The sequence below is a fragment of the Anopheles coluzzii genome, chromosome X, assembly GCF_943734685.1.
Source record: "Anopheles coluzzii chromosome X, AcolN3, whole genome shotgun sequence".
NCBI lineage: Eukaryota > Metazoa > Arthropoda > Insecta > Diptera > Culicidae > Anopheles > Anopheles coluzzii.
This window is the reverse complement of record NC_064669.1, coordinates 13,310,106-13,436,835: the sequence shown is the minus strand read 5'-3', so window position 1 is coordinate 13,436,835 and position 126,730 is coordinate 13,310,106. Positions and strand designations below refer to the sequence as shown.

The following is a 126,730-nucleotide window of genomic DNA, read 5'->3' as shown; positions in this document are numbered from 1 at the left end:
GGATCGGGACGAATCTCTCGCTAGGACACTCGTGCCCATCAACCGACGAGAGAAAACATCTCGCAGAGAGGGCGCGTGAGTACCCTGCACGTACGCACCCAACATCTCCCCTCTTTTAAAAACGCCTGTACGGGTCGAACCTACTGGGCGGTCTTCTATGCCTAGAAGAGCGACGTGGTTCTCGGATTGGAGCTTGTACCGGAATTGGGGAATTCGTTGGATGCAGCGGTTCCGCGTTTGAGGCCGTACGCGGATCGATGACTGCTGACGTTTGTGGGTGTGATGCAGACGATACGCTCGTGTGTGTAGATGTAGTATGCTGTAGCGATGCTGATGATGGTTCGGCTGTTGATGTCGTCGGTTGCGGAGTAAGGTGGTAGGAATCCAAAAGAATATCTAGCGGTAAACCGTCAGACTCCGATGATTCACGATGACGATGATGATGACGTTCACGGCGCTCGCGCAGCTGGTTCACGTGGCTTCTTATGGTCTTTCTATCGACTGTCCTGACGGTGTACATTACGTTTCCAATGCGGCTAACAATGGTCCCAGCTGTCCAACTCCAACCGTTGCGAGAGTAACACTTAACATATACCAGGTCGGACGGGCGAAATTCCCTGCGTTTAGCTGCTACTGGACTGTCTGTTAACCCTCCTGCGAGTGGTGGACGTAATAGGTCTAAGATTGTACGCATTGGTCTGCCAAACATTATCTCCGCTGGTGATTTTAGCCCTTCTAACACGGAGCTCGGAGTACTTCGGTAGGACAGTAGGAATGCATCCAGCGCCTCTTGCATCGTTCTCCCATCGGCTGATATTTTCTTAACGGTCCGCTTGAAAGTATCAACGAACCTTTCAGCCTGCCCGTTAGACTGCGGATGATAGGGTGCCGTCGTTATGTGCTCGATGCCGTTCTGGAAGCAAAAAAACTTAAAATCTTCGCTCGTAAACTGCGTACCGTTATCAGATACTAGAGTGGTTGGAACACCGAACCGGGCGAATATTCCGCGTAAGATGCCGATGGTTGCTGCGGATGTAGTGCTGTTCGTTCGAAATACTTCAGGCCATTTCGTGAACGAATCTACTACGATGAGGTAGAAATCTCCATCTAGTGGACCAGCATAGTCCACATGAATGCGCTGCCATGGACCTGCAGCTTTTGGCCAAGGAACGGGGCTTGAGTGAGGGGGTGATCGTGCAACTGCTTGGCACGCGTTACATGTTTTGACCCATTCCGTGATGTCAGCGTCCAAGGATGGCCAATAAAGGTAGCTTCTGGCCAATGCTTTCATCCGTTGTATGCCAGGATGACCGTGGTGTATTTGTTGCAGACATTGCTGTTGTAGAACTCGAGGAATCACCACCCTCTCCCCGAACAAAATACAACCATCAACGGTTGATAAAGCATCCTTACGTGCGAAGAAACGAGACAATTCCCCTGTGTAGGTTGCATTACTGGGCCATCCTTCACGTATGTAATGCACGAGCTTTTGCAGAAGGGGGTCTTTCCGTTTTCTCTGATAAGGTCTGCAAAATGAAGTGGAATGAATGCACTTACCACCATTGCTTTGATGTCTGTTTCTATGCATGCGATCACGGTGTCTTCTTCAGGTTTGGCTTGTGTGTTGATCAGGCGCGAAAGCAAGTCAGCGTTTCCGAAGTCATCGGTGCGTACATACTCTATGCTGAAATCATACGCTAGAAGAGTGAGTGCGAAACGCTGCAAACGGTTTGCGGTGACGGTCGGGATACCCTTCTTCGAGCCGAAAATATGAAGAAGAGGTCGATGGTCCGTTTGAAGAACAAAACGCCTGCCGAAGATCATTTTATGAAACTTTTTTACAGCGAAGATGATAGCCAAGCCTTCGCGATCGATTTGGCTGTAATGACGCTCTGCTTCACTGAGGGTGCGGGAAGCATGTTGAATTACGCGCATTGCACCTCCAGGATACACGTGGCTAATCGTTGCGCCAAGGCCGATGGACGAAGCGTCTGCAGAAACGATTATCTTCTGCCGTGGATCATAGTGCGTTAGAAGTAGGTCGGACGATAGGAGAGACTTGCACGTTGCGAACGACTTTTTGCATTCTGGCGTCCAGCAGAATGAATTATTTGCCTTAAGCAAATTGTCTAACGGATATCGCAGCTTCCTCATATTCGGGATGAACTTCCCGTAATAGTTAATTGCTCCCAGAAATGATCTCACACCGGATATGTCTTTCGGTTCTTTATAAGCTCGATTTTTTGACGGATCTGGTCGTAACCCGTGGCTATCGATCACGTGTCCAAGGTACGTGATTTAGCACCTGAGGCGGTTCTAGCGATTACGGATGGTGCTGCTAACTGGGAACTGCCAATGAGCTTCCACGTTGTGTGATCTATCACAGTAATGTCGGAAGCCGTATCTAACTGCATACGAACCGGTGTACCATTCATCGTAAGTGACACGAATCTGCGCCGTTTCTGTACACTCTGGACGTTCACTGTCACCATCCTTAATTGTGTTTTACGCTGCTTCCAGGGGCGTTTGCCGGGCTTATGGGATCTTATGTTGTTGCAATAGCCTTCTTTGTGGCCCGTCCGGGAACAAGTTGTGCATCGGTGTTGTTTGTACGGGCAATCGCGGCTCCAATGCAGCCCTCCGCACGACCAACACGGGGTAGTAGGATTGTCGCGCTTGGGTTGGAACTGACGTGGTGCGCGATGCATTTTTGTGTTTACTGCTAGAACACGCTCTGGTACCAGTGCCTCGATCATTGTGCTATCCTTTTTCAGGTTGATTAACCGATGGCACTCTGAAGAAAGCTGTTGCAAGGTCACGCAGGCCTTATCCTCAATGCGGGCTAGCAGTCGCGTCCTGATGTCTGCGTCGATCTGCACTGCACTTGCTTCTGGCTGTTCTTTCACCGTTATTATTTATAACATATGGGTCACTTGTGCCAGCAGCGTTGTTGAATGTTTCGTTAAAAAAATGCACATTTGACACTTTTTTCTCACGTTCCGTCGAATGCCGGTTATGGTCACAATACTTTTGGTTCGTCACACGACACTTACGTTTTACGTTACCGTTGTACTTATCACATTTTACTTGAAAATAATTTGCTTATACTTCTGCCTGTCGATTGCAGATTAAGGTCACGGTCGCCATGTAATGTGATCGAACGTACGCGGGTTGCCGTCGTGCACCGTTTTTGCGGGGAGTCAGTCTTTACTGACATGAGCTGAGGTGGAACGAACTATTCGAAGCGGACTGATTTGATCGTCCAGGCGATCATGGAAACCCGGAAGGAGTTTCCCTTACTGGAAATGTTGGAGTTTAGAAGCCTTACTCTACTTGGGTAGGGGGACATAACTAAACTCTTGAAATAAGTTGGTACACGAAGTTTTTAGGAAGCGTAACGTCCTATCTTGGCAGTCCGAACGAATCTGACTTGCCACGGTCGGAATTGGTATTATTTATACTCAATGGGTTTCGAAATATTGGTTTTAGAATGTGTTTTTGTCCTAATTAAAGGTTATTGATATGAGGTGCAATTTATTCATTCTATCGGAGTGAGGTGTCTGTCAATTTGTGCTTATGCTGCGCTTTTAGTGTTTTTACAAAGGTTCTGGAAAGTTTCAACTGTTCTAGCCAAATAACGAGTGCGTTCGTCGATCATTGCCTACACTGCGCTTTTAGCAATAAGTTGCTATGCGTTCTCTGTTTGTCCACTTTGCTGCAGTAACGCTTGAATTGCTTATGTTGCGCGTTTCGGTTGTTTTCGATAAATGTCTCAATGGTTTTTTCTATGGATGGTATGGTCTAGGTATGTTGCTATGGTGTGGATTGATTTGCTGATGTAATATAATGAATGTGTTGCAATAGTGTGATTTGGCTTTCCGAAGTGTGTTACAATGTGTCTATAGCTGATAGTGTGTATTATAATAAGTTCTGTATAGCAGATATGCTACACCTCATCCCTGTAGGAGAATAATGTAAATAATAAAATGATTGAAGTTATTCTTTTGATTTAATTAATCTGTTATTGTGTACTGTTGACGATTTGTTGGTGGTTTTGTGTATTATGGTGCAGTTTGGTTCTTGTATATTTGTTACTGTAAATGGTCCAATATAAACGGGATCCAATTTCTTCCTATTTTCATTTGTTAAGTAAACTATGTCGCCTATCTCAAGTTTTAAGGAGTTAGTATTTTTATTTAGTATATTTTGCCTATTTTCTTTAGAGCTCACAAGGTTTTTCTGTGCTATTTCGTGTGATTTCTGTAATTTAAATTTCATTTCATTATAATATTGTTCAACATTATATACTGGCTCTATTTTGTTTTGGTAAATTTCTTGAGGTAGATTTGCTTTTCTGCCAAAAATTAATTCGTAAAGCGTATAACCTGTGTCTGTGTGTTCTGTGGTGTTATAAACAAATTCGTAAAATTTAATTCAGTCATCCCAGTCATCATGGTGCTCATTTACAAAGCTTCTAAGATATTAATTTAAACACCTGTGGTTTCTTTCTAGTGCTCCTATGGTTTGAGGATGGTATGCTGTACTGAACGTTTGTTTAATTTGTAAGATTTCTGTTATTTTGTTAAGGATTTCGTTATTGTATTCTAAGCCTTGATCTGCTAAGGCTCTATAAAAGTTCCAAATGTTAATATGAAATTTTCTACTAATGCTTTTGCAATAGTGTTTGCTTCTTTATTGTGAATAGGTATTATTACAACATATTTTGTCAAGTCACATTGTATAGTTATTGCTTACCTGTAGTTGTTATTGGTCTTTGTCAATGGTCCAACTGTGTCAATAGATATAACGTTAAATGGTTTGTTAGGCGTCGTTGTAATTACTGTCTGTTCTTTAGTGTGTCTGTTTACCTTATTAACTAAGCATGCTTCACACTTATTGATAAAATTTTTGATATCATTGCGCATGTTTTTCCACGTGTAAGTATCTCTTATTTTCCTGTAAAATCTGAATTGTCCTACGTGTCCTCCCGAAGGGGTCATGTGATAATCATGGATTATTCTTAGCCGATCATGTTCTGTTTCTACCCACCTAGGTGGTGTAAACAGTATGAATTCATACTTGTCAATCACTCTGTTGGCGATTTCTTTAAGGGTTTGATGAGAGTACTGTGTAAATATTTGGTCGTATAGAGACCAGGCTAGCTTTTTGTTTTTGTAGTTATTGGCGATTTTGCAAATGTTGAGAAGAGCAAGCTCTAAAGCTTGACTTCCATTTTTTTCTGCTTTCGCGTTAACTTTCCCTAGGACTTTCTTGTAAGTGCTGTTGCACACTTCAAATGTTATATTGTTGTCGGAAATGCTTGTTCTAATTTTTAGAAGCTTCCTTGTTTTGGATGGTGTATCCGTTGTCCACATCGTTGGTTGATCAGACCTGGTATCGATGGGTTTATGAGGTGTTACTTTTTTAGCCTCTTTTTGTTTAACCATTGCTCTGGTATTAACCATGAGGATTGTTGATTTAAGATTTTGTATATTGTTAGTTGTTGCTAACATTATGTTTGTTGGTATTTGAGCCTTAAGTTCATCTGAGGTAATAACTACTCTAGACAACGCGTCCGCTGCTACGTTTGCTTTCCCTGCTAAGAACTGTACGTCAAAGTCAAATTCTTCTAGTTCTAATCTCATACAAGTTAACTTAGATGTTGGATTTTTCATCCCAAATAGGTATGCTGATGGTCTGTGGTCTGTTTTTACAATGAATTTTCGACCATATATATATATGATTTAAAGTAATTGATTGCCCAATGGATCGCTGTCAGTTCTTTTTCTATTATTGGTTTGTTTTTCTCCCCTGGCGTGAAACTTTTGCTGGCAAATGCCACTGGTAAATCGTTTCCGTCAGTTATTTGAGACAATACAGCGCCACATGCTGTATCCGATGCATCAGTTGTTATAATGAACTGTTTTGTAAAATCGGGATATTGTAGTATTGTTGATGAGAGTAAACTTTGTTTAAGTTTTTCAAAAGCTTCCTGACATTCTTTGGTCCAATCAAATTTTACGTTAATAACCTTTTTAATAAGGTTATTAATAGGTTTAGCTATTTTTGCAAAGTTTTGTACAAATTTTCTGTAATAATTACAAAATGCTACGAAGCGTCTGGCATCATTTGCATTTTTGGGTACAAGAAATTTTTCTATTATTTCGTATTTTGAGTCATCCGGGTATATACCTTTGTCTGTTATTTTGTGACCTAGATAGGTTACTTCTGTTTTAAAGAAGCAGCATTTTTCTGGATTTAACTTAAGATTGCATTTTCTTAATTTGTTAAAAACCTTACTTATCTTACTTATATGGTGTTGTGCGCTGCACCCTGTAACGATTATATCGTCGATGTAAACAAATGCTAGCTCAGGTGATAATCCTGCCATAGCTATTGCCATCATACGTTGAAAACTATTTGGGCTTATATTTAAACCAAAAGGCATTCTCTTAAATTGATAATGACCTGTTGGTGTGGAAAATGCAGTGAATCTTCTTGATGCTGGTTCTAGCTCAATTTGGTGGAACCCTGACATTAAGTCAAGTGTGCTAAAATATTTTGTTCTTCCTAACTGGTCCAATATTGTATCTATTCTAAGGAGAGGAAATTTATCCGGCAGGATTTTTTTATTTAGTTGTCTGAATTCAACTACTAATCGCCACTTTTTACTTCCGTCAATCGATTTCTTCGGGACTAAGAGAATGGGCGAATTATAAGCTGAAACTGAATGTTCAATTATATCATTTTTCAGCATTTTGTCGACCTGTTGATTAATTTCATCTGCTTGGGAATGGATTTGTTTGTAATTAGGTATGTATGATGGAATGTTGAAAATTCAGCAATAAGGTTTGTTAAATTTCTTTTTGCTATTTCCGGTACTTGTTCTATATGAACTTTATCTTGAATTATTCTAGTTCTTTCTGGGGTATTATGATTATTTGCCAAGAAAATTTCATAACTTTTTTAAAGGTTCTATTTGTGGTCTGATTGTGCCTGTATTAATAAAGGCTGTTGACTCAGTTGTGTTGATAAGCTTGATGTTTGGATCAGTTTTGCTAATTATTGTGTTACCGAAAAACACTCCTGGTTTTATTTCTTTAGAAAAAATTATTGGATCTTCTGTTATAGGTTTTAAAGTGAGTTTGCGAATTACCTCACTTCTTGGTGGTATTTCAATAATTCCATTGATGCTGTCATCAACGGGGTGTTCAATGATATCATTTCCGTTACGGAACTGTAACATCCACGTCGAAAAAAGGATGTCGCATTGGAATTTACTGATAAAGTCCATTCCTAATACTCCGTCTGCTTGAGTTGGTAGGTCTTTTATAATAAAAAATGTATGCTCGACATTTTTGTCACCAAAATGAATGGTTGCTTGAGTGTATCCCTTTGTTTTCATTGTATCTGTTGTGATACCTATGAGTGTGAGTTCCTTGTTTTTCTTTAACTGGATTTGTTTCTTTAAACTTGAGGCTTTATAAAGTGATACCTCAGCTCCGGAGTCAATGACCAATGTTGTGTTTTTCCCGTTAGCTATGTTCAATTTAACCTTTATGAAGTTGTTTGTTTTTATCCCTGTCATCAAAACTACTGTGGGTATTGGTTTTGGTCGTCGTCTAAAAAACGATCCCCTTCCTCTTCTTCTTTCTTGTCGGGTGTATTGGTTTGAATTTGTGTATGCATAACCCTGCTGTGTGCCGCTTTGAATGCATTTGCGTTTCTGTTTGTCCCGTTGGTCTGGGGGCCATATCGGGGTTTCGCTTGTGTCGAACGATTTGCGTTCGGTGTAAAGTTTGTGGTGCGACTATTCTGTTCATGTGGCGGGTTTTTTCTTTCATAACTTTTCACTGTATCCAGCATGTCGGTGATACTTGAAAACTCTTTTATGTCTAAAATTAGTTGGCTGTCTCTACTGATACCTGCTTCTTTTAGTTTTATTATGACGTTTTGCTGTGTTAGTGTCTTTGCTATGTCGGGTGTCATGTTTTCCTGAATATATGCTGTTTCCAGTGAACAGCCAATTCGTTGAGGCTATTTGCAAAAGTGTTACAATTTTCAAATTTACCTTTTCTTCTGTCACATTATTGTTTGTAAATTTTGGCGACTGAGATGGTATTCGTATACCTTCCTTTGATGGTAACAATTATCTCATCGAAGGATTTAGGCAGTTCTTTAAACAATTCCCTAGGTTCTTTTCCTAGTTTTGTGAGTAGGAGGTTGATTGCTATAAGAGAATTTGATGAACTGATCATACTTTTTACTGTATTGACTGTATCGATGAATTTAGTCAATTCGGATGCTTTACCCTCAAACGTTTGCATGCCCGTGAGTACGGAGAACCCTACGCTATTAAGATCGAAAGCCATTTTAGATTTTTTATGGAGTTGTAGAAAGGCTGATATGGTCTGTGCTAAGAGTTTGAACGATAACTTATTGGTTGTCAATAATGTTAAGTTGGTATTTTTGTCCTCTAAGCTATTTGTTGAGCAATCAGATGTCTTGTTATGTGAGTCGTCGTTGGTTTTTGATGTGCTCATAGCAATGATATTATGAATTAGTACGTTAGAAATTATACTAAATTCTAATAGTTTGTTAAAGGTGTATTTGAATTTATTTTTTTCTATCTCTTTTTGAATCTCTTTAAATGTTTCCTCGGCTTGTATTCTGAGTTGTGTTTTCGTACAAGTCCTTTGATTGGAGTCCTGTATTTTTTTAAAGATATGTTTCAAAATTTCAATTCTATCGCTTATAGTAATCATTCCTGTTTTGTATTGTTTTCATATAATCTTTTTATAGAACTCATTTCCTAGCTTGAAAACTTATTTGATTATGTTCTAAAGTTACAATACCTTAATGGGATATGCTGCGTGCATTTTGTTGCTACTGATGATGATGCTACGCTGAATCTATACCGGTGCTGGGTGTTTAATCGGTATTTGGTGCATACTCGATGTTTGATGTGAAGTTCTACGATGACGTCGTCGATCAATCGTCGCTCGATGTCTTGTCGGGACACTTGTCTATTCTTGCCTGCCAATCCAGATTGGGCAGTGGGCTCGTCTTGTATTTTCGTCTTGCACGTTGGGAAAGGTAGTTCCATTCAATCGCTGCTTGTGAACCGTAGTTTCGCTATGCACTTTATTGTCCCATATCAATTGCTCCACGAATCGTATAGATTACCAAAATGAGTTACATTATATAGGCAGTTGTATGTTATTGATTGCATCACGTTTTGCTAGAGTTTTCAATATTTTGAAAATGGTTTTAATTACTTTTTGCATGAGTATGATAGCAAGAAGTATCAGCACAATGTTCAGTTTTAACTCATGGGTTTCATGCTGCTCTTAGTGAACATTTTGTGTTTGAATAATGGTAAGATCATTATCACCATTAACATTAGCCTTAGAGTTTGATGCGTCGTTACCCATTTTAAGGTTACTCTACTTGGTAAATCGATCGCATAAGCGTTACGTTTTTACACATTGGGGTAGGTTCTCACAACACTGTGATGTTCATCAATTTGACATTCCTTTTGCACTACACTGCACTAAATGTTTTTTTTTTTTTTTTTTTTTTTTTTTTTTTTTTTTTTTTTTTTTTTATTCTGCACTGCACTTGCTTCTGGCTGTTCTTTCACCGTTATTATTTATAACATATGGGTCACTTGTGCCAGCAGCGTTGTTGAATGTTTCGTTAAAAAAATGCACATTTGACACTTTTTTCTCACGTTCCGTCGAATGCCGGTTATGGTCACAATACTTTTGGTTCGTCACACGACACTTACGTTTTACGTTACCGTTGTACTTATCACATTTTACTTGAAAATAATTTGCTTATACTTCTGCCTGTCGATTGCAGATTAAGGTCACGGTCGCCATGTAATGTGATCGAACGTACGCGGGGCCGTCGTGCACCTTTTTTGCGGGGAGTCAGTCTTTACTGACATGAGCTGAGGTGGAACGAACTATTCGAAGCGGACTGATTTGATCGTCCAGGCGATCATGGAAACTCGGAAGGAGTTTCCCTTACTGGAAATGTTGGAGTTTAGAAGCCTTACCTTGGGTAGGGGGACATAACTAAACTCTTGAAATAAGTTGGTACACGAAGTTTTTAGGAAGTGTAACGTCCTATCTTGGCAGTCCGAACGAATCTGACTTGCCACGGTCGGAATTGGTTTTATTTATACTCAATGGATTTCGAAATATTGGTTTTGGAATGTGTTTTTGTCCTAATTAAAGGTTATTGATATGAGGTGCAATTTATTCATTCTATCGGAGTGAGGTCTCTGTCAATTTGTGCTTATGCTGCGCTTTTAGTGTTTTTACAAAGGTTCTGGAAAGTTTCAACTGTTCTAGCCAAATAACGAGTGCGTTCGTCGATCATTGCCTACACTGCGCTTTTAGCAATAAGTTGCTATGCGTTCTCTGTTTGTCCACTTTGCTGCAGTAACGCTTGAATTGCTTATGTTGCGCGTTTCGGTTGTTTTCGATAAATGTCTCTATGGTTTTTTCTATGGATGGTATGGTCTAGGTATGTTGCTATGGTTTGGATTGATTTGCTGATGTAATATAATGAATGTGTTGCAATAGTGTGATTTGGCTTTCCGAAGTGCGTTACAATGTGTCTATAGCTGATAGTGTGTATTATAATAAGTTCTGTATAGCAGATATGCTACATGGATTCATGATAAGTTCTCGGACCGGTATGGGTTCATCATCGAATCCAGAACCAGTATGGGTTGATGATAGGTTCCAGGACCAGTATGGGTTAATGATAGGTTCCAGGGCATGAATGGGTTCAGTTTCAGTTCCAGGACCGATATGGGTTGATGAAAGGTTCCAGGACCAGTATTGGTTCATGATAGGTTCTAGGGCAGGTATGGGTTCATGATAGGTTCCACGACCGGTATGAGTTCATGATAGGTTCCAGGGCAGGTATGGATTCATGATAGGTTTCAGGGCAGGTATGGGTTCATGATAGGTTCCAGGGCAAGTTTGGGTTGATGATAGGTTCTAGGACCGGTTTGGGTTCACGATTGGCTTTAAGACCGGTATGGATTAATGATCTGTTCATCTGAGCTAATATGAGTTCAGGATAGGATTTAGGGCAGGCGTTGATTCATAATTTGTTCCTGGACTGGAAGGAATAATGATAGGTCCCAAGACCAGTATGGGTTCATAATAGGTTCTAGGGCAATACTGATGATAGGTTCCACGAGAACGTAGCGCATAGCACGAGAGCGATGAAAGCGACAATTTCTCGTACGCCTGTTATCACTCTTTTGTTTCATTGCGATAAGCGGCGTAGCACATGTCGTTCTCGTTCTCTCTTTCCTTCATTCATTCGATCTCAAGTGAATCACTGACCCAACCCAAGCGCCACAGATTAAGCTTAAACGACTGGAAAATTGAATATCCATAGAAATAAAATGAAAGCTCCATAGCTTCATTGGTTTGAACAATAGATGGCGTATTAAAACTGGTTATTATATTGCTATCCTTTTCTTGCAATGTGTTTCGACATGCTTCATCTAATCATGACCTATATAGCCTTCTAACTTTGCGAGCAAAAATCTATAAGATTGGTCGTGTGGTCAGATACACGGGTATCAACACCAACGACCATTACTCAAATCTCACTTGCTACAGTGCTGATGGTTTCCATTGGAGTTTAGTATTTAAACAATCGTATCGCCGTTCTAGTTCTAGCGATGCATAACTTCAATGCGAAACCATACAACAGTACAGAGGAAATGAGAAAGCTCTCCTCCAAGCGATGAAGCTCAACTGGTTGGGGTATCCCATCAACAGAGAGCGCCACCAGCTTTTTTGCTATTTTTAGAATGCATGAGTCGTTTGCCGTCTGCTAAACGAAGTCTTTCTATATTCCGTTTAGGTAGAGAACTTGAGTCGTTTAGAAGCCGTTTAGTGGTCGTTTAGTGGATTTGTGGCACTTGGGAAGCTCCCGACCACGCTGGTTTTCGCTGGTCTTTTCGGGGATAATTCGTTAACGAATTATCCCCGAAAAGACCAGCGAAATACGGATCATTTTCGGGGATAGTGAACACACGTGAAGGATGAACCCATGCAAAAAAGAGCTAAAAATAGAAATGAACATTTGGATTCACTCCCTTCTCTCATATTCCAATTCATGCTCATGCTTCATCCTTGATGCTACCAACCACATCGCTAATTCTACTTCGAATCACTTTGCCAGTGAGACCATCTTATTATTCATGATCGTGCTATTTGCTTGTTTTGTTGTATGAAGGGGTACTGATACTAAATGAACTAAAAGAAATAAATAAAACAATAAAAATAATAGATTGACTATTAAACACGCATTTCTAACAATGAGTAAAGGGGTCTGAAGCTACTGGAGCTGCATGTTTTAAAAAGAAATCAAAACTTTAAATCATCAATGAAAACAATAAAAATGGAATTGAACTCATGTCGACCATGGTGCAAACATTACACCATTACCATTTGACCACTACTAGTTCATGAACATGATTCGTTATCTATCAGTTTTAAACCCTTCAAATATAGCACAATGAACAAAGAGATGTGTAAAAGTTCATCGATGCGTGTGAGAGAGTAGAGCTGATGAATAGAAAGAGATGGCATGAGTTTATGTTCATTATCCCCGAAAAATTTCGCTTGGGAAGCGTTTGACAGCACGTCCGATAAAATCGCATACAATGGAGCACAGACACGGGCCTAAGGCCCGTGTCTGCACTTCATGAAGTCGAACGCACTGATAAAATTGTATATGCAATTTGACAGATAATGTATCACATCGAACATCCCATATATTTTTCATGTTCGATGTCGCGTTCGATTGTTGCTAGAGCGTCCCAATCATTTGTTGGGTTAAATTCCTAGTACAGTGGAGCGCCGTTTATCCGGGCTTCTCGGGACTTGACCTCGACCGGATAAACGAATAACACGGATAATGAGTCAAATGATATATTTAATCACCAATTTCTGATTAGTTCTTTAAAAATTCCTATTTTTTTATAAAAATAACCCAGTTTTTATTAACTTCATGTTTTTTCCATGATAATATTTGTTATTTGCCATGAATTATAGTGTTTTTTGTTATGATAATGTGCTCTTATAACCGCTTTTTTAAATATCCTCCTCATAACGCAATGTCACCTATGTATTGAACTGTCATTTCTCAACAGCACGGATAAACGGAAAGCCGGATAAAAGGTACCCGGATAAACGGCGCTCCACTGTACAATTTTCAGATCGACACTTCAGAAAGGCCTCATGGGACCGCTATGAACCAAATCTAAACTATCTCCTTTTAATAAATGAAAGATGTTATTATCTCCGGCTACTCTTCATGGGACAAATTAGCTTCCATCTCCAACACCTACCCACCCCCCCCCCCGCCAAACACTTAAAAGCCTACCGAAAACTACCGAAAAATCTTAAACTCCTATCGAAACCTACCGATAAAATTTTGTTACGCCTACCGAAAACCGCAAAAATAATCTGGCCACTCTGCCTAGTTGTTTCAAAATCACGCACGTTGACATTTCCCTATCCTCAATTTGACAGTTGTTGGGTATGTCAAGCGAAGCAATCCAACCGCTCGGGAACCCTCTGCTACGGAACAGCAACACACAGCACAGTGCTTGAAGGGAAGGTAAATAAATGCAATTCCATACTCGCGACACCAGCTAACCGTCGGTGCAGGAAAATTAACCTTCCCACCTGGTCGTCTTGCCCTCGCGTGGAGGGACGGTGCTCCGCAATCAAAGTGGCCACGGAACATTTTTCCAACAAACCTCTCAACAGAAAAAAAACGATCAACCGTCTCAACCCTCAACACACACGGTGGGAGGAGGAACAGTGGCAACAGATTGTTACCACTACCTACCGACCCCACCCTCAACCATCCCTCCTCCTCCACCTCCGAAAGTGCAGAGCTGCGCGGATGTAAGTCGATGCGGGATCGAAAACATGTGGCCGCCGTATGGTGCCGGCTGCTTGGCGTCCTGGAGACGGGATTGCCCATGCATCGTTGTAACTTTTGTTGTTGTTGCTGCTTGAGGTGTGTTTTAACCGGCCACTTTCTTTCCGTCACAGGGTGGATGATCTCTATCTGAGCGCAAGACTGACCCGCTGCTAGTTGTGTGTGTTTGTGCGCACGATGGATTTTCGCGAACTGATTAATGTGGCCAAGCAAAACGCGCTCGAGCAACAGAATGGCACCAAAACGGTAAGTAAAAACAATATCGCGGGAATGTGCGGTGGGCCAGCAAAGCGAAGGGAGGACCACGGCATATGATTTCCTGGGCGGAGGGGGAGTTTGGAAAGTTTCTAGAACAATCGCATCACACAAAACGCTTAACACGCTTCTCTTCTTTGCTTTGGTTTCCGTTTCATGCCGCCGGTGCGAACAACAAACGAACCACTCTTCCCACTACCAACCCTTCCCCCCCCCCACTGAACAGAACCGCACAGGGTACAGTGCCAAGTATTCGCCGCCGAAGAAGGTCACCAAAGAGAAGAAGGACCTGTCGGAAAACATAAAGCGCTTTCTGGCGAAGCGCGAGGAGGAGGAGCGGCAGAAGGCGCTGGAAAAGCACCAGAAGGCCCAGGAGCTGATGGCGCGCCGGGGCGGCAAGGGGAAGAAAAAGATCGAAAAGATGCTGAAGGTGATCAAGTCGGCGAACAAGTCGGTGCTAGAGGACGCGGCCGACGCGGCGGAGTGTGCGCTCGGCACGGAGAGCCTCGAGGACGACTACGGCTACACGTCGGCGGTCGCGAGCCAGTTCTTCAACAAGCTGGTGGACAAGTACAAGAACGCACCGGACGAGTCGCTGTTTACCGAGGCGAAGAAGCGTAGCATGTCGAGCGAGGAGCTGGCGCGGGCCCGGGCCCGCGTCAAGGACGCGATCATGAAGGAGCAGGAGGAGCAGAGCGCACCGCGCACCCGCAAGCCCCGCACTGCCCGGACGGAGGTGGAAGACACGCGGAGCGGTGTGGGGGAGGCGCGGACGGTGTCGTCTGTATCGGTGGGCGGGCGGCGGGAGGAGCCGGTGGCCGCGAAGCCGGCGGAGGAGAAGCCCCGGCCGGTGCGCAGGGCGAATGTGCCGCCGCCGCCCGACTTCACCACGCTGCTGAAGCTGGCCGAGGCGAAGCAGCACGAGGCGGTCAAGATCGAGGTGCCGGCCGAGGGCCGCAAGCGCGAACCGGAGCGGCCGATGACCAGCAAGGAGAAGCAGGAGTACGAGGAGCAGCAGGCCTTCCTGGCGATGAAGCGGCTGCGGGACAAGGTGAAGCAGGACCCGAACCTGTCCGACAAGGAGAAGCAGGCGAAGCTGGCCCGGCTGGACGAGCTGCGGGCGGCCGGCAAGCTGCCGAACATTCCACCGCTGCCGGTCGGGAAGGGTGGAGGAAGGGGTGGACCGGCGGCGGCAAAGCCGTCGCCGTCGGTAGCGGCTGCACCCCCCGCCCGTGCCCCGGGCTTTAAAATTCCAAAGCGCAACGAAGCGGGCGAGCCGACCAAACCGGGCGAGAAGGGTTTGGCCGGTCCTCCGCCCGCAGCGACGGGCGAGCCGAAGGCGAAACTTTCCAGCAGCACAAAGACTACCAGCAGCGCCAGCGGGTTGACCAATGGTAAGGTGGCCTCCTCCGGTGTGCCACGAGCCAGCCCGGCCACACCTGCCGCCCCCGCCGCACGCACCAGCAAACCGGGCGCTCCTTCCACGGCCGGTGCGGCACCCACGCCCAAAGCTTCCGCACCGGCCCCGGCAGTGAACGGGAAGTCGTCCGCGGCGCACAGCAAACCTTCTTCCATGTCTTCCACGGCGGTCAAAAGCAAACCGACCACCATCACAGCGTCCGCCAGGCCGCAGTCCTCGTCGGCGGGCTCGAAATCGAGCGCCTCCGCCACCCCCCGGCAGCCATCGGCAGCCACCAGTAGTGCCAGCAGCGCAGCGGCGCGTCCGGCAGCGCAGCAGCAGCAGCCGGCGAAGCGTCCGCCGGAACCGGTCGCCAAAACGCGCCAGTTCCCGCCGCCCGACGTGCGACGGGGCCCGCCGGTGGTGAAGCGGCCCGGCGCCGGTCCGCCCTCGATGGTGGGTGGCCGGCCGCACCCGGGTGCGGGCGGTGGCCCCGGCAAGAAGCGGCGCATCATCGACAGCGACAGCGAGTACGACAGCGAGATGGACGACTTCATCGACGATGGCGACTGCGAGGAGGACTACTCGTCCGCGATCAAGGAGATCTTCGGCTACGACAAGTCCCGGTACCGGCACGAGGCGTACGACGACGAGGACGACAACATGGAGTCGTCGTACGCGCAGCAGATGCGGGAGGAGTACATCAGCAAGAAGATCGGCCTGATGGAGGACCTGGAGGACATGCGCATGGAGGAGGAGGAGAAGCGCCGCAAGACGGTGAAGAAGAAGGGCGGGCCGCCGAAGCGGAAATAGTGGACAGTGGTTCTGTTTCTCTGTTCGCTTCCATTTGCACTTATTTAATCAAACGCGGGCCAGGACAAACAAGGAAGGTGGTCGGGCAGAAAGAGGAAAGCGTAAACGGGGCCAATCTCCTCAATTCTCTCAAAAACCACCCGCTGGGTATGGCGGCGGCGGAGGCGGTTTTCTAACGATTCGTTTTATTTAAATTAAAGCGTTCATGTAGATTTATATTTGTTTTTATTTGACAGTTAAGGATAACATGTATTGTTTGGGGGATTTTTAACTTCACCCCAAACTCTCTTCCCCATCCCTCTCTTTTTCCCTCTCTCTCTCTCTTTCGCTTGCTTCATTATCCCATAATTTAGATGATGAACTCTGGTGCAACACCAACATTTGCATCGTTTTTTTGTTTGTTTGTTTTATTTCGCCCATGTGCGTTCCGTTGCGAAAGTAGAAAGCAATAGCACGTGTTGCGCGCGCAGCTGTTAACAAAATTTGAATTAGGGCTTTTTTTTATATTGACATCCTCTCAACACACACACACATGCCAGTAAAGTAGGCTGTTCATTGCAAAAGAGTGGAAAGCACGGAGAAAGCACACAGAATGCCGTTAGAAAAAAGAAAGAGTCTGATAGCTTAAAACTGAAGAAATATATGGATTTTTGTCACAAATCGGGTTTTCCTGTTCCTTTATCCCTCTCGCGTTACATTCTTCATTTAAATCGTGGTACGTTTCGTGAATATACTAGTGGTGGGAGCTCTGAATCACACCTACCCGATTCCGATTCCGGAGTTGGCTTCGGAATCGATTCCAGAATCAGCTTCGGTGTCAACTCCGGAATTGGCTTCGGAATCAGAAACGGTTCCGGAATCAAAATCAGAATCGGAATTGACACCAGAAGTTGAATTAGCTCCGGAATGAGCATCAGTTCTTGAAATATGAAGTTTCAGAAGCGAAATCAATCCGAGAATCTCTATGAGAATGGATCGTTTACAAGTAAATTTGGATTCTTTGCGGCTATCAATATCTAGCATCATTGAACCCAAACGGCTTCGATTCCTGGACCGATTCCAGAGCTGATTCCTATTCCGCAGTCGATTCCGATTTCGGAGCCAATTCCGATTCTCATCCCAGAGCCGACTCTGATTCTGGAACCGATTTTGATTTCGGAGCCAATTTCAATTTTGGGGGCGACTTCGATTCCTGAACCGACTCCAGAGCAGCAGAGCAGAGCAGAGCCTATTCCGGAGACGATTCCGATTATGGAGCCGATCCCGATTCCGGAACCAATTTGGGAGCCAATTCCGATTCCAGAGCCGTTTTCGATGCCGGACCCGATTCCGATTCTGAAACTAATTCTGATTCTAGAGCTGATACCTACTATCCGAAATCGATTCCAGAAAACTTCGGAGCTAGCCGGAATGGATTCTGACGAAAAAATCCTTTTTCCCCAGCGCTAGAATGTACAGTAATAAAGCTGTGGGAGGGCCGTGCTTTTCCGGCTTTTCAAAAGCTGCACGCGTGCCCAAGTGCCGACGGATGCTTATGCTTATCGGGCAACTGTAAGCAGTTTGCTAAAAGAGTGCTCTGCGGTCCAAATTAGGTCGTCGGAAGTGTTAGTTCGGAAGTCGTCGGAAGTTCAGAACGATTGAAAGGGATACAAAAAATGCATTCCATTGAAAACTAAAAGGGTTTTAGCAACTTCCGGCGACAAACATGCTATCCGCAAAGGGTAATTCGTCCTCACGTAATGTTAAAAACTGGAAATTACTGATGGTTATAATAATTTAATTTTCTAAATAAATTTAAAAAGGTATTTGATCAACCCTTTTACAAAACGGAACTCCCTTTACAGTGGATCGGTAACCTGCAACTCTTCAGAATTCGTCTTCCGGAGGTAACCAGAGCTTTCCTATGTGAACTAGCAAGAACAATGCCCGGTCAACATAATCAAAGACATTTTGACATATTAAAGAATAATGCCAGAAGATTTTCCGGAAAGCTGTCGGACTGAAATGATGAAAAATATTTAAACCAAAGATGTCAAACTGATGGCCTCCGAGGTCTTTCGGTGTGGCCTGCGAAGGCTTGAGCCAACATTTATTTGTAGTAGCATTTCTGCCTCTACAGTACAAGTCAGTAAACTCCGCACACCCGAAATATGAAGAGATGTTACAAACGATCGCAAGCTTTTCATGAGGCAGCCTACCAAGACCAATATGATTAGACATACTACTGGTGAATTGGTTCTGATTTTGGTGGCCATAGCAAATAGGGATTGCTATGGAGATTAGCAGGAGAAGAGTAATGGTTACTAAAGACTTGAATGACACATTGCACTCTCCAACTGTCAAATGAAGATTTGTCTACGTCTAGACTGGACTAGACAAACCAACCTGTAGTAATTCATGGACTTTGCACAGCATCAATCGATCTCGGCTCAAAAATATTGATAATCAAAATGACACCAATTTCAACATAAAATTTACTACACCTGTATTGGATAAACCAACGTAATTAGTCATGCCCAGGTTGTTGGCATTATTTTTGCGCATAAAATCTTGTTAGTTGCCACAAAACTATGCAAATTATGAAAATATCAGAGGCCTTTGGCCAATTGAAAATAATCTGCTACAAAATTTATTTTTTCGTACCTTATTTAACAACAAAGTTTAAACTATTGTAACGTAACAGTTATCCCAAAATGGAATGAAAAGAACTGCCAACGATCTGATGTTTGTATCATATAATGTAATACAAAAACTAGGCTGCGGCCCGTGCTACTATTTTCGGCGGCATTTTGGCCCGCGGGGTCAAAAAAGTTTGACATCGCTGATTTAAGCAAATATTCACAAATATTCGAGAGAAAGAAACCGCGAACCCTGTATAGAAGCAGAATTGCAACGAAGCCTCCGTTCATTGTCAAAGCGAGCAACGTGGATTGCCGATACGTCTAAAATTCATGCAAACGACAATAAGCGTTTGCAGGTAGTTTATGATAAGCTCCTTCATCTAAGCGGGGAATAACACCTTTTATGGATAGCTTCTTGTATTTCCACTTCTTTGTTTGGCACTTCCGATTTTTCATCTGGAGATGCCGCATTCAACAGTATCTTCCTTTTCTCGCATCGCACGATCGGGCCCGCAATTATTAAAGTAAATTTTGGTACTCATAGCACTTGTAAGGTATCTTGCCAAACGTTCATTTGAATTACAGTGGCGGTCACCTAAAGTCGGACACCGCTTATTTTCACCTATCATCTAACTTTGCGACACCCTGGAAAGTTCTCTAGACTGACAGTTCTCTAGATGGCCTAGGTTATTTAATACGCCGATGACCACTCAACATAGTCGATGAATTTTCCAGGAGTTCTCATAGCTGTGGAACTCCTTCTTACGTGAAATGAACTTAATGTTGTTTGGGAATTGGACTCTATAGCATCCTTGTTGGACAAAACCAATAGGAATATCGAAGGCGCCTGAACAAAACGCGTGCCATAGAGTTCAATTTCCAACGTTATGAAGTTCACTTCCTATAAGATAAAGTCAAGGAAGTGTCCCACAACTATGAGAACCCCTGGAAACCCCTGTAATAATTGGTAGCAAATGATTTAAGAACTTGGTATGCTGATAACTGATAGCAAAGGTATGAAATTTGGTATGCGGTCCACTGGAAGACTGGTCATTTCATTTCAATCATTTCAGCAGCAAAATGACCACGAAAATAAGCGGTGCCCGACTTTAGGTGGTCGCCACTGTATAAGAAATAAAAACATAATTTTCATCACAATTTCAAACGTGGCGGCGTTGGTGCAATTTTTAATGCATCCCAATTGATTGAATTTTGGCATCGTGAAGCATAATAATATCTAAAAAGGGACCGAACATGTTTTCGATGCGAAAAGGTTCTCATACGATTTTGATTATTGCGCCCTACGAGTAACTCGCCGTAATGGGATATTTGCTGTTAATTGTAAAAGAAAAAAAAAAGTCAAGAAAATATTAACCTAACTCTAACATACATCGATTGTTGTCGGCTTTAAAGAGCCGTAAATAGAGGGAAAAGCGATTAATAGTGTTATAACATTAGGATGGCTTTGCAAAACTGGTTAACAAGATGTTGAAGGAGGCGTGATTTAAGGCCTTTTAGAAAATCGATAGTATATGGGACAGTCTAGAGGAAGAAACGAAAATATTAAATGGGAAGGGCTTGACGTAATTCATTGAGCAAGCACATTACCGATCACTTTGCTCTAGATTCGAAAATCCCTCAGCAGCGCTTAATAGTGAGCAAATAAAACATTTGATTTTAGAGTTGAAAAAAAAAGAAGTAAAAGTACAGTGGCCAACAAACACTCTCCCCTCTCTCCTCCCCCCCCCCCCCCCCCAACCCTACCCTATCCCTTCTCCTCCCCTCCCAAAGGCCAAATCACAAGTCCAGCATCCGGCGCAGCCAGTTCCGGTCGCCGTCGTCGTCGTCGTCCGCGACCGGCTCGTTCGACAGCTTCAGCAGCGTGGCGCAGATCTCCTCGCTCACCTCGTTCGCTTCCGGCATCTCGGACAGGACCCAGGTGTCGTCCGTGCTGGCGAGCGCCTCGTCGCAGATCGGGCACGTCTTCTGGTGGATGTTCCACTGCTCGATGCACGGCATGCAGTAGCTGTGGGCGCACGGCAGCGACACCTCCGGCCGGCGCTCGAGACAGATGCAGCACTCGTCGGCGTGGTCGGTCGCGTCCGCTGGGCCGGCCGCGATCGCATCGACCTGCGCCATCAGGATCGAGGCGGTGGTGCAGTCGGGAAAGACGAACGTGCCGCCGCCCGACGACGAGCAGGTCGAGGCCGAGCTGGACAGCGGGACGGTGGTGGGCGTGGCGGTGCGAGCAGGACTCTCCGGCGGTGGCCGGGCGGCGCCAGCAGCAGCAGCGGACGGGCCGGCCCCGTCCACCTTGGCCGACGGCGGCGTGTCCGGCGGCCCGGTGGCGGAGCTGCCGGTGCTCGACCGGGACGGGCTCGCGCCCGGACTGTGTATCCGCTGGCTCTCGACCGTCACCATCGCGTGCAGGTTCGTCTGGAAGGTGCGGAACACCTGCAGGAACTGCTGCAGCGTCAGCAGCTTGAAGCAGTCAATCTTGCGCGTCTCCGGGTCGATCTTGACGCAGGCGATGCGCACCGTCCGCTTCCAGAGGATGGAGTTGTCCGTGCCCTTCTTCACCGCAAAGACCAGCTGCTTCCCGTTCGGGTCGAGACACTTCCGGGAGCTGGGGAAGGGAGGGAAGAAGCAGATTGAGCCGAACGATGAGTCATCGAGGCGAAGAGAGAGACGGGCAAGGGGAATACCTACAGTCGGTTCAGATCGGCCAGACACTTCTGGAAGTCTTCGTACCCGAGGTTGTTGATCTCGGAGAAGATGTGGACCTGCTTTTTGATCTCGAACTGCAGCGAGTCGACCGCATCGGCCGGCAAAATGCGCTGCGAAATGCTGGACGCCTGGCTGCCCATCTTCTTGCCCCCCTCTTTGTCTTGGCACACACACACACACACACACTGGTTGTTTTTGCTACTTTTGGTTGTGCTCGCACTGGCAAGCTCACTCACATCGTCGGCGTGCAGACGCGAAAAGCTCGCAATTGTTGCTGGTTGTACAGCGATTACATTTCGGTTTGATTGCAGCTTGGACTGGCGGCGGTTGATTGTATCCGGTGCGGGGTGGTGGTGATGACTCACCGACACACACACACTCCGTGTTTTAGATGGGAGATTGCGGGGTGAAAAAAAAAATGAGAAAAACAACTGGATTGAGCACGGGAATGGCGTCTCAGGAAAATGTGCCCACTGTCGCTCTGCCCTTGTGTCATCTAAACAACTGCTTCTGTTCTTTTTTTTATCCCGCTTTTGCTATCGAACAGCTGTGGGTAGGACGGGAAAAACGGGTCCAGTTTCGCTGGAAAATGTCACCCAACAGGATGGAATGTTTATGTTGTCTTTTGGCGGAATTCCATCACACACTTTCACAGAACTGGATAAGAGGGGGACTTTCTCGGGTACCGCGAGGTATGAGAAATTTTAAATTCTTCTCGTTAATTATTACTTTCCTTTATTTCTAGAAACTGGTGGTACTATTCTGCGTTATAAAATGTTGCATTTGTTTTGGATGTTGTTACAGTGGAATTTGAATCCGTTTGACAGGCATGAAGTGCCCTCTACACCACGCGCAAAGATTTGCCCGGATGTGTATCGAACATTTGCGCAATATTTGCAGCTTCATCGATTGAACGAACTGGTTTTTTTTTTTGACAAAAAAAGAGCGAATCGTTAAATGTATTTGCTCGAACTTCTTGGAAGAAGGTACACAAATGACCTAATTTGTTTTATTTCGAAATTTATACTGAGACAGAACTCAAGCGCGATAGATAAAACTTACACGGTTTCTCTAGCCAACCCAAGCGCCACAATTCCCAAGCGAAATTTTTCGGGGATAATGAACATAAACTCATGCCATCTCTTTCTATTCATCAGCTCTACTCTCTCACACGCATCGATGAACTTTTACACATCTCTTTGTTCATTGTGCTATATTTGAAGGGTTTAAAACTGATAGATAACGATTCATGTTCATGAACTAGTAGTGGTCAAATGGTAATGGTGTAATGTTTGCACCATGGTCGACATGAGTTCAATTCCATTTTTATTGTTTTCATTGATGTTAAAAAATTTCTTTTATTTATAAAACATCCAGCTCCAGAAGCTTCAGACCCCTTTACTCGTTGTTAGAAATACGTGCTTAGTAGTCAATCTGTTATTTTTATTGTTTTATTTATTTCTTTTAATTCATTTAGTATCAGTACCCCTTCATGCAACAAAACAAGCAAATAGCACGATCATGAATTCATATTCATATTCATATTTGAATAATAATATGGTGGCGCAACTGGCAAAGTGATTCGAAGTAGAATTAGCGATGTGGTTTGTAGCATCAAGGATGAAGCATGAGCATGAATTGGAATATGAGGGAAGGGAATGAATCCGAATGTTCATTTCTATTTTTAGCTCTTTTTTGCATGGGTTCATCCTTCACGTGTGTTCACTATCCCCGAAAATGATCTGTATTTCGCTGGTCTTTTCGGGGATAATTCGTTAACGAATTATCCCCGAAAAGACCAGCGAAAACCAGCGTGGTCGGGAGCTTGGGTTAAGCTTAAAGGCGGTGGAAACGCTGATCGGATGCGATTTTATCGGACGAGATTTATATGGGATTTGACTGATAACGTCGGACGTGCGATTTCGTCGTCCGACGTTATCTGTCAAATCCCATATAAAAATTTGACAGGCCGTCCGATAAAATCGCATGCGAAAAAGCGTTGCCACCGCCCTAAACGACTGTAAAATCAAATTTCCATAAAAAAAAAGAAAGCTCCATAGCTTCATTGGTTTGCTCAATATACAAGCGCCATGACCACTAAACGGGCACAAAATGACACAAGCTTTCAACCTAAACAGAATATAAAAAGACTTCGTTTAGCAGCCCAAGTGCCACAAATCCACTAAACGACCACTAAACGGCTTCTAAACGACTCAAGTTCTCTACCTAAACGGAATATAGAAAGACTTCGTTTAGCAGACGGCAAACGACTCATGCATTCTAAAAATAGCGAAAAAGATGGTGGCGCTCTCTATTGGTGGGATACCCCAACCAGTTGAGCTTCATCGCTTGGAGGAGAGCTTTCTCATTTCTTCTGTACTGTTGTATGGTTTCGCATTGAAGTTATGCATCGCTAGAACTAGAACGGCGATACGATTGTTTAAATACTAAACTCGAACGGAAACCACCAGCACTGAAGCAAGTGAGATTTGAGTAATGGTCGTTGGTGTTGATACCCGTGTATCTGACCGCACGACCATTCATATAGGTTTTTGCTCAGAAAGTTAGAAGGCTATATTTTTTTTTCTTTGGCTCAACAACCGATGTCGGTCAAGGCCTCTTGTGGGCTTGGCTTTCACCCAAGCGCCACAGATTAAGCTTAAACAACTGGAAAATTGAATATCCATAGAAAAAAAATTAAAGCTCCACAGCTTCATTGGTTTGATCAATAGATGGCGTATTACAACTCATCATTATATTGCTATCCTTTTCTTGCAATGTGTTTCGACAAGTTTCATCTTATGACCTATATAGCCTTCTAACTTTCTGAGCAAAAATCTATATAAATGGTCGTGTGGTCAGATACGTGAGTATCAACACCAACGACCATTACTCAAATCTCACTTGCTTCAGTGCTGATGGTTTCCGTTGTAGTTTGGTGTTTAAACAATTGTATCGCCGTTCTAGTTCTAGCGATGCATAACTTCAATGCGAAACCATAGAACAGTACAGAGGAAATGAGAAAGCTCTCCTCCAAGCGATGAAGCTCAACTGGTTGGGGTATCCCACCAACAGAGAGCGCCACCATCTTTTTCGCTATTTTTAGAATGCATCCCAAGCGCCACAGATTAAGCTTAAACGACTGGAAAATTGAATATCCATAGAAAAAAAATGAAAGCTCCACAGCTTCATTGGTTTTATCAATAGATGGCGTATTAAAATTGATTATTATATTGCTATCCTTTTCTTGCAATGTGTTTCGGCAAGTTTCATCTTATCATGACCTATACAACCTTCTAACTTTCCGAGCAAAAATCTATATGAATGGTCGTGTGGTCAGATACACGGGTATCAACACCCACGACCATTACTCAAATCTCACTTGCTTCAGTGCTGGTGGTTTCTGTTGGAGTTTAGTATTTAAACAATCGTATCGCCGTTCTAGTTCTAGCGATGCATAACTTCAATGCGAAACCATACAACAGTACAGAGGAAATGAGAAAGCTCTCCTCCAAGCGATGAAGCTCAACTGGTTGAGGTATCCCACCAACAGAGAGCGCCACCAGTTTTTTCGCTATTTTTAGAATGCATGAGTCGTTTGTCGTCTGCTAAACGAAGTCTTTCTATATTCCGTTTAGGTAGAGAACTTGAGTCGTTTAGAAGCCGTTTAGTGGTCGTTTAGTGGATTTGTGGCACTTGGGATCCCAAATAGCCAGAATTGTTTAAGCAGCTCATTTTGGCACGCTAAAGATCGCTGCTCTAATTCGCCTTTTGCAGTAGATAAACAGCATCAAAGTTCTATGTGGGTCTTTCAAACAGCGCCTAAGCAGCTTCCTTATGCCACGATGCCAGGGATTATTTTTCTTTGTGTTTTATTTTCAAGCAAGCGTCATCGATGAAATAAACAACAAGATTTGTTTCGTTTAAACACATATGTATATTTTTAAATCCTTTGTATTGATGATTACACAAAATTTTACACAATTTACTGATAATCCACAATCACTTCACGCAATATTCATTCTTCAATTAACGAATCTAACTTGTGCAGCAGCAATGAGATTATTGCCGGCGTCCGTCTTTGACACTTTGACAAGAGGCACCTTGTACCGATGTCATGCATTAAAAAGCTATAAAGTTCCACCAAGTTCAGTACCCTTTCTTAACAAGCCTTCAAGTTCCATCATGAACCCTACGCATAGTGCTAATCAGCCGCAAAGTTCCAAAGAGTACCATGTGCCTGTTAAAAAGCTCCATACTTCCGTAAAGTACCGTCTATCTCTTAATCAGCCACAAAGTACGACATAGGAACGATTTTTTGTTAAACAGTCCTAAATCAGCTATAAAGTACGAGCTGGCTATTTGGGATGAGTCGTTTGCCGTCTGCTAAACGAAGTCTTTCTATATTCCGTTTAGGTAGAGAACTTGAGTCGTTTAGAAGTCGTTTAGTGGTCGTTTAGTGGATTTGTGGCACTTGGGATGGGACCGTATACATTTATGAGAATGCAAATTCAACATCCAGAGAAAAGTATAAAAAAAATTCTAAACAATTATAAAAACGCAGGAAGCACAGTAAATGATCCCGAGCCGCAATGATGGGTGATTTTTGACAGCTCTACGGTGACATCCCCCGAAATGCTATTTCGCGGGGGAACTCAGTGGTACTCAAGTTGAAGCCATCTTGGGCACTCAATTTCCATCATGGCTGCCGCTAGTTAAAAAAAAACGACAGTTGGTATAAAAAAATGCTCTAGTGCAAAAAACATAGTCCTACCCCCCATCTTTTTGCACTTTTGCTTTTGTATGTTGCATATGTGCTTTATCTCTTTCACACAAGTAGGCACACATAGGCCCCACCGTGACGTCATATTCACCCCATCAAGCATGACCTGTCTATATGTGCCGACTGTTAATTCTGCATTGTTCTATTCTACCGCATTTGAATTCTGTGAATAGAGGAAATTTTGTTAAGGTATTTTTTTATCAATACATCAATACAGCATACTTACGAAAACTCCACTCCGTACCGGCTTTGTGACTGTCCAGAAGCTTATACGCTCAGGTAAGTTGATGAGATGCTTTCAATCATGTTAGAATCTAATATTAATCAAACGCCAACGTAACAATTATCTTTTTAGGAAAATGGAAAACATTTATCATGATCATCGATATGCAACATTCGCATCACAGCCGATTCTCGAAATGATGGAAATTAGCACCTCCAATCCATCGGATTTATCTGCTCCACCGTCTGTTCCATCGGTCGTCCCCGCTGTTATTCTTGATTCGACATACTTGGCAGTCTCATCGTCACCACCACCCATCTGTGATGTTTCCGGTAAGTTTCTTTTCGATGGATCTATGCCCGGTTCGTCAGCCATACCGGGACAGAAATCCTCTTCCGGACCGTCATTGTTGACCATCCCATCGTCACCGCCACCCATCACTGATGTTCTCGGTACATTTCTTTTCAAAGGATCTATGCCCACTTCGTCAGCCATGCCGGGACAGCGATCCTCTTCCGGACCGTCATCCTCGCCCAGTCTGACGTCTTTAGCTGGTTCATCTTCATCATCCGGCGCGCATAATAATTCACTTGATAAAAAAGTAGACATTCTTATTAAACTATCGAAGCAGACTGCGGCTGAGGTCAAAATTATGTTTAATGCAATGAATCCGAGAGCTGGGACAACCTCACGCAATACAGCCATCACTGCCATTGAAACAAAAGAAGAGTTAGAAGCCTTTAATGCTAACTTAGAGGTTAATACGTATATGGCTGAGATGCTATGCTCGCTTTTGTATGCAATTGATCATATAAAATATGTTAAAGAAAGACTTGACAAAATAATAGATCTATTGTTTACTAGGGAATTTCTTTCAAAATGTAGTTGGTCAGGGATTGGTCGTCCCAATCAAAAAGTCGCATTTGCTGCGTTTGAAAATGTATTCGTATTAATCAAATTTGCAGGAGGAAACAAATTTCTTCAATTGAATGACGACTACGTGAAGAAGATTTTAGTGAGTAAAATGGATCATGGGAAGGGAAGAAATGAAACAAAAACGTTGCGGGAAATAGTTTCACTTTAGAAGCTTAGAATATTATAAGTAAATTTGTAAAGATTCACAGAAATATAAAAAATGTAAACAATTATTAATCAATGAAATCAAGTAATACATTTATTTATGAACCAAATTTAGTAACATATAAAAAGTTCCTCCATCCCTATTAGTTTATAATTGTGAAGCAATACATCTGCATTCTTCAATTATAATCCAGCTAGCACCACGAGGAGGTTGGGATAGGAGTTAAAGATACGCATGAAGTATCTTAGCATTTGCTAGCCAGCTGAAAAAGAAAAATAATACAAACAAAATTTTAAATATTGAAAAAAGCTCCTCTTTGCCTATTTCTATTGCACTATCTAACTAGCTCGCTACTCTTGAAACGTGTGCGTTAAAGGACTAAAATGAAAAGATACTCCTCCATCTAACGATATCGCTACAAACTTACATTTAACATCCCTAACATTTATCCTAACTATTTCAGATGATAAATCATCTACGCTAGCTATGTAATTAAATATTACTTCTGAACTACATGGATACGTGAAAGCTGCCCTTTTCCTTAAAATCTGGTGTCCCTCAATAACGAACGTTCCTGATAATTCGGTTGCCCTGATGTATCGAACTATTTCATTATTTCTTGTTAAAAACCATGCGTTTCTATTTCCCTGTCTTAAAACAAAATCTGACCTCACGTGTAAAATTGCCTCTTCCTGTCTTAATTTTATATATGGATAAGTTAATTTTGTTTTCTGTGTACTTGTTTCAATTCTACTAAGTTCGCCTATCCTACCTACGACTTGGCTCAAGCAATTATTCCCTGTCCTGACAAATCTTTTAATTTGCTGATATTTGTTTTCGGCTGGGAACGTTGAAATTGTTGGAAGGGGTCCGATATTTTCTACATCTTCTTGTACATGCAATAGAGTATGAACATTATAAGTCATAAACTTACGGTCGTAAATTGAACTAAATTCTGAAACAAATTGATCTAATAATGACCCTGCGTACTTCCAATAGTCTTGATAAATTTTAGAGGAAAACATTGTAATACCTACAACCAACAGTTTAAAATGGTGATATGCCCTGTCACTTATTCTGCCTTTTAGAAGAGGAACGCTGATGTGATGTAGGAACGTTCGGTATTCGGACGCCTTCCAAAATTTTAAACATTTAAGGGACCTTACTGCTCTCTGAAATTCTGCTGGTAATTTAATTTGAACTAGAAGCCCTGAAATTTCATCCTGCTCATCTAAATTCCATTTCTCGTTTATAAAACATCCTGTCGTAAAACCTATCACTGATTTCCTCAACACTCCATAATATACTAAATGTAAATCGTCCGAAGTAGGTAGTCTTAATACTATGTTTAAGTGTTTAATATCTAACAACGGCGATGGGCGTATCTGATGTCCTATGGAGTAATCTCCATTTCTAAATTCTTCGTTCGTTCGTGCTTCTGCTGTTCCCTCGAAGATCATCCTTCCCATGTAGCTTCTACCCAAAATTTTGCATTTATGGCATCCTTGTATGCCATTGTGGTTTTTGACACCTAAAATCGATGGAATACAATGTTAATGTGTTAGATATCTTTCCTTTTCATGAAATCGTACAATCGTGAATACTTACATTTGATGAACGCTCTAGCAGGGGCGTCTGCAAGTATCGCTCTTAGTGAGATGGAAATACGTTTTCCATTTATAACTACTCCGTTGTCCTGGACATCATTTATTTCTGTTACCAGACGGCGCAGATAATCCTCTGCATTATCCGGTTTAGAAGTTCCACAAAATATTCCAATAGTCATTATTGGAACATCGGGAATACCATGCAGCTGCATCAAAATGGGCCAGAACTGGGTAGATCCGCTATTATGCAGAGGAATACCATCCATAGAAATATTCAATTCAAATGAATCTACAGGAGGCGGAGTAGTGCTGAAATAAACAAAACCATTAATGGCTAGTAAAATAAGGTAACAGTTGAATTGATGTTACTACCGAAACTGTTCTTGCAGAGATTTATCTATTCCTTTGTACCACATTTGTCCACCAGCCAAATTTTCAATTTCTTTTCCCACGCCTACAGGAGTCTTCAGAAATGTCCTGGAATCTTTAGGAACATAAAAATCAGTTGTTTTTAGTATTGCTTCTAAGAAATCATTAATAGCGGCATGCGTGATTTGATGTTTCAGAGCCCACAATCGCATCGTTTCAACAAATACTTGATTCTTGTGGGCTCTATCAAATTCACTATACTCATCCTGATCTTCAATGTCGCTTTCGTCCGACATTTGGTGGCAGTTGTGACCGTCCTCTTCTTCTTCCAACCATTCAACAAATTGTTCCTCATCATGGGAGTCATTCAACAAATCAGGTTGAGATATGCAAAGGCGGTAGATACGGACGTCCTCATCATCTTCCAACCATTCAATTGATGGATCTTCATCAAAGCATACGCTTGATATATCCGGTTGACCTGTGTAAAGTAAACGCAATAAAATAAATATAATAAAATTTGATATATTAATTAGGTCAAGATTTAAAAAAATATCCGAAAATTCACCCTTATATTAAGAAATTCTACTTGAATGGCTCTAATCAGACCTTCTAATTATCTGGCGAATTTTAAATTTCAGTCATGTAACAACTAAGTAGGAGAAAAGCAGGGAGGATGCTCATTTTGGTTACTTGTTTGTGCCTCTTTTATGTCAGCGGTGGGGGAAGGGTCTGAGAGGCTAAATTAATTCAAGAGGATATCATCACGCATAGGGTGCCTCTTTGATGACGGCAGCAGCTTACACTAAAATAAATTAACATACTTTCTCCGAGGTCTCCTTATTCTATTTGGCGAAACGTCCTACGCGGACATACCGGGCTTTTCAGGTTCTCGAGACTTATTCACTACCAAGCAATCGGATTGTGAGTCCGTGGGATGGGGGGTCAAATGACGCTTAAAATCACGACGGGCATGTTGTTAAGTTATGCAGGCTGACGATCGTCCCCGTGACCCCTAAATTCCCCTTGGAAAGCATTGAGCATCGTTCTAAAAAAGTAGTTTTCTCTATTGGTTGGTGGATTGCACCGTCCCACACACTACACATTTGTGCAATTAACTATCGTATGATAGCTTGCACAATTCACTACTTTCACTGCACTATATTAAAAACTATAGCACCAAATGTACTCACCATGAACTTCCTGGCTTGAAGTCGATATAGAAGCTGTTGCTAAATTGTTTTCTGCTTCCCATTCCTGTTCCAAACGCGTCCATATTGCTTTGCCGGTTGTATATTTTTTCCGAATGGTATGTACTTGTTGGGCCTTATCCATGATGATAATAACCTAAAAATAAACAAATAAAACAAAATTGTGCCGCAAAATCACGAATTGTGCTTGCAACGCAAAGAAAATTGGTTTGTATTTCTTTATTGGTCAAATAAAGAAGGGTTTTCAATGCGTTTTTGGCAGTAATGCGTGCTGATGCGTTAAGAGTGATTATAAAAATCGGTTTGTTTTGGCGCTTTTCTATTTTGTTTACTTTTTCTCACGTCACATACGAATTTGGCAACCATTTTTCCACCCCGCATCCAGGCGCTTCATACGTCTCGGCCTGTTGTCTGCCAAAATGACATTCGAAGCAGGCTCATGTGCTATCTCTTTCCCTCATTTCCTTCAGAAGTCGCTCAGCTCTGCGGCTCGGGATAATTCCTACATTGTTCTAGAGTTTTTGTAATTGTTGCGCCGCAAACGTTCTCGCTTGGTGTAGAAGTGTGCTTAATCGCAACGCTGACAGCCTGCGCCAGGGCGAAACGTCAAAAATTGCACGGTGTGCAACTGTCAGCCGGGGCTGCGGGTCTGTTTTGCTGGCCGCTCGTCGGGGATACCGCTCGTGTAGGTCTGCAACGTGTAAATACGCTTTCCCCCGTTTTGTGGCAGGGGTGTGCACGAGGTGGTTTGGTCAGGCAAGCGGGGAAGCGGGTTGGTAGAAAGGCGGAAGGGACAGTTCGGCGAGTGCAGTACAGCCATCAGCGTCGGCAGCAGCGGTAGTACGTCCGCACACAACGCGCTTTCCTTCCACACGCACACGCACACTCTCACTCACACACAGTCCGGTGCCGGGTCGTGTTGCGCGGTCTCTGTGCCCTTGCCCCAGGGTCGCACTTCTTTCCCATTTCCCATCGGTGCCACATTTCGGTAGTTTTGGTTTCCCCCGTGTGGCTACGCGCGTGGTCGACAAGGTAGAAAGTGTGCAGCAGCGATGACGGCAAAGGATACGCTCGAGGCTGCCATCACCGCCCAGGGAGACGTGGTGCGGAAGCTGAAGTCGGCCGCCACGAAGGATAAGGCGAAGGTAAATTGCGACCAGCCGGACACCCCAGGGGTCCACAGGCGACTAAGAAGGCATGAAGCACGTGGGGGTGGGGTGGGAGGGGAGCCACAATTTGGTACATTTTAACCCCAAATTTTAATACTTTTCTGGGGGCCAATTTTCATGTGTACAGTTTCTTTTTCCTCTTCCAACAATTAATTTTTTTTCTGCTGAGAGTGCAAAAATCGAACAGTACCGCAACGCGATCGAGTTTCACCGCGGAAATCCGCAGCAAATTATGCGGTCTGCAATCAAGCCACTACTACCATCCCCGCTCGCCGAATAAACCACCCACCACAAGCAAATCACAAATGGGGAAAGCAGTTCCAATTGTTGGAAAGAAGGCCAGCAAAAACTCAATTCCATTCCATCTTACCATTCACGCTAGGTGCGAGCGCGAGAGAAAGAGAGTACAATTGCGTCAGCAGCAGCACGAACGCGAGTGACGAAACGAAAGTGAAAGGAAAATCAGCAGAAAAGTGTGGCTCGAAAGTGCACTCCCGCCCGCGTTACAAAGCAAAGGGTTCTTGGGAGTGGGGCGGGAAGGGCATTGCACAATGCTGGCGAGACAATTGCTGCTCGGAGCCGGCTGCTCGCTGCGCCGGTTTTCCTCCGCCAGTCGGGGTGCGGTGGTGGCCAGCACGATGCAGGCAATACGGGCGGGCGAGGAGGACGTCCGGCAACGGCTCGCTCAGGTCAGGCGATAGAGAAATGGGGGGAAACCCCCTCGAATCAATTGAAGGGATTGAAGGGATTTTTATTGCTTCGCTTCTCGCCTATGAATTGGAAACTAATGACTATTTCGTCTGTTTTTTCGCATCATACGCAGATCAACGAGGAGGTCCAGAAGCTGCTGGCGCTGAAGGAACAGCTCAAGCAGCTCACCGTCGACGACGATGGCAGCGGCGAGACAGCAGCAGCAACACCAGCGCCGGGCAAACCAGCGGCGGCCAGTGAACCCGGCAACCGCAACCTGTCGCTGAAAACGCCGAAGGGCACGCGCGACTACGGTCCGGAAGCGATGGCGCTGCGGCAGCGCGTGCTCGACCAGGTGGTGCGCGTGTTCCGCCGGCACGGCGCGGAAACGATCGACACGCCCGTGTTCGAGCTGAAGGAGGTGCTGACCGGGAAGTACGGCGAGGACTCGAAGCTGATCTACGACCTGAAGGACCAGGGCGGCGAGATACTGGCGCTCCGGTACGACCTGACCGTGCCGTTCGCGCGCTACGTCGGCATGGGCAACGTGTTCAACATCAAGCGGTACCACATCGCGAAGGTGTACCGGCGGGACAATCCGCAGATAACGCGCGGCCGGTACCGGGAGTTCTACCAGTGCGACTTCGACATTGCCGGCACGTACGACCCGATGCTGCCGGACGCGGAGTGCGTGAAGGTGGTGTGCGAAATCCTCGCCGAGGTGGGGGTGGGCGACTTTGTGGTGAAGCTGAACCACCGCAAGCTGCTCGACGGCATCTTCGAGGCGTGCGGCGTGCCGGCGGACAAGTTCCGCACCGCCTGCTCCTCGGTCGACAAGCTGGACAAGACGCCCTGGGAGGAGGTGCGGCGCGAGATGGTGGAGGAGAAGGGGCTGTCGGAGGAGGCGGTCGGGCGGATCGGGCAGTTCGTGACGCTGCACGGCGGCACCGAACTGATCGAGCGGCTGGCGGCGGACGAGACGCTGCGCGGCATCAAGGTGGCGATGGAGGGGTTGGAGGACATGCGGCTGCTGCTGCAGTACTGCGAGATATTCCAGGTGGCGGACCGGGTGTCGTTCGATCTGAGCCTGGCCCGCGGGCTGGACTACTACACCGGCGTGATATACGAGGCGGTCCTGCTCGGGGGCGGTGGCGCAGGAGGCGGCAGCAGCGCGGACGAGGAGATTACGGTCGGGTCGGTGGCGGGCGGCGGCCGGTACGATAATCTGGTCGGCATGTTCAACCCAAAGCGCAAGCAGGTGCCGTGCGTCGGCGTGTCGATCGGGGTGGAGCGGCTGTTTTCCATCCTGGAGGCGCGGGCCGGCGGCAAAACGCGCACCAACGAGACGGAGGTGTACGTCGCGTCCGCCCACAAGGGTCTGCACCTGAAGCGGCTCGAAATACTCAACAAGCTGTGGTCGGCCGGCCTCAAGGTAGGTCCATTCTGTGGAGCGGAGTTTGTAACACAGTAATTTAGCTTCTGGTTATTTGTCACTAACGTGACTCTAGTGTATTTGAAACAGGACTAACTATAATGAACATTTTCCAAAGACTATTATGATGTGCTCTTTGGAGTGCACTTACAACTCCGATCAAAATCTGGGTATTGTTAGTCCGATTACGACTCCGGCAAAATAGGAACCACTAGATCCACCCGAAGTCAGAGTCATCCCGAGTCGTCCGGAGTCGTTTGGAGTCTTTGGAGTCTTTGGAGTCGTTTGCAGTCAGAGTCTTCCGAAATCCGAACGATTCCGACTCCGGACGACTCGGGATGACTCCGACTCCCAACGACTCCGGACGACTCCGAGCAACTACGAACGACTCCGGACGACTCCAAAGACTCCGAACGAATTTGGACTACTCCGGATGACTCGAAGGACTTCCAACGACTCCGGACGACTTTCAACGACTCCGGATGACTTCGGATGACTCCGACTCCCAATAACTCTGGACGACTCCGGACGATTCTGGATGACTTCGGGTAATTCCGGACGACTCCGGATAAGGCAGAGCGGACCTACCTGTCGGAGTCGGCAAAAATCTGGAGTCGACTCCGATCCTACTCCGATAATTTCGGTATCAACTTTACCCATTACTGGTTCATACATCAGCTACTTCATCATCTTCATTGCACACATGTTGCTTTCTCAACACGCCTCCTCAACTTGTATCATGAAGTTCTAGCATTTCAGTATTTTTTTTTTTTTTGCTTTGCCAGTTATTTCGTTAGTATGGCAGTAACATATCTTCTTGCTGGTAACACCACATCCAAAGTTCCGTTTCAAATCATATGATGTTATCACACTTTTAATTGTCGATACCCATTTTTCACGTGCTTCACAGACGAGAACTTCTTTAAAATTCCTGGGTTCTTCATTTCGTTCAGCAGATCCCACCACATAAGTTTCTTCCCTGAATCGGGAACAGGTGCGATACCTTTCATAGTTCGCTTGGACCTACGTAGACTTCGCTCATTTCAATAACGCCTAACGTTCATTTGATAGTTCGCCAGCTGAAATCCGCCAGCTTCCGACACCGGTTGACTTGGTGGAATCTTCGTTTGCTAATGCTGACTACTAATCTTCAAAATAGACGTATTGTTCGTCGTAAGAGAAGTTGCCTGGGAGAATCGAAACACCATGGAACCACCATCCTGCTTACTTCTCTTGCCTTCAGCCCACTTTTCTACACTCTTACCTTATGTGCCCATTCTTCTTGGATCAATGGCACTGTTTTTCCTTGTTGGTTGTTAGTTTCTTGGCGTTCCTAAATGTCGTGTTGTATTTTATTCCTCCCAATAGTAATGCTTTATCTTCGTCTGCACCATCAGTTCGACGTCTTCCTACATCCAACAGTTTGCCTTTAACATAATCCGCCGATAGATCCTCATCAGCCCTGCTTTCTAAAGCCATGATCAAAACATCATAGGATTTTTGGCAAACTTGATAACATTAGCGCGACAAAGGACGGATCTTTCATTTCTTCTCCCAGCGCAATCAATGGGAGTCGAAGGTGGCATAGTTCCTCAGCACATCTCATATGTATTTCGCTAAACTCGTTTGCACGACTTGGATGAGTTGGCTGTCGTCCAACCACAGACCGATCAATGCCCTAGTTCGTTCATCATTCGCAGTCCATGCAGCGTCAAGGACTTGCTGGTTTAGAATTTTTCCCGGCAGTCCTTTGCCTGCAAATGCTTCATTTTCCTTGAGAGTTTCTTCAAGATTAAATTTGTCGAGAATTTCTTTTTATATCACACAACTTTGTTCGTCAGTACTTCTGGGCCCATTGCCTGTTGAGGGGAGTTATACCACAGCATTTTTATAGGGAAAATAATCAGACACTAAATTACCCACTTGACTCTACTGTATGCGAAACAGGACTAACTACAATGAACGTTTACCAAAAACTACTATGATGTGCCTACATCATCTACTTCATCTACTACATCATTTCCTCCTCTCTCAACACAGGCGGAACACTCGTACAAGCTCAACCCGAAGCTGCTGGCCCAGCTGCAGCACTGCGAGGAGTACCAGATCCCGTACGCGGTCATACTCGGCGATGGCGAGCTGTCGCGCGGTGTCGTCAAGCTGCGCGAGATTGCTACCCGCAAGGAGGAAGAGGTCGCCCTGGACACGTTCATCGAGGAGCTGCGCCGTCGGCTATTATCCGCCGCCTAACGTGCGAAGGCAACGATTGTCCGCGCTTTTTTGTTTCGGTCTACCAACCCATCCCAACCAATCATCCATCAATTGTGTTTTGCAATTAGGCCAGGTCAAAAGAGAGAAGAACTTAACAGCACACGCAAACTTTAAGAGGTGCGCATAACGTATCATTTGTTTCTTAAAAACCACAAACGCGCGCGCTTGTTGTGCAAAAGACAACGTTTTTATGTTTGATACTTTCCATCTCTCATTCGAATCATTATTATGTTTGTTTGTGGTTTACGCGCTACGCATTTGTGCTTTTCATGTGCACGTGCCCCGGGCAAGGTGCACTAATTGAACATGAAAAATAAATTAGTTACACCTAGATATGATGGTTGTGTGTTGCGCGTTCGTTGAGCTGCTGATTGGTGAGTTTTGCCGTCGAGTTGAGAAACAAAAAAAACACGCACATACACAATCAGGCTTGTTCTATTCTCATACTCAATTCGAGTCGAGAAATTTGGCATTCAACTCGAGGCAGGGAATTTAATTCTTATAAAGGGCACACGATGAAGTTACTTTTCGAAAATTTTAGTTTTAAATCTTTCTTTTCATACCCCTTATCTTTACGACCTGGCATATCCGGGTATCCCATACGTTTAGTATGGGTTGTGAAACTTTTTGATTTTAAAGCTTTAATATCTTTTGGTGGTATTAATTTTCTAAATTTCAGATTTTGTTTTAAGATGAAGGTTTATTTTTAATTTTTTTTATATATAACACCGTTTTGTTCAAAGGCAGCTTTCAATACTGCACCATATTAAATGCATTAATAGTTATGTCATTCATGGATTCATGGCACTTTCAATGTATTTTAGATAAAATAGTAATAAAAACTTCTAAGAGCTGTCAACCTTAAAAATAAAAAAAAAAAAATAGGGAAGGAGACTTACAATTCCTCTTTCTTCGCTAAAATAAATAAGACTAATGTCCGTACCTTTGTACCAAGTTATAAATTTTAATTTTCAATACAACAATAGTTATTACATTTTCAGTATGAAAAAGTATAACTTCCCTTACAAAATGTATTAAATACCTGGGTATACCAGCCGTAGAGTTCAGGGCGTAAATTTGGTAATTGAGACAACGGTTAATGCATTCGAATTGCCGGGAAAGTAAATGCATATTTTGGAATGTTTCTATTGAAATACGTTTAATATATCGAAACAATCATTTATACAAGCACAAACAAATTTATGAAGCACAAACCAAGTAACCGCGAAAAAGCTTATTACAATTCCCACAATCAGGATTAAATTTTCAACGAGTATGGTTAGAATAATTTAAAACATATTTTTGTTCGAAAAGCTTTGAATTTAGTCTACTAAAAATATGTTACCGTTTCATACATGTGGGCCGCGGCAAATGTATTTTCAAACACAAGTGGTCCGTAATCCTAAAAAGGTTGGAAAGCACTGTTATAGGGTAAATGTAAAGTTATTTATGATAATACGATATGATCTGATATTTTTCAATATATTTTTCTTTAATCTCTGATATTTTACAAAAGGTTTAAAAGTTAAAGTGAGCCACTCTGGTACGTAATTGTCGAGCAATCGATTATTTTAACTCAAATTCAATGCCTTTTGGTATGATTGTGTTTGATGAAACTTATTGAAAGTAGCACTGAGTAACGATTATAGTCAACCAATGGTGTGTTTGATTTGACGTCGATTTCTCAATCAGCTAAGTATGCAAATGTTGAGCAAATGTTTCGTAAATGATCAACATGCAATTATTTTCTTTGCATTTTCAAACATATCCTCAAAAGATTTTCCGTATGAACTATTTTTACTCATTCCATGACTATAACCACTATATGAACATGCCTATTTTCCGTGGACATAGAGGACTTACAGTAAGCGAGCATGATGGCGAAAATCATATCTTAATCATTTGCATAACTTATTCTACCCATTTTTGAAGGTTACAAAACATGTTCTTCATTTGATCAGCGTTTGGCGTAACTCATCGAGATCATGCGGCCGCCGTCTAGTATAGGCGAGAACAGTCGACTAAGATGCAGCAGCAAAATCTCGTGTAACGTTAGCACCATGGTGTCATGATACAAGGGCCCGGTGAGGAAAAGTGAGCAAGAAAAATGATTCAAATTGATAGAAAACTAGATGGGGAAATATATTCTGGCAGTTTTTAAGTTCTTTGAGTCCCAGTGCTGAAAAATTGTACTTAAAAGGTACCACATGTTTCAAGGTCAGTCGAGCGAGAGCAATGTCATTTGCCCAAAACACCAAACCAGCTGAAACCGAAGGGATGAAAACGATTTAGTAGACTCCCAATAAGATATCCGTTGGCAATTTTTCAATTGAATTTGGCCACGTGGCCCAGAAATGCAATACGCCCGTTTTAAGGTTCAAATGAGTTATCGTGTTGGTCAAGTAGTCACTAATAGTTAAAAATGCAAGAAGAATCAAGAACAAGACATTTTTTGATTGCAATAACCTTTGTTTTCTTGCGCATGTTACGCCGCATACTTTTTGCGGGCCAATCAAACGACTTTTTTTGTTTTTTTTTTTTAATTTAGTTGTTATTGCACTATTTTAATGCTTATTTTCTTTATCAAACCTCATCATTACTTTTACCACCCCATGCCTATTGCGGCCATAGTTCGCCTTTTCCTGTAAAATATTCAGCTCGACGCATACTTTTTGGGACAGACTGTACATAGAATATAAGTCTCTTTATGCAATTTGATCGCTTCCGGAACGATGTTGACACGTTTCACAAAATAATGGAATGTTCGACCGAACGGCATCATATTACTTTTAAATAATTTTTGTAGAAGGTTTGAAAATCAAATCAATAACTTAATTACTTCTAATTCATCGTATCGAACGAATTTTAGTGCCCTACAACCACTAGGCTCGTTTGCTGAATTCAATTCCTACGAGAATTCCCGCGATGTCAAGAACGCATCGAACTCCGTATCGATTGAAACACGAAGACGAATTCATGGGTAAGGCTATACATTTTCTGCTCCTTATATAGATTAACATACACATTTCCATGCGTGTTCCGTCACACGCGAATCCTTTCTTTTTTATTGAAACTCAGGTTGAGACACATTAACGTTTGCTATTCTGCTGCGAGAAAGTTGCAAGCTGTGCACTATTTATTTAGCAAAAATGCACACAACTATTAGATTTTAAATATGTATTTAGTTGCGTATAATGTTTAATCCAGAAATTGTACATTCAGTCGTGATAAAAGCACTTCCATTGTGGATACTTAAACAAATAATTTTACAATTCTATATCGTTCAACCCGGTCAATGAAAACGATTCGATAGATAGTTTCGATGAAGCTTCTGCGATGTATCGCCAAAGCATCTTTTTATTGTTTTATTTCGTGTCAGAACGCCAACTATGGCCAGCGTCCTGGCAATCGAATCGAATTCGACCTACAGGCGAAATATTACACAGCTAAAATCAATACTTTACCGTCGCGACACAGGTTGGAAATGGTTTGAAATCTTACGTGTGTTCCAATACTCACAAAGTCGCTCGACGCTTGCTAAACCTAAAAAAAATGGGACTGCCCCCGCTGGGCAAAGTTGTTCAGTAGCGGCCGTAACCGCCGTTCAGCAACGGTGCGGCTGCGGCCACCGGACTCGGCCGGTAGATGAGTCGGCGCCGCTGCCCGAACGAACCACCGCCGGCAGCGGCCGGGTCCTGGTGCAGGCGATGGTGGTGATGGTGGTAGCTGCTCTCGTCCCGGCTCAGCACGGCCGATCCGTCCCTGATTTCGCGCGCCGGATAGGGCGAGGCCAGTGCCGCCGGGTACGGGGCGTAGTCGCGGGGATCCTCGTAGATCGTAATGGGGGCGGGTGCTAGGGGAGCGGTGGCGAAGGCGGGCCGCGGATCGTAGTACGAGCGGCGCCGGTACAGATCGTCGTAGTGGTAGTTGGCGGCCGGCTGATAATGATCGTACCCACCGTACGACTGCGTGCCGTAGTGCTGGTCGCTGTGGTCGTTGTGAGCATAGCCGTCCCGATGTCCGTATGCGTTGCCTGGAGGATTGGTTTGTTTTTTAAGGGAAAGAGAACATTTTGTTATTATTCTTAATAGGTGTTGGAATTACTGGTGGGAGCTCGGAATCGGACCTATCCGATTCCGATTCTTTGTTCGGAATTAATTCCGGAGTCTATTCTGATGTTGGAATCGTTCCGATTCCGGAGCCGATTCCGATTTCGTTACAGAGTTGGCTCCGAAATCAATTCCAGAATCGGAATCGGCTCCAGAATCGATATCGACCTGGGAATCGCAACTTGCTCCAAAAAAATCAGAATTGACTCCAGAATTGAAATTGGAAATTCCGCAACGAGAATCAGTAGCAGTTGATCAATTGATATATAAAGTTTCAGAAGCGAAGTCAGTCTGGGAATCTCCATGAGAATCGATCGTTTACCAGTATATTTGGATTCTTCGATGCAATCAATACGTAGTAGCATTGGACCTAAACATCTATTCTTTATGGAGATGCCGGAACCGACTCCGATTTCGAAGCCGATTCTAATTTCGAAGCCAATTCCGATTCCGGAGCCAAATTCAATTCCGGAACCGGTTCATATTCTGGATCCGATTCCGGTTCCGATTCCGGAGCCGATTCTGGTTTCGATTTCGGTTCCAATTCCGAAGCCGATTCTGGTTCCGATTCCAGCTCCAATTCCGGAGCCGATTCTGGTTCCGATTCTGGTTCCGATTCCGGTGCAAATTCTGGAGCCTATTTCGGTTCAGATTCTGGAGGATTCTGGATTCCCACTTTTAGGAATCGATTCCAGAAAACTTTATTCTTCCTTGTCATCCCGACTAGTGATGGGAAAAATGGACACAACAAGGACATTAGGTAGCATTAACCTAGCGACTACAGGGTAATCAACTCCAACAACCAACGAAAAGAATTCCGAAATATTCTAGAATCAATCATTAAAACTCATGCTATCTCTTTTGCGAAATCAAAGTCCTTCCCATGTCCCACAGACTGGCCTGTTCAAGCAAACCACTTACCACGGTCGAGCGCCCCGACCCGCCGGTACTGGTGGCCACCGAGCAGCTCGCTGCCCGACGCCCGATCATCGTAATGGTCGCGCAGGTAGTCGTTGCGCCGGTCCTGGCTGTACAGCTTGTCCGCGTAGTCGTTGCGCAGGTTGTGCCGGTTGTCGTACACCTGCTTGCCACCGTGGTCGTCCGAGTCCTCGTAGTACGAACTCTTGCTGCCGCTCTCGTCCTTGTGGTACGAGTTGCTGAAGCCGGACTTGATGTGCTTCCGGTTGTGCGACTTGTCCGCCTCGAAGTTCTCGCCCGCCAGATGCTTCACCTTGTCGACCGTGCTGCCCTTGCTAGCGTCCACCACCCGGTGCCCGTCCAGTTGATTGTCGAGTTGATGGTAGCGGACCGCGTCCGAGGCCGACCCGATGCTGCCCGCCTCGTCGAACGCGTGCTCCTTCCGGTGGTCGCGCGCATCGCTGCCACCCTCGCCGCGCGCATCCTGCGAGCTGCCGGCGACGAGCTTCTTCACGCCGGCCGAACTAGAGCCGCCCGACACGGTGGCGATGGGCCGACCGTGCACCTGGTACGGGAAATCGTCCGCGTACGGGTAGGCGTACGCGATTGCCAGCCTGCACACCAAACCCAGGACCAGCAGGGCCACCGAGCACGGACACTTGCACCGATTGTTTAGCAACATTCTTTTTTTTTCGTTTTTGGTTCACAAACAACTGCACACCACACCACGCGGGAAGACACTCGTGCGCACACTGACCGTGGCGAGCGTCGGCCGGTAGGCTTAAATAGAACCACCGGCCACTGGGCGTCCCGCTGCTGGTTCACCAGGGCCAGGGCCAGGGTAGTGGCAATCTTCGCAACGCCATCCATTGACTATTCGTTCCACCACCCCACTCTTTCGTTCGGCGACAAAAAGCGTCTTCCCCCTTTGTGCTAACGCCCGCCGGCTCGGCTCCAAAAATCGCAAAGTTCAACTTTCGTGTCCCGTTCTGTGTTCGAGATTCTACTCCAGACATGTCAAACATACGGCCCGCGAAGGCTTTTAATTCGGCCCACGATGAAGTTCGGCAGTTATTTCGGCATGAAGCAGGAATAGTTTTTTTTATTGCTTAGCCGTATTGCTTAGCAGGAATAGTTTTTAGATCATAAAAAAAGGAATTATGTTGTGCTAATTTTGTTTCGCTTTGGATGAAGGTTTCAACATTGAGTCTTATTAGTTCAACTAATTTACTCATAGTGGCTTATTTGGTATGGCAACCGCAGAGCGTTCCCATAGAAAAAAGTTTCTTTTCGTTAACAGAATGACCTCATACAGTTATCTAATATTTACCGATGTAGTGAGTTATCGTTATTAGTCATTGGCGCTGCCATAAGGTTGCATTTGAAATTCGTGTTACAGGGTTTCCCACGATTTATTGGTCAGTTCCCATGATTTTTTGGTGCGTTCCCACGATTTTTTGGTTGTATCCCATAGATTTTTGGTTCGATCCTATAATTTATTGGTATTTTCCGATTGGATATCAATACAATTAGACCAAAAAATTCTGGGAAACGACCAAAAAATCGTGGGAACGCACCAAAAAAATATGGGAATCCACCAAAAATTGATGGGAACCAACCAATATATCGTGGGAAACCCTGTATGAGATACTGGCCTGTTTTTTTCTCGCTCTCGCTCAACCGAAGCGTTTGAAAAACTGCTCAGGAAGGCTTAAAGGTTTATCACATATGTGGTTTATCCATAAATTTTTTGATTTAGGACGACTACCACTGAAGATGTACAGAGGTTTCCAGGGGTTCTCTTAGTTGTCGGACACTTCCTTGACTCTTTCTTATTAGAAGTGAACTCCATATGTTGGAAATTAGACTCCAAGGAACCCTTTTTGGACAGGCCCCTTGGAAATTCCTATTGCTTTCGTACAACAAGGGTGCTATAGAGTCTAATTCCCATTACATTAAGTTCATTTCACCTAAGAAAGATTCAATAAAGTGTCCCACAGCTATGATAACTCCTGGAAAACCCTGTAAGTAAATATTATGAACTGGTTGGCGTAGTAAAGTGTTATTTTCCTGTTCGTTATTTAAACATAATCAAAGATTTATGAGATATTATTTGCCATGAATTGATTCGTTGAAGCCTATCAAAATATGTAGATATGATTCTAGGTCCAAGGATATGTCTTTAATGATTTTCACCGATGGAAAGCAACGGCTAAGGAAAAATTAACAATTGAACAACAACTAAAATTTATTATTATTTAAAAATGCTTCCAAAACAGTGGCAAAATTATGCATATGCCCTTTACGCCTTTCCTTGATTAGAATCTTTAAAAAAAGTAAAAGAAACCTCCACAACCTACCAATTCTATCTGCCTATTTTTGTTTTACTTTTTCGTAAGAAAAAGTTAGATTTTAATACGGATTTAAAACTGGAATATGAAATCAGCGCAACCTCCCCGTTTCCGGTGAACTGCGGCCCGTGGGAATATTTTTAACTGCATACCGGCCAGTGACCCAAAGCGAGTTTGACATCACTGTTCTGCTCCAAAACGGCAAGAAAAAAAGAGGGGGATGCTAGGAGGTAACATTCATGAATCTCTGGCCCGCGTTGAATTGTCACCACCGTGTACCGCCGCAAAGCCGCATTTTTCAAGACCACGGCACGCATGAGCGCACTTCGGCTCTTCTTTTGCGGCCGCGCGCCGGAAGAACATGATCGAGCAGTATTTATTTTCGCTTCCTCATTCCACCCATTCATCCCAAATACGACGTGTGTGTGTGTGTGAGTGGAAGAAAGACACCGGCTGCTGTTTGCGAGAAACGGAAAAATCCGATCCCCAAACACACACCTTTGGTGGACACGCAAAACACGAATGCGCAGCGAATGGTCAATGCGTGGCCGTTGCCGCGCTTTACGCGTTGCGACACGCTCAATTCAGTGCAAGACGTTGATCGTGGCCCTGCTCAGCTATACTTACGCCCCAAAAGCTGATTACTTCCGGCAGACGCGGAACAGCGACAGCTTCCCCGGGGCGCGTTCCGTGTTGACGACCTAAAAAAATACAAGAGATGGAAAAAAATACAAAAAAAATTGCATTCGATACGAGTTTTTGCAGAAACTGTCGAAGATCTCTTACCAATCTGGGCAGCACACAGTAGACAGTGTCGCAGCGGCAGTGTCACCGACCGGTCACTGGTCAGCAGTTCAGCGGGAAACATTTAAATACGCGCGACTTCGGCAGACTGCGTCGACGTTCCTCTGCCGTCCTACTTGAAGATGTTCTTCTAGCTGCCTCGGGACTGAAGCCGTCTACGGCGTGTGGTCCGGACAGCATACCAGGTATTGTTGTAGCTAACTAAGTGCATCAGATCCCTGGCTCCACCTCTTACTTATTTGTACAACAAGTCACTTCGTTCGGGGTATTTTCCTGCTGTATGCTTTGCGCAGACAGCAAGCTTTTTGAAATTGTACCTGCCATCGTACCTTGATCGTCAGGATAGGAGATAGCATCTTGCAAGATTATTCCAATGTTGCAGGTGTCCCTCAAGGAAGCGTACTGGGTCCGTTACTGTTTAACATCTTTGTCAACTACGTAGTTTTGGCAATACCGAAATCTTCAACGTTATTATATGCTGACGATTTAAAAATGTACTCTGCGATTAGAAATAGTAGTGACTGTTTAAATAGTGCAGTACTCTGTCTCCCTGTTCCAATCTTGTTGTTTTGCGAATACAGTAGGTGACCGCTAACTGAGAGGTAAACAAGCTCCAATTAACGAACAATGTTCGCTAACTGGAGTGACGTTTCTATGGATTGATTGTTTTGATCGGTGTTGACTGGAATAAACATACCAAACTTTTTTTTCAGTTATATTGATATAAAGTATAATTCGTGTAATAACATAAACTAATAGCAAACGTAGGCAAGAGACCCTAAATTTGTTTGAAAAATGCACATTTGTGACAAATTTCTCTTCATGAGATTCCGGATGTTTCATGTTTTGACGTTTAAGTGTTCGTTAACTGAGAATCACTCCAGTTAGCGAACCTCCAGTTAAAAAGCACTCCAGTTAAAACACATCCAGTTAGCGGTCACCTACTGTATGTTATCTGCCAACGACAGTACTGTTATATCCTTCTCTCGCAGTAAGCACTCTTTAAAACACAATTACAAACTTATTGTCGTCACACTTCCTCGTTCTGAGTGGATTAAGGTATTCTATTGGACTGTAATGTAAGCCTAGATCAACATTTTGACGCTATTATTACCAGAGCAAACAGCACCATAGGCTTTATACTTAGATCTAGCCGTAGGCTTCATGATCCTTTGTGTCTAAAAGCGTTGTATTGTTGTTTAGTCCGTCCGATCATTGAGTAAGCGTCTGTTGCTTGGACCCCGATTCACATTACTACAATCGATAGGATAGAAACAATTATTGAAACAAATGTACTAGAGTTGCCATTTGTAGGCTGCCTTGGAGACATCGATCTGAGCTTCCATCGTACAGCTCGCGCTGTTGACTGTTAGGGCTTGATACTTTGGTGAATCGTGGGTTATTCGTGTTTAAATTGTTGACTGGACTCATTCATGCTCCTTACTAGTTGTCCTCGTAAAATTTTTACGGAACAGAGTTTAAGACCCTCACAAATTTTAGCCATTGACCACCGCTCTCGTCTGTGTTAACGATCCGTTGCTTAGTATAACTCAACTGTTCAATGATTGCTATATTGATGTCGAACTGTCCTTTAGTTTACCCAAGTGTTCAAACATTTGGCGTGATTTTGGATGCTCTGCCGGATGGTCTAGGCTTAAGCATTGTATGAGGGCTGCGGAAGCCAGATGCAATTAATGGAGTAAATAAATAAATAAGCGACAAAAGCGTACGAAAACGAGTTGCTTCTTGGACGAACCAGAATTCAGAGCTTTTATTTTAAACATAAACTCCCGGGGAAATAGGGGCAAAATGCGTAAGTAGTGCAATTTCTTGGTTTGTTTTTTTGTTGTTGTTGCCGTTACAAGGAGAGAGAGAGAGAGAGAAATTTGGTTTTTTAGATTGTGTATTTTGTTGTTGTTGGGAATATTTGTGGTACAAACCAACGAGAAGGGGAAAAAAAAACAAAAAGAAAGAACCGTAATGTTTGGTGCCCATCCGTTTCGCGCTAACATCGTTTAATCGCTTCGTTTTTCCATGGGTCCAGATGGTCTTAGATAAACCTCTAATCGGCCCCGTTTTGCCCATCGTTGTGTTTTTTCTTCTCCCGCGCTCTCTCCCTTTCTTCGCAAAAGCTGTGTTTTTCTTAGCTGCTGAGAAAAGGAGGGAGAGGAGGGGATGATTTTCCCAATCGCAAGACGTCTGTCGTCTCAGTCATTAAACAGAGGGGGCGCTGCGCTAGTTTTTGTTTTTTGTTTCCATTTGAATCTGTTTTCCTGCCTGCCCGGATGGGGTTACAAATAAATGAATTAAAAATGTAAGTGATGATACACAAAGGGTTGCAAAAATTTGAAACATCGTCAACACACACACACGCGCCCGCCGCATACATGGGCACAAAAACACGCACACATACGCCCACACACATATCAGGGTACGCCCTTCTTGGTGAATAATTACAAAATCCAAAATATATTTTTCCGTGCATCACGTGGAATTTAAAAAAAACCGTTGAACGATGGCCCCACCCCGACTCCTGTCATTCTCTTCTCTCGCGTAAACGGGGGCTGTTCGTTTGTGTGCGTGTGTGTGTCCATGCTGCCGGGCTGCCCGTCGGTCTCAAGCCGCCCGCCCGCCCTACTCCTCCTCGTCGAGCGTTTGCGTCACCAGAAACATGGCCGCATCGTACTCGTCCCGCTCGCACGCAATGTACGCCTGGATGACGAGGTGCTCCGGGTAGCCGAGCGCCTTCAGCCGCTCGATCGCGTCCATGTCCGACGGCGTCAGGCTGTTGACCATCGCCGCCGCAATGCTCTCCAGCTCGCGCGACATCGGCTGGCCGGCCGGCTGGCCGCCCGCATTGCTGCCCTCGTTGATCAGCGCCAGAAACTCGTCCTGATACTCGGCTATGATGTTCAGCAGGTCCGGGTTGCTCGCCTGCATCCGGCGCATCAGGTACGGCAGCATCGACGGATCGTCCCGCAGGATGCGGCGCATGTCCTCGAACACGGGATTGTCGCGCAGGAAGGCGAGCGGGTTGGCGTCGCCCGACTGGGCCGCCGCCGCACCACCGATACCGGCACCCTGTCCCTGCTGCTGCTGCTGCTGCTGCTGCAGCTGGGCGGCGGCTGTCAGCGCGAACGACATGTCGCTGCCGCCGCCCATCTCCGACAGCAGGTACTCGACGGCCCGGTCCGGAATGTTGGCGCAAATTTCCAGCGCAAGCCGGGCGCTCTGTTCCGGGTAGCCCATCTCTGGCGAGAACAAAAGGTGAACAAAGAGAAAAGATGACATCAGCACGCACACACAAAGACGGATGACGGATGGAAGGTCAGAAAACCCGGTCTAGGCCAATGCGAGATATTTCCCTCCGAGGAGACAAAGGAACCCCCTCTCCCCCTCCCCACATCTCCTGCCCTGTGTTTTGTTTTACCTGTTAGCCTCTGAATGTTGATACGCATCTCCTCCGGCACGGCATCGGTTGATGGGTTGGTCGGGTTGCTGCTGTCCGCCGCCGGGCTGGCGGCGGCCGCTGTCTTTTGATCGCTGGCGGTTGATGGGGCACCGGCTGCTGCTGCTGGTGCTGGTGATGGGGTGGCGGTGCTGCTGGCTGTGGCGGTGACGGCGGAGCCTGTGGACGGTTTGGACGCGCTGGTGGCCGGTTCGCCCGTGCCCTCGCCCCTGCCAGCGGCTGTGTCTTTGTCGGCCGGCTTGCCATCGCCCGACTCCTTCTGCTCCGGCGCCGGTTCGTCCGCCGGGGGCTTTTTGCTCATCACCACGATGAACTTCTTGTCGTCCAGCTTGTACTGGCTGAGCAGATGGTCGTCCTCCATGATCTTGCCGAGATAGATCAGCCGCTGCCGGTCGACCGGGTATGCCAGCCCGCTCTCCGCGTGCAGCTTCTCCTTCAGTGTCCGCACTGTGTCCTGCTCCACGTCCACCTCGACGAAGAACGTCTGCTGCTTCAGTGTTTTCAGTGTGATCTTCATGTTGGGCGCGTGGCTGTTCCCGGACTTTTCTTGTTTGCTAACGCGCTGCTGTTTTGGCCGTGGCCTTTACACGCCTTCCCAGAAGCCCCCTGGTGTTTCACCACAGAACCACACACACACGCGGGCGCACGCACGCAATCAGACACAACGGCACGATGCGTGCACACACACACACACACACACACAAAGAACGGGCTCGACGGGCTGTTGCCACGAATGTAAAGGAAAGTTCTGCTTGTCGCCGTCGCCGTCCAGCTGGCTCCCGTTCTGGCTCGTTCTAGCAAGGGTTTTCGGAAGTAAAATGCCCTCTGCCGCCTGCGCTCGCTCGTCTTTTACCTCACACACGCACGTACCCACGTACGGGTTTGCTCCTTTTTTTTTTTGCTTCGCTTTCGGGATGACTCTGCACGAACACCGTGTGCACTGTGCACTGCGAAAACGCGTTCTCGCACTATTTGCCCTTTACTGCGAGGAGGAAGAAGAAGCACAAGAGGTAGAAAATGATTTTCAGAAATTCCCTCTGACAGTTCGCCCGTCCATGTACAGGCGTGCCCCGAGTTACGACCCCCTCGAGTTACGACGATTCGCAGATACGACGAATTTGATTTTGACGGTTAAAAGTTGTCATTGACAAGAAATTGATGTATTTTTTTGAATTTCTGGGCTGATAACCGTTATACAGGCGGTCCCCGAGAAACACGGTTAATGGGGACCAAAAACGGCCGCAAAATACCGCGTATCTCGAATTTCCGCGTAAGTCGAATCTCGTGATTTTCAGCTAAAATTTCACTAATTTTCGTGTAATTTTGCAAGTAGGGGGCGGTTTTAGTCACTTTATGAGTTATTTGATATGATTCTGACTGAATATAACATTTTTAAACTTTTTTGAAATAGTTTTTAACATTCGATCGAAATGGAAATTATTTGGCAATATACAATTTATGTGTCAAATCAGTACAATTTGCTCAAAGAACTGTCAAATTTAGAAAACCGCGTATCTCCGAATCCGCGTATAAGAGGTACCGTGTATCTCGGGGACCGCCTGTACACACATTTCCAAAGATTCCAAAACAACCCGATCTTGAATATCTATATTGTGTACGGCTTTTGGAGTATAATTATTACATTATCGAACATTATTGTAAATAATATACACGATATCATAAATTCAAACTCTTCAACTTCGGTTATAAACTTTACATTCATAGATATTCGACATACGACTTTTTCGACTTACGCCTTGCTTTGGGCCATTTTTTCGGTCCCAAATACAGTTGTTTCTCGGGGGACACCTGTATTGTGTGCTTTTTTTTTGTTGGTTCAATCTTTCCTTCCTTTTCCTGTTTCTTTCCTTTTTTTCTGCGTCACTCGCTGTCAACTGTCAATCTGCAGTATTCGGGCGCGACGCCACTCGAACAGCCGTTCGAGCAGTGCGTTCAAATTCGAACCTACAAAAAGCCGTTACGGACAGTAGAGGGCAGTTGGCGCGACAGGAAATGCGTGTTTTTTTAATGCTTTAAACCGGAAAATAGACGAAAGCTGTTTGTTAATGAGTTTGTATGACATGCATTTTATAGAGGCCCTATTTTTCATTGATTTTATGTCTCATAATTATAAAGGAAAGATACGGAAATATTTCAATGTTAACGGAAAGGAACTGTACCCGTTTGTTTTCTAAAAGAAAGCGAACGAATAATTTTGTTTGGAAATGTAGAAGATAATGATTGGAACGGTTGAAACAATCAGAACGGACATTACAGGGTTTATTGGTTGGTTCCCATAATTGTTTGGGCCTGTCTTACGATTTATTCATGCATAATGCATTGGTATCGTTCGATTAGATATCATTACAATTAGACCAACCAATTCTGGTAAGCAATTAATAAATCGTGGGAACATACCAAATAATATGGGGAGCAACCAAAAAATGAGGGGAACCAACCAATAAATCGTGGCAAACCCTGTATGGTTAGCTCGGAATCGGAACCATCGGAATTAGATTCGACATTTCAAACCTACAAGATTCGGTCGGAACGTTTGGAACGAATCGTACGATTTGAACGGTCGGAACTAGAGCTGGGCAAATATCATGAAAAATTGGAACGGACTCCGTACGGTTCCAACACATTTCGGACCCAGTTCTAAACGGTAGGTTAAATCTGACCAGCCGGAATCGCCTGGAATTGTCCGGAATCGTTGGAAGCGTCGGAATTGCCTGGAAACGTAATCGGCTAATATTGGTGCATGTGAGAAGACACATTTGATATATCTTTCACTTTATGCATCATTGCGTTGCGCCTCTGGCAAGTATACCCTCTTAGTACACCGGCAATATAAGTGTGCCGGCAAAGGCCAGCATGGCTGCGTGGATCGTTAAGCAAAAATAAGATTTGATTTGATCTAAAGGCTAAAGGCGATTTGATCTAGAGTTACGCACTGCCATTATTAAGAACATAGTTGTAGTTCTGAAGCCGTACGACTTTAACAACATGCCCGTTCGATTACTGAATGGACAAAGCAAACATATCTGCAAAGGCTACACCAATAAGTCACAGTTAGGTAAATCACAATTAGATAAATCGAACATATGTCGGAGTCGTTCGGAGTCGCCCAGAGTCATTCAGAGACGCCCGGAGTCGTCCGGAGTCGCCCGTAGTCGTCCGGAGTCATTCGGAGTCGGAGTCGTCCGGAGTCGTTAGGAGTTGGTCGGAGTCGGTCGGAATCGGATCGGAGTCGTGGGTGCGCTCCAGAGAGCACATCACTAGTAGGTACTACTACTTCTTGACTTCAATGGTTCTTTTTGTTTAACTGTAGTGTGCCTTAGTTCGTATAATTTTAGAATATGATGCTTTTCTTTTTCTTGTCCATAAAACGAAAACAACGGAAAAAATGTTTAAAAAAAATGATAAGTTTTGCATTTCAGAATCTTGAGAACTGAAGTTTACTGCCGAACGCCCTACCGAACACCTCGAAACACTTGAACACCGTCAAAAGGACAAACACCCTTTTGTTACCGGTATACAAAGAGGTTCCACCAATGCTTCAAACATTTTGTGGAGGGCATATTTGACAGAATTGTGACTACGATTCCGGACGATTCCAGTCAACTTCATACGATTCCGAATGGTTCTGAACGATTCCATGTCTCTGGAGATGGAATCGGAATCAACCTAGCCAGAACAGAAACGGAACCGTGGGTGCGATCCGGAGAACCCATCTATAGTCGGAACGAACGAAACGAGTTGAGATATTAGAATCGTCTCTAGAATCTCTTTTGAAACGGGTGGAACTTAGTAGTAAATATGAGGTTTTCGATGGTTTTTCGATATTATTGGCACATGCCGCTCGTTGGATTCCGGTTCGGCGAGTGTATTAGCGAGTATTTGAGGTGAATGATTCGCCCTGAATTGGAAAAGGTCCAGCGTGTAAGCAATGAAGTGGATATACTTGAACCCCGTCACTGCATAAAGTGGACATTAGCAAATACCCGGTAACTGGCATTGTCAGAACGATCGAAAAAGGAAAGAAGGAATCGAATGCTCGGATCAATCGGAACGATCGGAATTGTTTGATGTATCAGGTTGGTGTGATCAATTGAAATTGCCGGAACGCTCGCGCAGTTCACTTGAAACATTCTATTATGTAACCCTCAACTAAGGCAAATAAAAGTACAAGTAATTAAGCTTACCCTCCCACCAGGTACTCATTGGTTCATATCAGACGAACGTACTAAATCATACCTCGCCTCATGCGTCTCATTAGCAATCACACAACTCAAACTAAGTATAAAGGTTCAATGAGAACCTGATTTTCTCAGCGTTCTTTTCGATTCGATATAGAACGTCAGTCGTACTTCTTCCCTTTCTTTCTAGTATGGATTCACATACGGATACTACCTATGTGATTGACCTTCTAGGCCTGGGTTGACTACAGCCATATATTTATTGTCACTCCGATTAGCTACACATTTCATTCAATCTATTGATTGACGCTAATGTTCGAGATTTGATTTACAGAAACGATAGCCAACACTCTTTGGAATGTATGATCAGCGCTTTCAAAAATATTCAAAGTGAAAGTGGCCCAGCAGGTTTTGCAGAGGACTCAAGGAAAAATTACGCAGAGGTCAATTTACTTCAAATATTCGTGAACACTAGGGGAATGTTGCGAATATATTTACTTTCGGTCAGTTGAGGTATACATTTCATTGAATCGATTGATTGATGCTGGCATTGAAAAAATGATTACCTGAAATAAAAGTCTGTTGTATGTTGAATGTATGACCAACGCTTTCCAAATCCAAACAAAAAATAAGCGCAACAGGTTTCACACACGACGCAAGTCAATAAAAGGTCAATAAAAGGGCGGCGACTGCAAATATTATGATGCGCTATTGCACGGGTCGCCAAACTACGGCCCGCGGGCCGCATGCGGCCCTCGAGAGCCTATTATGCGGCCTGTGGCAACTTAGTAAAGATCTAAATAAATAGCTAATTTTTGTGACTATTTTTGAAGAAAATGAAATTGTTGCTTTTCAGAGACGTAGACAATGCTTCATTAATAGAAAGCTATATAAGTTTTGTATATTATGGTCGTGTTTTCTTATAAAGACGAAATTTAAACGTTCACAATAACTACAGGCAACGAAAAAATGGCCCTTAACTCAATGATATGTGAAGTAATGCGGCCCGCGAACTGAAAAGTTTGGAGACCCCTGCGCTATTGCAACCTATTTTAATGAAAAATGGTATAAGAAGACAATACGACGACTGTATGAACCATATCACTATTTTACGTACCTCTATTTTGCATAGTTAGAAAAATATGGAATGTTTTTCGTAAATTTGTTATATTTAATGGTGAGAATTGTTGTGTTTGGGAAGATAAAGCTAGGTAAATCATTAATCTACGAGAATGAGATGGAAATTTTAAAACAGAAGCGAATATTTAACAAAATTTGATTCTAGTTTTTACAAGTAACAAGATTAAAAAAGTCACAAGAACACACTGTTGTTTTTACGGGTACAGGCGGTCCCCGAGATACACGGTACCTCTTATACGCGGATTCGGAGATACGCGGTTTTCTAAATTTGACAATTCTTTGAACAAATTGTACTGATTTCACACATCAATTGTAAATTGCCAAATAATTTCCGTTTTGATCGAATGTTAAAAACTATTTCAAAAGGTTTAAAACTGTTATATTCAGTCAGAATCATATCAGATAATTCATAAAGTGATTAAATCGCCCCCTACTTGCAACATTACACGAAAATTAGTGATATTTTAGCTGAAAATCGCGAGATTCGACTTACGCGGAAATTCGAGATACGCGGTATTTTGCGGTCGTTTTCGGTCCCCATTAACCGTGTATCTCGGAGACCTCCTGTACAACGGTTGTCAAGGAGCTTTTTCTTAAGAAATCAGTTATCAATTTGCCGGACATGGCATTACTTGTTCGTAAAGCTTATTGATAGTTACTACATGTTACATGTTTGTGTCGATAATTGTTTAGTCTTTAAGGCTTTTGTACTATCTGAAAATATCTTCAGTAATTTTTGAATCATGAGAGAAGTAAGGAAGAAGCGCCACATAGACAGATATTCAACTGTCGCTACGGAGGGACGGACAGATTCTAGACTTGAACCCACGATGGGCTTGTAGTTAAGTCGTGCGTTTTCATGACTGTACCACGGGACCCCTTGGAATTGTGCGCCTGGTTAACATCCTCTCACAAAATACATATCTTTGTCGTCAAGCGTGTACAAAGTGTTAACTTGATACAATCAGCAGAAGCTGAAAAGATGGTAGTACATTTTTCAGAATTTGTTTGGAGCACCACCATCACTCTATACATGACACCAAGGCGCCCCTCAGTCTGCACGTGTTCTTTATTGGCTTCGTTTGCTAGCGAGAATCTCCCGACACTATGCCTAGGCTCTTGTATATACAGTGGTCTACTAGCAACGGCATTGTGGAGCTTGTACCATTCTCGGTATCCCATATCGCCATACGCACACAGCTACACCACACACAATCTATGCGATCATGATAGGAGGATGAACCATGAGTCTGCCTGCCCGACAGGGAATAGTTGGGATTAGACCATCGTGGTCGTAGCTGGAAGTCTGTTCCCTTCGTACTTCGTGCAAAAGGTATATCCGTAACACCGTAGTTGTTGTTAAGTCAACTGGGCAGACAATCTTGTAGTTGGTATCTTACTCAGCTGGTGTGGCGTTCGCTCACCGGTGTAATCTACGACGCTTTATCCAAGCACAGCTGATGGAGAAGGAACTAGGTGAAGATTTACAACAACTGTTCGCTTTTTTATTGAACCCGTGCACGGGCGACGGCGTGGACATCTCGGATATAAAGAGGTGACTTCAACAAAACCAAGTCAGTGTTATTTGGCTCGCAAAAAAGTCGACATACATTCATTGGACAATAGCGTCATCTATCACATTCTAGAGGCGATATAATGGACACTAAACCGACAGGTACGCAAGGCTAGACATGTTAGAGTGTGCGATATGTTTACAATTGTGAATATCTTTATTGTTTAGAATCGAAGACACTGCCCTCTGCCCAGGCACGTCCCGTAAAGCTGGAGGAGGCATTCCTAATGACTAGTAAGACTTCAACGAGCGTTGAGAGATACCCTAGCATCGCACTGAACCAATCTAATGATGAACCTTTTCTTCAGAGTTTGGGCTGTACAATCTGTGTCTGATCGCCATTTCCGGCATCATCTTGGCTGCCGTGCTGCTCGAAACGCTTGGCATCAGTTACGTGCTGCCAGTGGCCGAGTGCGACCTGCTGCTGACCACCAGGGAGAAGGGCGTGCTGAGTGCAATCTCGTTCGCGGGCATCATTTGCAGCTCGCATCTTTGGGGCTTTCTGGCGGATACACGTGGCCGGCGGGCAATCATTTTGCCAACGCTGTTTCTTGCCTTTGCCTCATCGGCTCTCTCTAGCCTTACCACCAACTTCTGGTTGATCACCGTGATGCGGTTCTTGACGGGATTTTTGTAAGTAGCATGACTGTAGACGACCTTATCTGCCTGCAGCAAGCTGCGCACGTGCTGGGCGGGCTCTCCAAATTTGTTATTTGTTATTTATTTATTAAAATTCAACGGACCGCAAGTGGCCCACTTGAAGCGAATTCATTTACATTCATTCATTATAAGATAGTCACATTACGTCAAATGCTACCCTACCCTAGCCCCATTAAGATTTGTTGTTTTCAAATGAGTGCCATACATGCATGCAGATAAGTGAGCATTTTTAGCCGTGATCATACACTACCGTTTGTGTATAGCTTTTACGGCTAGCCCTATTTACCCTATTTGCAGCCCTATTTACACCGGTTACACTTTGTCTCGCACACAGCATTTCCGGCCCATCCGCCACTATCTACGCGTACCTGGGCGAATTTCATGGCAAGCGCAACTGCTCCCGTGCGATAATGGGGGCGTCGTTTGTGTTCGGTCTCGGCTCGATCCTGCTGCCGCTGATCGCCTGGTCCATCATTAACCAGGAGTGGGAGCTTGCCATCCCGCTGCTCGGCATCGTCTACCGGCCCTGGCGACTGTTTCTGGTCGTTTGCGCACTGCCCAGCTTTGTGGCCGCTCTGGTACTGCTCGGACTGCCCGAGAGTCCGAAGTATCTGCTGTCCCGCGGACGGGAGCAGGAAACGATAGCCGTACTACGCAGCATGTACCGGTGGAACGCCGGTAGGAAGGTTCCGCCGCTCGCGCTGACCGGCGTACTCCAGGAAACGGAAGCGCAGCAGACCAAGGTGAGGCGTGAGGAGGCGGCCAGCGGTAAGAGCATGATGGGCCTGCTGAAACGGATGTGGCACCAGACGGCACCACTGTTCATGGGCTCGTACCTGAAGCGGACGGCGATCCTCTGTGTGCTCCAGTTCGGCATCTATCTCACCTCGAGCGGGATGTACATGTTCTTCCCGGACATACTGAACCGGATAGCCTAGCAGCAGGGCAAGGGTGTCGAGCGGACGACCGTGTGCAATGCGGTGTACGCCACCAGGTTCGACATCCAGGAGCTGGCGGGCCTGGGCGGCAATGGGACGGCACGGTCCGACCTGTGCCACCAGAAGCTGGACATTTCCGCCTACGAGCATTCGTTCGTGCTGGAAGCGATCTATGCGCTCGGGTTTGCCGTCATCGGGCTCATCATCAATGCGGTTGGCCGGCTGCCGATTCTGGTGTTTATTTTCGCGCTCTGCGGCACCTGCGGCGTGCTGATCGTGTTCATCGATCTGCCCCTGCTGGCCATCTGGTTCTATCTCATCCTGCTCACGTGCGGCTTCTGCATCAGTGTGGTGAACGCTTGCACCATTGACCTGTACCCAACGAATTTACGGTAAGCTAGCTAGTTCGGGGCAGTTGGTTGGCTCGAGGAATACGGGTTGATGATACGTTTTTGCTTTCTTTTTGCAACACAGAGCGATGGCAATTTGCATCTCGCTGATGTTCGGACGGCTCGGTAGCATCGTTGGCTCGAATCTGGTCGGCTTTCTGCTCGACACGCACTGTGAGCTTACGTTCTGGATCTCCGGTCTGCTGCTGGTCGGGTGCGGAGTGCTATCCTTCTTCATACCCAACATTTACAAACGGAACGTGTCGGAAGATCGGCTCAGTGTATCGTCACGGTGAGAGAAGTACAGTTCGGGACATTCTCACGGTTAGGACATGTGCTTTTTTGCATATACAACTATACGACTATTGCAAAGAACCTAAACTCAGGAATCTGAAAAGGGTGTCAACTTGATCAGATAGCCATATAGTTAACGTTGGCTCATGAATCTTGATATCCAACACTCTCCGAATAGTTTTTGAAAACCAAGTTGGACATCATGTGAATGATTCATTCACTTTTTTTTAAATCCATAACTCTTCCAAGATTCAGATTCATGATTTCATTCGTAATTTTAATGATGCTCGCTTGAAAATGCACAAAACTGTCTTGAAAAGATTCATAAAGTTTCGCGCAATCTATGCCGCTTACAGTTAGTGTGAGTGGTTTTTTAGCTTGTGTATAATATAGAGACTGATACCTTAAACTCATCGTAATGGAAAACAAAGCGTTTATTTCTAAGCTTGTTCGTAGCAACTCACGTCTGTAGCGATATTAAATCACAGCAATATGTTGGCTGGTTGTCCTTACCCTATACCGATCCCTAATAGTTGTCCAAAAATGTTGAAATAGTGTGCAAAATCTTACAGTCATAATTTTGGCACTGTTTTGCTTCAAGTAATATTTTCCAACTCACAAAACATCCTCACAAAAAAAAATAAATAGAAATCTTTGTAAAACATTAATAATACCCGTGATTCATTCATGGTCGTTAAAACTTCTGAGATCACACTGCGTCACGTGTCACTAGCCCGTCGGAGGGTTGGGTAGGGTAAATGGCAGGGCAAATGTCAACCAAAGCCAACCTTCCCTCCTTCCCTTTGCAATTGACGGGGAAGGTCCGGTGTGTCACATTCATTTGAATAAAAAATCAATTAATCCAAACGCGAAACCACGGGTGAATCTAGACGAGTGGCCTCATTTACGGCACATCAAACACTGACCAACGGTAGGCAGGCAGGCAGGGGCAGGCAAAGGGGGCAATGACGGGGACTCGGGATCTGTGCCGGCGTCGCTAAACAGTGACCGGCCCTTGCCGCCTCTCGAGCCAGTCCCGATGCGTCCCAAGGGCTCTCCATCATCGGTTAACACCGCGGGTCTTCCCATTCTCTGTCAGCACCCTTCACTAGGTACACAAAACAGATCCGTTCCCCTTTCATATTCGGCGTGTGTCTTTCGCCGTGTCGCTGGCGCCGTCTCAATTGCTAGTAAAAGGTTGTTTTCATTTTTTCCCCTTCGTTTCTAGGACTTCACTTTTTTTTGTTCGCCTTTCTCTCGGTTCTGCTTTCCCTCGCACGTCGTGATATGGCAGCGTTTGATTTGACACTTTTCCCATCAACTCATCTGTGTTGCCGGGTTGCCTTCGGGTTCGTCCTTCGGGTTTGTCGGGTAGCTGGGCCCCCCTCGCTGACTATATTTTATTTATGTCTCATTCAATTATCCGTCATCTATATTCATAACTCACCAGCCGAGGTGTGTCGATTGCAAAAATGGGACAGTGTCAACGGAGTGCCACTCTGCTTCCGCTGGTTTTGGTTTTGTTGGAATATGTTTTAAACCTTTTCGTTAATGCTACCAACTGCTGGAAGAATTGATGGAGAACCCAGCAAGGAGCACACCGTGGAAGATAATAATTGCTTGCCGGATTGGTTGCGGTCTACTCTACCCGGTGTAACGTCTTCTGGTGCTACTGCTCGTGGAAATCCTGCTGTGGGCGCCAGAGCAAATCATCTATTACCCACGCAATTCCGCAATTCAGGACGCGAGATAATCAAGATGGGACCAAAGCAATGCCACAAACAATGCAATACCTTCGTTAGGTTTCTTTGTTACGAATAGTAGAAAAAAAAGTCAATCACTCCCTTTTGCCCGAATAATATTCTCCTTTTTATGCGATGCTTGGGCGGCGAGGGCGGTGAAGTACTCGCATCATCTAAAAAACAGAACTCCAAAAAAGAAACCCCACACAGAAACATAAATAATGATGATAAAGTCAGGCGCGCTAAGAATCGGCAATAAATCATCGAACTGTTTTATTGTCCTGGTGTCGGTTTGTAGATCGATTCCATTTCGCCGGCAGAATCCGGCCGAAGGACTTTCTTGCCAAAGAAACAAGAAAACGAAACGAAGAAAAAAAAAACGACACAAATGTTCCCGTCACGGGAGCCTGGGAGTGGAATTGAAAAGCGGAAGCACCAGTCAATGCGGCCAATTTTTAGAGCGACACAATCCCTCTGCGTAGGACACTTTCGTTCGTTCAAGCCTTGTGTGTGTGTGTGTGTGGCAGTAATAAACGCGCCACTTCAGCACACTCCCGCAGGACCGTTCGATGCGTCGTCTTCTTAATGTGTATTTTTTTTTTTTTACTTTCGGGGATTTTTCGGGACCGATAACGAGATTTGTCGGTAGCGACACACACACACACACACACACACACAGTGGGACACGTGGCGCACGCGAAACGCGACCGAAGGTAGGTGCAAACGTTATGTGTACAGATCCCACCCAACCGCAACTGTCCTTAAGCTAATGTAATTATTTCCCTACTGTATGGCGATGCACGGTCCGCGAGCGGTCGCACTGAGCAGTTGTGGGTTGTGGATTTGAATGATTTTTGACGCGTGCCGTCGATCTTGATATCCCTTGTGCCGTATCCGCCGCAGGAGCTGAAGCGCTCTTAAAAAGGGAGGGCAGCAGCTAGCTTCAGAAAAAAAAGAAAATAAAAAAGGACAATTCCTTCCAAATGAGCAGCGAGTGACGGGCTAGGGGGCAAGGGCGAGGCAAGTTTAAACAGTTTTTAACTGCACCCATTTGCGCAGCAGCGTTCGGTTCGTGCGCATTCAGCAGAGTGCCTCGGCGGTGCGCTGTGCTGTCCGGGTTGGCACGCCTTTTTAGCATTTTTGTTGTTGTGTTGTTGCTGTTGTTGTTCGGGAAGGGTCGCGTGCGTGTGAAAAAGTGCACCGGAGGACGCAGTTAGCAACCTTTGCCAGTGCGCGGCTGTTCGGTCGGCCGATTATCCTGGAAATTAAATTTTATGCGGTTCCATAAGCGGGTCCGCCAGAAGTCCGTTTTGGCGTCCGGGGTGGTCCGGGAGCAGGGGCACAGCGGATTTGCTACATGGCAGTATGTCTGGGTTTGTGCCGGTTTCATGTCACAGCTGATCTGCTAATGAAGCTTGTCGGCACGTTCGCCGGGTCATTGCTGGTAGCTGGATGCCATTTGCCGGGAGTGGTCGCGTTTTCCCAGGCTTTTACACCAGATATTGCAAAGGGGGAAAGCGGACAAGCAAAGCAGAAGAGTCTGGAATGGTTTTTGATCTAAAAAACTGAAGAAAAAAAAATAGTTGAAATTGAGCTTACTCACCACGTTTCGTCGTTTCGAAAGATGAACAAGATGTCCGGAATAGGAACTTTTTCAACTGTAGGAGATCACGTAGATGAGATCTCTTTTCTTCTTTTGGCTCCGCTAGACATCATGTAACTATGTCTTGGGCTGATTCCAAAAAAATGTCAATCTCAATTATTTGATTCGGCTAACATGTCAACACGATTATCGCCCAGCGCCTAGACCACCGCGAAGTTACTGTAGCTCCATAGAGCATAGATGCTCACTCCGTAATCAAAGCCTTTCGTGATCTTTCACAACATAAAATATCGCGAATCACATCGTGAATATCTGGAAATAACACATCAATCGATTAATTTTGCGATCATCAGTTCTGCTGATCCATCGCTTTATTACATTCCGCACAATCTCCAAAAGTGAAATCCGAAAGCGAACGTCACCATAGAAGCTAATTCCAGCTAATTCCAGGGAATTTATAACGCCAATAATATGCACTTTGCAATTAAAAAAAGCAATACACCATACACACACACAAACGGAACGAAAGGACAATACGAGAAAAAAAACTACACCAACAAAAGCGCCAGCGCCCTCGATTGCCGTGCGCTGCGCTGGGATAGAGCGAGACGAGGCAGCATCGTTCGACTCGCTCTGGTCAGAATCTGGAGGGCGGACGGGCTTGCGCTGTCGGTGGTGCGTGCGAGCGAGCACGAACGAGCGCGGACTGAGCACGTGCCACCGCATCGGTGTGCCTTGGTGCGACCGAACACGCCAGTCCATTGCGCTACGCTGGCGGGGAAATACATTACCAGACACATCTCGCCTGACACTCGCGCCCAAGCTGCTGCTTGGTTAGCTCCGTTAGTGTCAAGCGAGAGCGAAAGAGAGCGGTGCTTATCAAGCACAGTTTGAAGGGAAAGAAAAAGGCACAGTGTGTGGCAGTGTGCCGTGGACCGGAGTACCGGGCCCGTTTGCCGACGCAGCCAGCGCAAGTTCTGTGCCGATTGTCGCGCGAACCGGACGTGCCTGCCCTGTTTGAATAGCCCCAGAAGTAGCCGGAATTTTGAGCGAAGAAGTTATTGTCGTGTGGTGCGCGATTAGTGTAAGTGTGCTAGCGTGTGTTGCCTGGTGGTAGCAGTTGCAGTTGCGGTGTGTGAATTTCCGTGAATTCCCTCATCAAAAGCAAAACAAAACGAGAACGAGTGGGAATGCGAATTTCCAACGTGTTGCGAAAGCTTTGGCACGCCGGACAGCAGCTTCTACCATCAAACTGATTGTGAGGCGAAAAACATGATCATCAAACGCTCTAACGTCAATCAACCTACGAATCTACGAATCTTCTAACAGTGCCTTCTGACGTTAAAATTTGGCGCCACTGGGCCTGAAACAAAAAGGGATCAACATTAGTGTGTGCACAGTCCCAATTGTCATCCAGTCTGGTGGGATGATATTGCAGGAAATGTGATTTTTGTTGTCCATGGACTTTTCATCGAATTTCATCGAATTAGCTGCTTTCTGGCGGTTTGTCTAAACGCACTGCAATGGAGAAGCTTTGGAACTTCCTAATTTCTGCTTCTTGTAGCGATATTAGCCCTACAGCTTAGTTCAGGCTTAAACTCCGCATCAGCAGTGGATGTCAAGAAACGATCATCCTGTACAGAAAGTTTGTTCGTAAACCGTATTCCACGTGTTGGTTGTGATATTCGTTAGAATGAAACAATTCATTTCCCTCTTTTTCATCCATCAACAGCTATAACAGAAAGTGTATAACGTGAGTGGTAGTGGTGTGTGTGTGTGTGGTGATACGAAGCGTCTACTCTAGGAAGTGATCCTGCACAGCACGTGTTTAGGTTGGAATCCGTGCAGGATTCTTGGGTTGTTGAAGAGATCGTGCTAAAACTAGAACGTACACTGGAGCGTACGTAACCCAGCCGCAAGATAGTTGCCAACAGTCAGCAGTTATATGTAAGTTTCCATCGTCATATTTCTGTCGATGCCTTTAATTATCTACTTGAATACTTTACTGGATGAGTTTATTGCTTGAGTTCAAGAAGGATCTGATGTATTTTTTTTATTCAGGAGGAACGGTCCGAAAAGGCCGTATTGCTTAAGAGTAGAGTAGGATCTGATGTAAAATGTAAGAAAATATAATTGATATTTTAGAGGAAATTAGACGATCCTATGTTCGGAAGTGGTGATCTTCTCAAATAGTGCTTCAGGTAACTTGCATTCTCAGGCATTTGCCGCTCCGTTCCTGTCCTGTGCCGGCTTGCAAATCTTTCTACCATGAAGCGGAAAGGAAAGAGGAAGGCAACAAAAAACATCCCGGAAGCATTGACATTTCGGGTCCATTTAAAGGTGTGCTTGAAGAGTCGGGGGATGGTTGGGAAGAGTCGGGAAAACACTTTAGTGAGATTGAAACTCTCCGAAACAACTCTCAACACTACCGCAAAGGTTGACAGCAAGGAAGCAAAAAAAAAAAAAACAAAAGAAAAAACCCCGAAAAGGACATGGTCCACTCGCCAACGGACACACAAACACACCGATCCATCATCCATGGTGTATTAAAATTCAATTAAAACTCCAGCGCTTCCCGCTTGGTGTGGGTCATTTCGGTAGCGAACAATTTTTGGGTCGATTTTCACCCGCCTAAAATGCAATTTATATTCCCAAAGGAGAGAAAGGGGACTGCTTTGCTCCTGGGCTGGTTTTGCACCCCTGCCGGTACGGGGAGATCCAGAGGTGTCCCTTCAGCGTTCGGTAGTGGCCATTTTTACGGCGGTTTAATTTTTGAATTACGTTCAATTATCCACGCCGTTCCGTGTGTTCGTCCCATGGCTTTGGCGCTGTTATGCAAGATACGGTAGAGTTGCAAAGGAACCGTCACCCACTCACAGCTCCTCGAGTTCATGTGTGTGTGTGTGTGCGTGTTGTTTGAATTATCCTTCCCCTTCCTAAGTCCACTCTGGACTCTAGGGGGAAGCAAGAAGCGTAGGGATCCTGATTGATGGGTTTTCCTCCGGTTTGAATGAGCTAATGCGTGCGCCCAGACAAGAGGGATGGGAAGGGCGACACGTGCCTTGGAAGAAAAAAAGTTTGCCTACTAGCAGCAGGTACGGGGTTGAACTCGGAAAAGGGTAAGGACACTCAAGGGGAAGGAAATCCTGAAGAGAGTTAACTTTTTGCGTGACACAAGACGTGTTTTTCATAAAATCGTACAAATACGTTATAAATAATATCTTTGACAAGCTGCCTGGATTGCCCTGTTCCCCTCCTTTTAGCGGTTGAACCAAAGAACCAAGCGCGAATTGCACTAATCAACAGTGCAAAAATTGAACAAAAATTTAATTCGCCCTAAAAATCAGAATTATCCAGAAATGGAGCTGGTTCTAGTTACGTTCAGTTCAAAGCTGGAAATGTTCACCCTCTTTTTACGAGGGTTACGATGACGTTGCCCCCCCCCCTCCTTTTTGTCTGGCCAGTTCGATAGAAGTCGGAGTTGAATTTTAATTGGATTTGCTAGATTTCATCAATCTCGGAGTGGAAAGCGAGACGCTGCTTTTCTTTTTGCCATTACAGGGTTTTCCAGTGGTTCTGATAACTTTGAGATGCTTAACGGACTCTATCGCACGGGAAGTGATACTTTTGGCGCGTTAGCGATAAATCTGTAACTTTACTGAACTCTATGTGACGGGAAGTAGATTCTTTGGCACCTTTTTTGGACAAGTCATTTGGGTGCCGTTTGCCAGCTGGGTTTTCGTATACATGAGGTGGTTGAAGTATTGCTATTTTCAATAATACACATCAATATAAAATTTGCACTATATATGGCTATACACATTTATTAAAATTATGATCAAAGCATGATATGTTTTGTAAATTATCGAGTGATGTTATTTTACTTCAATTTATGTTGCTTTGTTATGGAAGAGTAATAACATTCAAGTCAACTAGCGTTTATAAACATTCGCGAGTGAAATCATCTGCTGTCAATTCGAATGGGTGGGAAACAACTACAACAACAATTTTCCACAACCAAACGCATTCCGAAAATATCGCTTCAAAAAAGGTTTCATGCTGTCGTGGCTGTGCTGTGCACCAAAACATAATAGTGCTAATTCGTGAATCTTATTGCACACAGTATGTATTTAAGCCCATAACACTTGAAGTAGTTGTAATTATTTACGTGTTCCGAATGTTACAGGTGTTTCAATATAACCGAAATCATTGGATGCTGTTTGTGAAGATCGATTGTGTCATCATTTTACAAGCAAAAGTAAGTCATTGCATATCCAATGCCTAAGAGCGCTTTGTCCTCTAATGACTTTCTTATATATACTATACAGCTCAAATATTATAACAGACATGGAGCCCAATACAAGTGCAGCTACACGACGTGTTGTAAAAACCACATCCGATAGCGACAGGAAGCGGGTCATAACGGCGTATGAAAATGGCTCAGCTCCATCAGCAATAAGCCAAATGCTTAATATAAAGAGACCAACGGTGTATGGAATCATAAATAAATACAATGCAACTTGGCAAATCGCTGCAGCTAAGCGTGGTGGCACCTGTAAAAAAAAGTTGTCGCAGGATGCGGTAGAAAGCATTCGAGCCTGGATCGACGAAGATTGTGCGATCACGCTGAAGTCACTGGCACAGAAAGTATTTGAACGACACGGTGTACACGTTAGCATCTCAACTATAGCCAGGGAAGTAAAGGGCTTCAACTACTCCTTTAAAATGCTGCAAAAAATACCTGAAAGGCGCAACACAACTGCTACGATCGAGGAACGTACCACATACGCCAGAAACTTCTACCAAATAACAAGGGCATTTCCTGTAAGCGGATTAATATATTTGGACGAAGTGGGATTCAACGTGAGCATGCGGACAAGCAAGGGCAGATCTCAGAAAGGAACGCCAGCAGTAACCGTGGTTCCTCAAATTAGAACTAGAAATATATCGATAGTATGTGCAATGAATTCGAATGGGATCGTACATTACGTCACCCACAACCAACCTGTAAACAGAGAGCTATTTACCAATTTTATTTATGAGCTTAAAGATATATTGCGATCCAAAAACATTAATAGAAGCTATTTAATAATGGACAACGTTGCTTTCCACAAGAGCCAGTCCGTGCAGGAAGCTATAGGAACCGTTATAGACAAACCTCTCTATCTACCCCCATATTCTCCCTTTTTAAACCCCATAGAGAATATGTTTAGCAAGTGGAAGAATTATGTAAAAAGATCTAACTGCACTAATCACGACCAACTAATGGAAGCTATATGCAACGGAGCAAATTATGTTACCGCAGAAGATTGCGAAGGGTTTATAAACAACATGTGGAACTACATGTCACGCTGTTTAAGCGGTGAAGAAATATTAGATTAGATGTATCTTTATTCTTTGATAGCTCCTTTGATAGAATTCAATAGTTTTATTCAATAGTTTAGATAGATGAGATTAATTAGTAGTAGTTAAGTCGATTAACACTTCAATGGAAAACCGTACTCCAAGAATTTTTCCTCAAAATGTGCTGTGCAGTTTCCTCAACAGTTATTACGTTTTTTTTTTCATTAGTTAAGTTCTTCATCTTTAGATGGAAAAACGATACTCAAAGAGTTCCTTGAAAACGTGCTGTGCAGTTTTCTCATCATTAATTACTTTTTTTAGTCAGTAGTAAATATCTTGATTGTTAGATGGAAAACAATACTCAAAGAGTTCCTTGAATAAAATACAATGCAATTTTCGAACGTTTCTTAAATCAGTTTGTTTTAGTTCTGAAAGAAAAACTAAGCTGTTTGCTTTCTTAAACCAGCTTTTATTTACGGCAAAACCCTGCCAGTATATGCCATCGTCAAGAGGCCCGGATCGCCATACAACACATCATGCTCCCGATTCATTCTTCTACTCAACACTTTCTGTTCAAACATACCGCTAAAGATGACCCTAAGTAGCACTCGTGTCCGTAGTAGTGATGGGAGAATTCTATAAAAGCCTGGTTCAATTCCGAATGACTTCGCCAGAGACGAAAGCGCCTTAGAAAAGTTGGTGCAAAACTCCAGACTATGAATCAACCGAAGCCGCTTTTTCGGGATTAGCAAGACGAAAATCATGACGATATCGAATACTAAGACAGCGTGCCGTACAAGTGGATTTGCCTATTTTCTTCGGTCGAACTACGTTTTATGATATTCTTCAGTATAATTTTTTATTATTCTTTATTATATTTTTTAACACATTCAACTTTCGCGCACAAGCTGGTGCTGTCTTTACTCCGAATGGCTCTGACGATTTAAAAGCACTTCAAAGCAGGTTGTGGGTGACGATCCCATTCGAATTCATTGCACATACTATCGATATATTTCTAGTTCTAATTTGAGGAACCACGGTTACTGCTGGCGTTCCTTTCTGAGATCTGCCCTTGCTTGTCCGCATGCTCACGTTGAATCCCACTTCGTCCAAATATATTAATCCGCTTACAGGAAATGCCCTTGTTATTTGGTAGAAGTTTCTGGCGTATGTGGTACGTTCCTCGATCGTAGCAGTTGTGTTGCGCCTTTCAGGTATTTTTTGCAGCATTTTAAAGGAGTAGTTGAAGCCCTTTACTTCCCTGGCTATAGTTGAGATGCTAACGTGTACACCGTGTCGTTCAAATACTTTCTGTGCCAGTGACTTCAGCGTGATCGCACAATCTTCGTCGATCCAGGCTCGAATGCTTTCTACCGCATCCTGCGACAACTTTTTTTTACAGGTGCCACCACGCTTAGCTGCAGCGATTTGCCAAGTTGCATTGTATTTATTTATGATTCCATACACCGTTGGTCTCTTTATATTAAGCATTTGGCTTATTGCTGATGGAGCTGAGCCATTTTCATACGCCGTTATGACCCGCTTCCTGTCGCTATCGGATGTGGTTTTTACAACACGTCGTGTAGCTGCACTTGTATTGGGCTCCATGTCTGTTATAATATTTGAGCTGTATAGTATATATAAGAAAGTCATTAGAGGACAAAGCGCTCTTAGGCATTGGATATGCAATGACTTACTTTTGCTTGTAAAATGATGACACAATCGATCTTCACAAACAGCATCCAATGATTTCGGTTATATTGAAACACCTGTAACATTCGGAACACGTAAATAATTACAACTACTTCAAGTGTTATGGGCTTAAATACATACTGTGTGCAATAAGATTCACGAATTAGCACTATTATGTTTTGGTGCACAGCACAGCCACGACAGCATGAAACCTTTTTTGAAGCGATATTTTCGGAATGCGTTTGGTTGTGGAAAATTGTTGTTGTAGTTGTTTCCCACCCATTCGAATTGACAGCAGATGATTTCACTCGCGAATGTTTATAAACGCTAGTTGACTTGAATGTTATTACTCTTCCATAACAAAGCAACATAAATTGAAGTAAAATAACATCACTCGATAATTTACAAAACATATCATGCTTTGATCATAATTTTAATAAATGTGTATAGCCATATATAGTGCAAATTTTATATTGATGTGTATTATTGAAAATAGCAATACTTCAACCACCTCATGTATACGAAAACCCAGCTGGCAAACGGCACCCAAATGACTTGTCCAAAAAAGGTGCCAAAGAATCTACTTCCCGTCACATAGAGTTCAGTAAAGTTACAGATTTATCGCTAACGCGCCAAAAGTATCACTTCCCGTGCGATAGAGTCCGTTAAGCATCTCAAAGTTATCAGAACCACTGGAAAACCCTGTATCAACTGATTGTTTTTTTTTTAATTATTGCGGCTGAAAGTATTGAAGTGTTATGTTTTTTTTTGCAAAAAGAGGATCATGCTTCCTTTCGAGAGAAGAGACAAAGAGAGTGGCAGATTTTTGGCGTTTCGTGCACGTGCGTTGCAGAAGTGTCTCGCAGCTCCAATTGGTCCTTCGAACAGGATTATTTTTTTTTATTTTTTTATTCCCTCAATTTGAAGACAATTGTTCATGGGTCCATATTGTTGACACATTGTGTTCTCCACCAAAACTATTGCATAATTGTTACAAAGGCTTCGTGGAGATGAAGTTTCTTGGCATCCAATGTCCAAACGGTAATGACATGTGTGAAGGTATGGAATTAGAAATCGCAGTCCCGGGGCACACAAACATCAAACCCCCGTATGAACGATGTCCGACGTCAAATTGTCCCGCTTGGTCCAGACGAGGCATGATAAAGTGAGCCGGGACCTCGAAAGTCTTGTCGGTGCGTCATCCGTCGGTGTGGAATTTCAAACTTCAACCAGCGCCATAAACTGGGGACCATCCCCTTTCGGTTGGCACCAGATCGCACGATTGACAATGATCCAACCCCTGTGGCCGGGCCGGAACGGGCTCTACCTGTAGAAAAGCTGGTAAAATGCATCTGGACACTCTCTTGGTGGTATGAAAGCGTTTTCCCGCTTCGCATTAGCCTGTGTGTTGCATTAGTTTTTGTGGAGTATCCTGTTTGGTGCATCCTACCATCCTACCTGGTTGCAATTCGAGATGCGCTACCGTGAATCAGAGTGCGTATGTTTCCCTCGGTGCGAGAGTTTGCCGAGCTGGGCGGCTGTGGTTTCCAGCATGCAAACGCATGCAAACAATGCCCCGTGTCATATTGCCCGACGTGACGGATCCAAAAAGTGGTCCTACCGCTGCTCCCCCAGGAAGATAAAATGGTGCGCGATAACCGACTCGCTTTTATTTGCGGGACTTAACTACGGCCCTGTCGTGTGCGGACCCTTTGTTTTTTTTTATGTTACCACCCATACCAACCTCCTTCCACAACCTACTCTAACCCTTTGCCAGCCGGTACAACCGGGCCGGTGCGTTGTGGATTTTGCTGAGTTTGGCTCCTCCGGGCTCTAATTTCCACCGGACTGACGACGACGGCGGCGACAACGACGACCGTTAAGTGGCCTGTCAGTGTTGTCAGCGTGGGCTTGGTCACCATTTTAGAATGCAGATTGTGCACTGCCGTTCAGGTGGTGCCAAAACTAACTTAAAAAAAACGAGCTAACACGTAAGGGGAAAGTTTGGGAGCTGCGGGTAAGCAAAAAAAAAAAAAAAGAAAAATACTGGTAGGTCTATCGACCACGCTGTTCCAAAAGTTTGTCTCTGTATGTCGATGACGATGGGTGTTTCGCCGGGAGAGATTTGTAACTGTCCAGGATTAATAAATCGGTAAAATCATGTTAGCGGTTTTATTTTTTTTTTATGGCTTCAGTTTGAGCTGGTATGGAATAAAAGAAGACAAGTCTTGTTAATATTTCAATCAAAGTAAACTGAGAGCATTTCAACAAATCTATACTAGTTTGACTGCTATACTTCATGTATATTATATTTATTTCCTCGCAACTGGCAATTTTGTTATTCTCTTGCAAATTCGAATATAAATTAAAATGCACAGGAACATCTTTCAGATAATAATACATAAATACTACAAAATATAAGCCAAATAAAAAGTGTGTTTCTAATAAAAAGATCCTAAGACTGTGCAGCGTCAAACAATATATGTTTTGAATCTAGAAATGTGGCTTTTTGGAATGTGCGGTGCATCACTCTCTTTGATGATTCATCGATTTTTCTATAAATAAAAATAAACGTTTGTATTTACGTCTGTATGTACAGTTATGCATTGCACTATAACTACTCCCCAGGCGTATAAAAAGTAATTTTTAACATATTTTTTTATAGATTCAATTGTTAATTAGGCTCTTTTCTGGGTTGTACAAGACTTGTATACTTGTTGCGGTTAAAACGGACAAACAGCTGTACGTTAAGAAGAAGAAGGTACTAAACATGCCAAATTCGTTTAAAAAAAATTATGGTGCACTGCAAAATAAAATTAATGCAATAAATGAATGCAGAAATAAAGGCAATATAAATTCAAATGCATCATTAACCCTGGAAAGCTATATCCAATGAAACTAAACAGTTTAGTGTATTTTACAAGCTGATAATTGAAGAGTGCTTTTTGTTTCAGAGTCACTCAATTAGCCATCTTGTTGTTGTTTTCGTTGCGTTTCATTTTTTTCTATCTTAAAGGCTTCATTATTGCTTAAATTTTAGGCAAAATATTACATGTCAAGTGTAAAAATGATATCTAGCACAAATACTAAAGAGAATAGTAAAATCGCTTAAAAATGTCTGTTTACTTTGCGTATGTCATTTTATACGCTGTGGGCTGCTACAGTATCTTTTAACCTCAGTGAGATAAACTCGTTTCATGATATTCCGTTGAAGCTGTACATTTTTTTTACGAAGACGACTACGTATATTTTGTGTCGGTGGAAAATTAAATCGAAATCATCGGAAGTTAAGTCTGAAGGAATAAAATTGATAACTACGAATCCGACCAAAACTTAACGAATATAGGCATATTGCAACCGATGCACAAAATATATTTTTTTGAAGTCGCAGTGCTTTTTCACTATCACAATTATGAAAATAATTTATGAATTGATTTTTGGTGAGAAAATAACCAGAAAAACGTGCTTTTTAAATGATTTCCGTATTTGATAATCTATATCCCCAGCGTATGAATTTTCATACGTCAAGTATCTGAATATCTAAAGAATTCCAAACCAAAAAAAAAATTGTTTCGCCCACCGTGTTGACACCAACCCGTGTGTAATATAATGTTTCATAACATTTGGATCAATTTTTTGTACAATCGAGATGAAACTATTCTTTAACATCATATGCGAGTAACTTATATAAATCGATACATTTTACAGATTGCTAGATCAGAGGTTTTGTTTGCTCTGACTGGAGTTTCTCATCACAAAAAATAGGAAAATCGAGGTTCATCAATTTTCCTTTTTTTACATGCAGCGTACAGGAATGGCTCAAACGTACTAGCAAAGCTCGAAGTAAAATTATTCCATTGATTCTTGAATAATTCAATGATTAAAACTGAAACATGCCTCTCATGGGCTGAAACCTTGAATGGATCGAGTGCCTTATACTCAAGACTGTTTGTCCAGTTCTATGAGTAAACCAATCAACTTACAGGGTTTTCGAGCATTATATAGACATGTTCAGCGAGTTGTAGATTCGTTCAGGCATATAATAGACTCTTTCAGCGAGATATAGAATTGTTCGGATGTAGGTGTAGACATGTTCAGCGATTCTGTAGAGCTGTCATTTGTTTTGTTTACACACTGTGCCGCAGGGTTCAATTTTTCATTCTTAAAAGTCCTAAAAGTAGCTAATAATCATTCTCCAAGCTGTTTAATGCATAAATTAGTTGAAAAAAGCATATTTTTTCGAAAACCGTTTGTTTACCTTCTGATGAGAATGATCCAACTTGCAGTCCAAGGGGTACGAAAGTGACAGCTCTACAGTATAACCGAACATGTCTACACCTACATCCGAACAATTCTATATCTCGCTGAAAGAGTCTATTATATGCCTGAACGAATCTATAACTCGCTGAACATGTCTATATAATCCTCGAAAACCCTGTATAGGCTAATGAGTAGCTATGGCAGATCTAGACGACTATTACGCCAAATAAGAAGTAACCACGCTATGGGATAACATTTTGGAACAGGTTTTGTACTCCTTTTTTATGTAAAATAATATAAATTAGTAGATCGTAAGTTTGCTTTTCAACTGTTCCCTAATATTCAACTGTTTATAATATTCAAAAAAATCTTCATACTTTTTTAACTTCATTATTTTTTTGTAATTCAATGTAGTTTATGGATTTAGTGCCATTTTTATGATTTATGTCATTCAGTTCTGGTTTGATAACATCAATGAATGCAGCAAGGTTTATATCGTACGATTCAATTATTTCTAACCACATTTTCTAATAAGCTTCAATGTCTTTGCAGTTTTTAAATTTGTTTTCCATTGCTTTAGTAATTCCATATTAAAAGTAATTAGGATTGATAACCAATTTGTAATTATGTTTGAATTTTTGTTCTTTGGTACTGATTTTCTCGTTTATTGGTAAATACAGGTGTCTCCCGAGATACGACTGTGTTTGGGATCGAAAGATTGTCCCAAAGCAAGGTGTAAGTCGAAATAGTCGTATGACAAATATCTGTGAATATAAAGTTTATAACCAAAATTGTAGAGTCGGAATCTATGATATCGTGTATTTTATTTAAAATAATGGGGCCCTTTCCGTTTTAAGTTCGGAGGCTGAAATTTCAGCCTGTCAGCTGTTTGCATTGTATAGCAGTTTTCGAGCAGCTATCTAAGTGGCTATAATATACAGGTGGGCTTATCCCAAGGTGTATGGATTTAGAAGGCTGATTTTTATCGCTTCTGTTTCGGAATGAAGATTTTAAGAGTGTTTTGAGTATTCGTCAAACCTCAAGAATGCTTGTTTGAACAAAAGTTTTCACCCATTGCTGTGATTCTGGATTCTATCACCTGATCTCATTAATGCACCTTGGGGTAAATGTAAACACCACCTTGTTTTGCCATATTTCGAGCAGGTACTCGAATCTAATTCTAGCTTTGATACGTCATGCGATACGATGCGTAAACTGTGGCGTAAACTGGATTTCAGCCATACAACCCTATAATCTTTTGACAGGAAGTTTACGCTCTCCCCTACAAATCAAGCGTAAACTTTTTGTGTGACGTCCGTATGAGGCTAGAATAATCTAGACTGAAAATTGCAGGCTAGTTTTGTGTGTGATTTTGTGTGGAGTGTTTGTATGATTTCAGCCTCCAACTGTCAAACTCCTTACAAAAAACTGACTAGAATCGTGAAGGGCCCCTATGTTGGATAATGTATTAATTTTCCTCCAAAAGCCGTTTACACGATATAGATATTCAAGATCGGGTAGTTGTGGAATCTTTGGAAATGTGTGTGTAACGGTTTACAGCACAGAAATTAAAGAAATATACATGCATTTCTTCTCAATGACAACTTTTAACTGTCAAAATCAAAATCGTCGTATCTGCGAATCGTCGTAACTCGAGGGGACGCCTGTAGTTCAAGGTTCTTTGTTATGAGCTGAGTGGACTAGAATTAATATTTTGCCATACTTTGTTCCATTTCAATGCTGAACTTTTTTTTTTGTAATTGATGGAGAAGGATGAATGTTAATGTGTATCATTTAATGTATTTCATTTGCTGTTGGGTTTTCTACCATGCGTTCTGTTAGATATGTACATTCTATTGTTACAGTTTCGGGACATGGATAGTTTTTGGGGACTAATTAAATATTAAGGGGAATTTTATATTAATTTTAATTTTAATTTTTTAATTCTGGATATGACAGGCGTACACTGTTGTTCTTTTAAGTATCTGTTCGTTATCAATGATGGTAGCTTTGATGTTGGTATCAGTAAATTTAATCCCCCTCTAGATCAGGGAAGGACAGACTGATTCATGCTTACTCTAAACCACTCGGATTGCATATTATTTTGTTTTTTTTTGTTTTTTTTTGTTTTGTGTTTTTTTTTTAATTTATTAAAGCTACACAACAAATACTAGCTTCACAATTACAACACGGCATTAAACGTCAATCGGCTTAATAATTAAGCGTCAATTTATGTGTTTTTCTCTGTATATTTACCGATTTTTACCAGTAACGTTATTGTGTCCGATCGCGTCTAGAACTAGTGCCACTGTAGAGCGTGCCCTTTACTCTAACCACTGCACCGTCGAGGCCGGCTCGATTTGTTGCGTTAAAATTTGATACGCTTTTCGCTTGTGCTCCATCAATTGTAGATTAGCACTCACAGCAAAGGCAAAGGTAAAAACGATCAAAAGGCTTCCTCAAATGTGAGTTATTCAGGGATATGTGTGTTTTGTGAGTATGTGAGTGTGTGTGTCTGTATCCTAGGATAGGTTTTCCTAATTGTCTAATCCATCCATGCCTCACAGCCGGTTGTGGTCGGCGATGGTCCCATGGTATCGCATATCGTTCTCGCTCGCCCTCCAGAATTTCGCAGCTAATGAAGGCAATGTAAGTGCAATTAGTGAGGCTCCTCGTGTGTGTGTGTGTGTGTTTGTGTGCGGGGGAAAACAGCATCCGGTAATGATAATCCTCCCGCTGGGATGCGTGGAGATCCTTGTACGGGCGCATTTCTCACGGCGAGGAGAGGACGTCGATTAACCGATATGCTCGCCCGGGGGCCACAAAAAAGGAGGCAAACCCTGGCGGTGGTACATCTCGCGGCACGCGCGTTGTATTGGGGGATAATTAATGTTTAATGGTGTAACCTCGAGCACTCCTTTGGCTCTCGCGCTGGGGGTAGCGCTGCGTGCGGGCGTCTTCCAGCAATTCACCCGCACACACACGCGCACCCTCTGCACACTAAAAAAGTGATGGCCGCACGGTTTCTAAATGAAAAGGTATCCTTAATTCACCCACAGGATGGTAAGCGTAACTGTGGGGATCGTTTTGCTGCTTGCTGATGGCGTGTGTGTTGAAGCCCACCGCAAAGTAAAAGCGCAATCAGAATTCATCAAGGCGACCGAAAAACACAAATGAAACCCTCCATCTCGCCATCCCGCCGCGTATCGCAATTATCCTGTTTTGATGTGCTTTGTGAGAGGGTGAATTTGGCACCGTTTGCAGCGAGGGAGCAGAAATGGTCGAGCAGAAGAATGTATCCCTTCCACCAAGGGGGGGGGGGGGCATGGCTTGCTGGTTCTGGGTCTTACGTCGTTTGCCAAAGCTCTGGCTCCCGTGCTCTCCAAACAAGCGGTTTGGTTCGGTCGCGTGTTCGACGGCAATTATGTCCGCACAGTCCCGTGAACGTCCGAGCAGGGAGCGGATTCTTCCACCTGCAAGACGCGCACACATACACACACACACACACTTACATATCCGAAAGGGCAAATATTTATCCGTGCGATCTCTCACAGTGCTCTTCGCCCTCCCCGTCTCGTTGGCGCTTAAGACTTGGCCCCGTAACGAGCCCGATTAGTGCACATGTCCTGGGGAAAGGTCCTTTCAAAATGCTGCGCCAATCTTCTGCGGCCCTCCCCCCAGACAGCGTTGCGTGCCGGCAGCCAAACGTGTCACATTATCGGTTCGTCGCCCGGGCACCTAACGCGGCCTGGCGCGAGGGTGCTCGAAGCCTCCGGAGCAAGGCGTCCCAGGTAAGCAACAGTCGTAAAACAATCGTCGTCGTACGCGCTTACCGTCCGGGCGGTTTTGTTGTGGAATGGTTGACAAATTTATGCGCTTCGCTCGTTTGTGTGCCCGATGGAGTGGCTTGTGTTGTGTCGGCAGTGGGCTAATTAAATAAGGGGAAACTGTGTAACCTTCTTCCGGGAGCGGCTACCATCGCAGCATACCCTCAACCGCCCAAGCCTTTGGGGGGTGTACATTTTTACGTGTGCCACCGAAAATTGCCAATTCGAGAGCCAAGGGTGTGTGTGTTTGCTTTTTGCCTACCGCTGTTCAATGCTGCCGGGTGGTTCCGGTCAAAACATGACAGGGTGTGTGTGTGTGTGTGTGTATTTTTTATGCGTCTTTTTCCGTCCAACCACTTCGGCTGGTGTGTGGTGGAAATTTATATCACATCAAAATCCAACTACAAACAAACAAGCCAACTTAACTGGCAACTGTCGTTGGGCATGAAATGCGCTTTTATTTGGTGGAAAGGAAGGAGGAATCTGTTCCGGTGGTGGTGGGTTCTTTATTTTACCACCACTTTCGCAAACGGACTGTGCACGACCGAAGTGTGTCATGCAGTTATCATAATTTGAATATCGTACATACATTCGCGTGTAAGAATGTTGCAATGAGTGCAGAGCGGAGGAGTGCTTGAGAGAAGGCTGTCTGTGAGTTGCTGGGCTCTTATCGCGCGCAACCTTCTGCGCGGTTGCATCGTCTCTGCGTCTCTGCGAGATATTTTAAGCGTTTTGTCAACTGACACGCAAACAGATACGGGTGATGTTTTATGGTGCGCTACTTTTATCATTTGATGTGACTGAATCTCAGCTCTTGCCTCAGTACTTTTATGTAAGGTGCCATTATCCGGGGTGGTGGGTCGCTGATCTGCTGCCCAAGAATAAATTTAGCAACCGCCAGTACCTGCTTGATGACGCTGCAAGCCTGCACGTCCGATGGAAGCAATGGGGAAGTTTCATGCTGAAACTCTGTCATGACCATTACAGGGCTTTCATAGCTTATTCGTTATTGTAAATTAGTTATCGGTGTTCGCTAAATTTCCCTCAATTAGACATTGCCATCTCTTGTCTGACGTTGTAAAGAATGCAACTGTCATTGTCAAGTTTGAATCCAGCGTACTCAGGATTATCGTTGGCTTTATTGTGTAGGATCCATAAAGCAACAAAGGAATTGTTTGGGTGGTATGTTAATAACTGTAATAAATAACTGTAAAATAACATAATTTTATGAGAAGTTTTTAAGATACTTCAAATGTATACACAGACAGTCGTTGTCGCTCAATTTAGGCTCTAACTCACCTACTTTTACCTCTAAGGCACCAATTTTTGACAGCGTCTCATAATTTGCCTCTAAGGTATCCATTTTTAACATTGCGCATCTGTTTTTGTCTTTAAGGCATCAATTTTTGACTCTAAGTAAATTTTCTTTTGCTTTCAAATTTTAACCTAATAACTGAAACTGTATGTTGGAAAATTTTAAGTTTATATTAAGAAATGAATAATTTAATAGATAGAATTTAAAATATTCAAATTGTTATTGTTTTGTTCAAACAAATTGTTAATTGTTTTGGAAACATTAATAGAGTGACAAAAAAAACAGTATATATCTCCAGGTGTACAGAATGTCCTAATAATTTACTTTTTCACAAAAAAAATCAAATTACACGATTTTGGTATTGTTTTGGTAATCTCTAATTACAGTTGTCAAAAAGCTGCTCAAATACCTTGTAACATTATAATTATTTCTACAAGAGTCAATGTTGCAGGATCAATGTTGTCAGTATACATCATTCTTGCAGGAAAACAATGCGAATGGGAAAAAAGGTTTAACTAAAATTTGACTTTAAACGCAAAGAAGGCAAAATCCATGAGCATATCAAATAAAAAACTGCAAATTCTGCTCTCAATTTGTGTTAATCAGGAACAAATAGAACAAGTCTGTGAAATTAAATATCTAGGAATAATTATTGATGATAAACTTACTTTTAGTCCTCACATGGACAACGTCATAGCAAAGGTGGCCAAGAAAGTTGGGGTCATCAGTAGGTTAAACAAAGATCTCATTTTTTTTTTTGCGAAAGTTCAATCATACAAATCCTTGATTTCACCACATTTTGATTTTTGTTGCCACTGTTCTGTTTCTAGGGAATCAAACCCAATTTCAAAGATTACAGCGTATATAAAATAGAGTTATGAGATTAGTTTTGGGTCTTGGTAGATACACTTCATCTGCTATTACGCTTGACATACTACAATGGATGTCAGTCAAGCAAAGAGTTGTGTAGCAGACTATGCTTTTTATTTACAAAATCCTACATGGTATATCCCCTAGATATCTTGGAGAGCAGATTGTTAGAGGAATCGACATCCACCGCTATCCTACTCGAAGAGCAAATGAGCCAAGGACGCCGCTTTACCTGTCCAGGAATGCTCAAAACTCATTATTTTTTAAGTACATTTTTTGTGTGTAAAAACTGCGCTAGAAATTTATTGTCATTTTTTGTAAACTATGAAAGTTTTATTTACACTTTTAGTTTAGTTTACACTTTTAGTTTACAATTATATTTTCTTTTCAAAATTTATAAATGAGTCTTGCATTCTAATTCATAATCGCTTGATGTGTTGTATATCTACAAATTTTTCATTGAATTTGAATATATTTCTTGACTATTTCACCATATTGGAACAAGGTGTTCTTAAGACAGCCCAATACTATTAATTTATTGGGTTCTATAGGTCCAGGAAGGCCGAAAGGAACAGGATTGGACTATCAAATTCATTCAATGGACAACATATCGGCTTTTTGCTTATACCCGAACAAAACACAATATAATACGACCTTTCCAAAATTAATAGTGGTTCAAAAAGGCATCCAGTTTAAAAGGATTAGATACAAATAACTTCAGCAAATACATAATGAGTTAGTAATGGGACGCACAGAGAGGAAGGAAGTTTGAAGATTTTTAAGTACTTGGAGGTGACATTGACATATATTTGTAGATTTTCGGCAGGTCTTTGTAGGGTCATAATTCTTGAAAATACTTTAGACTAGGGGTCTCCAAAATTTTCAGTTCACGGGCCCAAATGTTTATTGTATAACATATTCATTGCATTTATTTTAACCTTCACAAAGTCATTGCAGACTTCAATATAGGTTCTCTGTTCTGATATGCAGCTTGCATACATTAGTTTGGAGACGTTGGACCCTGCTTTAGACTGTTGGTCACTATCATCGCTTGATTTCTCGCTATTGTAATTGATGTTGTAGTGAATCAAAAATAACTACAATAATTTCAAACCCATCCCGTATACAATGCACATTTATTTCGTGGTTAAGACCGCAAAAGACATTTCTTTAATAGATAAGAAGCTTTGGTATCATCAATGGGTCTTTGAATGTAAGCAATGATAACCAAGCAGGTATATACGACGAAGGATATAGACCCGTGAAGTGAATAAATGAAAAAAAGATATTCATAAGGCGAGACTTGATCGTGCCAAATCATTCCATAAGATCCATATGATAACAATGTTTACCCTAAAAAAGGACCTGAAATCTTATCGCAGTCCTCCAATGGCAGATCGCAAGATAGCATATCGCACACAACAAAAAAACATTCCAACAAAACAAGGACCTTTGTAAAGACAGTTGTGAATGATGATACCAACAATCCTAAGTAATCAAACAGTTTCATTCATCCACAGTGCGTGCAATGCTTTATTGGTACCTTTCTCTGCTAAAGGATCATCAGGCCAGGGAAACACAAACAGAAGGAATTGGGCCGGGAACAGAACAGCGTGTCAAACAGAGCACGGATGTTGGACAGGGTTGTGGACGGAGCCGGTGCGAAAGCGCAGCTAAGACAGACAGACAGGAATCACCTTTCCCGTGCCCGCTTCCCGGTATCGGCAAACAAATTTAATGCTTAATTTGCTTTCCGCCTCCCGCCTATCGCCGTTTATGAATCCTCCGGTCGCGCTCGGTCCTCAGTTTGCTCTATCCTTCGATAATGTTTCCTTCCCACAGTATTTACCAAGCCCATTATCTGTTTGTTTGGGGAGACTGTGCCGCAAGAGCGCAACTTTCTCGCCCGCAGCGCATTTTTTTTGGTTCACCCCCCGTTGGCTTTATCGTCATTTAATTGCAAGCCGTGGTACGATAATGTGACTCGGAGGGATGTTGTTGACTTTTTTTTGTTTGGTTCGGCTGAAGCGTTCTTTCGATATTCACTGCCTACTCCGGCACAGAAATGCTCTTTCCAACCAATTTGCCCGTCCTGCTAAAATCACGACCAACGGCTTGGTCAGCCGGCTTCGGTGTACGTCCGATTTTCCCCGGCGATTGCAAGTTCTTCGCATAGCGTTACGGGCGTCTTTGGAAGAAGGAAATTATCATAATCTCTTTATAAATTATTCCCACTCGTGGATGCGGACTTTTCCGGCCCGTCCTACTGCCACTCTGGCCTCGCCTGTTCGCTTTCCCTTTTTCTGCTTCCCGGACTCTCCCACGGTCACTTGCCGGCTCGCCGCACGCCATTGGCTGGCGGTTGGAGTTGAAGATGGAAAAATTATGAACAAACAAATTGCTCCGCCTGTGTCACAGTGGTTCGCGCATTTTCCTGTTGCTTTTCTTTGCTTCGATGTGATTTTTTTTGTATGTTGTTGCTGCTGTTGCTTCTTCTACCAGTCTTTCGGGGAAGAATTTGGCACAAGACGTTGGCTAGATGAACCAAAAAAAAACCCCTCTGGCTTCGGCTTAAGTTATGGACGGGTGTGGGGCAAATCCCACGCAGAAGGTAGATTGTTTCATTCGTAATTTTTGCCCACCCCACCCAGGAATCTTTCCCTGGGTCGTGATTTATGACGTTTCTGTTGCGAATTATGCATACTTTATTAGGGATAACGCACAAGAGCTCGAGGAAATACACTTTGGACTGAGATAAGTTGTTCATGTCTTAGTTAGTTTTTTATTTCCTTGGACTCTCTTGAACTCAATCCCAGACACCCTCCCCCAAGGTAGAGTAGAACGTACAATGCACTTGGATGAATTTCGGACGCACAGCTTCATTCGAGCGAGCAAAATTCAATCGATTGTGCGATGGGTTTTAAAGTGTCTCTATTATTGATGAGCCTTTTTGGTGGCTCGAGGGCTTGAGGAGAGATCGATCAAAGTTTCGTCGGATATTCTCTGATCATTGCCTGGCAGCGGATGGCAAGATCAAAATAAATTAACCACATCTAAAGGGGTCGACAAGCCAAGGTAGCGAGGGCGAGAGGCACCACTACTCGGTGGTGGAGCGGGAGCAAAACGTCCGACGCATGTAGGATTTGAGCGAAAGAATGTGTGCAGGCAGTGCCAGTTCAAAGATGGAATTTTCCATCGAGCCAAAAGTTTTCGCCCACTGCTCCAAAATGTCTATGTTTACCTTTATATTAAGTGGTTTACTGCTGCCTGGCGGGGGGTTGGGAGGTGAGTTGGAAGGGGCAGAGTAATTCGAGTTTGCTGGAGACATCCGAAGAATGTACTAGCTTTCTCCTTGGATTGGAGCTGCTCTAGATGTTGCCATGGGGTGGTGTGCTGGTTGGTATGTCTTGGCATGTCGCTCCTACCGAAGGTTAGTGTTCATGTTACGCGTTGTGTGCTAATCCCGAATGCCTTGCAGCCAATTGTGCGTGTGTGTGTGTGTGTGGAGGTGAAAGACATAGTTTCACTTTCTTTGCACTAACCCCCCTTCTTTTTATGGGTAAGGGAAGCAATCTTTACTCATCCCTTTCTCCTGAAGTCTCTATCTTCTCCCATCCCGTGGGGTTAAATAAAGGACAAAGCGAGGATTTCGAAGCGCATACACAGAAAGGTTGCCGAGCCAATCTTCCAATTTTCAACTGGTCCACACACCAAATCTTTGCCCGGGTAGCGTATGTAACCGGATCCGGTTCGAAGGACCAAAATCGACGCCTCATCAAATATTGAGCCCGACGGTGGTTTTCAATCATTAATTCATCCAACCAGCCGTCCGATTGATTTATATGAATGTGTGTGTGTACTATGGAAAAGGATGTCTACCAAGATATTCAGTGTCGGTATGCCACGTGTGTGTGTGTGTGTGTGTGGGCTTGGCATGAAGGAAAAGGAAACTGGTATCCGCCACATGCCACATTTTAAAGAGATTATTTTTGCACTGGTTGTCCGACAACCTCGCACAATGGTGGCACATCGAGTTCGGTAAAACGGAACGAGGCAAATAATTACCACCCGGAAAAACAGCTCACTAATTGATACTGTCCAGCCGGAGGACAGAGCAGGGCTAGTGAAAAAAATGAAGCCACTCCAGCCAGCTGAGCTCGATTTGCCGGAAACAGTGCAAAGCGTCGGATTTTCCCAATTTTTGCAACCAATATCAGGACACTGAACATTGCGCAGCAGTACGAAATTGAATTGGACATGTCAACGCTCTGGCGGCCTCACATTATTGCTGCCACCAACTGTGTGCCGCACGCCACTTGCCTTGCCGTGGTCAATTTTCTTTCACTTTCCCATGTAGGGCACACGAAACTGTTTTATGGGTGTGAGTAGCTACAACAACCCGTAACACTCCCCGCATGTGGTGGCAGCTCAGAGCGAAGGGATCACGCTTTTGGGTTCATTTCGTAAATCACACACACACAGTGCGGGAATCGTGGAGGCTAGCGGATCGCCAACCTGCCAGCGCTGCTGCACGTACGTGAAACATGGTTGCAGTATTATTTTTTTTTTTGGCCTGGCCGTCCTAACCAAAGATGACGCTTGATGAGTGGCTGATGAGAATGTTAACGATTGCCGGTTTTGTGGTAGGCCGCTCCGAGGGTCGCCGGCATCGTACAGACAGACGGTGCAAGGATATAATTGAATCAAACACCTCGTGTCTTTGCTCGTGTCCTGCTGCTGCTGCTGCTGCTGCTGTATCTTGTTTGTCGTTTCTAACTCCTGGTTTCGGTGACCACACACTGAATGTGTTTGGAGACTTGGAGCAACGTAGCAAGGGTAAGTCAACAACCCGGCGGGAAAAATAGAACAGAAGCGAAAGAAGAAGAAAAAAACACAACGGGGAAAGGCAAAATCAACAAAACCAGAAGTATGTTTTGATCCATCGCCGGTCCGTCGGAAGGACCGTCGGCTCTCGGGTGTAGTGGTGTTTGCATTCCGGGTGGAAAATCTCGAATAACACCCCTTTGCGACACCCCGATCTCTTCCCCACTTCGCAAGCTAACGGTAGTGTTGGGTTTGATACTGTTTTCAGGGGAAGGCTGATTTTGCTGATGATGTTTTAATATTCGCCGCCACCGCACACCGTTTGTTCGGTTCTGTGCGTGTTGCATGCTGAAATGTGAAACCCGGTGCCCGCATGCTCTGGCCCAAGCAAATTCTCGCCCGTTATGTGTCATTTCGGCAGGGGGTGCAGCGGGTGAAAAGTGGCGGCAGTTTCTCCCCCGTGTGCAACAGATGTGGGAAAATTGCGCACCGTGACGATTTGCGACAGTTGCAATTAAAATAATTATTAAAAACGAGTCGAGGGGAGCTCTCGACCGTGGACTGCCCATTCGATGCCTGACTGGATTCTTTGTGCGGGAGGGGGTGGTGGTGGAGCTGAAAAAAAGCGCAACGGCAACAAGCCAGTACAGCGGAGGTACCAACTGTGAAACGGCGCTGTCCATCAATTCATCATGTTGCCTTTTTGTTTCAACTTTCGAAGGGATACGAAGAGCACGTTATTTAATCAATGGATTCGTGTTACGGGTGAGGTTGTGTGTTTTTTGCCTGTTTTTGCTGCAATTCGAAACATAGTGAACGTTGTACACAAATCTGCGAGGACAATAAGTTATAAAATGTGTGTTTGTTTTTTTAAAGAGCATTTATAGTAGTGAAGGGGACATCTATGCATTACGTAACTGAATACAAAGTATGAACATCTCCTTGCCAGTGCTGCAAAATGTCATGAGTATCACGAGATTTTTGCCAACGAAAACAATGAACATATACGTGGTAGCTTGATGCTCATTGCTGATAGTCAATAAAAGTGCGTCAAGACACGCTGAACACGACATGTGAATTCTTGATTCCAACGCGATACTCTGACTGACAAGCTTAGCTTAATGCCGGCGCAAGCATTATCATGTTTTTTCTGGTCTTTTGGTCACTCACTTGGTCACGACATTTTTGTCGGCGATAATCACGAAATTCTTGGAATATACTTGGCGCATGGGCTCTATCAACAAAGTGAGCATGCTTTCTCCCTCTATCTATTTTGATTATCTGTCGGGTCAAACAGAGCGAGAAAACATGCTCATTTTGTTTCTTGAAACCACTCGCACGCACCGCATATCTCCCATGATCATCGCGATGATCACCGACTGAAAATGTCGCGACTAAGTGATTGACCAAGAGTTGGTTGCACACAATGTCACCAAGCATGTGATGGTCGCACCAACTCTTTGAGGCTCGCCTTTGATTATTACAGTAGAGCTCGTGACGCTGACATGATTTTGTTTCAGCCGTAATTTGTCATGACTAGGTCAGTGACATTTTGCAAACTTGATCACAGCAAAAAAAGTCGTGATATAGTGACTGACCAAGCGATGGTCGCAAACATGTCATGAGCATGTATTGGTCACACCAATCGAGTTTTGAGTATCACCTCTGATTATCACAATTGAGTACGTGAGGCTGATATGGATTTTTTTATGACATTGACAGTGACATTTTGCAGCACTGCTCCTTGCTCCTGTTAGCGGACAAATGCCGCGGTTATCACCTATCTTATAAGTTGTACTCCTTGTGATGATGCGTTACGTATTTTATGGATATTGAAAAATTGTCGATCGATTTTTTCAATCCAATAATGGTATTACGACGCTTGTCTGCTGTATTGTATGGAGTTTGACACTTGACGGCTGAAATCAAGTTCGCTGAAATCAAACACTCAATAGAAAACCATACGCCAAAAGCCACAGATTAAAAAAAGGAAACAACACAAAAGCCCGAAAGAAAACAAAATTATTGTAAAAATTTCTTTGCTTGGAAACAAAGGTTGAAATCCAATATGGTAGTACAAAGCTGTCAATGGATACTATCCGGATGATGAATATTGTTCCTCTGACAGGCTGCATGCTCAGCGTTCTGTCTTAAAATATACTGCACTATCGCTATCAAAAAATACAACAACTATCGCTTGCGATGGTTTTAGTTCATATTCATCAACTGATTTTTTTGTCTTTACTTAATTGTCAGGCACATCCCATATTACGTTTAGGTAATCGTGTACAAATAATTATTGCACCTCTAATTGGATTTTCAGCACGTTCCAGTTTTCTGTTTGAAAATAGTACGTAATTTTTTTTATTGCGTAGTAAACATCGTTTTAACTAGTTTTCATTGCTACTTACACATCCCTTGCTGTGTTTAACTGTGTGTGAAGTGTTGTCAAATGCCTAAATTCCTAAAAAAAATCTGTTAGACATAAAAAATGAGATTGGAAAAAATATAACATTAGTACTAAAATACGGTTAGCTTTGCAAAACCCTCAGTCCCGTATAGGTAACGGCGGGGAAGGCATGCTAACTGTGTAATGTAAGAAAACCAAAACAACACAACATGCAAAAGCTGCAAATTTTTGCTTAAAGGGATCGTGTTCATCTACCTCGAAAGTTACCAGCATACTTGTTCGCCTTTACTTGGCACCATTGGCAGGTTATTTATTATTATGTGTTTATGCAAACCATTTTCTCCGATTACTGACGGCGGCTTTACAACAAAATATAAACAGCGGTGCTAGCGAGCTAGCGGTGAAATAAATAAATAGAAACTAACCAACAGAAAGAATAAACACACACCAAAATCATGAAACAAGAAGCGTTGCAGCCGGCTTAACATCGCTCCATCAACAACGTGATGCTGAGGCAGGCACGCGCCACCAGAAGCAATTGAGCACAAAATTAAGCAGCAATGAATGAGGCAAATAAAGAAGTAAGGAAAAAAATAGAAACATACGCCAAGCGAAAATTCACGAGGCGAAAATTATGGGGGAGGGTAAAGCAGTACAAACAATCTTCTCCTAGCTGGTGCCACGGAAACGATATAGCAGGCATTCCTTGTTTTTTTTTTTACAGGTTTACTCCTTCTGTAAAAACTTCCCTTCCCTTGTTTACTTTCGGCGTGGCCAGCGTTTCCCGTTGCGTTTTGTGTGCTTTGCACACTTTACTCGTTACTTTGCTGTGACATTTCGGCCCGCCGATGGGCGGTGAAGGTGCAAACATTTTCCGCGTACAAACGGCCACTAAATCTTTCCATTTTTTTTACCTGACAAGCCGAGTTGGGTGGGGGAGGGGGCGAGAATGAAAGAATGCAGTTGGAGGAGTTCTTTCGCTTTCAACCTCATACCAAAGGGAGCAAGAATAATAAAAAAAAAGAAAATACATTCAACGAAGCCGTTTTGCGATAATTACGCCTAGTGCATCAGTTTTTCTCACTGGGTGACGGTGAGTGCATTAAAGGAAAGATGTACCTAAAACATCCGCAAATGCATGTTATGCTATTTAAAGTATTTCTGAGTGAAACATCTAAACATTTAAATGCTTTTACGGTGGAAAAAATTTCCACCAGTTCATTCATTTGATGTCCCGAAGGAGCAGAAAGAAATGCATAAATATTTGTGCATAGTAACAATCTAGTTTCTGGCATTGAATTAAATTGCTGGTCAAATAATTTATGAATGTGATCCTTCAAATAATTAATTTGCATCCTGTTGCCAGTTTTTGGAATCAGAGAAAGAGCACAAAAGAAGGGAATATCGATTTTAAATTTTGTATCAACTTTATCATATTGTATTTCATATTTTATAGTACCTTTTTTGTTTTAATCCAACTTAAATGAATTAAAAAAAATATGTTTTTTGAAACGCCTACGTCCAATCTGAGCTCAGATATTACAGGTTTATTGTTGTTGGGACGTTGTGTAGTAAGTTTGAAAACCCCTTCTGCAAAACGTGACACATTGAACGGAATTCCTCATTAACAACTTGAAAACTCTTGAACGCGCGGAGTCAGGCTTCCCTCATACTTTTTTGTTTGTTTAGCCATTCGTTGTTTTTTCTCTCTTTCTCCATTTCCATTGTTTTGTTGATGCTGAGTGCAGTTTTTCCAACAGCGGAATTCCTGGTAACCAACTTTTTGCTTTGGTGCAATTGACGCTTCGTTTGTTGGTATAGAGTAACTTCTTGCATTTGTTCCTTTCTGCAATGACGTTTGCCTCCTGCTCGGGCTATGGTGTGAGTGCTGTTCGCATTGCAATTCCATTAACATCACACCAGAGTGGGGGTGTACTAAACTGTGCGAAGGAAGCCGTCGACGGCAAATGTTTCGATCGTCGGTGAATAAGTTTTCCCCGCTGTTTTGAGCTTTTATGTTGTTTTGTTGCTGTTTTACTCGTCTGAGGGAAAACATATTTTCGAACGTGTTGTTTCTATACCCGCACACTCCCTCCTAACCCCGCCATCAGTTTTTCGCGAACGAGTGGACGTGGGTGATTTTGAAACTGGTTTGCCTGGGCGGAACAGAACTTTACCGAGTGGACGAAAACACCGTGTCCGAGCGGCCGTCGCGTCCGGTGGCGGTGCAAGATTTATTGGAGTTTGCCGAGAGTGCCGGTCCCATTCACTCGGTGTGGGCGTTTTGGAGGTCCCGTTGAAGTTAATTAAAAGATTAAAATGCTATACCAGGAAGGGATGAGGGGACAAAATGTGAAATTCTGCAGGAAAAAGTTTAAAGATATGCGATTTTCGTTTCCACTTCAACCCGTTCTACTTTCATTGGCGCAAATTGCATCAGCAGCCGCGCTGATCGGCACGTTCTTATCATCCAGGTGAGCTCAGATGCTGCACCTGTAAAAGACATTCGGAAGACAGTGCTTGTAGAAGGAACTTCCGGCCATTCCACTCCATTAGGGTGATTGGAAAAGTTCGCACGCTCGTAAAAGGCGAACATGGATGCTGTTGCGGGAGAATCGTTTGTGTGTTTTATGACCCAGGCAGTGTGGTCTCTTGTTTCGTCGTACATGTTATGAAGGGCAGTTCCTTAGCATTGTACTGGCAACATATCTACCTGTTAACACTTCTTTTACTGTGGGATGTCTATCGAAAGGTTTGAAATGTTTTCCTCTGCGCTGTTCAGTCCGTGGTCGATTGAAGAGGTGTTGGGACAGGTACTTTATCAACTGTAATGTCCGATAAAAACTGTTGGGCATAGTTTTTCTTCACAATAGCAATGTCTGGATGTTAACATCTCTGCCCTGAAGTAAACTACAGCAAAGATCCTAAAAACCTACCAGCCCGTGCGAAGATTCCGAGTGTCCAACTAATATCCCCTCTTCCCGTATCTTTGCAGATGATGACGATGGACGTCACGAAGCCGGAGCTTCCCTCGGCTGCGGCTGGTATGGGTGGAGGTGGTGGTAATACCGGCAGCATGTCACTCGGTGGACTCGTCCCAACCGGTCCCCAGCAGCAGCAGCAGCAACAACAACAACAGTCCCAGCAGCCGCAGTCTCAGCAACAATCCAACCAATCCGTCGTGGGTGGCGGACCGGTAGGTGGCGGCGGTGGTGGTGGTGGACCACCCCACCCTCAGCAGCAGCTCTGTGCGGGGTGTGGCAAGCACATCCAGGATCGGTTCCTGCTCCGTGCACTCGATCTGCTGTGGCACGAGGATTGCCTCAAGTGTGGCTGCTGCGACTGCCGGCTCGGCGAGGTGGGCTCCACGCTCTACACCAAGGGTAACCTGATGCTGTGCAAGCGTGACTACCTGCGGTAAGTTGCTGATGGGTGTGCAGTCTTATGGCAGTCTTCGAGCTAATTCGACGGCCAATTAGTTGAGCGGCGTGTACTTAACGAGCGAACGTCTTTATTTCGCAGACTGTTCGGCAACACGGGCTTCTGTGCAGCGTGCAACAAGGTAATTCCGGCGTTTGAGATGGTGATGCGTGCCCGGAACAACGTCTACCATCTGGAGTGCTTCGCCTGTCAGCAGTGTAACCATCGGTATGTATTGTTTTCGTGGACATTGGAGAGAAATTGTTCGTTTTTTTTCTTCATTCTTTATGAGGTACTCCTCCTTTCTCCTACAAGTTCTCCCACTTCCTGAGAGTAGCCTCCGGACAGTTCGGTTAGCAATAGTCTCGCTCTGGCCTACCCTTTCATTCGCCTTCTGCCCGCTTGGTTCTGGTACTGGAACCGTTTCGAATGGGCCGCGGGGGAAATCAGCAACCGGTCAGGAAAAAGGGCTCTCGATCCGGTCGCATATGGTTCTCCGGTCCGGTCCCTTTCAACCCCTTTTTTCCCCTTCCCCTAACTGGGGAAAGTTATATTCAAAACCGGAGTACGGTGAGGACGGTGTGAGAAATGATTAATCATCCTCAGCCATGCCTCGCCGATCACTCTGGAGCACACTCGTGGTCAAAATGTCGGTTTGATTCGAAACTCCCGAAACCCGTGCGAAGCGTGTGCGGCGGGACGGGCAGGTTGTTGGAGCAGAAAAATGAAATTATGTCCCCTCCCTACCGTCCCGCCCCGAGTGCGGCTTCCACATGGACCGTGCAGCAAAGTTTTTGACGCACAACAAAACCGGAATACTGATTAGAGCGCGCCGGAGAGAGAAAGAGAGAAAGAGAGAGAGAGAACCACAAAAAGGACACAATGCCCTAAACCCTCCGTTTCATACTCCCTCCGCTACCGCGGGAAAAACTATTTACTAAACATCGCTTGATTTATGATGCCACTTTTCTTCTGTGTGTGTCCATCCGTTCCCATCCTCATTTCCCCTTCCCCGCTCGGAAAAGATGGATTGAAAAACCACGGCCACTGCCAAACGGGCACCATCGCCTAATGTAATGCAATTTGAATAAAATCCCTTTCCGGGCATCCACTACCATCCTCGCCCATGGGGCCAGATCAAATTCATCATTATCATTGTGTCCAGCATGGCCGGGGGGTGGGGTGGGGTATGCCGCCGAGTGGCGGCAAACCGTCAGCATCGCTGTCAAATTCGAGCATCCGGCGGCGGTCCAGGCGGCAGGCATCACTGTCACCGACAGGCTCACAGGGCACCGGCGCGGCGAGGGAAATTATTACGATTGTCTTCATAATTACACTTGAGCATTTATTGTTTGTGCCCATGATCTCCACTTCCGCCCGGGTCGTGGAAGGGTTTGCAGCGGGAGGCTTAAGCTGTGTTTGTGTGGGTGTGTGGAAAATGAGCGTCACATTTCATTCCGTTTTTCGAACATCGAGCGCGAACGCACGCACTCTCGGTTCGTCGTCGGTGTCAAGTGCAGCTAAACTGCTCGAAATGCTCCGCATCGTGTCAGCCCTTTCCTCTCGAGCATAAACAGACACACACTTACACACACACAATGCCTAAGTGTATGGGAGAGGGAGGCAGAGCTGCCAGAATCAATGTCGCACAACACAACTTCGCTTCCACGCCACGTTTGGCCAATCTGCCCACCAAAAATGATCCAACCAGCAAGGGAGTGTGAGAGAGAGAGAAGGAGACTCTGGAGAAGGGGGAATTGTTGGTATTTATTTCACTTCTTACTGGCACTCCCAACCCCTTCCCCCCGGCCCTTTTTGCATCCCGCGCCAGTAATGACTTTCAGGTGGCCCCCTCGTGCGGAATCTCGGGCGCAAAAGGGACACAATGTTGAAAATTATTCTACCATATAATATTATTTTAATTTGATTTATAATCCTCGACATATAAATTTACGCTCTGTGGGTGTGAGTGACAGAGAGAGAGAGAGAGAGAGAGAGCGAGGGAAGAGGGATGAGAGCAAAAGTGTGCAGTGCCAGATAGTTGTGGCAGTTTGTTTGGTGGTTGAGTTTGACCCCCTCTTTTATCCCGTTCAGCCAGCGCCACAATTCCGGTATGAATTTTGCGGTTTTCCAACCGCTTCCTGCAAAAAAGATAACCTTACAAAACAGGGACATTACCCCTCGCATGGAGATGAATGTTGGGGCCACACACAAATGCTGTGTGTGTGTGTGTAGTGTAGTGATGTACTCTCCGGAGCGCACCCACGACTCTGATCCGACTCCGATTGTTATTAGTCATATTCCGACTCCAGCTCCGGGCGACTCTGGACGACTCCGGATAATGCAGGGCGGACCTACCTTCCGGAGTCGATTCCGAATTTATCAGAGTCGGATCGGAGATGACTCCGGACTTTTTGCTAACCTTACCCATCACTGAGTGTAGTGCATTATGTAGAGAGCGATGGGCCCATCACCAACAGGGAGAGCGCCACGAGCACCACCGGCGTGGGGGGATGGGTGACACACAAATTTTCGGGTGACAAAACTCCCCTCCCTCCCCAGTGCGCATTGTGGGTATCGTTGGACGTTCGATTTTACCTTATCTCACATGCAGGCGCATCCTGTGTCCTGCGACCGGTGCAATGATGATGATTCCCCCCCCCCCCCCCTTCCGCTTTGTTCTGTTTAAATAGCTGCTCCGGCAGGGGGAGAGGTGGGCGAGGGCAATTGCAGTTGATGTTGCAAGCTGTGCTCTGCATGCAGCTGAAATTAGCTACACCGGGTGTGATCGTTTTGTCACCATGTCACGACGCGTTTTTGGGAAAAGGGTTGCCGTGATTGAATTAATTACATCCCCACCCTTCCACGGCACGTTCCCACAACGACTCTCCTTCTCTCTCTCTCTCTGCTACCACTCGCAGCTGCCAAAACGCGGAAATCCATATGACACAAACACATACACACACACACATTCAAACCATTCGCGTAGCGCTCATTATATTTGAACGGTTGCCTGTGTCCTACCCCGACCTGCTTGTGATGTAAACGTCCGTTTCGACTGATTGTCAATTCTGTTTTTTTTTCTTCTCCCCAAAACCACACCGGCAGGTTCTGCGTCGGCGACAAGTTCTACCTGTGCGAGAATAAGATCCTGTGCGAGTACGACTACGAGGAGCGGCTAGTGTTCGCGTCGATGGCGAACCATCCGATGCTGAAGCGGCAGATCTCGCAGGGCGGCGGCGGCGGTCCTGTAATGCAAAATGGCCACGGTGGTGGTGGCGGCGGCGGTGGTGCTGGTGGCGGTAATGGTGGACCACCGATGCAAGGACAGGGCATGGTGGGTGGCGGAGGAGGAGGTGGAGGAGGAGGTATGCCATCGCCACAGCAGAACGGGCCGGCCAATGGGAATCTGATGGGGCTGGTCGGTCAGCGCAACGCGGGAGCAGGTGGTGCTGGAGCGGGCGGTGGAGGAGGTGGTGGCGGGGCTGGAGGTGGACCCGGGGTTGGCGGTGGTGGTGGTGGTGGCGATCACAACAACAACAGCAGCAGCCTGTCCGCCGCACTTGCTGGCGGACCGTCGCCGTTCGGTACGCCGGCCCATATCAAGGCGGCCCTCAGCACGGCCAGCTAAATGATGGTTCCTTAACGTAAGAGCGCACAGTGAGGTTGAAGGAGTTGAAGAAGGGAGAGAAAGAGAGAGAGAAAGTGAAAGAGAGTGAGATGAAATGAGCTGTGTGGATGATAGAATAAGTAAGTTTTCAGTTGTTTAAGTTGTGTTTCATAGTTTTTGTGAAATGTATGCGATTTGGTATATGACGTCTTGAATAATGTTCAAGAAGCTCCTACCTTCCGTTGACATCAAAATAGGCTCGTTACATTGGATATGTCTTACATGGCCGAAGTATTCTAATAATTTCATTTTCTTACTAGGAAACAAATAAGATTTCAAGCTTCCAGCCAAAATTCCATTTATCTACAACGTAATGAGTACTCCAACCACATGCATACACTCACACATGTTCTCCTGATCTACTCTCCCTTCGGTGGCTTTCTGGTTTCTTCTAAAAAAGCTCCTATTACCAACGATCGGCAGCCATCACTAAGTTAGTAGGGTGAATTTGTGCCAAACTCCACAATAGTTCCATTTGCCGATTCGGGGGAAAAAAGGAAAAGCTCGAAAGTATGCAGGTAACGCGTGGTAATAGTAGTAAGTAGTCTCGGAATCATCGGAGCCGAACCTGGACGAGGGTTTTGTTTGCTTCAGCGCTGTACTTTCTATTGTTTGAATTTATGTCATTTTTTTTGTTTCGTTTATTTACTCAAAAAAGGAAAAAAGGAAAGTATGAATTTGAACTCCTTCTTGTTGACTAATGAGTAACGTGGGTCGAGGCTTTAGTTAAGGTATCGATTTTCTGCACGGCAAGACTTTTCCGTTTTCCTATGCCTCCCTCCAAAGCGCTGGCTGGCTGGTCGCGTCTCTAGCTCTTGTAAATATTAGGCTATATGTTACGATTAAACGAATTGTTTGTTATGAAATTGATTTGCAACGAATGCTGGCCAACTGGCGGTGGGAGAGAGGGGGTGTGGGGCGAAATGGGGGAGAAATTGCCATGAGAAAATCATTACATTGTGACTGATACACACATACCAGTACAACGTCCAAGCGGTGCGCGTGCTGTGTTCGTCGCCAGTACTAGCAGAATCTACGAACAGAAATGGTGCCGTGACCAGGATTTCCTCGATAACTTCCTTTCGTTGCTTGTCGAGCAGCTAGTGTTACACGTAATTTTCATCTTGTTTTTGATAATTTTTCTTCCATTGAGTCCCCACTTGTTGGATGTTACTTAATTTTTCTTTCCGGTTGACACACACCCCACACTCCAATACTTTTTGGTAACAAAATTACGAATAAACAAGCAAACTCTCTACTGAAGCGGTACAGTGCGGAGTGCTCAGTGGAAATGAAATTGCCGAGTGGGGAAAGGGATACATTTTGGAGAAGAAAAAAACTGAAAACGAAAGACTCTGCTATAATGAAGCAAATACGAAGTGTGCAAGATGGTGGAGAAAGTGTTGAAATAAAATACGAAAAACAAAAACAATGATTGAAAAAAAAACAAATGTCTAAAAAACTTAATGGCCCATGTTTAATCAAATAGTGAGCGGTGAAAGCACGAAACGAACACGCACACGATGTGTAAAAGGTTTGCCGAATCCGGAGGCAAACGAATCGACTAAGAAGGCTTGTAAAGAAAGGAGAAAAAGCATGAAAGGGGGAAAATACCGAAAAATAAACAAAGAATTAAACCAGATAAATGGCAAACAAGATGAGGGAAACCCGGGGGATTGAATGTGAAACAAAAAATTAGGCAATTTATTATGGAACTATGTATAATACACTAAACAAAAGTATATATTATATATATTATAAAATCGTGATACTATTAAACGTATAAAAAAGCTAAAACAACACGCGTGCGTTCCTTTTTTTGTGTGGCTTTTTCCTTACCCAACTGCGTACCGAACGATAATGATGACAAATTTAGCTAATTTTGCTGCACACCGCTTTCCCGTTTCCGATTTGCCTTAATCCCGGGTGGCAAGATTGAGCGCGAGGGATTGCAGAAGCAGGAGAAGCTGCGCTTTCCGTACCAAGTCAAACAAATTGCCGCAATGCTAAGCTCCTGCTGCTGTGCTGGGCTCGCTTGGCGCAAGCCGTGGTGTAGGTAGGCTGGGATTAGGATGCGCATTAGAACGGTTTCGCCCCGTGCCCCGTGAATCGCTCGTCCCATTTTCTTAGCAGTACGTCATGCGTGTGTGTGTGCTTCCAGTGGTAGGGAAGCAGTTTGCCGAATGTAGTCTGTAATAGCAAAAAGGCAACTACTGCTAGTGGCAGTGGGTGGGCAGGCATATAGAGCAGCGCAAAATTAATGGAAGTTTATTGCAATATTAATTGGATTCAATAAACTCGGTCCGTGGGATTTTCCGTACCGAAATGCGTGTGTCCTTCATAATCTCATCACGTACTGTGTTACAGGAGGCTGGAAATCCCTAAAGAAGCGTAAGAGGGAGAGCGGGAAAGGAGGCATATCAGTAAAATTCAACGGCGAACCAATTTGTAGCCCATAATTGGCGCGATTAATTTTAATCCATCGCATAGATTGTGTGCCGCATCCCGCATTGACGGAGCCAATTTTCGATTTCCAAATGGATCCTCCTCCAGCCCTCCCGGTGCAGCACGATTGTCGCTAGGGCGCGAGGTGGAATGGGAGCTGCTAAAAGATTCACAAATTTACCTTCAACCGCGCTGGAGAGGAATGGGAATGTTGGCATGATAAAGTTGTTGTGATTTTTGTTTTGCGGGCCCCGTTGTTTGTTGGTATTGTCCTGAGCGGATGTGTCCTGTCCTCGCACCATCTTCATTACATCAGCTGTGCAGTTGTGCCGTGGAGGGGGGAGGGGGTTGAAGGAAATAAAACACTGGAATTAGTTGGTGGCGACGCATCGCTCGTTGAAACTTTCGCGAAGAAACGACGGGTGACGACGGCGTTGGGCTTTATTTCATTGGCTGCCCAAGAAAGTTACGATCGGTACGGTTTGTGTTACCTTTCGCATTGCCTCTTGTCCTGGGCAGCGGGAAGGGGAGAAAGGAATTTTCGTGGATTTTCCGTAAGACATTCAAGTGATGGATTTGCTTTCGACACTTTTCGCACATTTCGTACGTGTCCCCCGTGCCTCGCTCGTTGATTGAAGAAGGTAAGATAGCGCTATGGGAGGGGAGGGGAGCCGACGGGGGTTTGGAAAGAAAGTTTTACCCGTTCGACGGATTTGGTGCAAAGTTTCCAATTGGCTGGGCCAACGATCCAAAAGCTGCTATTAAGCCTTTAATAAGCTGATTTTGTAGTGCGTATTGCATAAATTTGGGTATTTATAAGGAGGAAGTTAGTCTGCTACACAAAGCGACTAAATCTGTGCTGTTAGGCAACTTTATTTTGCTTATATTTACATTTACAGCTTTAATGTTTTTTTAAATACAATGCAAACATTTAGGCGTTTTGTTAAAAGATCGCTATTATTGTTACAAGTATTGTTTGACTTCGAGCGCCTAAAGGTATACCATAATTTCCTTAATTAACGCTATTGACAGATTGCTCGTCCTGTTCTGGAATCGAAATAAGACTTTCGAAGAAAATGAATCCGTGGGGAGAAAATTGCTGCGAAACACTTTCCCTACTAAAGGAGACGAAAGTTAACAGAAGGTGAACTCCAACATAAGTTGACAAGCTGAAGCATCCGCGCGACGGTACAGGCGACCCACACCCACAGGCAGTGAGCGATCCGGGAGGCTAATCCTTTAAGTATTTTTAATAAAACTTGTCACTAGCAGCGAAGCCAACACCTTGCTGCCGCGGATCAGATTCGGGAATGGTATAAATGACAGGGAGCTCACTTTGCGCCGGCACTCCCTTTAAGTGGTTCGCTTTACTTTCGCCGGATTCGGCATTCTTTCGCCAGCAGGGAAACATGGCCCGGCGGTGGGGAATTTCGTTTTCGCAGTGCGATGCTCGCATTACTAATTACTAATCGGATTTATTTCTTCTTCGCGCAGGGCGCAGGGTACAGGGGAACGCAACGCTAGGCGACAGTGGTCCCGGGATTTACACGCCACCGATAAAATTTTCTCCGCGTTGGTGGGAGGATAAAGCCGTGGCTTTCTCGAACCGGTTCACGGTTCAATCCGTTCACTCGGGGTGAAGGGGTAAGTTGTAAAACTGGAATGAAAGGGGATAGGATTAGGTACAATGATGGTCTTACGGCGAGAAGCCGGGGTGGGTTAATTGAAACATTTAAATATATAATCAAGAAAAGCCCTCGCAGCTCGCGTCCCACCCGTGCGTCCCTCGGGGAACGAAGAGGAGGCCAATAAAAAGTTATAGGGAAAGTTTCGACACCACTTCGCGAACCTTCGCGCGCGCGCTCGCCTCGAAAGCAAACACCCGGGGTTTTTCGCTAGCTGCATTTGACTTAATCATCTTGGGGCCGCGGGAAGCGAAACAGTTGTTCGCGCAACGGATTGCTTTCGCGGCTAGTCCGCGCTGTCAATCCACTTCATTCGATCCCCCCGATTGGGAGGAGAAATTTGCTCATCGGAAGTTTGAACTGCCACGGTACCACTTCGAATTGAGTGGAGTTGATACCTAATCCTTCTATATCCCATTCGAAAGGGTTGAGAACATTGCAAGGGAATAAAAGTAGCTAAGACACTTCGGCTAATGGCTAGAATTGCTACTGTGAGCGATGGGAATAGATTAAGCTGAAATTTAAGCTGTTTGAAACCTTACCAAATTCAGTAATTTGCTCGAAAAACGAGTGTGCAAGGTATGTAATCGTTTGTCAACGTATGTAATGACATTTTGTTACGAGCATTTTATAAATAACAATTTTATTTAAACGAAAAAAGGATCTATTTTTTAACCAATTATGTAAGTAGTAAGTTGAAATCTATGAGAGTTGGATTTACGCTAACTTATTAAATATCGATAACACATATTAAATATATATAACACACAGTAACAGGAGAATGACCTTCCCTCTGCTCACAAACAAATTTTCATCTCGATCCATTTGCGGTTGAGAATCCTCTGAAACAATCTTGCCGCTCTACATATCAGCAAGGGCCTGTAATCGTGTGACAGCTTAGGGTCTGCACTCATATTAATCCACCACTGTGTATATAAGGATACGGTCCATACACGGGTTTCATCTATCGAAGGCTTTACGAACCATTCATTTACTGTTCAGGTACTATATCCGCTGCCTGATTTTGTCGTGATACCAAAGCGGTGGGAATAAATCATGATCTCGACCTATGTTTTGTTGATCGATTAAACTAGCCTTATTAATGAGGACCTCCACTACCTCAAGTTTAAACATCTTGTTGGGCGTGCTGTGTACTGGGAACACACGAAGAAGTGGAAGAAGCGGTTTTATGAAAGATAAATAAAATGACAAAATCATGCTAGTGTGTGTGATCGAAAGACAAAGAAAGACTCCCCGCAACGAAGAAAACGGACATCGTGCGGCAGTATGTGGACGTTGGATAAGTTCGTTCCGGCATCTACAACATCTTGACGCAAAAGATCTACCCTTCGACAATTTTGTTGCGAAAACTTGAATTGACATTTGATTTTGAATTGGAGGAATTGATACAAATTGAAGGAAGGAATTAAAAAAATACCTACATATATGTTTTGTTCGTCCGGATAACTGACGGAAAGCAGCTCGCAAGGTTGTAGATTTATTTTTGCAAGTAAATTTAAATAATTAGCTTACAAGGGAAGTTTATGTGTAATGTGTCATCGTCGTCGCCAACACACGCATTTTCACATCTCTCGCCTCTATTTCACATTCAGCAGGTTCGAACGGCAATCCAACTTCCTTAGCGAATCAAGATCATTCGCATCGTAAATAACCATGTCGAGTTTTTGTCACGTCCTTTAAACTGTACCATGTCCAGCATCGATACGTTTCCCGTTGTAACTCGAACGCTGCTAGCATGGGTATGCCATCTCAACCGCCTGGATTTATTCCTATTGTCGTCATCTTGTTGTGGAATTCTTCTGGATCAACATCTTCTGGGTTGAGGTTCTGGACTTGTGATGAGTGTAGTTGGTAAAAATCCGGAGCCGACTACGATCCGACTCTGATAATTTCGGAATCGACTCTGGAAGGTAGATCCATCCAGCATTATCCGGACTCATTCGGAATTGTCTGGAATCGACAGGAGTCATCTGGAGTTGTCTGGAGTCGGTCGGAGTCTTGGCGAGCCCTCGGAGTCGTCCGGAATAGTCCAGAATCTGTTGAAGTCCTTTGTTTCGCAGGCCGACTCCTGCCGACTCTCGACAACTCTGACCCCAAACAACTCTGGGTGACTTAGGACGACTCCGATCGACTTCAGACGGCTTCGGACGACTCAGGGCAACTCCAAACGACTCCGTGTAACACCGGACAACTCCGAACGACTCCGGACGACTGCGACTCCGGGCAGAACTAGTGGTTCGGATTTTTCCGCAGTTGGAATCTGACTAACAATAGCCGGATTCGGGTCGGAATCTTGGGTGAGCTCCAAAGAGCACATCACTACTCTGGACTGATTCTCTGGGTTAAATTTATGGAAAAAATTCTTCTGAGTATTTTTTTTCCTGGGCCCATAACGTCTCAGAACATTTAACACACAGTGAACATTTTTCTTTTTTATGCAGCTGCAATGCTAGGCACAATCGTAGATTTTTTAAGTCATAGACTGCTATGTATAACAGGGATATTCTGGGATTACATACAAAAGCCTTAATTGCTGAAAGACAAATCAGAGTGTTATCAAACAAATTTAATAACTGATTCCTTATGAAAAAGTTCATTGACATGCGTCGTACAAGCATAAAGCAACAGCATGCAATCTTCTTCATCCTCTTTCATTTCGCACAACATCCGTTGATCAAGGCCTGCCTGTAGAGCATTTAGTGGGCTTGGCTTTCAGCGACTTACTGACTACGCAAAGCAGGATAGTCAGTCCTACGTATGGGGGCACGGTCTGTTCGGGGCTTGAACCCGTGACGGGCATGTTGTTAAGTCGTACGAGTTGATATAGATATAGGCTACAGACTGTTAAATTATAAGTAATACTACCCAGAAATGCATTGTTTTATGTATAACGCACGCTCACACATGATGTGAGAGTATTTGCCGTGAAACAGATGGGTTCTGTATGGACTTTCCATGGAACTTCATCGATTTTGGTTTCACGCTTCACGGCACGACTGTTTTTGTTCGGTACGTACGGGTGCACGGTCACATGGGTTTAACATTTTAAAATTAAATTTAGCTCAAGCAGTCATACTTTGTCACAGCAGCCCGAACACGTTGTAATAAATCAATTTAAGAAAGCAGTATTAAAAAAAGAGTTTTTTTTTGGTGAAGGGTGCAGTAAATCATTAATTCCAAATTAGCTCACCTGAAACACACATACATACACACGTGCGTGCTCATTTCCACCCATACACATTGGCTGGCCAGCGTGATAAATTGATAAGCGCGTGTGTGCGCTTTGTTTTTCTTTTGACGCCGTTGCACTTTTCTCCGCACATTGCATACCTTCGGGCGCAGGGTCGGGCATAAAATGGTACACTTTTCACCAATCGTCACGGGCCGAAACGGACTCGAGGGGGGAGAGCGGGAGTTCATCAGGGTGTGTGGTAAATGAGTTACAATAACCTTATTGTTTCGATGGGTTGGTTTTGTTTATTTGCACTTCGGAATTTTCATGGAACACGAGCCACAAAAAAATAACACACGCACACACGCACACAATTGCACGATGGATGCATTTTCGGGCAACACTGCGGCATACCAACTGGCAACACTTTTCGTGTCCACCACCATCTCCCAAAAAGGGGTGGTCACAGAGCGGCACAGTGGCAAAGGTAAACACGTTTACTGGGCGGTACGATAAAAACCGCGACCCATCCCAACCAGTCCCGTTCACATCCCCCTTGGATGGCAGAAGGTAATTAATGTGTAATTAATTTTTTGGTTCGAACATTATCATTTTATCTGTTGCGTATAATCTTGTTTTAATTATAAAATTGAAAATTTATAAACCACCCTCCCCCGCGCCTTTATAAACCACTGCGGGAAAGGGGGCGCCGGTTACGCGGCCGCGGCCGTTATCGCGTTTTTGGCCCGGTTGCCCGGGCGTTGATGTGATGGGCGCCGCTGCTGGTCGCATTTTCCGCGGGCCTTTCCCGCAGTCGGCCGTCGGCCACACGGTTGGCGCAACATTGCCAACCCTTGCGCTTGATGAAATCATTCCCAAGCGTGTCTGCTCGGCTGCTCGGTTGCGGGCACCGTATCCTGCGGGTGCCATTTGCCGCGGAGTGTGCGCTCGCTTCTCCGATGCCTGATGACCACACGTACGCCAAGCGGTGGCCGCGTACGCACTATCGCGCGATCTTTGTGCGTGTTCGCGTCCGCGAAATCATTACAGCCATTTTTAACAGCATGAGGGATGCGGAGTGGAAGGGAGCGGAGTAGAAGTGGAAGCGGAACGTGCTGCGTACGAGGGTGAACCTTTACGGGATGGGTAAAATTTCATCGCCGGATGAACTGAGCTCGTCCGTAGCTCGCTCGAATCAACTCGCTAACGCGCACTGGTTCAAATTTAATTTCAAACTGTCCCATAGACACTGCTGCTCTCTCTATCATTGTCTTTCTCTTTCTCTCTCCCACTACGATTCCACTCCGGGCTTGCCATAACCTCTCCTTCATCTCGTTCAAGCGTAACACATCCCTTATCGAACGATTTAATTCATCTTCAGCGTTTTTGCGAAACCGTATGGTCGTATGCAGTAATAATGATTGCGTATGTAAATGATACTCTTGGTGCACGCAGCCTACTACCCGTTGATATGCACCCCACAGCCACACAACACAGTCACACCCATACGCACGGGAGTGTAAAATCAGGAGCAGAAAATTCGCCACGCCATGGCAAACAGCTGCCGGTGTTTGCAACGAAAATTATGCTACCACACTGATGCACGGCTCGCAGGGGGTTTGAGCACAGAGCGGTAGGCAGAGGAGAGGAAGAGCATGCCAGGTTTGATGGTAAACATAATCCCTTGCCGCCGCCGCTTTCCCGAGCAGGTGAAACATCCCCTGCCCCTGCCGGGCTTTGAAGCTCGCAAAAACGAAGTGGAGTGCCACTTAAGTGTACGGCCTAACGTTATATGAGCGCTCCTCCAGTGCTCTACCGCCTCCCCTCCCCCCATTTTCACATGTTTTGCTGCTGCTGCCGGTGCGTCCTCTCCCCCTTCCACCGTTGGCTCCCTAATTCACGCGGTGAGTGCGGTTGTTGTGACAGAAAATATTGAATTTCTCGATTAAGAGGTGTACGTGTTTAGTAAAAATAATAACTATCATCAGCAGCAGCCAGTATCACCTCGGCCTTCCCTCTCCTGCAATTTTTACCGTGCTGCTGGAGTGGTGTGCTGTAACGTCGTGTTTCTGCCGGTGACAGCACACGATGTTTGTGTGTGTTTCATCACCCTTTAATGATTTTGTCAATATTGTTACCGAACAACGGTACCGCAATGGGCGACAATTCATTCTCTTATTTTATTTGCAACCGAATAAAATATGAGTGATTATAACATAAAAAAAAGAACAAAAGGGTATGTTGTAAAACATGGGCTTTCTAATGAAAAATGGAACGGAACATAGGAAGAACAAATATTTCGAATTGAATCATGAACGATTTTTATGCGCCTAAAGGTATGCAAATAATTTTCATACTAATTACAGTAGAACGCCTTGCACGTTTTATTCGGCTTTCTGTTTCCAGGATCCGTGCAGAAAAAAAAAACAAGTAAGCCTCAAATAACTCAGCCAAACAACAGAAAAAAAAACAAAACAAATCTTATCTACAACTCGAAGACTCTATCGTTTTTTTATAAAACAAAGGGCAGGATATATACATCCTTCCAATTCTATAGGAATTACAAAAAGATGAAGAGAAATCTCTAATACTACAAGCCTCTACCAGAACACCTCTTTTGCTAGAACTTGTCCTTATGATGGCGAATACCAATACAGAAACAAAGGGTAAACATAAAAAAATAACCAGAAAACCAAGAAAAAAATCACCACTCCTCTAAAAAATAATAATATTAACAAAATATAAATAAACTAAAAAATATAAAATAAAACAAAAACACGATTTTTTCCCCACAAACATATGAACAGCATTCGTAATCAAACAATATAATTGTTAAATAACAGGAATATTAAGTAGCAAAAAGCATCATCACTACCCACTAACAAAAATGATTTAATTTAACTCAATTTAATTTAATTAAAAACCATAGAATGGAAACCCAAAGGAAAAAGCGCGTAAAGATACCAAACCGAATTCCGCCCGGTATACGGCAGACAAAAATATAATACAAAACAAGCAAGTAAAATAAAATAAAAAAAAACAGGAGGAAATAACTGTACAACATTTCAATACAAATCGAAGAAAAGATCAAGCAACTAACGACATAACATAAACCGATTACAACACAAACCAATCTGGACACAAAAACGGAGGTATGGATGACAGTGCAATCCCAAACTAAGATGGGACGCCTCTGATTATTCTTCCCAAAAGAGAGTATTGGAGGATGCAATTTATCAACCTAATAAAAGAAGAAGAAGAAGAAGAAGAAGAAGAAGAAGAAAAAGAAAAATAAGAAGAAGAGGAAAAAGAAGAAAAAGGAGAAGAAAAAAAAAGAAAAAAAAGAAGAAGTAGAATAAGAAAAATATCTCTGAATGTAGCTACTACGTACAAATCGATGGTGTTTCCTCTAACGTTTTCGAGAGTTCCTCATGGCAGCAACTTGGGACCACTGCTGTTCTCGCTTTTTATTAACGACGTCACACTGGCCATTACGGAAGCAGATTGTCTGCTTTATGCGGATGATGTTAGGCTGTTTCGTGTCGTACGGAACACTTCCGACTCTCTTTCTCGGCAAAGATCGATTGATGTTTTCTCTGACTGGTGTATCAATAACGACCTGCTAATTTCTGTTGATAAGTGTACGTCAATGTCGTTCTTTAGAGTAGCTAGTCCGATAAGGTATAACTATAGCATATCAGGGACACAACTACCGCGGTGCAATACGGTCAGGGATTTAGGAGTCACCCTGGATCGCAAACTAGATTTCCGACAACATTACTGTGATATTTTAGACAAAGCTAACAAAACGCTAGGATTTATTCGTCGACATTCGAGAGAGCTCAAAGACCCACACTGCCTGTTAACTCTGTATAAGTCCTATGTTCGTTCTATCCTCGCGTTTAGTTCTACAGTTTGGTGTCCGTTCTCTAGTGTTTGGCCCAATAGGATAGAAGCTGTCCAAAAGAGAGTTACTCGTATTGTCCTACACTTCACTCCGTGGCGTAATGTAACCCCTCGTCGATCGTATCATACTCGTTGTTTGTTGTTTGGTCTGGACACACTTGCTAGGAGACGTGATAATGCCAAATGTACGTTTTGGTCCAAGCTTATTGTCGGTGAGATAGATTCGCCAGAATTACTGGCTAGAGTCAACATAAATTTCTCTCCTAGAGTGTTCCGTAACTACAGACTAATAAGAACTGACCTTACAAGACGTGCATACAGAGATAACGACCCAATGGCTGCGATGGCCCGTAAATTTAATCAGCGTTACATGTTATTTGACGGGCACCAACCTACAAGATTCTGTTGATCCGTCTTGTCATTGCACACTGCGTTTAACCTGCTCTTTGTGTTAGTTATTTAAGTTCTAGTTTTAATTCAGTGACAAGGCCGCTTGTTTGGCCAATATGAAGGTCAAGATATTTTATTTCATTTATTTTTATTTTATTTTTTATTTTATTAATTGCTCGGCCACGTTGGGTTACAGCAATAGTGCTTACTGACTATAGTGTACAATTATTCACGAAGGAGTTGGAAGGAGTTTATGGTACGGAAAAGGAGCGAAGACGGGATCGGTAGACAGGATAGGATATGTTGAAATCGAACAGATCAGAAGTACTATTAAAAGACGACATAGCTCTTACAAAAGGCTCATTGCGAGCAAAACGTGTACGACATATAGGTAACTGGAGACGAAAACGATAACGTAAGGTGCGACAAGGTGCATACAAATGTAAGCGCGACAGAAGTGAAGGAGTATCAATCGTATTGAGCAATATGCCAGCGACAAAAGAAGCCTGAGCGACCGAGAGGCGGTGCTCCAACTTGGCAAGGCCTAATAGAGCGCATCTATCGTCATACGAAGGAAGCGGAATAGAGTGATGACCCAGCGACCTACGAAATACGATCCTTGTAAAACGTCTCTGGATCCTCTCAATCCTTTGGAGCAGAGATAGTTGGACAGGAGACCAGATGACACAGGCATATTCCAGTACGGAACGGACCCAACAACAATAAAGGGACTTAAGACAAAAAGGATCACGAATTTCAGTGGACATGCGACAAATATAACCAAGACTTTTGTTGGCCTTGTTGATGACATAGTCCGTGTGCTCCTTGAAAGAAAGACTCGGGTCAAAGAAGACGCCAAGATCCTTAGACAAGGACGCACGGGGAATAGGGGCATCACAGACACTATAAGCATGAGTTATACTTGTAGGAGATCGGAAGAAAGACAAGACAGAACATTTTTCAGGACACAGGACTAAACCGTTAGAAGCACACCATGTAGAGAATTTACAGAGCCAGGATTGAAGGACTAGACAATCAGCTGTAGAAGTTACAGGAAGAAAAATTTTAACGTCATCCGCATATAGCAAGAAGCCGTTAGGAGGAAGGATCGAAGTACAGTCATTGAGGAAGAGAATGAACAGTAAGGGACTAAGGACACTACCTTGAGGGACACCCGAAGAACTAAGAAAACATTCAGAGAAAGAGCCACAGATTTTAACTGCATATGAACGATTCTCAAGATAGGAGTTGAACCATGAAGGGCTAAAAGAAATTAACAACCGTACAAACAACTCTTATTATGTCGCTGAAAACGCTTAAAGTCGAATTATAAATCAATGTTTATTATTGTTTATTGTTTATTTGTATATGTTAAGTGATTGGCCATCATTGGCCTTATCACTGATCTTATAAACTAAACTTATACTAACATAAAGCATCACGGTACAATGTAACATCAGCACAAAATTAATAACAAAGAGTATCACAGCAAGAAAAACAGGTTAACTTAGGGAATACCAGTCAAAAGAGTCATAGTTTGCATTAAATCTGATAGCCATCGCAGTCAAAGGTTCATTATCGCTATATGCACGTCTAGTTTGGTCAACTCTTAGTAGCCTAAAGTTTCTTAAAATACGAGCAGGTACGTGGAAATTAACTCTAGCTAAAAGGTCCGGTGAATCTATCTCTCCTAGGATGATTTTTTTCATGAACAAGATTTGCGCCGTTTCGCGACGAGTAGCGAGAGACTTGAGTCCAAAAATTAAACACCGGGCATGATAACTAGGTCTCGCTGCTACGTTACGCCAGGGTATGAACCGTAAGACCAAACGGGTGAATTTGTGTGACCCAAACAAGGTTTTGGCATACATTTAGGCGCTCAAACGCCTTAAAAAATTCATTATTTGAATAGATTTATTTGAACAGTTACTCATATAGTTTACCAAGCCCATAGTTTACATAGCATACAATTAAAGTTTCAAATCTTCGGTTTTTTGAATAAAAAAATCTGTACAACAAGTGTGTTCAACATCAATAAAGCTACTTTTGTGGCATGTATTGCATACTTACAGGGGTGGATTAGTTAATGAGCGATATCTAACGACTACTTTACAGCGTGTTGTTTACGCTCGTTTGTCGTTGGTAAGAAGCGTTTAAAGGAGCCATTGCGTGTGTGCTCTGGTTCTGGTACCTGCCCGGTCCTGTGGTTTAATGCAACGGAAATATCACCCACCAACCCACCTTCCATCGCTTCAATTCCACTCGGTAGATGCAGATCGTTAACCGGTTTTGCTGGCGGCCCCAAGACCGGGAAACGGGGCGCAATTTATCCCGTGCACCATTGTGTGGCATTTCCAGCGAGGTGGAAAACCAGATAAGCCCATATATGTGCGCACCGGTCGCTAGGACGGGATAGGGGAAGCATGTTGAAATCTCTTCTCTTGCTCCGTTCCAAATTGAAGACTCCACACTATTACGCGTACCTTTTTTTTGCATTTTTATCGCTCTGATGTGTGAGTGTGTGTTGTTGATCGGTTAAAATATTCTTTGACCAGCTCCGGCGGGGACGGGGGACGTCGCTATTCTCAGTGCAAACGAGCAATTTTGCACGCTGAAAATGGATACTTTAAAGAAAATGTTGCTCAGCCTCCTCAGCCCCGTCCCTCGAGTCTGGTAGCCACATTATGCACACTCGATAGAAGATGCCGGCGCTCCACGGGTTGCGGTTTTGCCACCCGACAGATAAGTGATGGCGATTTTCCCTGCGACGCTTTTTTACGACCGCCAGTGCAAGGGAGCTTCGCATGTGTTTTGTTATCCTTCCCCTTTATACGCGCCTCCGGGTGTTGCTGCTCATAGGTGTTAAAGTGTGTGATGGTTTCGTTTACATGTAAACGATTACATGCTGCCCCAGACTTTCCGTTGTGTGTGTGCGTGTTTTTTCTTTTTCGCCCACCAAGTGTATCCTTTTACATCTTCGGCCCATTCCCTTTTCCGCTCTCAGCAAGCGTATCAGATTTTCTTTCGCTTTTCAGTAAATCCGTCAGACTTTACAATCGTTTAAGTTTAAGAGTGTCCGGAAAGGGTAAGGATTTTGTGTGTGTTTTTTTTATCTTCCTCCCTACCCGCACGCATTCCTACAATTCCTCCCGATGCTTTCTTTTCACAAAACGAAAAGAAACGAAATAATAAAAAAAACAAACCCAGCATCATCACCGAGCGAGCTTGGTTTGGTTTCACTTTCGTTCGGATTGCTGTTGTTTTTTTTATTTGTCTGTTTGCTGCGCCAGAAGGTGCAGTGTCTTCCGACCGGGGCGAAAAAACAGGGGGAAAAAGGGTTTTGTTCACCCGTGACCACGCGCCACGCCATGGATTATCATCTCATCTTTACAGGGTGCAGGCAAAAGAAAATCGTCTTTGTGGCGTGTGGTACGCATTTTCCACAACTGTGACGTACCAAAACCGTACCGCGGTTTTTGTTGTCTGCCGAGGGAGAAGGAGGTGGGAAGAATCACAATAAAAAAAAAACCAAAACAGAGATAGGAATGGTCGCGAAAATGATGTTTAAATGTGTTTTTTTGCTATTGCGTAAAAAGGAAACGAAAAACGATTGCATTCAACTGCTAACGCGTTTCTAGTTTGAGTGAATTTAGTATCAAAAAACGAAAATGTTTATGCATGAAAACTAAGAAACTATGGTTTGCTTCGCCAATTGCATACGTTTTGGGCGCACTGTGTATAGCAAATTGCATTAAATTAAACGCCTAAAGTTATACTACTCCTACAACATAGGTCTGTTTTTTAAGCACTTTCATACGGCCTGCTGTTTATGGATGGAAAAATGGTCTGCTCCAAAGGAAGGGAAACCTAGAAAAGTGTAATTCTCCATGTTTTTCCTTTTCCCCGTGCGCTATTTTTCTCCATCCATCCATCCATCGGGCACATCAGTATCACCTGCGGCAACTACTACGAGGCTCCCTGTTTGGGTTCTTTAGCAAAATACATTTATTTCATCCTCGCATCACTACACTCTCTTTCCCTCTCTGTCTCCCTCACTGTCCGTCCCACACACACACACACACACACACAAACACCTTGAATCTCTTTGTGGCATTTTATCGCTTCGCTATTCTTTTTTGTCTGTCTCCCTGCGGCCTCCTGCCGCACACAGCAACTTCCTGTTATTGCGCTTCCGGACCATTTACGCGCATCATCCTCCCTCCTCCCCAGTCAAATTGCCTGATGAAGTGTGAACGAATGCGTACGTCCATAGGTTGTATGTGTGTGTGTGTGTGTTGCAAGCAGAGCCGTAATCGAAGTCATAAACACGCTCATAAATAAAGTGAAAAGTGGACTGATACCTCCATGCTGTCCCGGTTACGGTATCGTCCAACGACGTGGTCGAATGATGATTTCACAAAACTCCCCACAAACGTTACCACCCCCCCCCCCCCACCCCTCCTTATAAACCATTTTGCCGGGTGGAAAGCTGATGTGAGACGGATGCTGGCTCACAATCGGGCGAGATTGCATCGTGCCCATTTAGGGAGTCAGAGTTCGGGGCCGGTGCAGTATCTAGGTGTTGATGGATGTAGATTTAATGTGTACACAGACGCCCGATGGCAGGACTGCCTGTGTGTGCGTATGTGCACGTGTGACGGGTTTGCTCTTCTATCGGATCGTCGCCGTATCGCTTTTCTGGCCACTGGCTACCGAACCAAGTCCCAAGACCCTTACCAGGGAGTGCATCCCGCAGCATAATGAGGACTGTGCCGAGACCAAGGACCAAGGACCAAGGACCGTTGGTGTTATGCTAATCCAGACGTGTGGTGCATCGTTGGACAGGCTTTCCAAGGATTTGCATCAAACGCAAGGACGCAAGGACACAAAATAGCTGCCTACATTTAGGCGCCGGTCCGATCGGAGCAGGCAAGGGCGGTTTTTCTAATCCCGACCGTATCCTTGCTGTTCACGGTGCGTGCCCATTTGCACCGGTTTTGTTGGTTGCTTTGTGGCATTTAATAGCCGACATGCAAGATTCATTCTCTCCCCGTCTTGACAAAGCGCATCCTTCCGCTCCCAGGGGCAGCGCTGGTTTGTTGTATCATAAACAGTTTTAAAATGCATCCTTACGGCTGCAACGATACGTGGTGCACTCTTCTCGTGCAGTGACAGGCACGTCAGTATCATCGCCAGCGAAACGATGAGAAAATTGCCTTTAATCTCATTGCGCTTTGCGTGAAGAGATGTGAAAGAAGGGAACGAAGGGGGGGGGGGGGGGGGCGGGAGTGAGGACCCCACTCTACAAAATGTAGGAGAACAGCAAAGCTTTCGCTGGAGCACGTTCTGGTTTGCACAAGAAACTCAAAATGCCGCTTGGACGAAGAGAAATCGACCGGTAGTGCCTAGAATTATGCAATTAACGTTTCAACAAAATCTCTTTCGTGTTGGATGCGGGGAACGATACGCATTGTGGTCATTATTGTCGTGTTGCAATGTGTTGCAGAACTGTGGTTATGATTTCACATTAGATAGAAAAAGAAAATTCAAAAGGTGTCACAAGTATTTTTTGCATTTTCTATTTTGGCGCCTCAAGGTATGCAATGGGTTTGAATATGTTTGTTTTCACTAATTTGCTTTGTGTACTTTCATAAAATTATTATTTCAAAAGATTAAAATGATAATTATATTTCGTTTCTGATTTAAAAAAGATTAAAAAAACGCAAATAATCATACCAAATTGCATACCTTTAGGCACTAAAAAAGCTTTGCATAATCCGGTCAGACATTGGCGAGGGCATTTGTTTAATTATGCTATAAAACAAATATACGAATTTAAACATAAGGATCGTGCAAAGGGCTAATCGCTACTCCTACCGCAGTGAAGCTACCGTTTAAGTAAGACTGATCAATTAAATGATTTCTGACAACCGCTTTATCCCACCGTCCACCGTTGCTTGGCGTCGACCGTGTATGCGGGGTGGAGCGACATCCCTTGTATGATGCACACCGTGCTGGGGCTAAAATGGGTGTGCACCAGGGGCGTGCAAATGTTGCTCTAAAATTCATTAATTCAATTGAGAGTGCGGCCGGACAAAGGGAAACAATCCCGATTGCATCCACATCACGTCTTGTGGTCACACACTGCTGACGATGTGAGACTTTCCATCTTTCTGGGCAGTGAAAAGGCACACACACCCAAACATACTACAAGAGCGCCTACCAGAAACCTACTCTCCCTAACAGTTTGGGTGTGTTTAATGAATGTAATTTTAACCCGAGCACAGCTGTGCGGCAGAAGCTAATTGCGGGAACGGATTCGATTTCCGCCTCTCCGGTAGTGAGTGGTGCTCGTGCGTCCCGATGATCGAACGATTATCGTTAGTCACCGGGAATCCTTACGACCACTGAACCGCCCTCTCAACCCACTCGCACCATACCTCTCCCCATTCCCCGTTCGAGTGTGTAATCAGTTCATAAAAAGAAATCACCGTCCGTCGGTTGTAATGATGTGGCTTACGGTTATGGTTATCGTTCCCGTTTACGATCCCCTTTGTGTGCGTTTTTTTTTCTTGTTGGTGTTGTTGTATATGTATTGTCCTTGCTCTTCGCTGAGCTGGCTGAACCAGTTCCCGAGGGTCCCCTTTTTCCTGGCTTGCACCCATGATGAGCATGAAACAATTGTCATTTATTTGCCCATCTTGTGCTGTTCCTTCAGCTGCAGGGGAGTGGGGAGAAAGGTGCGGTCCGTTTCGGGTTGCGGATTTGCGAGATTAGGCAGCACGTTTTGGCCTGCAGCGGCAAGTTAAGTGAAGTAAGGAAGGACAAAAAAAACACACGGACTAAATTGAACGTTTTCTTCTGTTGGCGTTACGCAGCGAAGGTGAAATGAAGATGTTCGGTTAATAGTTTGCCCAACGGCCAAATAAATTTCTGTCCTCCAGGATGCTTGGGACACGGGCTAGAACAGTTAACGGGCGTTAGCAGGGATTGAATTAGCTGTTTCTGGAAGGGATGCGCAACTTTTCGGAGCTACGGACAAAGATTTGCATCAAACCGTTTGGAAACGTCGTGTTATTGTTGATTTGGTTAGTGAAAAAATTAAAAAATACGAAACAAAAGCAAATGTTGCATACATCTTGGCGCTACCGCAGATTTTTGGGACCTTCGCATTCCGCCTCAATGTATGCCAAACTGATAATACTTGGGTGCAGTAAATGTTAATTATTTCTCTATTTCAGCGTGTATCTACCTACTTCAAAGTAAAAAAATAAGCACAATCAGATGAAAGGGGGTCGTTGTACACGAGTGATAATTTTCCATTGCAATGCAATGCATTTTATGTAGAGTATAAAGAAAAGGATGACATAATTTATAATTCGTTAGAAAACAGCAGTGAAGAGAAAATGGAGCAATTCTGAACGGAATGAATTGTTTTGTAAATACTTAATTGTATTGTTTTTGTCATATTAAGAGTAACAAAACCTTGTTTAAGCTAGGGCATATTTTTTAAGGTAATATTTTACGACATCTGAGGAGAAACACTCCATACATTTTACGAAACACTCCATACAAACCCACACGCCAAATTAGCCTCAGATTTTCAGTCTAGATTATTTCAGCATTGAAAAGTGTAAATAAACGCTGATTTGTCGCTAGCTCATGACTGAATGTATTGTCAAGATAGTTCGAAAACTGTTTTATTCGATACTTTCAAACGTATTCAAATTATTACAACCCATTACAAGCAGGGAAAAAACAGGCGAACAAAATAATTTTTAATTTTTATTGCATTTTTGATGCGCTGATGATGAGATTCAATATAGCGAAATGTAATTCTCAATTGAATACAACCCGAATAATGAATATTGTTCCAATGTTCCAATCTAAAAGGGGTCTTTGTTGGAAAAATAGTTTATTCGTTAAATGTCTTAAATTCATAATTTGCTCATTCTTAATACCGGGCTACATTGCTTGTACTCGCTAGTGTAATTTCAATTTATACTAGCGCATCTGGCGGTGGCTGGTGGAAGCTTTTTGTTTGGTCATCGAGGGAATGGTCGTGCCGGATCTCAAATTTAAGAAGTTATTTCAACGTTTGTGGATGCGAAAATGGCTGAAATACTTGCCAATTATATTTATCTATCATATACAAAGCTTTCCTGCCCAGTTTAAGTTAAACACATGGAAAAATAACATATTTTCTGAAGCAGTCTCAAATTGTTTGGCTTAATCCTTCGGTCAGCCGCCGCCAGATGTGCTAGTGAAAATCGAAATTACGCTAGCGAGTACGGACAATGTACCCCGGCCTTTACTTTTGGATAATTTAATTTCTTGGCTATCGGTGCAATTTGTTCTAACTGTTATTTTTATCTGCAATTGAGGGGTCGTTATGTTGCAAATTTAGAAGAGGATCTGTTTCTAAATTACTCCTATATTTATATACTATTCGCCCGCGCCAAAAGCTCAAAACTTAACGAAACAATATGTGTGTGTCATAAGACACGATCCAACGACATGATATATTTCTATTTATTTGTATCTCACCTTCATATATTGTAGAATTTCAAATAATTTGACACCCCGTCAACCAATCTTACCCAACGCAAAGGATTGAAAAAGTTGCTCATCCCTGGCCTTAAACTGCAGCACATTTAGCGGCTTAGCAGGCGACCGTTTAAAACTTCCACGCCTCTGAGCGGTGGATGGGTGTCAAAGTTAAACAAATTCGATTATAATCTTTAACGGGAGCCGGGCGACGCGTTTTACGAGCGCGAAAATCCGCCTCCTTCTTAAAATACAAGACGAAGCGTACGGATAAAAAAAAATCCCTCCTATTCCACCGAGAAACAACAACCGTCGTGCGACAGTGGTACAATTTTTCAAAGAGATTATGCCTGAGATTTGCTTCATTTTTAAACACTTCAAGCTGGGCGGACGGGGGACTTTATTCACCTTCCACGCTCTCTCTCTCTCTCTGTTGTTGGTGCCCTTCCTTACTTATCACGATTGGCGCACAGGGCTGGCTGGTAGGGGCGGAGGACTTCTTATCTTTTTTAAAACTATACTCGATTAGTCAATTTGGAGAGTCTTAACGCGCTTCATTTGGAGTCAGCGGCAAGCGCGCTTCATTTTTGTATCCTATGCCACGCCTAGGGGGGGGGGGGGAGGTAAAAGAATCTGTCTTACAACAAGCGCCAACCAAAACAACAGCAGCAGTAGGTGTGGCGGTGTGCGGGCACACGGAGGGCTTTTGTTTCATTTACATACATAGCGATATGCCAGACACGGCGCGCTCGACGGGCGCGTACGGTAGCCTACTTAAAGGCGGTTTTCGCGAGCGCCCGACTAGCGGCAATAAAATGTGGCGCGTCTTTTCTGAAAGGCATCGGAAAGGCAGGGGGGGGGGCAGCGAGTTGGCGGGAGGCTGGCGTAATGGGAATAGAATTAGACTGGGCATGGGCAAAGGGCAAGCGGGACCGGAGCGTGGAAGTGTGGAGCGCTGGATGTTTTTCGGAAGCATTTTTCATGGTTTTAGCGCCTGACAGACGGCAACCGAGTGTTACATGGCGTCATCTCCGGCTAAATGTGGCAGACTGAAGGTGGGGGGGGGGGGGGGTTTGGCGGGCACGGGGCTGTTGAGGATTTGTCGAACAATTTGTCAGGCCCGGTGCGAGCGCTCGTTGCGGCGTGTGTTGTGCTGCGGGCGAACATTTTTGTCAATTCGCCAGTCTGTCAGAATCGATTGCACTCCCACCGCAAACCGGCCGGGTGGAGGGTGGCATGTTTACAAAGTGTCTGCGCTTTCTTACCACGGAAGCGGAAGACGCCAACGGGGATGGGGAGGTTACGATATGCAAATCGAACGGCGAAACCCCTGCGCGCACGGGCACGCTGCCGATTAAACAATTCACTCGGCAATTAAGCCGAAAGGGCAGGGCAGCGGAAAGCGCAAAGCTAAAACAAATCATCTATTTACCTACCGGAATACCAAACCATTTGGTGGGCAGAAAAAAGGAAGGAATGGTGAAACGAGCGACGGGATAACAAAAACATTGCTACGCTCGTGTGTGCACCGTGCAGCAAAAAAGGGGCAAAAGATGATTAATTGTCGTCTTGCAGGCGCAACGTACAAGTGAACCCCTTCGCCTCGTAGCGGCAGAAGGATCGGTCGGTGTGTGTGTGTGTGTGTAAGTGTGTGTGTGTGTTTGGTGCGGTTTTTCGGGCAAATTAAATCTTACACGACACGACACAAACATACACACGCACGGCATATGAACGAAAAAGAGCATATCCTTTCCGAGGGCTGTCCGATTAGGATTTCTCATAATAAATCATAGCCGTATTATTTCTTCTCTTCCATCCTTCCACGACCATTATGTGTGTGTATGTGTGTGTACATGTGTCTGTTTTCCCTTTTTTGACGTTCTTATAAAATCATCGCCCAGCAGTGAGGCGAAAGAGTTACATATTAAATTACGCTCCGTTTAGATGTCTCGCTGTTATGCGCTTTTTTTTGTCGCCCTTCCCTTGCATTAAGGCGTTATTGCCTGGACCTCACTTATTGGTTTAGATGTTTGTGCCGCAGCGTGCAGCTGAGCGTGTACGGTTGATTGGTGTGGGTGCATAAATTCTGCCGCTTGTGCTGCCGAGGTGAGATAAAAACGGACAACGGTCGCCTAACCGTTGGAGAGTTGGTGACGTTTTTTTTTGCCTTTGTTTTTATGCTAAACGTGTTACAAGAGCCGAGCGGAGCGGAATGGAAAAGAGAGCGACCGAAGCGAGGAGGCTCGAAAACAAGTCGTTCCCCGGGAACTGTGTGCTGGCGGGGCTTTTTCCTCGTGCTGCCGCATTAAATTATCCAAATGAATTTATGAATATTTTCCTGAACTGAAATCTCGCCCGACCAAAACCCGGGGGTTATGCATGCCCACCAGCGTTATAACTGTCCAGGCCGGCCGGCTGGCCGGGCCGTGCAAAGGGTTTTGGCTGCATATTTTTTGGTCATTTAACTTAACGACCGTTTAATAGCCGAAGGATATTATATCTAAATTAAACGGCTCTAACAGGGGGAGGGGGGGGGTGTTGCCTGTGTGGTCTCGTTCGCCCACATTCGCTCGGGGACCTCGGACGACCACATCCGGTCCGGTTGTCACCATGCCACACACCGTGCTCACATGTGCAGCAGCAGCAGACGGGGGTGTATTTCAGGTTCAGGAGATTATTATCTCTCGCCAGGCGCCGGTGAGGATGTGTGTATGGTATAGTGTGTGTGTGTGTGTGTGGGTTTTTTTTGTTGCTTCTTTCTAGTAATGTTTCTCGGTGCGATGCAAATTTCATAAGCTGCACCTTAAGGGATATTTATTTATGATGAAGCGGCCGGGCACAAGAAAGTGAAAGCGGGAGACAAATGGCTGGATATCTTAATTTTCAATTAGGTAGCTCCCACCCCGTACCGGATGGCTCTCCGGCTTAGGAGCGCACCAGCATAAAGGTGGCAAGGTGGACGAATCTAAGCACCACCACCCCTCCCGTTTACAACGGGTTTACTTGGCGAGTGGTTGAAACTGGTTCTACCGAACGCATGTTTTTCGTGTGCGCAAACTTTCCCCACCGCATAATCCGACACTAAGTAGCTTCCCCAGCGTGAAGAAAACGGCGGAAGTTCATTTCCGTCGAAGTATTTAAACTATCTAACGCGTCGTTCTGCCCAGCACTCTGATAGTAAGTCGATCTTTCAGCCTCTAAGCCTCTCTACCATGCTGTGTGCTGCTGTGTTGTCAAGATATTGTCACACATTTTCTCTGCGTGTGTGTGTGTCGGTTAAAACTTTGACATGGGTTCTTTTGTGGGCGAACAGAATAGAAAAAAAAGTTTCTGTGTTTTTCCAGACACTTTTTGGCAGCTCTCAGCTTTGAGATAGGCTTCTTGAAGGAGCGAACCGCAACAAACGCCAGCATTATCAAGTCAAATTAACTTGCTTGCCTCTTCGGCATTAAAAAGGGAGAGGCATAGGGGGAAAAAACTTACTCAAAAGTTGTATCTTAAAAGAAAATCTTAATAATTCGGGCTTGTCATCTGAGTTAGATGCTTATTACCTTATTTTATTAACTTAAATAGATTCATCGATCGTTAAATAGACTTCCAAAGCGATGCATGAAGCAAACAATTAGGTGATGGTACAAAATTTAAATGCATCTATTTCGGTTATGCGCCTAAATTTATGTCATTCACGTCAAAATAAAGAATGAAAAATAATTATACCATCCAAAATGGCTCTTTTACTGTTTGTGTGTAACTTTATATGTTAATCCTATTAGAGAACAAACAGGAATAACATTGGTAAAAACGCCTCATTCTATCTTCAATTTCAGATGGTTTTTATAGGATTTTGATGTTGGAATTACGGGTTCCAATTAGCATTTATGCGATCGTCAATTAGTTTTCGGGCCATTTCACTCAGTTTGGCACTAAAACGCCTTAAAGTGTGCTAACTTCACTCAGTTTTACACTTTTACGCCCTAAAGTATGCAATCATAACATGAGTGCTGTTTTCTTGTTCTCATTTATATTTTATATGATTACACTTTACTGTACGATTTAAATTAGATTGTAGCTAATTTATATAGCGCCTAAAAGTATGCAATCCGAGTTACTTAACTTGCTTCTTAGGACATTGCACTGTTTTTAAGCGCAGACCTGTACCGCCTGGAGCCTCGTTGTAAGTAGCACGGATGCTCTTTTAAAGCTTCTTTACTGACTTTATTAAAATAATCACCTTTACCGATTAGTACAGGGCAACCCTTTTCTTAGATGTCGTGCACACCCACACATCACACGAGGCGCACATTAGGGGCAGGGTAGCGTCTTCCACTGTCGTAAGCCTTGACGGATGGCTGATCCTTTCCGCTCGCTGTTCCACCCTTTGCTTCCGCTGGCTGCAAAAGAAAAAGGGATCTTTTAAAGTGAACACTCGTGTAAGATAGTTTGTGGCTTCGTGACTCCCGCACCCCACAACCAAATTGCTGCTTCCGGTTTAGCAGCACACACGCACGCACAGGTGGGGTATTAGTTTTGTTGGCAAAAGTTTTGTCACTTGTTAGCCTGCTGGGGGAGGGGGGGGGGGGGAGAATGGCCCGCAAGAGATAAGTGGAAAGTTAATCTTTTTGCCTTGCCCACACATCTTGGCCACAACACAACAAGGGCCATAGCAAAAGGGAAAGGATGAAGAAGCGAAGGTGGAAGTAAACTTTCTTGACACATCACACAGCAACCTTGCCTTGAGTGGTGCTGTGATCTCTTGAGCCGTTCCTCGAGTGCGGACGATAGTTTGTCGAATTGTTTTAATTTAATTATTCGCGTAAAGCAAACACTCTGGCGGCGGCCCGGCCCCCGGCTGCCATCAGCGTTGATGGACCGGACTGGCCAAACCGAAGACTTTTGCACCCGCGTTCCCGCCTCCACCTAATCCCTTTACTAGACAGTGAGGCAAGCAGAGCGTCGACGGCGACGATTTTGACATTTAAACGATATCCTTGATCAAAGCCGATTAAGTGCCCGCAAAAGTTTCCTAATGAAAAATAAATAAATCTCTGCACCGCGCCACACTCTCTTTCGCTCTCTCTCTCTCTATCGCTCTGCGAGGACGCAAATGGCGTCGACCACGTGTGTCGGTTGGCGCGGAGGATGATGTTGTCACGCGTTTGTTCCCCCGTTTGTGCTTGCCAATGAAACACATCGCCGGAGATAAATGGCCATCCGTTTGAGTTGTGCCAGCTCGAGCCGGTTGTTTCTTTTTGCCTCTGTACGCTGAGCTTGAGTCCCTGTACCCCTCGCTCTTCTGCCCTTCTGTCTTTCCACAGATTGTTTGTTGACTGTGCGGATGGGTTTTCACCAAGCGGCGGGGAAGCGGGCAATCCTGAAAAATGTATAAATATAAATTACATGCTGATAACAACTCAAACAGAAAACTTACTCCGCATATGGGAACAGCGGTCGAAGTGGGAGGACATTATATTTATTTCCATTTTTTGTTGCTGCTTCGTCTACATGCCATTCTTGTTGCTGAGGTCTTTCCGGAGACAACCGGAGTTCCTACACGTGCATGTGTGTGTGTGTGTGTGTGTTTGTTTGCTATTTTGCGGTAAGGAGCGTTTCGTGCCGAGAAACAATTTCAGCTTCAGGGGGGAGAAAAAAAAGAACTCGATCCTTATCTCGGGCACATAAGTGAGTCGGATGGTAAACGGTGCGTGGGTGGGCGGGTACGCGGAGCCAACAAATATATGAATATGGTTAGCAAGTTTTTTTGTTTTTCCACCCACCCTCCCCCCACCCACACACACACAAGGATCTTTTGTGCCTGCACCCAAACCTTTGTCTTGCCGAGCGATTTTTTCGCTTTTGCTGTTTAACTGTTCTCTCCCACACGGTCGCTCCCTTGCTGGTCAGTTTCTCACCAGCCCAGGGTGATGGTAGAGCGGCGGGTCAGTTTAACTAGAGCAGAAGAAAAATGGAACCTTTCTCCCTTGCTGCGGGGTTTGCCCCGCCCGAGTGTGCCCCGCTGGAAGGGGAATAGAATATTTAATTCAATTTCGTCCTCGCATGTCGTCCAGCCGCATCAAGATGCGTTCGAGTTCGCCCGGTGGTTTCCTTATCTGGCACCATATAAAAGAAGAAAAAAAAAAGAAAGTCCCAACACACCATCAAAAGAAGGGAATGGAAGCGAATGTTGCCATCAAAACCAAACAAACCCAGGAATGATCCGAGACGGACCGACAGTTGAAACCGCTCTTCACGAAAGATGCTCTTGGATGACGGTGGCTAAATGGCGCGGGTGGGTCGGTGGACGCTAGAAGAAGCCGTTTTCGGCTGGCGGACGACTGCTGCACAGCACCCGCCGAACACGGTGCCCTTTAAATACCGCATCATAAATCATCTTCAAATGAGATAAAGATAAGGACCGCCACGCTGGGGGAGGTTTCCGCGCGCTTGTGCTTGCTAGCTGTTGCTGTTTTTATTCACCCCCGGGTGTGTGTGTGTGTGTGTGCGCGTGGGAGGGTGCGTGGGGGGGGGGGGAGGGACGAAAAGCGTTTTCGGGTTTTGGTTAGGTATAATCATTTCATCCGCAAGCAGGGTGGAAGCAACAGACCGGGCAGCGGATCGGAACACGGTACCGCGACCGCGTGCTCGCCCCGCGTTATCGTTATCGAAAGGATCTTCACTGTGGGGAGGGAAGAAGAGGGGCAGGGGTGTGCCGAAACGAAGGGTAACCACTAGAATGAGACCCTTGAGGGGGGGGGGGGGGGGGTGGGAAGGTAGTTAGCACTGTTTCCGGGCCGGTGGTGGCAGTGCGCGGAAAGAACGAAATTAAGTTAGTTCCATCCATTCGCGTCCGAACAAAAGGAAATGATTGATATTTGGTCATTTTTCTTACCCTTAATGCGACCAGGCGGGGAGGGAATGGTATGGGAAGGGAAGACGGGGAGGGGGGGGGAAGGTACTGGGGTCGGAGGAGATCGGACAATCGTTTACTTTGCTCGGCGTGCACAAACAAGTAATGCCGGTGGAGTATGGTGAAACGCCGGGCCCTGTGCGAGTTAGCGCGAAATGTTATTTGGGACGCCGTTACCCGATTTTCCTCTGCTTCCTTTCAACCCTTCGATGCTGGTGAACCGGCCGTTTGTTTTGTATTTTTAAAAATTATAAAGTAAAACATTCAATACCTTGCTTTACAATATTTGGCCTTTTTCCCTTTTAGGATCGAAATTTCAGCCTGTCAGCTGTTTTCGAGCATTCGAGCATTTCGAGCATTATACAGCAGTTTTCGAGCAGCTATCAAAGTGGGTTGTATATACATGTGGGTTTATCCCTAGGCGTATATATTTAGAGGGTTGATTTTTATCACTTCTGTTGGGCGACATTGTGGGAGACATCTTCCAATCCCTGCATACACATTTCCAAAGGGTATGCAGACCAGGTGGCCTGTTTTTTATAACCAAATTTGAACGTCACTTTTTGACAGAAAGTGTGAAAACTTTTGCTCGAGAGGCTTACTGGTAGCTTGAAAAATACATAAAACACTCGTAAAATCTTCATTCTATTCACTAAAGGTTCTTCAAACACGTGAAATACTGCTAATTGTGAGCTAAACCAAATCTGAGGAACTTACAGGGTATTCCAGGTCAGTTTCGAATGTAAACATTGTTATTCGCCGCATATAAAATAAAAAAAAATGATCCGAATTCATTTTACCCGTTTTGTCAAATTGAGCATTTTTTTTATTCAGAAATTAGTTGTCAATCTATATGGGATGAGACCACCTAGTCTACATACACATTGATTTTAGATTCCACCTAACTGATTTCTTTAATGCACCTTTTAATGTTTTTTTTTTTATTTATTTTTGTGTTATTTTTAGAGAGACTTCGAGCCGATTGGTCTCTTTCGCCTCTTAGTTGGTGGATTAGTTATTAAATCTTAAAATCTAACACTCTTGTTTGCAAGCCATTCGTGGCTTGCAAATACCTTATACCGGGTAGTCTCGCTTTCCTTTAAACTATCCGTTGATTTTATTTACAATGTTTGTCTGTTTTGCATGTAGTTTTGGTTAAAGTACCTTGGAATGAATGAAAGCCACGACCTTGTTTAGACATTTTTCGAGCAGGTACTCGAATCTTATTCTAGTTTTGAAGCTAAAATAATCGAGGATGAAAATTGCACGCTAGTTGTGTGTGTGGTTTTGTTTGAAGAGTTGACATGATTTCAGCTACCAACTGTCCAAACTTCATATAAAAAAGCTGGCTAGAATCGTGAAAGATTGACGATCTAGAAAAACGAACTTGTCGCTTAGAGTGTGTACATATACTCTCTAGCACATTACATTGAGTTACATTTTTACCATGGGTGAACATTTCTTTATGACGGCTTCGTTAAGCGCCTAACTGTATGCAAATAATAATTGAAAATTTTGCATCAAGTGTTGGCTAAACATATTTTTTGATTATTGACAACAAATTATAATTAAAAAAAAAAACATAGGGTAAATGTACCATTAGTGGCGCAATTTGTGGTGGTACAGATGTGTTTTAATGGATTTAAAGTATCAGGAAGGTTACTTTATGATTATCTTAACACATACCAATTGGAATGTGCTTTATCTTCGTAATCACAATTATTTACCATAAAACACATTAAATTTACGAACAAATATATTATAGGAACATATGTTTGTGACTATGTTTGTGTTGTACCTATATTGCTGGTATGCTTCATATAGTCGTCGTATTGTGTTCCTAAAGTGGCGATAAACAAAGATATATAAAAAAAACAGTGTATTATTTGCAGTAGATTTGTCATTCAGCCATATAAGCTAATTTTGACCTTTGTTTGGTAAATTACTTACAGAAAACTCCTTTCTGTGTCTTATTTTAGTGGAAACAGTACGACATATCTAAAATTACCTGTTTTTATTGATTTTATAGCTATAACCACTATAGGAACATGCCTGTTTTGTGTACCTATAATGGCACTATGGTAAAAAATACTTAAAAATACGTACATATGGAACAAAAGGCAATAAATTTTAATAAAACAGTATCATTTCATGACAGTTATGTTAAAAAAATAATAATTGCGTTGTTATGTGGTCGATTAGAAAGTTAACAAAAATATGAGTTCCGTTATGAAATCTTATTTGGATTTTGGAAAAATGTTGATAGCTTTCACAAAATAATGGATTTTTTGGTCATTAGATAACGGAATGGCCCGGAATTTAACTTTTAACCCCTTCGTGAATGACCAGATAACATTTCACACTAACATAAAAAATTTAATTACATTTAAATTGTCGTATGGTACGCATTTTCGTGCAATACCACCACTAAAAGAAATATTGAACGTAGAATGTTACGTTGCATTCGCCCAATTTGTGTGCCTTGAAGTGTGCAAAATGATTATTTTAGCATCTGTTTTCAATTTTCATTTATTAAATTGCAGTTCGGCGAGTAACCCGGCGCTCTAGCACCAATCGAACACGACATCGAACATGAAAAATGTATGGGATTTGACATGTTTGTCTTGTTTGTTTGTTTGTGTCTGACAGTGCACCTCCATATGATTATATGGGTTTGTTCGTGTCGGATGTCGTGTTCGATTGCTGCTAGAGCGCCGCCTAAGGAGGATTAAATTGCAGTTCGGAGCACATCGGTGCGCGGTGAAGGCGTTATCATTGTCAGTCAACTATTTGATTATTTTCGCAGCCGTATGACAAGGTGGGGAATTCTGCTGGACCCCATACGCGGCCTGTCATTGGCCACTCTAGTGATTCAAGGCTTCACTATCGTTTCCAGCAGCTTTATTCAGCCATCTGAATTGAGCCGGAAACCTTATGCAAAGAAGAACGGAGGAATCACGTCTCCACGTCTAAAAGAAAAAAGAAAAAGAAAAAAAAGGAACCGGGCTTCGCCGGATGCTCCAACATGATGGGGACTTTCAAAGAGTTCCTCAGATACTTCAGACGCGGTGGGCCGGTTGACCTCTGCGATCAATGGATGTGGGATGTTTTTAACAGTGTTTCGAGAAAAACCGGCATTTCCAATGAATTATTAGCGCTTATTTTTGTTTCTATTTTCCCTAAAAGGAATTGTTCCTTAAAACGAACTAATTTAATATTCAGCTCATTCAGTTTACATACATTTAGGCGCTCAGTTCTACTGAACGCGCACCCAAGGGTTAATTAGCACGAAACCGTTTGCGCTAATTTAGCGCTAGTGCGTGAAGCGTACCGTTTCGCATGTCGTTTGGCAATGAATTAGTGGCCACGACGCAACTTGCCACTAGGCCCGGTGTGTGTGTGTGTGTGTTTTCTTCTGTCCGCCACGAACTGCTCACATCCGTGAAGGTGAAAAATTGCTCTCACGATGGATATGCGGCACTTAATATGCGGTATGTATGTGCGTACGTTTGTGTGCACATTTGTCACGCCAAGTTATCCGTTTGCGAGAATAAGGGTGAGCATGTAGTTTTGTTTTCCGCTCTCTATACAGCAGCTAAAGTTCCATAGCTCATGGACATCGCGCTCAACTCCCATTTTTTGTCCCGACGCAATCGGTTGACGGTTAAGTTTTTACTTTCCGTTCCGCCGTTACGAGTGGCGCTGAAGTTTCGAGACGAACGTCGTAAAAATATAAAAGTTATGAATTATGTGATTTGAAAACAATATCCTTCAGTGGCGAGCGGACAACAACACAAAAATACAAACTTCCCCCACCCCCTCTCCCCAGCTCCTGCCACGGATAACTACGGCATGGCACTACTGTCGTGAGAGGTGCCGAGCGATGTCAGCAAGAAAACTGCCGCTAGAAAACTGCTCGAACGGGTAAGGGAAGTATCAAAGTTATGTGTGTGTGTGTGGGCTTTTTGTTGTAGCTTGTATGTGTTCGCCGCGATAGAATATCACTTTGCGGGAGTTGCCTCTTGGCTGAGCATTTGGGCAGCAAGTGGTCCGATGGCAAAGGATTCGCGTCCGCCCCACACTCGTCCGCAGCCAGCGATTTTTTGCTCCATTCCGCCGATAGGGATGTCTTGGGTGTATCGTTTTAATATTTTCAGTCAATATTTGATTAAGTTCGGCAGCAGGAGTGTAGGTGGGTAGCATCGTGCCATGCATCGTGGTAGTGAGGGTGGTCTGTTCGCTCCGTTTGGATTTCGACACTTCCTTCGTTCCCTGGTGCTGTCAACCCACACTGCTGGCCCAATCTTTCCACTCGTACGCTTTCGCTACTGGTACGAAAATGCTAATTTTGCGAGAATGGTTTTATTACACCATTTGATTGCCGTACTTGATCCGCTTCGTGTGTCTGCCGCGCCTTTGCCGGCCGACCTGCGTTGTCCGGCCGCTCACTGCTGTTGGCGGTTCAAGTCGGCGAGCGAGCATGTCTTTCTCCGAAAAAAAAAAACAAAAAACCGAAGGGTGAATTTGCATCTCCGCAACAAACCCCACCGTGCCCGTAGGGTTTAGCGCGTGTGGCACTTTCTTGCCACTGCTGGAAGGAGAGCACCAAGTTTTCCGAAGCCGAAAGTTTACCAATTGTTTTAATCTCCGGCAGTAAAAAGTCCCGCCACCGCCTGCACAAAAGCGGCAATGGGATTTGAATATAAATTGGCCCGATTTTGACCGTCCTCGTGCCGCCCTGCCACCGCTTTTCCGAGACCGTTTTTCCCAACGCTTCGGCCGTACACCCGTACACCGATTATGATGATTGCCGTTTCGCTAGCGCCACTTTGTGGCGAGCGATTTTCCATGATTTTTCCAAACCCCACCGTCCCTCTACCTTTGCAGCCGCACAGCCAGGAGGTGGCGGAAGGTTTGCGTGGCGGGAGAGGGAGCTTGTTTAATGGATGTTTTTATGGTTCGGGGTTTGTTGTGTGCGGTTCAGAGGGGGTGTGGAGTGGATGCGTGCGCCCACCCAAACACGAACCAGCACCGGGCGGGCTAGGTGTTTTGTATTTTTGCGCGTGTTGCGGTGTGTGTTTGTGTGCCCGAGCGTTCCTACGGACGTGTGAATTTGGACGGCTCGCCCGCCAACGAGGTGCGCTTTAATGATGTGCCTAGTCTAGGCGGTTTGTGGCCACTCGATGCGCGTGCTAAGCGCGTACGCATTTGTTTGTTTGCCGCTAATTAATCAAATGTGCTGTCGTATTTGTGCTACAGTTAGTAATGTTTTCCGTTTGTTTGCTATTTTAAAGGTGCTTCAGTATGGAGCAGAAATATTTAAGTGTTGCTGAAGAATTAAATATAAAATATGAACCTTTTTACAAAGCTTAGTATGACGCATCCACAGTTTATATTATTTATTTATTTATTTGGTTAATTGACAGTTAAACAAGTTATGTCTTTCGATGCATTTTTGTTAGCATTGTTCGATAGCATTAATTATAGAAATATGTATGTTATGTAAGCTTACGCCAGCTGAATAACTTTCGGAATTAATAATTAAAAAAAAATAATAAAAAAAAAAATAATAATAATAATAATAATAAAAATAATAATAAAAATAATAATGATAATAATAATAATAATAATAATAAAAATAATAATAATAATATTAATAATGATAATAATAATAATATTGATATTAATAATAATAATAATAATTATAATAATAATAATAATAATAATAATAATAATAATAATAATGATAATAGTAATAATAATAATAATATTAATGATAATAATAATAATAATAATAATAATAATAATAATAATAATAATAATAAAGTTATAGTAATAATAATAATAATAATAATAATAATAATAATAATAATAATAATGATAAGAATAGAAATAATTAACAATAATATTATTATTATGAATAATAAATAATAATAATTATAATAATAATAATAATAATAATAATTATAATAATAATTATAATATATATAAAAGAATAATAATAGAAGAATAATAACAATAATAGAATAAAAGTGAATGTCATAAAATAGCTCAAAAACATGTTGAGATAAATGCAAATATGTGTTATTGCCCCCATTTTTTACATCAAAATGAGTTGAAAACTATTCAACATTACCATTCCTCATCATAAATAAGGCATTATTTTGGTCAACTGATTTCAATTACTGATGGAGTAAATGTATAGCGCCAAGATATATGCAAATTATACTACAACAAGATGATTATGTTTAAAAGGCCCCCAAAAAACTGCACAGCATACCTTTAGGCGCTCGAGGCACAACAAACTCTGCGCAAGCGGCACAATCTTTACTAAAGGATCGCGTTTATAATGCAGTTTTCAACCTCTAGCACAGTATACTTTCTAGTATTCATCTATTTTTATCACAAACTCCTTATCAAGCGACTATAAATGTAGCTATTTTATTGTGGCTTATCAAACCGTACCGTAAAACGCGTATGTAGCTGCTGTAACTTAATGTTATGACATTGCAAGTCAAAACTAAAACTACACACTCACACTTAATGAACAAAATAACTTTTAACAGCGCCGTACTGAGGGACGCAGGGTTACCCGGTGTCATAATTCTTTTTTTTATACACCTTTTTCCGCGACCATAAACGTACCATTTGGTGGAACGTGTTCGAACCTAAAACCGGCCAGCGTTGCGGGCACGATTGTGGCCGGCAGCGGAGCTCCCTTACCGTCTAATTAATAGGCATAATTCGATAAGGCAAATTATCCACACGAGCACGAAAAAATCGCCAGTAAGCGCACCCCCCGCACGGCAAGTAATAAAGTGAAGCTAGGAGCGCACGGGGGTGGTGTCGGGCGGTAGATTTTAAGGACCGGCAATAAAGAACAAAACCTCGGTGGAAATAAAAATCGTGAAAATTAATTGTTCACTCGTGAAGGCCGGTCGTAAAACTCCGGAGTCCTGCAACGGCGAAACAAAGCAATGTGGGAATTGTAAAATAAAAGGAAACCGTCAAGAAGCCAATAGAAAAGCTAGAGAGTGAAATTAATAAGCAAGGTTATAAATGTTCTGAGAGCAGAAAAGAGAATGGAGAAAAAAACGCAGTGGTTTAACAGGGCAGCAAATTTCATATAGCGTAGGGAGCAGTCAAGGAAAAAATAGCGCTCCATCTCCACCTTCAGTTGTTGCTTTTAATAGT

General features: G+C 44.0%; 7 protein-coding genes and 1 pseudogene across 11 annotated transcripts; 4 read left to right on the top strand and 4 right to left on the bottom strand.

The window, feature by feature from the left end:
* Nucleotides 1-13,465: 13,465 nt before the first annotated feature.
* Nucleotides 13,466-17,122, top strand: LOC120948997 (protein SPT2 homolog). Of its 2 annotated transcripts, none has more exons than XM_040365927.2 (3): nt 13,466-13,665; nt 14,109-14,241; nt 14,477-17,122. In XM_040365927.2, the coding sequence occupies exons 2-3, from the start codon at nt 14,173-14,175 to the stop codon at nt 16,460-16,462; spliced, it is 2,055 nt and encodes a 684-aa protein (XP_040221861.2). In that variant the 5' UTR covers nt 13,466-13,665; nt 14,109-14,172; the 3' UTR covers nt 16,463-17,122. The 2 variants fall into 2 exon arrangements, with proteins under 2 accessions (XP_040221861.2, XP_040221852.2); XM_040365918.2 differs by having other exon boundaries at nt 13,467-13,958.
* Nucleotides 17,123-20,837: 3,715 nt separating this feature from the next.
* Nucleotides 20,838-22,647, bottom strand: LOC120949011 (RING finger protein 141-like). Its single transcript, XM_040365939.2, has 2 exons — nt 21,793-22,647; nt 20,838-21,709 (listed from the first exon to the last, which is right to left on the bottom strand). Exons 1-2 carry the CDS (start codon nt 21,948-21,950, stop codon nt 20,881-20,883), a joined length of 987 nt encoding a protein of 328 aa, XP_040221873.1. The 5' UTR covers nt 21,951-22,647; the 3' UTR covers nt 20,838-20,880.
* Nucleotides 22,648-28,157: 5,510 nt separating this feature from the next.
* On the bottom strand, nt 28,158-31,625 carry LOC120959337 (uncharacterized). Its single transcript, XM_049608087.1, has 4 exons — nt 31,067-31,625; nt 29,877-30,354; nt 29,506-29,813; nt 28,158-29,428 (listed from the first exon to the last, which is right to left on the bottom strand). Exons 1-4 carry the CDS (start codon nt 31,206-31,208, stop codon nt 28,248-28,250), a joined length of 2,109 nt encoding a protein of 702 aa, XP_049464044.1. The 5' UTR covers nt 31,209-31,625; the 3' UTR covers nt 28,158-28,247.
* Nucleotides 31,626-31,702: 77 nt separating this feature from the next.
* On the top strand, nt 31,703-36,979 carry LOC120950700 (histidine--tRNA ligase, cytoplasmic). Of its 3 annotated transcripts, none has more exons than XM_040368957.2 (4): nt 31,703-31,769; nt 32,636-32,942; nt 33,077-34,375; nt 36,416-36,979. In XM_040368957.2, exons 2-4 carry the CDS (start codon nt 32,805-32,807, stop codon nt 36,623-36,625), a joined length of 1,647 nt encoding a protein of 548 aa, XP_040224891.1. In that variant the 5' UTR covers nt 31,703-31,769; nt 32,636-32,804; the 3' UTR covers nt 36,626-36,979. The 3 variants fall into 3 exon arrangements, with proteins under 3 accessions (XP_040224891.1, XP_040224899.1, XP_040224907.1); XM_040368965.2 differs by having other exon boundaries at nt 31,704-31,773; XM_040368973.2 differs by lacking the exon at nt 32,636-32,942 and having other exon boundaries at nt 31,735-32,229.
* Nucleotides 36,980-39,221: 2,242 nt separating this feature from the next.
* Nucleotides 39,222-46,441, bottom strand: LOC120957086 (uncharacterized). Its single transcript, XM_049608089.1, has 3 exons — nt 44,811-46,441; nt 41,677-44,725; nt 39,222-40,679 (listed from the first exon to the last, which is right to left on the bottom strand). The coding sequence occupies exons 2-3, from the start codon at nt 42,353-42,355 to the stop codon at nt 40,228-40,230; spliced, it is 1,131 nt and encodes a 376-aa protein (XP_049464046.1). The 5' UTR covers nt 42,356-44,725; nt 44,811-46,441; the 3' UTR covers nt 39,222-40,227.
* A 126-nt stretch (nt 46,442-46,567) lies between these two features.
* On the bottom strand, nt 46,568-49,397 carry LOC120951224 (UV excision repair protein RAD23 homolog B-like). Its single transcript, XM_040369810.2, has 2 exons — nt 48,259-49,397; nt 46,568-48,079 (listed from the first exon to the last, which is right to left on the bottom strand). The coding sequence occupies exons 1-2, from the start codon at nt 48,812-48,814 to the stop codon at nt 47,463-47,465; spliced, it is 1,173 nt and encodes a 390-aa protein (XP_040225744.2). The 5' UTR covers nt 48,815-49,397; the 3' UTR covers nt 46,568-47,462.
* Nucleotides 49,398-54,927: 5,530 nt separating this feature from the next.
* On the top strand, nt 54,928-60,792 carry LOC120957212 (synaptic vesicle glycoprotein 2B-like; annotated as a pseudogene).
* Nucleotides 60,793-61,606: 814 nt separating this feature from the next.
* Nucleotides 61,607-94,272, top strand: LOC120954840 (LIM/homeobox protein Lhx8). 2 transcript variants are annotated; one of them, XM_040375104.2, is made up of 5 exons: nt 61,607-61,966; nt 62,568-62,782; nt 88,372-88,793; nt 88,899-89,024; nt 91,905-94,272. In XM_040375104.2, exons 3-5 carry the CDS (start codon nt 88,372-88,374, stop codon nt 92,425-92,427), a joined length of 1,071 nt encoding a protein of 356 aa, XP_040231038.2. In that variant the 5' UTR covers nt 61,607-61,966; nt 62,568-62,782; the 3' UTR covers nt 92,428-94,272. The 2 variants fall into 2 exon arrangements, with proteins under 2 accessions (XP_040231038.2, XP_040231030.2); XM_040375096.2 differs by having other exon boundaries at nt 61,609-61,919.
* The last annotated feature ends 32,458 nt before the right edge of the window (nt 94,273-126,730 follow it).

Bases quoted from the DNA above. Each gene is read 5' to 3' on its own strand.
- LOC120948997 (XM_040365927.2), top strand. From the start codon at position 14,173: ATGGATTTTCGCGAACTGATTAATGTGGCCAAGCAAAACGCGCTCGAG. The intron at 14,242-14,476 runs GTAAGTAAAAAC...CCCACTGAACAG, and splicing joins AACAGAATGGCACCAAAACG to AACCGCACAGGGTACAGTGC.
- LOC120949011 (XM_040365939.2), bottom strand. From the start codon at position 21,950: ATGGGCAGCCAGGCGTCCAGCATTTCGCAGCGCATTTTGCCGGCCGAT. The intron at 21,710-21,792 runs GTAGGTATTCCC...TCCCTTCCCCAG, and splicing joins CTGGCCGATCTGAACCGACT to CTCCCGGAAGTGTCTCGACC.
- LOC120959337 (XM_049608087.1), bottom strand. From the start codon at position 31,208: ATGGATAAGGCCCAACAAGTACATACCATTCGGAAAAAATATACAACC. The intron at 29,814-29,876 runs GTAGTAACATCA...TGTTTATTTCAG, and splicing joins TCTCTGCAAGAACAGTTTCG to CACTACTCCGCCTCCTGTAG. The intron at 29,429-29,505 runs GTAAGTATTCAC...CATCGATTTTAG, and splicing joins TGCTAGAGCGTTCATCAAAT to GTGTCAAAAACCACAATGGC.
- LOC120950700 (XM_040368957.2), top strand. From the start codon at position 32,805: ATGCTGGCGAGACAATTGCTGCTCGGAGCCGGCTGCTCGCTGCGCCGG. The intron at 32,943-33,076 runs GTCAGGCGATAG...CATCATACGCAG, and splicing joins TCCGGCAACGGCTCGCTCAG to ATCAACGAGGAGGTCCAGAA. The intron at 34,376-36,415 runs GTAGGTCCATTC...CTCTCAACACAG, and splicing joins TGTGGTCGGCCGGCCTCAAG to GCGGAACACTCGTACAAGCT.
- LOC120957086 (XM_049608089.1), bottom strand. From the start codon at position 42,355: ATGTTGCTAAACAATCGGTGCAAGTGTCCGTGCTCGGTGGCCCTGCTG. The intron at 40,680-41,676 runs GTAAGTGGTTTG...CCAATCCTCCAG, and splicing joins GGTCGGGGCGCTCGACCGTG to GCAACGCATACGGACATCGG.
- LOC120951224 (XM_040369810.2), bottom strand. From the start codon at position 48,814: ATGAAGATCACACTGAAAACACTGAAGCAGCAGACGTTCTTCGTCGAG. The intron at 48,080-48,258 runs GTAAAACAAAAC...TGTTCTCGCCAG, and splicing joins CAACATTCAGAGGCTAACAG to AGATGGGCTACCCGGAACAG.
- LOC120954840 (XM_040375104.2), top strand. From the start codon at position 88,372: ATGATGACGATGGACGTCACGAAGCCGGAGCTTCCCTCGGCTGCGGCT. The intron at 88,794-88,898 runs GTAAGTTGCTGA...TTTATTTCGCAG, and splicing joins TGCAAGCGTGACTACCTGCG to ACTGTTCGGCAACACGGGCT. The intron at 89,025-91,904 runs GTATGTATTGTT...CCACACCGGCAG, and splicing joins TGTCAGCAGTGTAACCATCG to GTTCTGCGTCGGCGACAAGT.